Genomic DNA, 128319 nt, shown 5'->3' with positions numbered 1-128319 from the left:
GCATTTCAAAAGGAAAGAATACTTATTCTTCATGAAAGTTATCAAATATATGAAAGTTCTGGTATGTAGAGGAGAGTAGGGGGGGAGTAAGTTCTGTCTTGCAGTTCAAAGGCAGTGAAACTGTATGTGACATTGTAAGAAGTCTACCTGGGACACGTTCCTTACTGTAGAAAAGCAGGACAAAAGAACAGTTGATGGAATGTATAAAAGTGATTATTTTTTTACTCAGAAATGCTGAGAAATTCAGAAGTTAAAATAAAGAAACAGTAAAAGTAACAATAAATGGACAATAACACATAGTAAAACCAGCATATGGCAAATATTAAATTTAAAAACATACTCCTCCTTTGATAACCACTCTGCTCTGTCCTGAGAACTAAGAAATAATGCTGTTTCTGAAAGTTTCAAACTTCTCCTATTTCCTAGGGGATGTAGGTATAACTTCCCAAAAATGGCAAGCCCTTTGTTTCTGTGTTTTTTAGCCAGTTTTGGGACCCCTAAGTATGAAGCTGGAGTGGAATAGGCATAAATCAATCTGCTGACTGTAAAAGCAGATGCTGCCGAGTCCCAGCTCTCATAGCCGCCTTATGTGTGAGAATTAAAAATGTAAATTCTGTAAAACGTGATTTTCCATAGACCACTACAGAAGCTGAGAAACTGAGCACTCCTGTAGCCATTAAAAATCTGAACTCAGGGGGATCTGGCTGTTTCCCTCTCTTATGCTTCAGGGTCTTTTGAGTTTTAGAGTATTAGAACCAAACATGTAAGCAAATATAGAAATTTATCACTACCTATAGCTAGTCTTGTCTCTGTAGCAAGGCAGAGTAATAATGAAAGAGAGCAGGCAAGGGAAACACAGCCTACCCTGCTCCAGAAAATCCTACAGCCAGAGCAAGAAGAAGCTTAACTGATATATTTTTAGCAAGTGCTACTGTTTCCCTAACACCACGCCCTGGCTCTGCAAAACTGTCACCATATAAAACAAACTTTTTTTTTTTTTTGCTTAATATTTATTATACAAACCACTGGCTTTTTGTCAATACCTCACTGAAGGCTACCTTCGAGGTAGACTGCAGACATTTAAATGACACAGAATACCCTTGACTCCTACCTTGGACAGTATTCCTTAAGGAAAATAGTATAAATGGATATAGAAAGGGCTGTTTTTTCAAATTACCTCCCATACTGGTCCTGCAATATTTGTACATAGGATGATGGGATTTTTCATATGCAAAATGTACAACTGTGTTTATAAGTACAGATTTTTTTTCTACCTGAACTGTGCCATTTTTGTGCAGTGTAGGGAGTTCCTGCCCCTGGGTGAAGAGCTGTCAATAAGGAGGCAGGCAAATCTGTCATGCCTCTGGACCTGATGTCTTGGCAAAAGTGGAGGTTCAGAAGTGTCCTCTTAATCAAGCAGCACTTCCCTGCCCCATCACATTTCCCCTGGGGAGGCAGAAGTGAAGACTGCTGGAATGACTTTCCTTCCAACAGTCTGGAAGTAGCAGCAAATTTGAATCCTTCCCACTCCCTGGAGCAGGAACCAAAGAACAGGGGTGTCCTCAGAAGGATGAAAAGTGGTGGGTGGAACATGATTTGGGATCAGCCAGTGTCAGGGCTTAGGACAGCTTTGGGTTTGAGATCAACCAGATATGAAGCAGGAGGAGTCTTTTGCCAAGGACCCAAATTACTTATGAATGTACACTAAGGAGACCTGGCAACTGATGAGGCACATAAACCAAACTGCCCACTGTCCAGGAAGCTCAGGCACAGCCTGCTTTGCCTGTAATGGTTGGAAGTTGGAAGGAGAGCAAGTGCTTCCCAAGGAAGGGGAGATCTCCAGGTCTTACTCCATGTGAGAGAAACATGCCTTGGGAGAAGAGGACTCTGGTTTTCCAGAGGCTCTCTGAGGAAAGGCGAACTTGCAGAGTTTTGTTTGCTGTCTAGCTTGCCTCTTATCACTGAGTCAGATTGCTGCCTAACAGACGGAACAACTCACCAAAGGCATGTGTGGTTTTGCACAAAACTAGGGACTGTAGAGAGTGGTGTTACAAGCTAAGAGGCAGGGTGGTCTTATCTGGGCAGACGGTGGGCACAGACTTTCCTTCCTACCAAAGAGGCTCAACTAATCTGATATTTGGCAGTAAGGAAGCCATTTCTCTGGCTGGTTGTACCTCAACAACAGATGTTGTTCACAGTTACAATGAGAGCAGGAGGTGATTTAGAAACCACTCTCTTAGGATTGCCATGGCTGGACAAGTGAATTTTGACCACATTGTGATTTCAACGAGATCAACAGTTCACAAACAAATATGCCAACCACACCAACTCCAGCTGTGCTTGCAAGGCATACAAAAAAGGCATCTGAGGGCTTTTTAATCATTTGTATGACTGCCTGCAGTGCCGTGTAGCTGAAAGAGAAATGAGCTATTGGTTAGGCTCCACACTTTGATGTGGGCATGATAAGCTAAAGTTAAGTTCTTTCATTTCCTTAAAAACAAAACCCCCAACTTTTTCTGCCTAATTCTGCTCCTTAGCAACCTGTGTTCTTCTAAGCTGGCTAAGGATATCCACAGTAATTCAGGAGGATCTCTGAGTGCCTACAAGGACCACTTATAGGGTAAGATGGAGGAAAAATGTGAAAAGACCTGTAACTTGAAGGTTTCTCTAGATGCATTTTCTAGATGATTGCAAACAGTGGATCTTAATACACCAAAGAAGTTTTTTCTTATGTTTAAGTTGAATTTCCTGTGTTTCAGTTTGTGTCCATTGCCTCTTGTGCTGTCACTGGGCACCACTGAAAAGAGCCTGGCTCCGTCCTCTTTGCACCCTCCCTTCAGGTATTTATACACACTGATAAGATCCCCCTGGGCCTTCTCTTCATCATGCTGAACAGTCCCAGCTCTCTCAGCCTTTCCATGGAGAAGAGATGCTCCAGTCCCTTAATCACTGTAGTAGCCCTTTGCTGGACTTTCTCTGGTATGTCCACGTCTTTCCTGTACTGAGGAGCCCAGAACTGGACCCAGAACTCCAGGTGTGGCATCACAAGTGCCGTGTAGAGGGGAAGGATCACCTCCCTCAACCTGCTGGCAGCAATCCTCCTAACACAGCCCAGGATACCATTGGCCTTCTTTGCCCCAAGGGCAGATTGCTGGCTCGTGTTCAACTTGGTGTCCACCAGGACCCCCAGGTCCTTGTCTGCCAAGCTGCTTTCCAGCATATGCTGGTGCATGGGGTTGGTCCTACCCACACGCAGGACTTTGCACTTCCCCTCGTTGAACTTCATATGGTTCCTGTCAGCCCATTTCTCCAGCCTGTTGAGGTCCCTCTGAATGGCAGCGCAACCCTCTGGCGTGCCACTCTTCCCAGTTTTGTGTCATCAGCACACTTGCTGAGGGTATGCTCTGCCTCATCATCCAGATGATTAATAAGGATGGTGAACACTATTGGACCCAGTATAGACCGCTTGTGACTACTCAGCAATGGGGATGCCTTAAAGGTTGCAAGGTTAATTGTTGTGCTTTTTCAGGAATGCTTTTTGAAGCTAGTGATTTTATTTATTGTTATGAAATTTTCCCAGTGGCAGAATACAAGCCTGTTATTCTGTAGGCAGGACAAAAGAGTCTTCTCAAAAAGTCCTGCATTTCAGATATACCAGACTTTTTTGTATGAGCAGCTTAACATTCATCAGCACAGATGGAAGCTGTATCAGTCAGCTGTAAATATAAAACACTCAATTTGATCAACCAAAAAAACTTTTTGTAATAACTTTGGGAACTAACAAACTTTCTGTCCTTCTCATTACTGTATGCAGGACATGCCACAGAATTCTCTCTCGAATCTCAGGAGTAACCAGCTCTCCAGGGGAAGAAAGAGGACTGATGGGGAACAGCTGAGAAAAAGCATTTTGGAAAGGAATGCTGCTTCTTACCTTCCAGGCAAGCCAGTGAATGTAATTTCCATCTATTCAGCTGTTCTGGTTTGGATTCTTTTTTCCTGTTGCTATTTGTTTTCAGGAGAAAAGCTGATAGATTTGTGTTGAACTACCAAAACTACAGCTGTGAATACCATTTCTATCATCTCTAGAACATTCGAAGGATATTCCCATTGGCCAAGAATGCAAAACATGCTTCAGAAATGATAGTTGGTTTTAATTTCTCCTTATGAATTTCTCCTCCACTTTAGGCAAAAGGATGCCTTTTCTGTATCTGGGAGCACATTTTCATGCATCTGCAGATTCCAAAGAGATTAGTTGGCAGCCCTCCTTTCCAGTCTTCCCGAAGGGGCATTGTCCACATCCTTTCATCTCACCAGTTCATATTCTTCTAATTTTTTTGCTCAGGTTACAGATGCTAGATATTTCCCTAGTACCTTTAAGCATTTCAGATCAGTCTTCAGTTACAAGGAGGAAGAAGGGTGGAAAAAAAGCACTGTCTGAATGCAGAAAAAACCCAGAATATTCAAGTGTTTGTTCCTTGGCATTTTTAAAAGCTTAACTGCAGATCCATGGGAAAGGTGAGTTCAAACTGTTACTTACTCTAATTCTTTCACAAAATGAGAAATCTTGCCTCATTTCCTTTCCTCAGTTATGAGTTAGATCACATTTTATGTGATATGCAACTTAATCTTACAAGTTTTGGAAACAGTTTAGCCGCATAGGCTTAGGAACTGCACATGATATGATCTCGTATTTGTTTTAGTAAATTTTCATTTAGGAACATTGCCAACAACTTTCAGGCTCTGTTTGGTGTATCAAACGTGCTTCTGGTGGTTTGGAAGCAAATAATTCCCTATAATCCTGGTTCCTAAAGGCACAGTCAGACGAAGTGACAGCAAACAGGATGCTGTCTGGTGGGAAAGCAGAGGAATGAGAAAAAGAGAAGGAGATGGCAGTGAGGCATGTTTCAAAAAGGACTGGCAACATTTCCCTAGGAGACTGTGGGCTGTGGAGGACACAAGGACTGGCCAGTGATCCCTCTTTGTAGCTGACCCACAACATTGGGTATAAGAAGCAACCACATCAGTTTCTATTTTTTGTGCAGTGTGTCACTGGCTGTATCTGCTGTCCAACATCTTCCTTTTCCCATGGTTCCTGCTTACCATTTCTCTTACTCCAGTGTGTGTCTTTTTCTCTTCCCAGCCCCAGTCATGTTTCTCCCCAGCACCTGCGGCTCAGTGTGATCTTTGGCTTCTCCAGCTGTTGCCATTTGCAATGAAAGGAGTCCCCATTCCTATCTCCAACTTGGCCCTTAGCATTTGGCCCAACTGTTCATGTGCCAACCACACTCCTCAAATAATTAATTTCTAATAAAACCAGTATGTAAAATAGCTCCCTGCTCGGTCTTTGGGACTGTGATCACTGCCACCCATGCTTTCTCAGACCAGAAATCGTGCTGCTCTTGCAACTCAGGACTTTCAGAAAACTTAGTGTAAAAGTGATGAATTTAGTCACTAAAATCACATGGCTTCTGCCAAAGAAATAGGATGAGCTGTGAGAAGTCCAGAAATAAGCATTTTCAGTAACAAAAGACACAAACGTTTTATGATAACATCTATGTTATAATAACTGTTGCCTGAGGTACTGATTTCGTTAATGTACTGATGTAAAGATCCTTAGAGAGAAAATTTCTGTTGGTCTGAATGACTTGTGGGTGAGAACTTCTAAGTAAACATCACTTTATGAGAAATGTTGTAAAACTGTATGGGTTACAGAAGTATATATAGTCTTTCTTTCAGTATCTTCCTCACATGCGAAATGTTTAAGAGAAATAATCCAGCGGAAATGTTGTCAGTGGTACTACAGAATGTTCTAGTTATTAAAAGCTACCAAATGTTAAAAGGTGTGCATAAAAGCAATGTGAAAGCTTTCTAGAAATAGAAATAAAAATAGAAGAAAAGACTTCTGTATCTCGCACAAAGACAAGCATTGTATATTTCAAAGTAGCAGGCAGAAATTGATACCTGCTGTTAGTGCAGTTATGGAAAGCTCCCTCTTTTCCAGTCATGAACAACTTAATACAACCATGGACACATTGCTGTAATATTGCTTGACAAATTTGCTGATTGATTGCTGTAAAAAACAGGTCCTGGTGAAACATGGTTGGTGAATGACATAAAGTCAAAAGGGAAATTGCCTAACTGATTTCTGAAATATCTCAGGAACTTTATGAAACCCACTGTAAGAAAGATTATATATCTTGTATAAGAAAGATTATATTCTTCATAGAAATTGATTTTCTATTTTCTATGATATGTTTCTATACGGTGATTAATGCAGAATAACTGCAGAGAAAAATAGCACTGAAAAACTTTGTATGTTCTGGCTAAAGCTTCTGCTTTATGAATCACTGAATCCACAGTCTACTTGTCCAACAAAGCTGCACAGCATTTTGGACAGCTATAGCATGTGATAATGATATATGGGACATGACGCACCAGTGTGTTTTTAATGTTCAGGGATTTTCCTGTGTGATGTCTTGGATTGTTTACTGAGGTTTGAGGTTAAACTGAAGAAAACAATGATTTCCTTCTGGTCTCTGATAATCCACCTGCTTTTTAACTGTTTGGTGTCATTTGTGAACTGCTGTCAACTTCTATGTATCACTTTGAATACAAATGAGGTGTTCCATGTGTATCGGTGTTTATATAGCCACATGGGCTTGGCAGGACTGAATGGTAAGTGCAGTGATGCCCTAATGGCCAAGTAGAGGAGAGGAAACAAAGAACTGCATGTTTTCTTCTTTAAATATTAATTCTGAGTGGTTTCACATATAGCTGCTTATAGGTTTGGCCAGCTCAGACTAGATGGCACAAGGATTGTGTTGTAGACCTGAAATAACCATTAGTGGCAGTGAAACTTCCAAGAAAGTGGTCTTAGTCATCCTGAAGCCCGTACAGAGTTCACCCAGAGCTGCAGCAGTCTCTTACCTAACCAAAAGCTTGCTTCAAAGTGAAAAAGCATGTGACTGCCACTGGTGACGCCTCCCTGTCGTGGAGTTGTCAGTAGCTAAGAAGCTTGTCAAATAGTTGTCCACATTGTCTCCAGAGGTAGTTGTTGTAGGTAGAGACAGAGTAGAGCTGATGTAAGGCTGGCTAATGCACACTGATGATATATTTTTGTTGCTGTTTGGTATGTGAAGGGGGCTTCAAACTGTAATGGAACATTGTAATTCCAGTTACTGAAGAGGTGATTTCAATTTGGAGCAGGAGCAAAGGAAGGTTCCTGCTATGATTTGGAAAATTAAGTCCCTGTATTCTTACCTACTTTAATCTTTTCCCCCAAAATATGAGATTTTAAAAGCTTGTCTTGTTTAGCAGAGCAAACCCAGAACCTGAGAGGAGATAAACCACTCTTTCTAGCTGTATTGCTAGGAGTGACAGTAGTGATGAACAGCAGAGAAAGAAAAAAAGAGCTATCTATGGTATAGAACAATGTTGGCACCAAATAATTAGAATTATATATAAAGTTGCTAGCAGTAGATTCCAGCTGGAAATCGGAAGACAGATTCTCACCAGTAAGCTTCTGGAACAGTTACTCAACGGAAATTGCAAGGGATAAACAAAAATACTTTTAAGAAAGAGCTTGGTCAACCTATGAATCAGCCTGAATTACACAGTTACCCATGATAACAGGGAACTGCCTCAATGACTCAATTGGATCTGTGTTCTTTGCCTCAATGAATAATGATCAAATGAAAGAAAAAATTGGCATTTTTACTGTAGAAAGGAATGCAAGATCTGTTTGATTGAGATAGTGCTCAAGGATATTTAATGAAGATAAACCCCGAAAGTCCTCATGGCCAGGAACTCGAGAAACTTACCTGGGTTTATTGCAATTTAAATAAAAAGTATCTGTGTTGCCAGGATTTGTATGAGCCCTGCTCTTGCTGCCATTTCAGCAGTCCTAGCTCCCGCTCTGCTTTCACTGCTTGTGAATCATCTTCCTGAACACTTGGATAGGAAAACTGTTCCCTACTTGGTTTACTTCCAGCTGTGTTTGTGAGGTTGGGAAGTATGTGTGTGGATGACTGAAGGAAAAGCCGGTGGGGGTTGGAGGGGTCCTTTATTCCACGGGTGGGGTTGTAATGCAACTCATCAATACCCTCTTCCTGTACTGACTTTATTGACTGCTTTGCTCAGCATCTGCAAGACTGTGTGAGAGAGAGCCTCTCTGAAATGTAACGACAGGAGATGTCATGCTGAGCCAGAAAATATCTGTACAAAGTGCCTTTGACTAGTTAGGCAAAAAAGGGCACGGATAGACTTGGTCAGAAAAAGCTTAATAAAACTTAGTTGGGTTTTTTATTTTTTGGTATGAATTAGTCAGCTCACTGAAATGAAACACTTTTGCAGAGTCTGAATTTGCTTTCAGTGGTGTCCCAACACAACCTTGTCAGCCAAACAATTTTCAGAACAAGGTTAGATGCCAACATATCGTCTCCATGACTTTTTTTTTCAGGCTTCTCCTGAGCTGACAAACAACCTGAACTCATTAAGTCCTGGCTGACAGCCATATTGCTCCATGGCCGGCTGAGCTGACAAAATCCATAGTTGGAGCAGCTTGCAGGCACAAGCTTGATGCTGGATTTTGTACAGCTTGAGTGACTGCCTTAACAACCAACCTGCTATTTGTTTTGTTGCCTTTCTGTCCGACTGCTGAGTTTCTGAAGTGGTAAAAATTCCCCGAGGACAGGAAATTTTTTCCAGCACAGCATTTCTGCCATGACTCTCCTTTTCAGCACATCCAAAACTCATGCTGTTGTCCTTGCTTTCTTTGCCCAAATTCTATTCCAACTCCTCATAAGAAAAAGATATGTGAATTTTAGTTGGAACATGTACAGAGCCTGGGGCAAGGCAACCTGGCTAAAAAGAGCCCAGACACATGACAAAGAATGTGGTAGTTACTGGATCTGCTCAGAAGCTTTCATTGCAGAGAAGCTGCCTTGCAGGTCATTCCCATTTACATCCACTGAGAGCAGTCGGTCAGAAGATGGAGAAGAAATGCAGGAGGCCAAAGGCAATTAAATGCACTGAATTATCTAGATGTGAGAGCTGATTGACTGAGTGGCTATTACATGACTATTATAATAGCTGGGTCCCTGCCTCTTTAATGTTTTGGATACAGGATGCAGCTGTTGATCACTATTCATCAGTATCGTTATTTCATTAGTGACAGAAGACTACTCAGCTGTTATTCTAGGATGCTGGACAGTGGAAAGACCTGCCTGTTTTATTGTTTGCAGACTTCCAGAGTAGTTGAAAAAAAATATTCTACCTTTCTGTCCACCTTTCAATTATCTAGGGGACACACAATGTATAAGATAAACACCAATGTCTGAGAAATAACCTCAGAAAGAGGATCAGAGGGAAATTGGTTTATATGCTTGAGGTGATGCATGATCTAAAACTGATGTGGTGGAGCTTTGGATTTTTATACCATGAAGAGGAAGAATGAGCAGATATACTGCCTGTAGCTTTTATAAAAAGGTTATTCCAAATACATTTCATGTAAGCCTTGCAAGGATTCAGTATTTATGTAGTTCATAGGGTACAATTAATGCTTACTTATCTCTGCTCTTTGCATAAAACTTCTAAAAAGATAGATGTCTGGCACGTACTTTGAGACTTTAAACTCACACACAGAAAGGAGTATAGTAATATTTTCCTTGCATCCTCGAAAGCCATTCCATTAATATGTATCTTCCAATAATTAGTGGAGAAGTTAAACAATAATAAGATTTGCTAACATGTAGGCTTTTGTTTGTAAACAAAGTACAGACTGAATGGAGTACAAGGGCAGTGGCACTGCTGGGACTGTCCAGCAGTGTTTGGGATTCATCCCACCTTATCACAGGGGTGCCAACTGACTAGTTCATTTTTGGGACTGGTGGTTGTGGTGAGAGACCAGGTCACGGTGGGAGCCCCAGGTGTTGATCCTGTGTGCAAGTCTTATGAGGAGCAGCTGAGGGAACTGGGGTTGTTTAGCCTGCAGAAAGGGAGGCTGAGGGGAGACCTTATTGCTCTCTACAACTGCCTGAAAGGAGATTGTAGCCAGGTGGGTGTCAGTCTCTTCTCCCAAGTAACAAGTGATAGGACAAGAGGAAATAGCACCAGGAGAGGTTTAGTTTGGATATTAGGAAAAAATTCTTCACTGAAAGCATTGGAACAGGCTGCCCAGGGAAGTGGTTGAGTCCCCATCTCTGGAGGTATTGAAAAGACGTGTAGATGTGGCACTTAGGGACATGGTTTAGTGGTGGACTTGGCAGTGCAGGTTAACGGCTGGACTTGATGATCTTAAAGGTCTTTTACAACCTAAACGATTCTATGATTCTACGGTTCTGTGATTCCGTGTAAGTAGGCCTCCTTATCAGGTCAGCCTCCCTGATCGATCTCAGACTTGTTGAATTGGATTTCCTCATGTTAGAGAGATGTGGGTAATGGAAAGAGACAGGCTTGGGGCTCCTGTACTATAAGTTGTGCTAGTAAAGAGGCCTGTGACAAAAGCCAGAGGAAATGTCTCTGTGAGGCATCGGGTGAAGAAACTATGGCTTGTCTACACAGGGAAATAGTCTGTGTTGTTTCTGTAGAAAAGCTAATCTGCATTTGCCGAACCCTCTCATTGTTCTCTAAGAATGCCAGGAAGAACATGAAGCTATGCCCAAAGTTTTCCTTGTTTCATAATTGTTTGCACGTGCTCTGAAAGCCCATGGGGCATGGTGGATTGCTAAGCCAGAAGAATATGGGCAATGACTTCTGACTGTCAATTAAAGCACATCATTACTTCATCTTAAGGAATTGCTTGCCCTACCCCTCTCCTCCGTGGAGAGCAATTCAAAGTAAACTTTGGACCTTTTTCTAAATAGGCTAGATTAAAATCACTGCTTGAGATTCAAAATATAAGAAGATCTTGTCTAGCTGTTTGATTAATGGTTCTAACCATGTGTCACAGGGCATCACTATGACACATTGCTGTCAATGAACGCTCACGATCATCGACACTAAACAAGTCTAAAGGGGTAACTAACAAAGAAGTGCCTTAGCACAAATGCTTTGCCATCTTCAAAATGTCAGCTATCACTACTGTTCAGATGCTTTGTCTGCAAACTATGCTTCAATTCAGAAGATAAGAGTAAGTACCAGGGTGACTAAGTGCAACAACCCTGTGGTGAGTTAACACCCTGAAAGTGTTATAGGAAGATACATTCCAAAGACAAGCAATTCTTCAGAAGCTTAAACAGCTAGCCTGAGACAAACTGATTTACCAATAACTTGTAAACTATGTGGCCAAGATATCTGGTATACAGAGCACTTGGAACTTCCCATGAAAAGGAACCCCAGACAAAAATAAACATTCACTTAAAAAACCATCATGTTTCTTTCTGGGGTGAGGGTAAAATGACTTTTAGACACCACTAACATCCTGGTTGAGTCAATTCAACCTCTCTTAAAATAGATAGTTGGGTTTGGTTGAACATATTAGTTTTTAAATGGTGACAGTCTAAAGAAACATCCTTACAAGAGCTAACGATAAAAGTAGGGTTTTTTTTCCTTCATATCTTCTTATAAAAAGCCAAATTGATAGAAAAATTAATAGAAAAATGAGCTTTTAAGCTTTCCTCTGGAGGAGTTGTCAGGTAAATTTCATACACTTGCCTTTTGAGATCTTTTCCTTTTTTCCAGCTTCTTAATCCTAGCAGGAAGAGCTCATATGAGAAGGCAACACTTGCACAGAGTCTCTGTGTTACCCATCCTACAGTGAGCGATGGTTAGCCGAGATTTGCTGAGTAACACAGACTTGCTTGTAAGTAAGTGATGGACTACTGAGAAACTGGGGACAAACAAGTTTAGGAAACAAACAAGTTTAGACAATGGAAACAAATATGGAAGGAGCAAATCTGTCTCTGACATCTGAGTTTAATCTAGTTGTGGCATGTCCATATAAGGGAATTGCTGAATTATCTTAATGTAGACATCTGTAAAAAAAAGTTTGTTAACAAACTTGACATAAATGATTTGGGGGTTTAATAAAGGATACTTAACTCTACTCCTCAGAAGATTCATTTGCAAATTAAGCTGGAACAAAGAGTGGATTGAGTAGTGAGTGGGCTGAGAGTCTGCTGCCTGAAATACCCAGTGCAGGCTTGGAGTCAGCAGAGGAGTGGCTGCTCCGTTAGTAAAAGACCTGCTTTTTGTTATTCTGCTTCCTGAAAAGATTCAGGAGTATTGCCTTCCACTTCTCTTAGGGGCTACACGGAGGTATGAAAGGAGAATGGCAGAGACTGGAAGACTTATGTTTTTACTCTTCCTTTATACTGATTGTGGAGCCAGTATTGACTAACTCACCAGTGTACCTTTAGGACTGGTTTAGCACATGTTCCCTGGATGGGGTCTGTCAGCCTCACCTGCAGACTTCAGTTCTCTTTGTCCACCGACAATATCATGACTCGTAACAACGTGCTTAAATTCTGCTCTGAAAGTAGGGCAGTGGGTTGAGTTTGAATGGCAAGATATCCCTGTGATCTTCTGGGCTCATGAAGATCATGCCTAGGGCACCTTGTATAGACCTTGAATCAAACTTGGAAGAATGCGCTTCCTGGCGTTCCCCGCAGTCTGAATTAGCTATTGTTCCCAACATCTAGCTCTGGTGAATCTCTGGCGTCCTGCTTTCAGCTGGGATAGAGTTATTTTTCTTCCTAGTAGCTGGTATAGTGCTGTGTTTTGGATTTAGGATGAGAATAATGTTGATTGATAACACTCTGATGTTTTAGTTGTTGCTAAGTAGTGCTTACACTGTCAAGGACTTTTCAGCTTCCCATGCTCTGCCCGGTGCAGAAGAAGCTGGGAGGGGGCACAGCCAGGACAGCTGACCCAGACTGGCCAAAGGGCTATTCCGTACCGTATGGCGTCATGCTCAGTATATAAAGCTGGGGGACTTGCCCAGGGGGTAGCGATTGCTGCTCAGGGACAGGCTGGGCATCGGTCGGCGGGTGGTGAGCAATTCCGTTGCGCATCACTTGTTTTGTGTATTCTTTTATCATTATTATTATTATTTTCTCTTCCTTTGCTGTACTATTAAACTGTCTTTATCTTAACCTATGTGTTTTACTTTTTTTTTCCTGATTCTCTTCCCCACCCCACCGAGCTAGGGGGAGGGTGAGTGAGCGCTCTGTGGTACTGAGTTGCTGCCTGGGGTTAAACTGTGACACCTGGACAGTCTTTTGAAGATAGTAGGCACCGTGCTAGGACTTCATGCTGGTTCTCAAAAAAAGGGGTAGGTGCATTCCCCTGCCCCGGAACACCTACTGCATCCTTGAGATGTCATCTGGAAGGATTTTTTTTTTTTTTTTTAACAATTATTTAAACGTGCATTGTTTCACTTTCCTGGTGGGCTTCTCGCCTGGGCCATGTCCCAGGAAATGGTTTCATTTTATCACTCTGAAGCAGCTTTACCAGAAGCAATGTTGTGCATCCTCTTGTACTTTTATAAATATTTCTGAAGATCTGTTTTCATAAATGCAGAGGACGCAAACTATGGAGCCCGAAAGAATAATACTAAAATGTTCTCCTGGAATTTCCCTGGGTAGTTTTTTGTTATGGGAGTCTAAGTGGAAGCAGCACGGGTTAGCTGGGTGACAGGGCAGAGTTGAAGTCTCTAGAGTTGGAGGAGGACTGGGGTGAGCTCAGGTGCTGGTCACACTGTTTGGAGACAAGAATATAAACATTTCCTACCAGGAGACAGGGTTTCCCTGCTTGGTGAATTTTTTCTGCATGTGCATGCTCGCATCAAGCCAGAAGAAGCACGGAAGCAGAATGGGTGAGCAGGAGATGGGCACCAGAGAGGAACTCAGGCAGAGGCTATACGGGGCAGTGCAACATGCAAGACCCTAATGTTCAGACAGTTGTTTGCATTGGAAAAGAGTTACAGTCTTCCTGAAAAAACACGATTCTAGTAGGCTTACTTAGAGATTATTAGAGAGCTCTAAAATTCATGGTTGATTAAAATTTATATACAGATGTTGTTCTTAAACAGTGTTTAAGCTTTCAAAAGTGTTTGTGCACAGACCTGGCAGGACTGAAAAACCAGATGTCCAGTGAAGGCTGTGATGGTCAAGACTCCAGGAACATGGAGTATTTGTTGTTGTTGTTACTCTGAAGCACAGAAATGCCACAGCTAATCAAATTACTATTGATGTCCTTTTACAGAGGGGAAATTTGATCCAAACAACAAAACGTTTTCATTAGGTTATTTGTTCTATCGAATCTGATCATCTCCTAAAGTTGCAATGCTTGCATGTGCAGCACTGAAGTCCAGAGGAATGAGAAACGGCATCTGCACCATTAAAAACCAAAAATACCACTTCCCCTCTTTCCTCCTAGGTGCTCCTCTCCTCTCCATCCCTTCAGAAGATCTTTGAGTTTTATCTTCTGAGTTTTCCAGTTGGTCAAGTATATATACTTGTCAAGTATAATGCTAATGTTAATAATGTTAATATTAATGTTAATAATGTTTAAACTCCTGACTTATGCCTTCATTAGTTTTTTTCTGAAAGGAATAACAAATGGTACTTCTCTCATTATCCCTGTGCACAGTATTTTCATTGTTTGTATGGATTTTATTGAATAATATCATATTTTACATTACCATGTTTCCTTAAATGTGCAACAAGTTCCTGGATCATTTGTGGTCTGTTAAAACACTGGAAGAAACACCTTGCATTGTGAAAATCACAAACTCGTCGGTTTTTTTTTCATGATAATTCAGTGCAGCCAGTCTTAAAGCATCACTCTGGCTACTTTTCAAAAGCAAAGATATTTTCCAGAATCTTGTTTTGATGACATTTTAGTATGTTCATATGAAATAGATATTGTTCCAGCAGTGAAATACAAACTTGGCATTCCATGCACTTGCTTCCAGTAAAAAGCTTGTGAATGCCAATGCCTGTAGCTGTTGAAAAGGAGATGTGCAATATCTGAACGGTAATGCTACTATCCAGGGCATAGGACTTTCTCAAATTACATTGGCCTACATATTTTACATGATGACAATAAATACTAAAACGTAAAAGAGGTATTTCTTCAGGCACCAAGAATTAAACTGCAAAACTTCCAAAAATTAAACTGCAGAATGGGGTAGATGCTAAAAGCGTGCATGTGTTCAAAAAGTGGTTAGACATGATGAAAAATTATCTCAAATAGTATTTAGCAGAAGACGTTCTGTCTGGCTCAAAAATCTTCTCAGATGCAGACCTTTGACTGCTGTTTAACCTGATTTAATACAGCAGTTGTTGTACTCTTAGGCATGAAACAAAGGTGGATTTCAAAACTGTCTATATGATTTAGGAATATAAATCTGTCTGGAGATGCAGGATGTGCATTCCTAAATTCCTTAGGCATTTTTTCAAATCTCTGCCCCTAGTTGTGCACATATTTTGAAAGCCTTTTTTTTTCCCCATCCCTGTTTGTATTGAATCTTGTCCACTTTGCGTTGTCAAAAATCAATAAGATGTAAGGAGATTTCTCAATGTTATCTAGGGTGGTGAGGCTGGGCCTTAGGAATACATCTAACAGATTCAGGGGAGAGTTAGTTAGTCAATGTAATTTCACAGCAGCCTTTCTGTATGTTGCCTTCTGGATCACCAAGTTGTTATAGAAGTCTTAGAAGAAATGGGATTTAAGGCAGGAACTGAAAGAGGAGTTGGTTGTAGCATGTCTATATCATGCAGAGACCATCATGGATGAGCACACAAATACACCTTCTGTTTATTTACCTAATTTAAATTGTAACACAACATTTAACTTGTGAAAGAGTGTTTTATCTTCTTTAAATCACCAGCAGCTGCAGTGGATGTTACAGTACCTACACTATTGCTTTGTTCTGGACTCCTCTCAGATTGAAAAGCACTGCTTTTAATCTCGCTAGAAGCAGCACTGAATTAACCCTTCAGGTCTTCAAGAAACCATTGGACTAGTTACTCTAACACAGTATTTTTCCTTTTTTTGCTTCTTGTTGGTGAACATCCTACAATCTTTCCACCATAGGTACAAAAGTATTCTTCCTGGTAATAGGCTTGCTTGTGCAGACCACTTAGATATGGTTGGCGGATTAGGTATTAAAACTGTGTTTGCTAGAGAGATTACACTGATAACAGCATAATGAAGGTCTGCTTGGGCAGCATTAAAATATTCAAACATCTTATAAAGTGCTTCCCACCAAATCCAATACATCGTCATTGTGTCAGGATTTTATAGTTTAAAAGTGTTTAGGCGTCTTTTCTGAAATCAAATAAAGACATTTTTATATAGCTTAGAGACACAGGCAATCACTGTCAAGCAAGTATTTCCTGTTGCTAAAATAAAGGCTTTTCATAGTTTGCTTGTATTGTTGCCAGCAATCTAACAACTGTTAGATTAACAGTTATTAATTTTGCAACAATATATGCCAAACTAAGACTCAAAGCAGGCAGGATAATGCCATTTTTCAATGATACAGGAAAGATTAGGTGATCAGTTTATTATCCTTAGATCATATTTTTCTTGAAGACCAGTAAAACAGCCAAAAAATGGGTAATTCTTTGCAAAACCAATTTTCTTTGTGTACTTATCAAAAAGGGGGCATGTTGTAGAGTAAAATTTACGGATTCTGAGACAAGTAGTTATAAAGGACTAAGTCATTTTTTTCCTGACAAAGAGATACTGTGATGGAAAGCTCAGAACCTGAGTCTTGCACTGTGTGTCTTGAAACTTTACCTTGCCCTTATGTCTTGGATCTTTGCTCAGCTAAGTATCATCTCTTGATGCTGGTTTTACAGATATAAATCTGAAAAACACAGTTTAGTCCACACAGTTTGATGTGCCCATATATGCCATGGCATTTCTGACTTCGTTTTAGGCATTACTGCCAGATACAATAAAACAGTTTCAGATATACCTTCAGTTTCATTTGTCCCTTTTATTAAGGATTTCTTCCATTTTTGTAAAGTTTTAGACATACTTGGAGTGCTAAATAAGACTCCCCACAAGGATATCTCAGAAACTAAGATGACTGCCAATTTTTCATTGATTTTTAGAATAGTTTACAATGCAGCTCTCATGCAACACCACCAGAGAAGTCCTCACAGCAGAAGCTGAGAAACAGAGCTTCATTAGCTCCCGTTACACTGAGCAGCAATGTTCTTTAACAAGCAGCTTTAGGCTTTTAGTCCAGCACTCCTGGCCTTTTTTATGGCTACAGAAATTTTGCTGAGGATTAGGAACAACGCAACACAAAACAGTTACCACCACCACCGGGAGAAGGTTTATGCTGCAATTTAAGGGTCAAGACCCAGGCAGCCTGGAGCCGATTATCACAGGCAACTTTGCACGATGGGACTCCTCTGCCTGCAGGCTCAGCCTGTCCCCCTGCTGCGAGAACAGCAAGGGTCTCCACGCTCTGGCTGGAGTGAGCGGGTAGCCCACTCATGCAACGAGGTGCAATTTACACGCTCTGTCGCTAGCCCATAGCTCCTCTCTGTGCCATAGCCACCTCACAAACTGTGGTCAGATGAGGGTTCTGTGGGTACTTGGTGTTTCCCGTGGTCTTTCTAAGGAATGGACGCTTGGTGGAGATTTTATCAAGGTGAAAAAATGCAACTAACAATTGTCACAAGCTCTGAGATGCAGCAGTGTGGAAAACTCCCTATGTTTATCTTTCTCTCCTACTACATCATTTATGCTTGCTTGTCTTTCCTGCAGCTGCTAGCAGCCGAACAACAAATTTAAGTCGATCATCTCTGATGACTCCCTTTAGAGATAAGGCCTGGTGTTGCTGCTGTTCTCCCTTGACATTTGGTGAGGCACCTTGATTCAGTGACAGCTGGAGCTGGCAGCTGTGCTGGCAGCAGCCCTGGCTTCCTCAAAAGCTTCCTCCTTCTCTGTTGAAATGGCCACAGCTTATTCTTCGGAGTTTGGATTTGCAACCTCAGTAATCCCTGCAATTAATTCATTGCACAATGATGTCTTCTGTCACAGATTCGTTAAAATGGTACTGACTGCTGTGTGAGTCAGCACAGGCAGTACATAGGAACAACCACAAAACCACGGATAAAATGCAAAGAGTAAATTTATTTTCATTACCTTGCCAACCGGGGGATCCCTGAAGCAGCACCCAGGCAGAGGCACACAAGCAGGGACGCAGGCACTGTGGAGCTCGGTCCATGCTAGAGGATCGCCGAACCTGCCGTTTTCGCCTGTATTTCAGGGATTCGCGCAGGCGTAGTTTACCACCGCGCTCTGATCTCTCCCACAGCAGGGCAGGAATCTCAAGCATGTTCGATAGGGTCCCTCTAAGCCTATCACAGGCCTATGTTATCTAAACACAGATGTTTTACTTATCAGGCACACAAGGCCAAACAAAAATTAGCATGATACATGTGTTTTTTGACACCCCAGCTGCAAGTCACTTGAGCATGTTTACAGTCCTCCTCGCCAATCTTCTGTTATTTTCCCACAACTGCTATTTAACAATCTCCTCCCAAAGAGATCAAGCAGCTATAGATTTCTGAAAGTTTAACATTGGAAATGTTTCGTCTCTTCTCCCAGTATTCAACAGAAACGACTCTTTACCTGATTTCTTCAGTGTCAAAAGTCAGTCCTTTCTGGTTTTCCATTCTCCTCATCTAGAGTACCTCAACAGCCTGTCAGTCAGCTGAAATGAGCATACTTCTCACTGGTAGGTTAATTATTTTCCATGCTGGTTAATTATTTTCCATGCTTAGCCTGAAGCACCTTAACTGTTTGTATTGACACAGAAAGAAATGATAGAATTGAGGGTGTTTCATGGGTATTTATACATAGAAAAGTAACCGTTAATGAATAGTTACTGCATGAGCAACTCAGAAGTTAGCTCCAGATGCAGAATATCCTTTCTTTCTATGGAAAAAAGATACATTTTTGTCTGCCATGTAGTTATACATAATTTCCATTGAATCATCAGTACACAGCGTGTGCTATCCAAACTTTTGAGTGGATGACTTACACAGGACAAGAAAGGAGATTTCTATTTGACTTATTCGTAAAATTAATCAGAAAATATCTTTCTACATATAAAAACATGAAAATGGAAAATGAAGTCTTAATTATTTGTAAAAAAACTCCTGAAAGCTTTTAATTTTCTCTGATTTTTTTTTTTTTGGGGGGGCGGGGATGCATTTTCTTTCATGCCAGTGTGACTGGAAACAGAAAGAAAAAGAAGATTCTAACTTAAAACCATGTGATTGCAGTATCTTTTCATTTTTTTTGGGGGGGGGGGGGAAGGTGAGGTTGTTACTGCCTCTTGTTGCTCTAGTTATTAAAACCACACTCACTGAAAAAAAAAAACCAATTTGGCTATGTCTTAAAATTATCAATCAGTGCTCAATTTACATTTTTTAATAGTTCAAATGTCAAAATCCTTGAATGTATAATAAGTCAGCTCCTCAGCTGGACCGTTGTTTGAAACGCTGCATTATTGGAATAAAGGAGACTGACTGTAGAGTCAACAGCTTGATTCTTACAGCTTCTGTTGCCTTTTCTTTTCTCTGTGATTAAGTGAGATATTAGTGTAAAAATTCTCAAGACTGCACCTATGGAGCCTCATTAGATGACAACGGGCATATGCAGGCAGCTCTGCAGTAACCTTCAATATGCTGTGAGCTGCAGTAGCACTACAGACCAACAGTTTTGTAAATGCTGTATCTTTACAATGATTTTTAAAGGAAAATTGTAGTGGCAGCTTGACTGTGCAACTCAGCTGAAATAGAAAACAGAGCAACAACATTTTGACAGGGATCAAAATCACTTCCAAAGGAAATTTTCTTTTCATTGTAGCCTTTTTTCAGAAAATAGGGATTTTGTCAGAAACTATGCAAGTGCCGCTCTTTTCTGAGTACATTGCCCGTTAAAATAAATCTACCACAGACTCCTCAAGCCCTAGGAAATCAAAACCATCATCACATTAGAACCGAAAGAGTAGATCTAATGCCAAGATACATAACTATACACACTATAATAACTCAAGAAAGAATGGAAAACGAGGCACTTTTAGCAACTTTGAGCTTACGCGGACTTTGCAAGCCTTGATGCTACTGAGCACTCCCACACGTCTTGGGGAGCGAGGTATTCCCCGGAGCCAGCCGGCGCGCGGTGCGCTCCCAGTCCCCGCAGGAACGGCCATACCTGCGCGCCCCAACCCAGCCGGCTTTCCCCGCTGGCAGACAGGGTCGGCAAAAACGCTGACAGCGCACCTCTCTCTTGCCAAACAGCAGGGCTGAGCCTAGCGAGAACTAGTGGGAGGCGATACCGTCGAGCAACACGGTGCCTGTCCAAATACAAGACGCAGCAGGATACCCACGTATGAATTTCACCCTAAGGCCGCTGCACCCTCTGGGCACGGCCTGGCCTGGAGGCAGTGAACCCCAGGTCACCCCAGACGAGAAGAGATCACCCCTGGAAGGGCACTGAAGCTGCCTGCTGAGCTCCCGCCCCGGCTGTGCGGGCACCCGGCCGGCCTGATGCCCCGCGTGGGAGCTTGCCGCGGGCAGGGAGCCCTCCCGGGACGGGGCGCGGGCTGGCAGGCGGGGAGAGGAGCACCTTCGGCCGGCGGGGGAGACCCGCGGCAGGCCATAAAGCGCCGGCGAGCAGAGCTCGGGGCGCGAAGCCGCCCCGGGGCCGGCCCCCCGCCCCCGCGCGCACCTGTGCTGCCGCCGGGCGCCTTCGGGGAAGGCCGCGCCGCCGCCTCCGCCCGCTTCCCGCGGCGGGGGTCGGGCGGCGGAAACTTTCTCCGCGCCCCCTCGTAAACACGGCCCGGCGCCTTCCCCCGGCCGCTGTTTTGGAGCGGCGCGATGTCACGGCGAGCTGCCGCCGCCCCTCCGCCGGCCCCGGGCCCCGCGGCTCCCCTGCCCGCCCTCACCTGCAGGGAGGGGGCGGAAAGCGGGGGCCGGGCAGGGAGGAAAGGAGGGGAAGCGCCCGCTTCCTCCGCCGCGCCGCGGCCGGCGGCGGTGCTGGCGGGGGAGCGGGGGCCGCCGGCGGCCGCGCTCCTGGGCGGGGCGGGGCCGGGCCGCCACGCTATTAATAGCCGCGGCGGGCGGAGGGCAGAGCGGCCGGGAGCATGCAGGGCAACGGGCGGCAAGCGGCGGCGGGGAAGGGCCGTGAGGACCACCTCGGCGGGGCAGCGGCGGCTGACGGCGGGCTGCAGGCTGCGGCCGTGCCCATGCTGCCGGCCATGGAGGTGGCCGAGGAGCCGGAGAAAGCTCCGGGCGGCAAGAGCAAGGACCCCAACACCTACAAAGTGCTCTCCCTGGTAAGGGCCGGGGCGCCGCGGGGGCCGGCGGCGGGCGGGCGGGCGGCCTTCCCCGGGGCTCCCCTCGCCGGCGGGTGCGTGAGGAAGCGGCGCCGCTGAGGGCAGGTGCTTTCGACCCGCGGGGCTGGGGACGGGCGAGCCTCTCCCCGGCCCCTCGGGGTCGGGAGAGGAGCCCGTGTCGGGGGCTTCGGAGCCTGCCGGGGCGCCTGTCCCGCCGGCCTGGAGCGGCGTCGGGAGAGGGAGACGCCCCCGGCCCCAGCGGCCCCTCAGGGTGCCCCGGGCGGCAGCGCTGCGGGCCGCCTCCCTCCCTGCCGCCTCAGGAGCCGGCTTCGGGCAGGTGCGGGGTGCTTGCGCCTACGTCGTTGCTTGTAGACAGCGACCTGCCTGAAAGAGGGGGGTTCGTACTTTTCCAGTTGACTTATTTTACTTTTTTATACTCCCTCAAGGTTGAATCGTCTCGGTTCTTCGGTAGTGTTAATGGTTGTCCCATTTTCCATCGTGTGGTTCTAGCTGTTTGGTGTAGGGGACACACCAGGGAAGACAAAAACAGGTTAAAACAGGAAAATGTGGCTGGAAAAGCTGAAAAGAGTTCAAGAGCCAAAAGAAGTATTAAAAACTTGGAAGTACTGTGCATTGAAAGTTTGTCTCCAGGCGCTGCTTGGAGCTGCTTTTGGCCCTGGTTCGGGGGCCCCGGTGGCCAAAGCCATTGTTAGCAGATAGGTCACTTTCCAGTTTTAGCCACGCTGCTGTATTATAATTATCCTCCCTGTAGAGATGTGAAAATAAGACCTTCCAGACTGCCTGGAGTGATCGTAATGAGGCTGAAATCATTATCAAGGTGAAAGAACTGCGGCATTCTTGGAAGGAAGCTTTGGTGGAACTGCAGCAGACTTTATTACATATATATTTCTATAAGTAGTCCTCTTTCAATGCATTAAAGCATAAGGATCAAGGTGCCTTTCCAAATTTACCTATAGCTTTGTAATCTGCTTACTATTTCAAATGAACTGTTCACCATATCATAGCGACTACATGTTGGTCGTACTTTTTGACATAATGGGTGGTAAGTTGCATTTCCAAGTTTGTTGGAACATTATAAAAAAAATCAAAATTCATGTAAGGGTCTATGGTAGTTTCCATGTAGAAGTTTTTTTGGCAACTATTCTGATGAAAAGCCTTCTTAAATAAAGGTAGCTGTTTGTAGCTGATTTCATTACCTTGTCTTCTGGGGAGGTTATATGGTGTCATGAAAGCCACTGCAGTTGGATGGCAAAAACAGCTCAGCTTTTTTTGGGCTTAGAAATAGGTAGTAATAGTGGAAAATAATCATATATTACTCAAAACATAATGTTGCTCTGAGGTTTTTAGGCTCTAATACAACAAAATGGCTAGAGATACATAACCGCTTAAAGACTGGAGTTGAGCACAAGTTAAAATGTTTGCAGCTACTTATTCTTCTGAATTGAAGTCCTTGATTTCCAAACCATAGCTCTTCCCTGAGAATTGGCAAAATGTTCATCCTGTGTTGACTAAAGTGTCAGAGTGAAATGTATGTCATCCATACAGAAATAATTTAAAACTTCTAAATATAAATGACCATGCAGTATTGTTTTCAGCTATTGGAGACACTGAGATAATTTAGAATATGCAGAGAGAACTTGAAAAACTTTCTTAATAGTGCAGGTGATATTGGATTGAGTAAAACAAGAATATATTAAACATAAACACCATGTTAGAAAGTGGAAAACTGGAGTTGGAAATGCAAGTTTGTTCTTTCTCACAAGCCAATGCATTTATAATCATCCCAATGTAAGAAAGAAGTGAGTAGACTTACCTGCTTGGTGTTTTGGGTTGTGCAATGTGAAACTATAAAAGTAACTAGACGTAGGTAAATTCCCTTTGCCTCCATTTACCCTAGTTGTACATACCGTTGCTTCCTTTATTTGGGTAGATTAAAAAAAAAAAAAAATCTGGTTTCAGGTAAGTTTATGTTGATTTTTTTTTTTTTAAAAACTGATAAGTGCATTTCTGGTGATTAGAGAATACTTGCATTACTTTTTTTCTTTTTTCTGGAAAGCACAGGCTTGCTTGCTTTCCCCTCTTCCTGTCCGTGTGCCTGCCACCCGTAGATGTCTGTACAATTTGTGAACACAACCTCGATGTTCCCAGCTTCTGTCCATGAGCCAACCTTACCCAATTACAGAGGAACTGCAGAGTTCCCATGTGCAAAAGGTTGTACCATGTGGACTCTACCCATGGGTTTTGTTGGTTGCTCCAGAAGCCTCTGTTACATGGCAGTACTTAGTTGTTAACTGAATGTATGTTGTTTGAGGGAGGATATAGGTAGGTAAGGAAGTGGTATAAAGTCACCTCCACTTCTAGCAGCGCTTGTTGTGGCAGGCATAATTTTAAGTTCAGCTGTAGGTTTTCATACCATGAGGTAGCTCTTCCGTTGCTGCTGCACAGGGAGGATTCTGCAAATGGTGGGACAGGCCCATGGGGATTTACTAACCCATGGTGCTTCCCTGGGGCAATGTAATGAAAACATCTAACTTTGAGCAATCATAAGAGATGGTGATCCTTTTATCCATTTATGTAATTCCTGTGTACACCTTTTCATTTAGAGTCTTGCCGATTTTCTGTGCTCATACCTTTGTCCCTCAAAGCCCAACGAGCTGTTTGCCTGTTTGTAGTCTCTCCAGGCTCACCTGCTGCTGTTGTGCGACTGAGCAGCACGCTGCTGCCCAAGAGCAGTGTAACTCTTGCTTAGGTTTGAGGTTTTCTATTCCAGCTTGCTAGTGACTCTCAGGCATTGCATTTTGGTCTGATTACTCATTCCATTAAAATAAAATTTTCCATGCATTTATAACAGCCGAAACGTTGAGGAAAAAAGTAATAAAATAGGCAATGCTTCTTTTTGACAGTTTCAGGCTTTTTTTGTCAGAACTGGAAAACTCATTTAAACTGACACTTTTGTTAGAAAATTTCTTAAGGACTTTTTGCAACTTGAGAATTCCTGATTAGAAAAAAATTACCAAAAAATTCCAGGTAAGGTCCAGACTGAGACATCGAAAGTGTGTTAGTCTCCTCTAAAGAGTAACTCAAGCATTTCAGAGTGAATAAAGATAATAAATTGTGAGGGTTTAAAAAATGCTGTGGGAATACACTTAAAAATATTTTGTAAGTCTGGGATTATTTTTTTTCCTTGTACTTTTTTTGTTAAGGCAGCCCAATCTTTTTTTAAGACTAGTGTTTTATGCGTGTGCCAAACACTAAACAGTCTTCTGAAATTTTCTTTTATTCAGTTGCCTTGTACAATTCACTGAGGGGGTAGCTAGAACTTGTATAGTACCTGCAAAGTAAAATAGTTTTACTTAACACATTAAGACAGCATAACTCTTAGCGTGTACTCCCAGAAAGCTGCTCTGTGTTTTACGGCTGGTTGCCGATACACTGAGAAGCAATCCAGGATATGTGGCTGCACTCCTGTAGGTTTCGTTACTTTTCTTTGGGATGGTTAGTGAACTCTTCATCAGCCTGAGGATCAGACTAAGGCAGTGGATGGGACAGGGCCTTGTAATCACCTGCAAACTGAAGCCAGTGAAGGATACTGTGATAAAGATGGCATCCTTGGTAGCCTCAGCTGTCTTTTTATCTAGCAGTGAAAGTCAAGTGTGCTGGGCTGTATCCAGGGACTGGTAAACCAAGAGAATTTTTTTCTGTCCCTGTACTTGGCAATTGTTAGATGCCAACTGGAGCCAGTCCAGCAGAGTGCCACCAAGGTGGTCTGGGGCTGGAGCTCTTCTCCTGTGAGAAGAGGCTGAGGGACCTGGGCTTGTCCAGCCAGGGGATGGGATGGCTTAGGTGAGGAACACCTAGCAGTAGCCTTCCCATACCTTGAAGGACGTCATCAAGAAGATGGAATCAGACTCTGTACTGATGTGCACAGTGGGAGAATGAGGCAATGGCCATAAATAGAAACAAAAGAGGTTCTTACTGGATATAGGGGGCAGAAATCACTATGAGGATAATTAAATGTTGGAACAGGTTGCACAGAGAGATTGTGTTGTCTCCACCCTTGGAAGTTTTCAAGACTCAACAGCATAAAGCCCTGAGCAGCCAGGTCTGAATTCAGTTTTGATCCAACTTTGGGCAGGAGATTGGACTAAAAGCCTCTTGAGGTCCCCTCTAGGCTTATGATTCTATAAATCTGTTTCCAGTTGTCCATTCGTCTCTATATTAAGTTTAGTGTGCAAGATCTGAATCATAAACCCCCATAAATCATAAATAAGTGAGACAGTCTCAGCCCAAGGCAGAGTATCTCTCATCAACTAATATCTGCCATTGCTGCAGTCAGGAGAGAGTTTAACTATAGAAGAGAGATCTGTTGGCTATCAAGATCTTTTGTGTAAGAGTCCTGAAAGTTTTTCACCACTTTCTTGCAAAATAACCCATAGTTGCTGACTTTATCCTCATACACGGAAAGATGGGTGTGCTGTGTCAGGATTTTGGAGACAGCTGTAGGTTTGTTTGTTTGGTTTTTTTGTTTGGCTTGTTTTTTCTTCCTTCCTGGAGATGAAGGTGTGGAAACAACCTTTTCTCATGTAGGTGTCTGGAAGATTGCATGCCTGTTTCGTTGTTTTAATGCTGTTGGTTTTCCTACTAAGTATGTTTGAGGATGCCCAAACCTTTGTATAGGTTAGTACTTTTTTGGAATAATGCATTTCTATATTCCTTCTCCAGAAAAGATGCAAAATACCTATTTAATTATTTTATTTAATGTACTTGTCAATTTAATCTTACCTTCTCTTCTACATCTGCTGTTGGAGAAGGAAAGATAGGGAGCAGTTAGTGAGAGAGCAGGCGGGAAATGAGTTGGACTTGTCGAAGTAGTGTGTTGGCCCAGACCCTTCAAAAGCTTGTTCTGCTCTCGGGTTCGGGCTCCTGAGAGGGGTGTGATCACCGGATGAACTCCTCTGTCTTCTGCTGTTGCTGCTGTGTTGCTGCAATGTGGTCTTGATTCCCAGGGGAAGGACTGCATAGAAAGCTGTCTCTAAACTCAAGGATTTTCCCTTTGTGCTTGTCATACAGGCTCAGGAATTAACATAACTCATGTGAGGAGAGGAAGGACAACAACAGGAAAGTGTTTGTGCCCAAACCTTGTGATTTGGAACATGGTTATTGACTTCAGCCAACTTCGTTGTGGGTATTTTTATGGGTATCAGTCAGTTCTTAAGCGCTGGATTTAAGGACACTGTACTTTGTGCCTGAGTTTGGGAGAACTGGGTGCCATGTTCAGTCTTTCCTCTAATCTTTTTTTGGCCCTCAGCAAATCATTCCATTTCAGCCCTTTTTGTACTGTTTTGCTTTATGAGCCTTGCCTTTTTTCCTTTTTCAGTAAGAAAAAGTAGTCCTTGTTGAAATTACTCTCTCCTGTGAGAGTGCTGGATTGAGCTTAGATGGGACTTCTGTGTTCCAAGAAACTCCACACAGTTTAACAGTAATATTAAAGTGGCTGACTGTTAGGCAATTTCATTTTCTTAACATCAAACATCCTTTGGTGAAATATGAAATAAAAAATGACGATGATGGGATGGCCATAGTTTAAATAGACTTTGAAGCACTTTTCGTTCAGAAATATTGAAGCGGTTCTTAGTCAATCTCCAATATCTTAATATTTTGTAGGAAACTCTATTCCAATGTTTGGAAACGAGCATGTTTTACAGTAAGTTTTGCCTGTCTTCCATCAGCATTACAGCTCTCCAGCTCCAATGGTGGCTTGTTTTGAATTCCGAAGACACAGGAAAAACTGGTGTTTGACAAAAGATTTTTTTTTTTTTTTTAACTGCATTTGCTATTGGTATTGCTTAAATGCATCTGATTACAATACCATTATAGCTATAAATACATACAATAAATACGTTGTTATCCAATTTAATCCATCAAAAGAAAATTTGGGTTTTGGTGAATTTTAAGATCATTATAACTTCTAATGTTTCTCTTCAGTCAACTCATTTTTCAAGGAAGACTTTGCAAATAATTCTCATTCACAGGGAGCTGTACACCCACAATTTCTTTACTATTCTTCAAGTGGGTACCTTCATGCTGGGTATTGAAGACAAAAATCATAATCTTGCTCTCATACAGTAAAAAGCTAAGAAATATTTAGCTATTTTAACTCTGAAGAGTTTCCAGGGTTAATTTGTATTCTTGCTTTACTTGCACTTTACTTCACAGAGCTAGTCAGCATATCCTATCCTAGATGACAGAAGCTAATATGAAATAAAAAAAACAGTATCCAAAGAAACACTTGCAGGAATTGAGGCTTTGTCTATACTTAAAAAAAAAAAAAATAAAAATTAAAACCAACAAAAAATTCCAGTTATAAAAATCTTCACCAAGGGAGAGTAGGGACCAACTTTGTTTATAATTGTGCTCAGAACTCATTGTAAATTTTACTGCCAAGCTAGGTTGACTTTGGGTGCAGCTGTGCCACAGTCAGAGGTGTGATTGTGTCTTTGCTAAGCATACTTCAGCTCACTTTAAGCTGGGTAATTTAGGAATTGCTTTCAGCATAGACAAAACAGCGGGGAGTTTAGGACAGGCTGCAAGATAATCTCTTATGTAGCTGAGCTGGAGGATTTAAGCCATCTGGGAGGTTTTGGTCACCCCTCAGGGTGCAGTGTGTGAATGCTTCTGGCTTCCTGGACTCCAGCTGGAGTGCAGAGCTTGGTACAGGCTGAAGTACACCCAGCTGTGTGACTTGCATCCTTCTGTCAACACTGCTGGCTGGTGGCCTGCCTGAAAACATCCGTGTCGTGCCTAGGAATTCGAGTGTAGACTATCTGCTGATGGATTAGGCTGTAGTGTGCTAGGATCAGTGTTGTGGTTTAAGCTCAGCTGGCAACTAAGCACCACGCAGTCACTCACTCCCCCTCAGTGGGATGGGGGAGAGAATCAGAAGGGTAAAAGTGAGAAAACTCGTGGGTTGAGATAAAGACAGTTTAATAGGGAAAGCAAAAGCTGCATACGCAAACAAAACAAAACAAGGAATTCATTCGCGACTTCCCATCAGTAGGCAGGTGTTCCGCCCTCTCCAGGGAAGCAGGGCTCCATCACGTGTAACAGTTACTTGGGAAGACAAACGGCATCACTCCGAACCTCGCCCCAGCTTTATAGGCCAAGCATGATGTCATGTGGTATGGAACATCCCTTTGGCCAGTTGGGGTCAGCTGTCCTGGCTGTGTCCCCTCCCAACTCCTTGTGCACCCCCAGACTGCTCGTTGGTGGGGTGGTGTGAGAGGCAGAAAAGGCCTTGACTCTGTGTAAGCACTGCTCAGCAATAACAAAGACATCCCTGTGTTATCAATGCTGTTTTCAAGCACAAATCCAAAACATAGCCTCATGCTATCTTCTATGAAGAAAATTAACTCCATCCCAACCAAAACCAGCACAATCAGCCATTTGGTCCTTTCAGCTAAAACAAATGAGTGATTGAGGCTGTGATTAGTGTTATGTGTGCTCAGACTTCCCGCTTGAGCATTCAGAGCGCTGACTCAATCCATGCCGTAGGGTCACCTTTCTTTAACTTTGCAGTAATAGTCTTTGTCTACCTGTTAGGCGCTAGATGAGGGCAGGTCATGATGAAAGAGAAGGTGAACCTGTATCCAGATGTGACAACAAGGCAGACATGGACAGCGGCCTTGTTGACAAGGGACAGTCTTGCCATACCTGAACACAGTGACCAAAGCAGGTTTGGGGATGCTAACCAGATTCAGACGATAGCCTAGAATGCCAGAGGAGCATACAGTGATGAGGCAAGTCCGAAGTCAAGTCTGTGAGTTTGAGTCAGGGTCTGGATCAACAGAGTACCTGACCAGGATGGACATGACTGCAGCGTGGCTGTAACACAGCTCAGGCAGGGGACAGAGGCAAGAGACGGCTATATGCAGCTGCCAAAACAAGGTGGGGGAGACTCTGCTGAGGCATCTTCCAGCTTTTTGTTGATGAGTTGTCTTCAGGGCTGGTTGAGGTTTCCCAAACAGTGCTCTCAACACCAGAAACAGTGTCAAAGAACTGGCCCCAAGCACAGCCAGTGGCTGCACAGGCAGCCAAACTCTTGGGAGGGGGGAGTGTGCTCTTAGTCTGAACACCACCTCAATGTAGTTCTGCAAGGCTCTCGGATACCAAAATAGTAAGGAACATATTAATAGTTTAAATTGATAGACTTTCTGTAGAGATAATTATTAACTTGAATTCAGAACAACTTAGTTGCTGTGCTAAAACTGCTAGATTTTGGGCAAGGCCAAAGATATACAAATTATGGAAGGCTTCCTTCCAACTGCTGCTCTTCAAAATTTTTCCTTGGCATTCTTTCACTAGCATCAGTAGAATTATACAAGGAGCGAGTTGTTCTGATTTGACTTGCCACGTAAGCTACGTTTCTGTTTCTTTCAGTCGAAAGGAGGAGTAGAACAAATTAAAGGCTTTGAAAACTTGAAAGGTTAGAAAAGTTTCTTACTTTGGAGCCGGTATTAGAAATTAATATATTGGCAAACATCACTGTGACCGTGTGCTATGGGCAGTGGATAAATACTTGTCTTAAAAAATGTTCTGTCTGACAGAATTTGGCAATATGCTGCATTGCAGTAGCATCCTGTTTGAATGAAACAGTAGTATATATGATTTTCAGGGAAGCTATTTTATGATGATCAATACTGGAATGGTATTTTGAAAATAGGATAAAAAATACATCAAAGCAATATAAAAAAAATATACTTTCTGCACTGAAAAGCAAAAAATACTTTTCTGTACAGGTGTTGCACAGGTCAGCTGTATAAAAAGTTTCCTTTAAGGGTACTTATATCAGTGGATTTTATTGTAAATGGAAAGTATAAGTAAGGACTTGTGGCAAATAGGCTATTGTTTAACTCTTCAACACTGAGTGAATAAGTTAGCTAAGGAGAAATGGGAAGAAATGAGAAAAGATGAAATATTTACGTTACTGGAGAAACTCAGGTAAGTGTGAACCTTGTCCTTCTGTTGTGTAATGGCATATAGGCAAATCAACCTATATAAATGCCTTTTAATATGTGGTAGTATTTGGGCACAAGTTTGTGTTAAAGATTTTTTTGTTTGTTTATTGTTCATAGAATAACAAAAAGTACAATGTTGTGGCTGCTTACACAAAAGTCAATAATCAAACCCAGCCGTTTATCTTCCATTGTCCTTCTTATCTCTGGCATGATCAAGTGGGTCAGTTCTTGAGTCCTCTTCTGGCTGAAATACAACATTTCCATGTTGAGAAGCATCAAAATTTGAAAGTCTGCCTTCTGTTTTTTGAGGGGCTATATTCAAAGGGTGCAGAGATAAATAATGGCCTCTTGTCAACCCTGGCCTTTGTTTTGGGGAAAATGGCCAAAGGAGTCAGGACTAAAAATGTGCCTGTAATCAATATCAGTGTGCTTAGTAAAAACCCATAGTGAATAGCTTTGAAACCTTATTTGTCCTGTATTCTTCCTGTACCTTGTTGTGGATCTGCAATTTTTGACACTCCTTACATTCTTAGAGTGTTTTACAGGATTTCTTCACTTGTTCTTTAAGGTAGCTGTGTCTTCCTGCTCAGCCTGTTGTTGCTGCCATGGTGGCAGTAGCAGCAGCATCTGCTGCGGAAAAACGGAGGTGAATATGGGTTTACTTGGTATATTTTGTAGTATTGTCTGTACCCAGTAGAAGCAGTCCCCTTTTTACACTGTTCTTATTACAAATCTCATGACAGTACTGTAAATCAGAACAGCTTTAGCTTTATTCTTGAAAAGGGATTTTTGGAGTAGGAAGAGCATGAAGGCCATATTTTCTTCTCAGTTTTGCTTTTATTCATGAGTCAAGCACAGCTTGTTTGGACAAGTTTTGAGCTGGCATAATACTGACAGTTTCTTCTCTTTCTGTGTGACCGTGCATTCATATGTGGTTGCCACTAAAGCAGATGGCGTGCGGTGGTCTTTTCTCTGTGTTCAGTCTGCTGTGCTAAATAAAAGAATTGTGTTTGCAAGTACAATATTTACTTTTTTTCCTCATAAATCAAGATCAGTTTTCAGTCCTGTTTATTCTTAGGTTTTTACAAAAACCTACCTGCTGATTAAATAGCAGAGTCGGCTGCTATCTCTTTTCTGGGAGTTTAAGCAGAAGTTATATTTCCTCTTCTCTTTGGCTAGCATACAGTTGCATTTTAGTTTCTCTCTAAATTCTCCCATGGTGTAAAATGCATTGAAAAACAAAACTGCCAGGGGTGAAATGTGTATGCTTTGATAACAGCTCATGTGTTAATGCCTTTCAGGAGAATATGTACCTATACAGTTGGACAAACAACAAATAAGAAAAATATTTTAGATCCTAGCTGACAGGTGCTAACTCTGTTGTATCTTCTTGTCTCTTTCTTGTTAAAAACCAGATGCTTGAATAGTTTTGGAAGGTATTTAGAGAGGTATAGTACGATAATGTTTTCTGCTGATAATTCCCTGCTAAATGAACAGTTATCACTCTTTGGTAAGCTCTGTGAAGGCTTCTTATAATATCTTAGAGTGGCTCGAGCTACCTTTAAAACATTCTTGTCCTTTGAATGACCTTAGGTTGCAAAAGTATGTAATAACAGTCTTGAGAACATTCAGTAGAAACAGCAAGAGTAGACCTTCTACGTGCTGGTTTGAGAAGAAAAACAATAAGCCCTATACATTTTTAGAGTAAATCTTTTTTTCAGCTCCGAAAAGGGTGGGTGCAAGCTGGGTGCAAGCTCCAGCTTTTCCATCCAGTGACTTCAGGATAATTCAGTCACCTTCAGTGTTTCTGGACAACAGGGACCCGACAGCCTCAGCAGCTCCTCTCCTCCTCCTCATGGGCTCTAGGTGTGGAATGTGGATCAACAGAAGCAAGTCTTTGAAGAGCAGAAGAGTATTTACAAATGTGGAAAGAAGAGATAAGTGGTGCAAGAAGGAGGTGGTGCGCTTGCTTCAGTGCTGATAACAGTTGTGCTGATGTGAGTGAAGTATCCACCTCCTTTCAGTTTAGTAAACTTTATTAAGTAACCCCTGCTTTTGAATAAAACTGAGCTGTTGGGGGTAATCCCTGTTTAAAAATAACTTTTACAAGTGTGAGTAAGTGTTCCACTGGCCCTGGCAAGTGTAGATAAGGTGTTTTTGATTTTTTTGTGGTGGTTTTTTTTTTTGTCCCCTCTGTACATTATGCTTTCTGCATTTTTAATGATGCTCTTTTAAAGACCGAAGATGGTGACTCTCTTCTTACTTGAAATTCATTATTTATTACTGTGTTCTTTACACTTTTGCAGACGAAATTCTTTCTCAAAGATATTTCAGGGTTAAGGCCCAGGTCATTAGTCATCTATTCTAGGTGCATAAAACAGTGAAAATATAGTATGACCTTCATGGATCCCAGTGGTTTTGGAAAATTCCATGGGTTTTTGTAATACTGGCATTACAGACCCAGTCTAGACGTTCTTCCTTCATGGATAGACATGACACAACTGTGAGAGTCAATCATGGAAATTAGAATGGAAAACCACTACTTTGCATTGCTTCTTTGTTAATTGCGTAATTTTTAATGGATGTGCCTTAAACCTTGGAGTGATGGGTTTTGTTGGCCGTGGAACACCAGGGATGAAGAAAGGAAGATGGAAAGCAACGGAGTACATGGTAGGCAAAGAGTGAGGAAGATCAACACAGAAAGAAACTTAATTCAGAATGATTATTCCTTAGAAGAAATATCAATGCATTCTTTGCCAGAGAAAGTGCAGAATAGAAGAGTAGAGGGGGAGTAGGGGAGATGGACAGAGCTAGGAAAGAGTGAAGAGAAAGGGACAGGAGTACCGACTCTCTAGAGGAAGAGTGAAATACGATAGCAAAGGAAAGGTGACAGTAGCTAAGGCTGGTGAGAGATTTCTCTGTATGTCGCTGAGACCTGTGCAGTTGACCAATCTTTTTGGGATCCAGTGTCTGCAGCCTGTGCGCTTGCTGGCTCTGTGGCCCTTCCACCAGCTCCCCGAAATTACTGCTGACAAATTCTTTTCAGCTGCAGTTCTAGAGAGGAGTGACGGAAATGATTCTGCTCTCTAACCATGTTACCATATTTCCATCTGCCCAGCTCAAAATAAGAGGCTTTTGAAATGTTTTCAGGATTGCAGTTTTCCAGACACTCAACCACCTATTCTCGACCACTATAATGTTTACAAAGCAAAGCTTTTATTGCTTCCTCCCACGTAAAGGAAGCAGTGATGGGACAGAGATTCGTCCCTAGATGACAATGTTTTTTGATTCCAAAACAAACTTTCTAAAAAATATTTTTAAAACAAAAAAGGACACTTTCTTCTCTGCAGTTGTTACTGTGCTGGTTTAAAACCTTTTCTCAGATATTGTATTAAAACAAAATCTTACATTTTGTTCTAGCAATCTCTCAAGTTACAGACCATAAAAAGTTCATGTGCCATTTTTGTGCATAACAAAGCCAAGTTCTTTAATTTTATTTGCCTTTCTACTAAATGTTGGATTCCCATAGTCTTTCTTAATTGCATCTTTTTCTCAATTCTTGCTTTCTCTTTTGAGGGGAAGAATATCGGGGGGGGAGAGAGAGAGAGAGAGAATGGGTAACATTTTCTCCTTTTGTTTAAAAAGACAGGCTAAACCTTGAAGGCAGGCATTAGGTTGACAGTGTGGTAGTAGCTAGAAATTTGAGTCTGATCCTTGCAGCAGGATGCTGCTGGGTTTTAACAAGGTTCTTGATAGTGAACCTTAAACTATACGTGCAGCTACTTGTCTTTATTTAGATTAAAAAAAAATATATAATCTTTACACAGCAGACTGCAGTATCCTAAACCTGAGCTACCTGTATGCAAAATAGTTCAGGTAATATTAACCTGCCTACTGCAGTGAGGCCCCATATTTGCTGTATAAGCAAAGTAAATTAGTCCATATTTGGGCTGCAGCAGTGAGATGACTTTCTGTACCTGGGCGACCGTTAAAGCTAGCTTGAATATTCCTCGTTATCTGCAGAGCTGATAATCTTAGAGCCCTTGCACTGACAATAGGTCCACTACTAGTGGAACACCTCTTGCTGTGCCTGGTCACGACTGCTGCTGCTGTTGGCCAGTATTAGTTGCTCCACATTGTTCCAGCTGAACATTTCTGCCGTTCGTGTGGATAATATCCACATGACTGAAGTCATTCAGGCTCAAGATAAAGCTTTGATTCAAAGCCTTAAGCACTAAGCTGCAATTACAACTAGATTAGAGTTGGCTGTCCCAGAATATTGTCAAATGCTGTACCTCTAAGCTTACCATTTTTGTGAATCTTCTTTATTAAGCATTGAAGAAAGAAAGAAAGGACAAAAAAAGGAGGGGGGGAGGGGATGACACACGCTTTAGTATTTTGCAGTAAAATTTTTTTTAAGACTAAAATTTAAGCTAGTGGGACTAATGTTAAGGCAGCAAAGGCTTGAATGTAATAAGTCAATAGAAATACCCAGATCTTCATTTATTATAGATGGACCTAGTATACCACGTAAGGACCTGGACCATGTTTTGCCTTGTGTATATATAAGAAATTTGAGAGCAGAACTGATTCGTAGTAGAGACAGAGAAAGCATTTGTAGTATGCTGTGGTTTGTGATGCTGTGAGGTTTCCAGAGTATTGCTTGCAGGAAACACAAGTTGCACTATTGCATCAAGTAGCATTACCATTTTGTAGTATTTCCTACCCAAAAGAACATTCATATGCCTCAGTGAACATAATCCTTTCATGTTTTTGCTTGTTGGAATTAATTATGTTCATTAAAGTGTAAAATGGAAAACCTGGAATGCAATACAAAACTGTGATTTTTGTAACATTTGGTGCCAAACATCTCAGGAATTATTTGTGAGAACTTTAGTGAGGATGTACCAATTTTAGCTGGGAAGTATTCGAACACTACCACTTTGGAGTGGGTTTTATTTTTTACATTAATTTGGTGTCACAATTAAATTCCTGGTTTTTAAACATGCGTTGCCTACACTGAAGCTCCACAAGGGAATATTCATAGTCCATTTAGTGGCACTGCAATGTGTTTTCATTACAAGGATGCCTTAGGTGGCATAAGTCCCATAGGTCTTGTGGCTATTTGAAGATATGGGAATAAAGCTCCTACAGATAGAGTAGATGTGTTTTTTGTTAGTTTTAGAGCATGTTTGTGGTTACATATCAGAGGACTTTCAATGCTTTGATCTTAGTAGCAGGGCCTGGTGGGAGTGGAGAAGCAATGTATTGTCACCCTGAAATAAGATGTTTTCAAGTTGGCTTTTTAAAATCAATTTGTAATTTCTGAATAATAATATATAAGCTAAAAGGACAATAACAGGTTTTGCTCTCTCCACTGATTTTGCTGGGCTTTGACATCTTGTATCTGATGTGCCACCTACCTAGCTGTGCACCTGCTCTTATCTAGGTGATACTTCACATGGAAGATTTCAAAGGTCCAGAACAATTTACATGGAAGATTATACTGTTGATATTGACTTAACAGAAAATGTTGTTGATACTGCATGTTAGTATGCTGTTTAAAAAAAAAAAAAAAAAAAAGGCAAGTACAGAGCTGTGGAGTTGTGTTCATTCTTGACAGCTGTGTTAATGGAGACTTGCACCTTTCTATCAGTTTTAGTGTATCTAGGTGCATTGATAATGCCAGATTTTTTTCCCTTGTTCTTTTATTATTTTCCTTCTTTTCCTGTCAATTCAAAGATAGATTTGAACTCGAAAAGTACCCAATTCTCTGCTAGACGTTATGTTGAATAATCTAAGATTCCAGACTTGTCTGGTTCAGAATTCTAGGCCGAACTTTCATCAGATCCAGTCTATAATTTCCTTTTTTTTCATGAATGCTACATATGTAATATTTTTGGTGCTGATTAATATGGTTTATGATAATTTGCACCTCACAAATCCAGAATACTGAATTTCAATGCTACACATTCCAGAAATTTCTTTCTTATTGTCTTTATTAACCACTTAGTGAAGAAAATTGTATAGTGAACTGTATATTTGTTAAAAACAACACAAACAGTTTTTATTTACTCAAGTGTTCACAGTCTTTAAAGAAATAAGCTTGAGAAATAATTAGGAGTATTTTAAAATGGGATGAGTTTTTGCCACATGACAACATGATTCAGGCATCATCCTCAAAAGACTGACTCAGCAGCTTTTGCTGATGGGGGGCGGAGGAAAAAAGGGAGAGACTGCGTAGGCATGTACATAAAGTTATTGAAGTATTACTTAAAAGCAATTTTTTCTCAGAAGACAATGACTGGAAAGGTGACATGTACATTTTCTCCTACCCATACCTCCTCAAATACTTCTGAAGAAGAAAGTCTGCATTATTAAAGTGCCTTTTCTTTCAGGACTTTTGGCAAACTACCTTATTTCATTCTACGCTCGAATAGAATAGCCATCATAAGTGCATTGTTGGCTTTTCTGGGGTCTTTAATTACTCTACGTGCAATCATAATATATATGCTTTTCCTAAAGAGTTCATGAACCCAATGCAATACTTAATGAGGCTAAAAGGAATCTTTCCCTGTATTTGAGTAGGCATTAGATCTTGCCCTAAAATGCTCGGCAAAGACAATATGGTGCTTGTTTCATAACTTCAATACATTCAGAACCCAAAATAAACATGGCTATAGTTTCTGGTCAGTGTAAGACACTGTGGTCAGTCTAATGTGACATCCCACAGTTGCTTACCATGGTATGGACCAACATCTAGTATGAACTAGATACTAGGAAGTGGGAAAAGGTTTTCCTGCCTAAGAAAATTATAGGTATCACTTAAGAGCCATGCTTTCTGTTTGTAGTCTGTGGTCAATGGCAAAACTTCACCTTCTTAGAACAACCTAGGAGGAAGGAAGAAGTGGAGCAAAGAAAAAGTTTTCTGTAAAATTGATATATGCATAACCATAAATATCTTCATTTTTAATTCATGAGAAATAAATATACCATCATGTCTACATTAAATAACTTGATAAGAAATGAAATACATAGAATATTCTATGTTCATGCACCAGTAGTTAATTGCAAGCAACATAACTACTTGTGTGAGTGAAAACTGCTTGTGAAAGCAGTGAAATCAGCCTCCTAATCTGCATGTTTATCAATTTCAGTACAATTGTGTAGCATTATAGAGAAAATGAGGACTTTCAAAACCATTCAGTGGTCATTTAAGATTACTTTGTTTTCCTTCTTGTCCCACAGGTACTCTGTGTCTGCATGTTAACGACAATCCTAGGATGTATATTTGGCCTGAAGCCTAGCTGTTCAAAAGATGGTAACTAATACGCCTTTTATTTAGTAGTATTTCTAAGCAATTCCTTTTTTTTTTTTGTTTTGTTTTTTTTTTTTTTTGTTAATTAGTTTTGATATTATCAGAATGCCACCCTTTCTTGCTGCAGGAAGAGGATTGGATGCATTGCTTGAAATAGCTTCAGTTAAAGGGGAATGAAAATACTGGTAAATAAACCTCAGGTGTACTCAGTACTTGTGTGTACTCAATTGAGAAGTAAACTGATCCTGGCATTCAGTGTCTGGTCTGGCAGCTTCCATGTATCCCAACTGTCACTGTGGTGATGTCACATGGCTGGCTTTTCTCAGTTCACTATAAACAAAAAAAAAAAAACCACCCAACAATTTCTATTTCACGTTGTCCTGGAACATTTGTTTTTCATCTTTTCCAGTCAATTATGGGGGGGGAAAAAGTTATTTTTCTGCTGGTTAGAATTGTAGTCTGAAAATGTTCCTTGTGGAATTCTTCTGGCTGTTTTCTGTCCTGAAAAATATGTGGTTTTTTCAATGGTGAAGTTTCTTCAGGTAGAAGGTTATGAAAGATATTTTAAGAAATCCAACTTTGCTTTGGGAACAACTATCTAGAATAATTTCAAAGTTCATCTGTTTAACAAAGAGTTCTGCAATGATTTTTAACCAAAGTTCAGATTATTAATTTCCCACTAGAATATGTTTAGGTTTTTTTTCTCACATTTTATTACAGCTTTGCTGCATTGGCTCATCATTATCTCATTTTTCTAATATCACATACCTCAAGATTCTTGAGAAGAGGAGCCAAATGAATGAAGCATTCACCTCATTACCTTCTGGTGATGGCACAGGATGAAACAGGCTGACCAGCTACTTAAGTGTTGTTAATGCTTCAGGTCACCAGTTTCTTTTTTTTCCCAGTGGAAGAATGCTATGCCTTTTTTTACATTAGAACTGAACAAAAATTAGGCCAGTGAGCAATACACTCAAGTTTGTGTCTCCTGTGTCTGGTTTGGAACAGCCCATCCTGTGTCTTCAGGTAGTACCTTAATCATGGTACAGTGGGATGCGGAACTGGGGCTTCTTCAGTTCCTCTGATTTGTATGAAGACAGTCATTCAAACAAGGCATGAGCGTGGGAGAGTTGCAAGCATAACCAGTGCAGTCTAGATTCTAATTAATGTTTAATTACTTACAGAAAGCGGAACACTGTCAGATGTGAAAATGAAGATTGGTGTTCTCTGCAAAAATGTTTCACTGTTTAGGGCACCCTTATTGAAAACCTAGGTTCAGATTTGCTCCAATAGAGATCTTCCATATTCTGAATGACTGTACTCATGTCTTCTGGTGATACAGAAGGGCAGAGACAGTCGCAACTAGAATTGTAATCTTTTGTTTCACTTGTTTCTGCCAATAATGAAATGCCATGTTCCTGCTAAAAAGGAACAGAACCCTTAGTTCAATATGATGAAAAAATATTTTTGTTCAATAAGAGAAGATAAACATTTAGTTGGATCAAGGCTTTCCTTTTCCTCTGGCTGTCACTGTTTCTGCAGCCACCCTGTAAGTTGTGGAGTGACCAGCTGTGTCATTCTACACGCAGACCTTACTCATTTCTTTTGCATGTTGACTGATTTGGGCTCAGCCACTGACATCTAACACTATCCAATATTACAGTGAAAACCTGCAAAGGTCGTTGCTTTGAAAGGACCTTTGGAAGCTGCCGTTGTGATAGAGATTGTGTCAAGCTTGGAAACTGCTGCTTAGATTACCAGGAAACATGTATACAACCAGGTAAGGATGGAAAAAAGCTGTGGGGCCGAACTCCCCTATTCTGTGACATGGGACAGCTCTGCGTATGTGAGTACTGTCATGGTCAGGTGGCCCTAACCCCAACTTCTTTCCGATGGGCTATGAGTGCAGGAGATGGGCTGCTGACTAGCAGGGTGGTTCTGATGCCAGTGGTCTCCCTCTCTTTGTGCTCCCTCCGTTGCAACCACGGATGGAGTTGCAGTGGTGACGGCAGTACTGGGGACTCCTGTGGAAACATCAGGGCTCTGGTGCAGCTGTTGTGCACAAACAAAGCTTGTATTTCGCCCAGCTGGACTACATAGGAGCTGACATAGCCAGTAGGCTGGCTTTCCCATAGCTCCTGTGGGGAGAGAGGCTGTGAGGGACTGTGCTGCAGCCCTTGCCCTTGGAAAGAGGAGGAACAACTGCAACTCGAGGTCTCAGCCAGCCTTTTGTTCTCTGTCCTGGGGCGAGAGAACAGTGACCTGCATTGTCCCTAGCATCAGGGACACCTCCCACATTCTCAGGCAAGCCAGGAATAGAAGTGCATTCTGCATATTGTATCTTTCTGTCATCGCCCACGTGAGAAAGGGGAAGGACAGAGCAGCTCTGTGAAAGCTGCCGTCTCTCCCTACCCAGCTACTCAGGCCCTCTGCCCTGTTACTTCCCAGCTTGAGCGTGAAGCAAGGATCACGTGCTGGCCTTTGGGACAAGGCAGGGTGACAAAACAGATTGCACTGGTGGAGAATGATTGTAAACTGACAAGCAGTTCTCCTGATTTGCGAGAAAGCAAAGGTCAGCTAGGCAAAGGTGTGAGAAGGACCACGGAGAAATTTTACAGGTAAAGATGTTAGTACAGGTGGGAACACTAAGGACAGAACTTGACTGTTTTCTCTAATTTAGTTTTGCCTTTATGCTTCATATGCAGCATTCTTTTCGGTTAACTATTTTTCTTCTCACTCCTCTTACATGTATTTGTAAAACTCATCAATGTAGTCTCACCCTGAAATTAAAAATTCCAATGTTGACTTTCAAAACCAAATGATTAAACTGAGCTCAGATCCCTGCTTCAACTGACTGTTATTGAAAGGTCCTCAAAATTGCATAAAGCTTTTTGCTTATAGAATAGCTGCATGGGATTTACACTCCACTTTTGTTTCATTATACCACTCTTCCTCAGTTTAAAGCATTCTTTAAAAACAAACTGGAGAGTCTGTCTTAGCACTAAGAATGGGAATTCATTGCTTGGTGGATTTTCTTTTTTTTAAATTAATTAGCCTTAACATCAGTGGAGAATGAAATTATGACTTCCAAATAGTATCATGTAACTAGAACCATATTAGATTCTTCTGTCTCTCACAGAAGTAAAGATCTACTGACATTTGGTGGAGTTACTGAAGTTCAGTATTCCTGAAAGTGAGATTAACCTCCTGAGAATGCTTTTAGGGATTTCTAATTGCTCATCCTATATGAAGATCACGTACTGACTGTCCTTTGCTCAAACATTTAGATTTGGCTTCTGTGTCTCTGTTAAGATCTTCACTTAAGTATTCACTTAGTTGGTAAATTCATTTATGTTAATCCTCATTGACTGCAAATGATCTACTTGTGTTTACAACTGCTAACAAAATTGTCTTCAAATGATATGATGTATTGGAATATTCCATTCGGAAAAATCAATACAATTCAGGAAAAAAAATCTTTACTAAAACCAACAATGAAGCTGAAGTCAGTAGGTCTTCCTGTGAGCTTATGTATATAGTCTCAAATAGTGGCAGAGGTATGCCTATGCCTAAGAGGTGCTCAGAGAAGCTGGAGTGCTTGATGGTGGCTGGTAAAATCCATTGCGAGTTCAATGTAAGTTACTGCTTCTCAGTGTTTTCTAGGCATTCCAAATTCAGACTCAAGTTTGTTTTTTTTTCTGGGGGAGTTGTTTGGGAGCTTCTTTATAGTATGCATCTACAGGATTAAACCCACATAAATTACCATATTTAAGGAGGTCTGCAAAAAGGATTCTTTCTGTTTACCTCTTCTGATCTGTGATATTTACAACCATATGCTGCAGAATTGTATTCAGACGGCTATGCACTTGGATTATTTAGCCATGGGTGTTTCTATTTTCCAAAGTGCCGAAGCTAGCAATATTATGCACGCATGAGATACCTCAGGACTGTTTTTCAGTGAGTACACATTTGAGACAGAACTTAGCACTCAGTTTAGTAATTCTGCACTTACACTGGTATTAATCATTATGCTGTCCTTCTCTCTTGTCTGTTTTTTAGCCCATATATGGACCTGCAATAAATTCAGGTGTGGCGAGAAGAGGCGACCAGAATATCGTTGTTCCTGTTCAGATGATTGTGTGGAAAATAAAGATTGCTGTGTCAATTATCATGCTGTTTGTAAAGGTAAATATCCTCAACACATTCCTACAGTCTTTGTTTTATACGTGCCCATATTTGTATGAAAGGAGCAAGGACATAATATAATTTTAAAAGCATTCAATAAAATGAAAAAACTTGCATTTATTTATAAGAATGTACTGTCTTAAAAAATAAATTGCACTCATTTGTTTTAAGGAGAGGCAAGCTGGGTTGAAGAAGAGTGTGAGGACATTACTGAACCTCAGTGTCCAAAAGGGTGAGGATATTGTATATTTGCATAGCTCTGCTCTCTGCTTACATTTCATTTTTGAGATTATTTTCCCTACTGTGCCTTACTGGGACCTGCTTGCCTTTCTTATTCACAGTAAAAGCAGCTGCCAGACAGAGAAGGACACCCGTTCGGCCAGCATTTGGTAGCGCTTACTAACAGATCAGGTTGCTTTATCCCAGCAGCACTTGTGTATCCCAGCACTTGCTTGACTTGCAAGATATGCCTATTCCTGAACCCTGCTGTCTCTCACAGATGTGTGTGCTCTGGGCAGCTCTGCCTTGTGCCAGCCTCATTATTGCCCAATGTGTGCTCCAATACCCACTGTCCCAAATGTTTTGGGGCTCACGCAGCAATCTCAGACTCCTAAGACTGCCTCTGTCCCTGGGCACTGCTAAAGACCTTTCCACTTCCTTGCCTGTTCCAGCCACAGAGCTGCAAAATGTGGGCAGATCACTGTCCCAATTTCACCAGCAGTGGGACAGCATTATTTGTAAGCTGTCTGAACTACTTTCTCTAATAGGTGTAAAATGCCATGGGGTCCCTGTATTCTCTGGCTCAGCTCCACATTGGGCCCACTCCTGCAAGTTATGCGTACACTGTGTGAGAAATGACTCATCAAGTTTATGGCATGAACACTTGGGCTCAAATAGTACAACAAATTTCCCAGCCAGGAAAAAAGCCGGCATTTCTTGTAATGTTTTTGCTGTGGGATCTTCAAATTAACTTTAAAGCTAAAGTTGACTGCAAACTATGATCACATGTATAAGTTTATTAATAGAAGTGACTTAAACATTCTTGACTGAAAAGCGTTCCACTAGAAAATAGTTTGTTGAATGAGTTGAATTCAGTTAAGTTCTTGTCTGAAAAGTGTCAAAAAAAAAATCAAAACTTTTCATTTTGATGATTTTGAAATTATGGTATGCTGGGAATATTTTTAGTAAAGTAAAAACATTTCATTTTGTTCTTATGTCATTACTTTTTTGACTTATGTTAAGATATTTAAATCATGCTGTATTTATTCATTGGAGTTATAATATTATCAAACAAAATACCTTTCCTTTCAGAATATTTTTATACCAAACGAGCACTTTTCATTCTGATTCAGTGCAATAACAAATGCTGACACTTCAGAACCTTCTTCAAGACAGAAATTGGAGCTTCTGTCCAGCTTGGAGTCCCAGTCCCTCATAAGCTCCCATGTAGGAGGGTGGTTGGCTACCACTGCCTCTCTCCCTGGGCACTGCTGGTTCTCGAAGCTTCTGTCATTAACTCCTGTTCTGAGGTCGGGGCCATTCAGGACTGTGTGCTGGGAACTGACTCTAGGATGCTGATTTCCCTAATGCAAGACTAGGGAGTGTTACCCCCAAGGGGTGGATAAACAAACAAAAGCCTTGTGCACATCCACAGTCAAAGTTAATGGTGTAAATGCTGTAGGGCAACTCCTGTTGGTTAACTTGTTTTTGGTGTTTTTTTGTTTGTTCTGTTCAGCGCGTGAAAGGGATGCGTAGTTACTCTCTTAAAATTGTTTTAATCCTAGCAAAACCAGAAATGTTGCAATAAAACCCAGTCCAGGAAAGGGTGATGTGTGGTCAAAGTTGAATCAAACAGTGTTGACTGAGGCTCATTTCAGACCATGAGTACGCAAGCCTCTTCCCAAACTAACTCCTCTGTAAACAATCCACTTCTTCGTATGGTGGGGTAGGCAGGTGACTTTAGCTCAGTGTTCATTTTGAGGCCTCAGGATATCAGTTCTGATTATGTGTGTATTAATACAGCATGTTTTGTGGGTTCAAATTGCTGTTTTTATTCTGTTTTGGTTTTAGTTGTGTTTGCTCTTGTGGTGTGGAATAGACAAAAGACAATGCAGTGTTCAATGAGGTGCTTAATCTGAGAAATCCCACTGATTTCAATGAGACTGATCAAATGCTTAAAATTAAGTGCACACCTAAGTCTTTCCAAGACTAGGTTCTATGTTATTTAATAGGATTATAAAGTTAACAGGCTATAAGATTACTAGAGTGATGTAGTCCTTCCCACTGTTCTAGGAATGAAATAATACTCTGAGAATTCAAACCTACTTAGGCAGTTTACCCTAGTGCTTAGCTAGGTGGTTTTCCTGATGTCTTGGTACCTTTTGCTGTACTTTAAGCCTATTACTATTGTTCTGTAATAGTTATTATTAATTAATATTGCTCTTCTGCTGGAAGAGCAGCTGATTCTTTTCATCTCTGCAGATCTCTCCTGTATATTTGAAGATTGCTATTATGCCTCCTGTTGAGGCTTTACGTACATTTAGCAGAAAAGAAAGCTTTACTTCCTATGCATTATGGCTGTATGTAGGCAGTAGTGTGTGTGTGTGTGATAGGAATTTTTCTGTGTAGTATGTTTAGCTTTTCAAGAGGACTTTCTTTTTTTTCCTTTTCTTCCTTCTATTTTTTTTCCTTTAATTGTGGTCTAACTTGCCTGCGGTGAGGCAGGTCAGCTTGGCAGCGTGGTCCGCAGTTCTGGGCTCTCAATCATCCAGACTGGTGAACCTGCTAGACCACAGCAAGCCTGTGTTGCCTGCACCGTGTTTCCATAGAAGCCAGTTTATTGGAGGGGGTAATTACCACTGCATTTCCTTCAGTTTGGAGTCAGGATGTGACTGTGGCGTACATATTTATCCAAGAGCTGTGAAACACCCTTGTCATAGTGTATGGACACAGCCAGCGTGAATCACTGGCAGGGCCAAAACTTGAGCCTCCCAGGCTTGCTTTTGCTCATGGTAGCACATTTTTGAAGTAGCAAGTGTAACCTTGGCCACTGACAGGAAAAAGTCGTCATGGAAATCACTGATATATCTCAGAACTGAGCTCAGGTCAGTTTTTCTGGGGATTTTACTGGAGCTGTTCCAAAGGGAGTGCAGTTTAACGTGATCTGTCATGCTTTGCTTCCCTGAACACAGGGCAGATCACTAACTATGTGACTTTCAGCATGTGTAGAGTATGTGAGAAGTGAAATGGCCCGTCTCCCTCGGTGTGGCAATGGTCTGTTTTGGCAAGTTTAATTTTACATGTGCGAGGGGGTCAGTAGCTGGATTTGCAGACGACCAAAACATGTACTTAACAGTTGGTTTACTTGTAAATGCCAAACCAGAAACAGTTGCGTAAAGTCCCTTTCTAAGGAGTTGTTTTAAATTTGTTTTTTTAAGTTGGACTTGTTGGTAAGTAATATTGAACAGCCTTTGCCTCAAAGTTCATATTTTATTGCAGGAAATTTGCAGTGAAGATTTTTGGACCTTTGCATTGGAGGGAATCAGTTTGTTGTGGGGGGATGGGGTGGAGTGGAGAAGGTATTTGCAAAAGTTGCAGAGATCAGAATCTGTGGTGCAAAAAATACTTGTAATATCAGCAAAGGTAGTACGTGAAGTTTCCATACTCTGTTCTGCCAAAGGACTTTAGTCTTGGTCTGAAGATCATTTATTTCTTGTTCCAAACTAACTGCCACTACTAAGATTTCCGAAAGATGGTATTAAATATACCATATAAATAAAAACCAGGCTACAAACACACATCTTACAAATACGTCTGAATCTTTTATTCTGTCTGGGGTGTAGGATAGGCTATGTGATGGTTCTGACTAATGAAGTCCTTTTGGCTGAACTGTTGTCCGAGTTGTTGAATAGAATTTTCTTAGGATAGACAGGTTTTTGTTGCCTGACTGATCTTCAGTTTAATATAGTCATGTTTGCTTACTGAAATAAGGCTTATAAATGTTTCACTTGTAAATGACTGTTTGGATTTTTTTTGTGGGTTACCTCACTAAAGAAATTGTCCAGGCTTTATAAATAATATTATGTCTTCTGTCCTTACTGTTTTATTTTGGGGAAACTAAAGTGCAACAAAGTTTTTAAAAAAACCCCAACATTTTCATTTTACAGTTTTAAACATAAAAAGGAAAAACGAGGTTGCAATTGACATTTAAAATATGTTCGATTCTTCTTTTATGAGAATCTGTTTTTTCAGTGATTGTTGCTGCACTGCAGTGATTTTTTGCAGTCTTACATGTCCTCATATCTATAGGTCAAACATAGGGTATTTTTTCTTCAAGGAAGAAGTTACTGATGACTATTCCCATCTGTGATGCAATGGTTTAAGTACTTGCAGTTGGAGAGAAATTGTTTGAACAGGGCTGAAGCTGGGAACAAGTCAAGGCTGGAAAACATAGGTCCTGTGGAGACTGGAAGGGAGGATTTATTTTTGATAGTTCCAGTGAAATCAGTTTCTGAATTTATCTGTCAAGTTCCAGGCTGAAATACTCTTTCAGTGTTCCAGTCATGGGGCCACATTTTTCAGTTTGGACATTAATAGTACTTCTGGTACAGAAGGGATAGTGGTTCAGTTCTTTTTGGTTAAATAATCTTTATAAGATGAAAGGAAAAATGTGTGTTATAGTTGCTGATTTAACATATCCTATACACTAGACTTTCTTACAGATTTGTGCACTGTGTATCTAAAAAGATAAATTCCTTTTTTTCAGCAAGATTACAAGTTGTTCCGGAGCAAAGTGAATAAAGGAAAGCCATAGCTTCACATTGCCTTTTCTCTTTCCCTGCTCTTACCTCTGTGTGGGAGGAGGGGGGGTTAGAGGGGCTGAGTGTTGCTCCAGTGGGACTGATTTCAAGATAAGGAGTACCAAACCCACCAGACAGATTATGTGAGCATCTTGGATTGTACTTTATTTTATGGTTTTTTGTGAAATCAGGCCTTGTCATGATTTCCCTGTGCATGCCCTGCTGTAGTCCTCAGCCTATTTGGGCAGGGTTCCTGCGCCAGTCTACAAACAGAGGGACCGGACGGGTGGTCTGCTCACCACTCGCTAGCCTGTGAACCTTTCTGCTTAGGAGGACTTCTTCCTCAGCCTGGTTTATAGTCCCATAATGAACATCCCCACGATTTAGGGGAAGCTTCCTTGAAATAAGTGATAGGAAATTATGTCTCAGAGTCTGTCTTTTAATACTTCAATTTCTGTTTGTTCAGATTTACCAAGTCTCCAGTGTTACTATTTTCATTGGACGGCTTCAGAGCAGAATATTTGCAGACTTGGGGTGGACTTCTACCTGTTATTAGCAAATTACGTGAGTAGTTTCTTTGTCTAAGCAATATCATGATGTCTTACCTTAAAAATCCATGGGGTTTGCTTTTTCTGTAGATGCAGCTATGCTTACTCCTTTTAAATCCTCACTCTTCCATGGAAATTTAATCTGTTGCCCTATATAAGAACTATGCACAGAGAACTTGAGGTGTGGAAGGGCAAAGAGAGGGAGGATGTGCGAAAAGGGCCCTTCAGATTTTCAGTGAAACCTTAAAAATTATCAAGTAGCCTTTCCTATATTTAGGAGGTGGACACTTTTTGCTGTGAGCTTACTTTATTTTTTATTTCTTCAAAATAGAAAAAAACATTTTTTACTCTATATTGCATATTGTCTCATATTTAGGTGGAATGGCTTTGGAAAATGGAAAGCAAGGTAGAAAGCATTTCATTATACTTGAAAAAGAAGATAGAGAAGGAAGAGATTAGGAACAGATTATATAGAAGAGCTGGTAGAAATGTGATGAATCTGAGAAAACCTTTGTTTAACAAACATTTCGAGAAGAAATGAGCCTCATAAGTAAGACACTACAAAACCTACGGGAAAAAATACGGTCTTAACTTTGTAGTGTCTAAGTAACTTTAGTTACTTTTCCTGTCTCTATTTTGGCTGTGGTCTGTAAAGAACCGATGGCATTTCTTGTCTGAAAAATATGCCAATCTTCTTGTCATTCATAAATTACTACCTGGGGTGGCTGGTTTCAGTTTGACTAAAAATAAGTCAGTAAAAATACTTGCTTTTTTATACAGTGGTTGTTACAACTTGATCTGTTCCAGAGAATAACAATTCACAGATGTATTTGAGGTTTTAGCTTTTTCCCTCCCTCCCCCCGCCCATGTTAGAATAAAACGAAGCATTTGAAATAATTCTATAACATGCAGTTACCAAAATTTTCAACTGAAGAAGACTTCTTGGGCATTGAGAGGAGAGGCTGACTATTACAAATGGTTATAGCTCTGGCTGAGATACAAGATAATGGTGCCACAAAGCATCTGTAGGACTTCCAGGTTGTGACATCCAGTTACACCTGTAAAGTTATTGATTCTTTGGTCTGGATAGGCTACAGTGCAACTTCTCTCATTGACTTCTAATAAACTTGTATTTCTGTTTCCACTGAAACCATGGTATATTCTGACCACTAAGAAATACAAATCTCATCAAAGGCACTTCACTTTTCCAGATTCCTGGAGTTTGTGATGGTCAAAACTTACATTTTTAAAGGATTCTGAAAGCATATTATCTAATAATACATGTTTTAGAATAAAATAAGGAACAATCTGGGGAAAAATATTTTTGCTTTATGTCTACAGTTCTACATTACTCTGGAACATTTTTTTGTAATCTGATAGAAGACTTTTATACCACAGGATATCCAGCTTTCTCTTTGTTACAAAACCTTGCTTTCTAGTCTTTTTTTGCCCCTCATAGTAAAATGGTGGGTGAAAAGCTCAGATAAGGCAAGCTTTCATCAGTAAGAGAAAAATAGTTTTATGAATGAATGAAAATTGGTGGGTGTGTATCACATGACACTCTCTGAGGGCCTGTGGCTTCAGATCTCCATGTGCTTCATGTCCCATGTGTCCGTAGGCACTGAAAATGGTGGAAGCAGTCATACTGTAAAGATAAATATAAATATTCATGCGTAAATACTGCTACAATATTTTACTGTGCAGGAAGGGGTAATGAAATCTATCCCTCTGCGGCGGACAAGTAACAATAAGAGATAAATTGGTTGACTATTGCTGAAAAATTGTATTGAATCCTTTTGAAGTTCATAGTGATCCATTTTACAGGACTAGTAAATGTTCAAAAGGAGACACAGTTTATGAATGACAGCATTTACAAAGCAGTGAAGTGTTATTCACATTAAGTAACTTATCGGACTGCCCAGTTATTTATTGAATTAGAACCATGAAAAATCCCTGGATTTTCCTCTTTAAAACACTTGAGGACAAGTGCAGCATTCTATTAGATAAAAATATTTCCATTATCTAGTCTTGTTAATTCAGCCATGCCTACAATGAAATTCTGATATCTCCTTGGAGAAATCTGTTAGAGTAGATGCCTGTAAGACGATATCAGAATTTCACTGCTAGCAAGTTTTATTATACACACGCTCTGCTACCTACTGAAAGGTGGGCAATTCAGCATGGAGCCGATAGTTCCCAGTGAACCCAGGTGTAGACATAATGTGTGTGTCTGGGGTTCAGAGAAGACATTTTCACGTACCTCTATGCTGTGATATCATAATTTTTTAAATAAATCCTCCTTTTGCCTTCAGTTGTCTTTAACTAAGGTGACAAGCCAAAAAGAAGAAAGATAACACTTAAGGAAAGTCCCAGCAAAACCCCCTAGGATTTTGGACAAAACAAGGTTAAAGTGTATTTTTCTTTTACTTTAAAAACAGAACAAAACCACCCCAACCTTCCTCCCCACCACTCCCTCCAAAGAACTATGATTTGGGAAAACAGCCTCAACAACAGATTCAGAAATTGTTGAAATGCATCAAGTGTGTTGCAGTAGCAAAAAGGGTACAAGTGATGATCTGTTACTACAGAATGCAAATGTGGGAGAGGATGTCTATGTGACTTTAAAGGATTTCTTCTTCCAGCTTGGCATCTTTTTATCTCAGTTAGCTCAAATTGATTATTTCAACTGAGAGCTACTCCAAAGCCCCAATCCAATGAGTTCAAAGTGCCTTGACACAACACTTTTTATATTATCAAACCTTTCATTTCTATTTTATTTATGTTATATATAATGACCCAGATGGCCAGTGAAGAAGGCCCAGTTGGTCGTCTTTCTATAGGATCATTACTTTGAGCTCTTTAGTATCAGTTGAAGTGGTTTTATCACATTGTATTTTTGGAGTCATTAATGAAGGCTTTTTTTTTTTTTTTTTAACTTTTTAACCTCCCCCCCACCCCCCGAAAATCAGGGTCCATACATTGCCTGTGGAAATTTAGGCACCTAACTTAAATAAGCTTTGCTTAAGTCCTTTGGCCTGGCTAATATGAATAAATAATAATGCTTTTTGCAAATAATTCCTTTTCCTTTACCCTCTTTTACATGAGTCCTGGCCACCTGTAGTTGTTTTTCCACAGCCTCCCAGTCATGCCAGTTGTCACAAGCCCATTCATCTGAGAATTTGGGAAGTGGACTTATTCCTTTTTTTTGTAAATAATCCGTGATACTACTTGCCATCCTGTCGACTACACCAATTTGTCACGAATGAGTGGTTAAAGAATCACCATCAAAGATATTTGCAAAAGCGATTTAATAAAGTTCGATGGCAAGGTTCACTCTATTACTTATTAAATGAATGGAATATATGTATATATAAAGAGAAAGAAAGAGAAAATTGAGGTAGATGAAAATACAAGGGGGGTAAAGGAGGCCATCCCGTTGAGTTACAAGGTTCAGAATGGACCTCCTTGCTTTCTAAACTCCTTCTCAGCAAGGAGCTTAGGTGCAGCTGGACCCAAACCTAGTCTCAGACTTGGTCAACGGTTTATGTCTGAGGATTATATATGTTTTCACAGTTAAGAGAGAATCACAAGAATTTAACAGTAATTAATCATTGGTTAATTTAGGATTTACAAAGTGATTAAATAAGGTTTACTACAATATTTGTATCGATACACCCCCACCCCTCCATAGGCCTAATAAAGGTACCTGGTAAAAATCTCCCTCGAGTTCAGTGAAATACAATATGCATACATAAAGGTACCTGGTAAAAATTCCCCTCAAGTTCAGTGGAATACTCACTTCAAACGATTGTCTCAACGGGCGAAGGTCGAGTCTCAAGGAGATCAGCCCAGGTCCTGTTGCCAGGCCTCTGTATGCAAACTTAAGAGTTTGCAGCTCTGAGAGGTGTCCCGCTCAGAGGGAGATGCTGGTGCAGCCAGCAGCGGTCCGGAAGACCTCAAAGGGTCTCCCGTGGTACCGCTGTTTATAGGGTTGTGAGGTGATTGACTTTAGGCATCAGTGAATTTCCATTCTGGCCACAATTGTGGTCGGTAATTGCTGAGTTCTCATCAATCTCAGCAAGACAGGTACAATCCTCCCATACCGATCTGCCTGAGTTACGATCCACAGTGATGCGTTCCCACGCTGTCCGGGGGCGGCTGATTATGCTAGGTGTAGTCAAGGCGTTCTTGTTCCCCACTCAGCCATGCAAGAGTGCCTGGCATGGCCAAGGGGCGCTTAACTGCCAGACTCATTGCTCAAAGGCCAAGCCTTGACAGGAGTCCCTGTGATGGTAAAGCGGTCCAGAGGAGGGGCAGGGGGCTGCACCACCACAACTTCTCATGTTGACAAATACTGTCCACTGGTCTTCTTAGAAACCTGTGGTTTTTATGTCAAGACAAAGAAAACTTTGGAATTCATCCTAGAATAAGAGCTTATTTTTAGTTTAAGAAACACAAAGGAGGAAGAAAAATAAGTAGTGATTTGACAGGTGATCGAGAGAGCCAAAGCACCGCTGTGCCAGTGGCCACTTCATCTCTGGGAGCACCCAGGGTGAAGTAGCTAGTTGGTCTCAAACTGCAGACTTCAGTTACTGTGCACCGGGGCTACTTTGGAGGGTGCGATTTCTTTGACTATTCATTCTTATCTATGCATGCTTTTCATAAGGACTGTAGGTTTTTCTCATGTGACCATTGAAGTCAGTCATTAGGAATCTATAAAATTTGTATTAATAGCCATTTAGTCAGATTGTAAATGAATGTGGGAAGAATAAAGTTAACTCCAGAATTTTAAAGAATGAAAACTTCTTGGAAATCTCTTTTCTTCGGGTTTTGTGTTGCTTGGGTGCGGTTTTTTTGTTTGGTTGGTTTTTTGTTTTTTTTTAATAGGTATATATCTTCATGAGGCAAACTTGCAAGAGTTTCTATTTCTGTAATTTTGCTGATTTTCTTTTTTCCCTCTAGAGAAATGTGGAACATACACTTCCAGTTTGAGACCAGTGTATCCTTCAAAAACCTTTCCAAATCATTACTCCATTGTCACAGTAAGAATTCCTGTATCTTATGTGTTTCCACTACTCAAGAGACTGTTCATTATCAAGTTGTCTCCGTAGGAATAGTACATTTTTTTAATGGACTATTAACATAATAGGATTTCTGTTCAGAATATGAAAAAGTTTATATTATACTCTTTATCTAATTTACATTAACAGTCATTGTATAACACTACAGCTAAATCCTCAGATTTAATCAGATTAAGTAAGCCAATCCTTCCAAGACTAGCTGCAAGAATTCCCATGTAGGTGGAAGGTCACGTTGCTTTACAACTTCTCATTTGTGTAAATATTTCCACTAAATTGTGGCACTCTCTCGTGGAGTGAGAGCAGCCTGACTCTTTTTTTAAACTGCCAGCCTTGTTCCACTTCTTTAAGGTATTTTGGCATGACGCAAAGGAGAGTATGAAATGAAAGATTTGAACATCACATAGATGTTGACTCTGTAATGGACTGTACCCAAACCTGGATAGGAATGTCACAAAGCTGATCTTGTAAATTCATTACCTCCTGCATATAAGAGGAAAAAGAAAAATGGAGGTTTTCAACACCGAATGCAGGGTTGGAATCCAGCAGATCCTTCTTAGTTATCCTTTAAGGTAAAGAAGAGCTAGTCTGCTTGAAGGCAGAGCACAAAGTCTGATAAAACTACCAAACAGCAGGTGCCTCTGTTCTTTCACTGCTTGTGGAATGGTTATTCCCAGCTAGAGCTTTCACCTGCTGATGTTAATTCTCCTTTGAAATCCCTGGGTTTTGGTCCTGTGACAGAGGTTCAACACAGGTAATTGCTTTGTCATTGGTACTAAAGATACAACAAATACATGAATTGAGGTGGTGTCTTTCAGTTTGATCCCAGCGCAAGTTGCTTGCCTATTTTTATTTTAATCTCACTAAGAACTAATTAAGAAGTGGAAGGTATGGCTTGGTAGCAATGGTAGGTGATGCTGTTAAATTTGGGTCTTGAGGTACTGATGGAGTAGAAGTCACATATAGATTATTCACTGGACATATTTGTCTAACGGACATCTGTTTGTGTACCTGGAAAGTTCTTTTTCTTTATAACATTGTGACAAGGTATACTCTCAATTACAGGGGCTGTATCCTGAATCTCATGGTATAATTGATAACAAGATGTATGACCCCAAAAGAAATGCATCCTTCACCCTTAAAAGTGAGGAGAAGTTTAATCCACAGTGGTACCAAGGACAGCCTGTAAGTATTAATACACTGCCGAGAATGTACATCAGCCTGTTGTTTTGTTACTTAAAACCACTTGGATGCATAGTGATGTTGAAAGAGTACAGAGGGTACTTCTAAGTCAGCCAAGAAGCATTACTCAGCGTGATTAGGAATTGCCATACTAGAGCTGCAAAATGACAAATGAAACAAAGTGTAACAGATTTTGTTGAACTTAAATGGAATTTTCTCTAAGGAGAAAAGTAGCTTGAAATAACTGATAGAGATACCAGATTTTGTTCTGTTTTTAAGATGAATTGGGCTTGCAGTTAACTTCTCTGAGGAAATTGACAGACCAATTAGTTTTAGTAATAAGCAGTAGTAAAGGTTTACACTCTGCCCAAATTACTACTAAGTCTAAAGATGCGGTTTTAAAAGAAAACTGCTCAGTTCAATCAGTTATGGCTAATCTGCTGAGACTGCCATCAAAATGAAGTGGCGTGGGAAAGTTTGGGTGCATGCTACCCTGAAAAATAGCAAGGGAACAGATGCAACTATTTCATAATGTGGGGAGGACTGATTTTTTTTTTTTTTTCCTTTGAAGAAAGAACACACACGTGTAGACTTTGTGGGCCACTGAGAAGAAAGTGGTGTGCGAGTCAGTCAGGAACAGACGCAGAAGGCAGACAGAAATCTGCAAATCATGAGATCAGTAAAATCGGAAGAGTTGACCAAAGTCTTGCTCCCATATTTCAGAGTATGTGGGGCATAGGTCCTTGGAACATTCCCACCCCTTCTTGCTTCACTGTTCTTGAGACATTTCCCTTTCCTGGTGTTCAGCCATGGTTCTACCATTGCATTACTGCTCCATCCATGGGAGCTAATGGTTCCTATTTCTCTCCTAGCTGCCCCTGGTGTAGCAGCAGAAGGGATGTGAGTGTTTGCCATAAGGAATCAGGCTGCAAGGTATATCTGGAGTGCAGATAGCAATGACATGCAAGATTGACTGTCTGGAGCGCTCCACTTATGTTTTTAGTTTTTGATCTTGCTGAAAGGTGCAGAGCTGTTGGGGGTGGTAGTGGATCTGGCAGTTACTCAGCTAATTCAGTGACCTGCACTAATGATAGCGATCGTTTGTCTCCTGCAGATTTGGCTAACAGCTATGTACCAAGGTCTAAAAGCGGGTACATTCTTTTGGCCTGGGTCAGATGTAGCAGTTAATGGAACCTTTCCAAACCTGTATGAAAAATACAATAGGTATGTAAACTCCTATGTCTTGGATGAATATTTTACTTTAACTGTTGCAATGGGACAGATGCCAGAGAAAGCATAGTTTTTTTTCTGCTTTTCTAAACAGTTGTACACAACATGAAAAAAAGAATCCAATAAACTTTGTTTCAGTATAATGTAGATTCTTTGTCTAATCATTTTGTCATTCTGCAGCAAATGTTTTACAGGAAAGATGTGCAGAAATCAGCTTTAAGTGCAGCCAGCTTTGAAGCTTTAGTGCTTTTCTGTTTCTATTTATAAAAATCTTTTGTGGGTGTGTTTAGAGTCATTCAATCCAAACCTCTCATACAGTGAATGGATCAGGTCTTGATGTAATACTGTCCATGAAAACTAATGTTTTATGGTTGACTGTGGTAAATTGTTTCAATGTAAAATTATTTTCATGGCAAATTTTGAAAATATTTCACATTAAGGCAGTCATATTTTAGTCAGTGATTGCTCTTCACTGCAATTAAACATTTTCTGCCTAATTAAAATTCTACCTAAATCTGTTCATCACCACTTTATTAAATAATTTCAAATCTCGCCTAAGAAATCAGGCTTTTCATTTCTGTCTTCTTAGGATCATTTTCTCTTCCTGCACCCTTCGTATAGCATGGAAATTCTGATTCTTGGCTTACTACCGACATGTTTTTCTCTAGGAACTTGTATGTCGTTACTTGAACTTGTGTTAAGTAGCTGAATTGCTAACTTTGTGGGTGTCTCATGTTGTTACAGGTCAACATGCTTATTGTTGGTCTACTTCAGTAATTGATACAGAGCATCTACTTTGTGACGTAGTATGAGAACTTGTATTCAAACTGTTTAATTAAAAAAAAGAAACCACCCCCAAACCAAAACTTTTTCAAAACATAATGCAGGAATGAAAACCTGCACATGATTTTGCACCTTGAAGCCAATTATTCTCTTTGTATAACAAACGCGCAATACGGGGAGCTTTATTCTAATCATATTGCAATCAATGGGAACAATATTCAAGGGAGCTTTGGATCAGGCCATTAACTCCTGTAGAGTCAGAGGCAATTAGCATAGATAAACTTGCATCCTGCTAAATAGCCATTAATGGCATCCAGTTGAATTAAATTTTCTCTGCTAGAGTACATTGATTTTGTAATGTGTGACTACAATTTTTTTAGCTCTTGGAAATACATCCTTGGTTGATCTTACATTGTTTTGATACAGCTCAATCCCCTTTGAAGAAAGGGTAGTAACTGTTCTGCGCTGGCTGCAGTTACCTGAAGACGAAAGGTAGGTATACAAGTGCAAGTGTAAGTTTCTGTTCGAGTGGTATTGCAATGAATTACTTTGTAATATGATTTCTGTTTTAAACAATATCTTATGCATTATTCTAACGATGTTAAAATATTATTTAATGCAAGCCTGTTTCTGTGACTGAAACTTTTTTTTATTAAGTTACATGTCTCTATTTCCCTTTAATATGTCCTTCCTCTGAATCATAGTGTTGTTTCCAATATTTGATATCCATTGTTGAAATATTTCTTCTAACTGTCTCAACGTGTATGTAAAATATTACATTTTTGGTACTGTTTGATATAGACCACACTTTTACACTCTGTATTTAGAAGAACCAGATTCCTCAGGCCATAAGTTTGGACCAGTAAGCAGTGGAGTAAGTAGTTCTGTAGTTTCTTTTTTTTTTTTTTCTTACGTTTGAAGCTTTGCTCTGACTCTATAATAAACTTCCATAATTCACGTTAGATTAACCAAATATGTTTATTAAATATATATAAATATATATTAAAAATATATATAAATAACCAAATATGCTTATTAAGAAAAAAATTTGTGAATAGACAGCCCATCCATAATTAACATTGATACAAAGCATGTAATAAACAGCCTCTTTAGTAAGTCTAATTTTTATTTTCTTTATTTCAATAACTTTTAAATTGCCAAAGCATGTTTGGGTGTGTCTTGTATGTTGCTTTATCTGCTCCTACTAATTCTTTATGTTGATTTTAGGGAGGGGTGGAGCGGGACAGAAAGTTTATATACTTTCAGTTTAGCAAGAACAGAGATTTTTATAGCAATGGTCCAAGTTTTGGTGGTTAAGTATTCATGTTATAATTGTTATTCATTTCCCACAGTCTCTGTGCAAAGGTTAGATGAATATTGGTCTTATCTCCCTGCAGTTAGATTTTATGCCTTCTCGGGAAGAGGGTGAAAAAAGGGACATTCACCCCATCACAGTCTGTGGTGTACCTATTGTATAAATAAGAAGTCTTTGGGACCGCTGCTGTTTTCAAAAGTACTAAATAGCTTTACATTTTAGCAAACCAAAGTGAAAAATGCAGAGGAAAAAGCTCTTGGAAATTCAGGAACATTGTAAAATTCTCTCATCTTGAATGGTCGGGAAGTTTGGGCATCTTAACTAGGTATTTAACCTCAGTGGTGACAACAGTGAAAAACTCTTGCCAGTTTCTCTTGAGGTGTGAGCAGTTACTGTTCCTGTAAGGAACTGTAAGATGAATGTAAGTCCCCAGTGAAGCAGTAGACAACTAATTGGAACTGCAGTATAGGGAACGTGTTTAAATTGGTTATCGTTTTCTTTGGTTAATAAGTGGATCTGAAGTTCTGTATGTCAGGAGTGGTCTGGAGAGAAAGACCACCTGAGGGTTTGTCCGTGGTCTCCCCAGGAGTATCTCATCTTTGTTCATACAAAGCATGACAGCTTATACTAGTAGTTCAATGAGGTAACAGAATGACTTGATTTAAAAATACTTTTTTTGTTTTGTTTACTTGGCAAGTATTCAAAAGTAGCCCCAGTGGCTGTACCGACGCAAGTGAGATGCAACGCCAGACCCCTGATCACAAACAGTGCTAGACTGGTAGCTTGTTCTTTGGCTTTTCCAGTCTCCTTAAACTAGTTTGCTCTGAGACTAAAATCCAGTCACAATTTGAAGGGCAGTTTGCTCCAGGGTCTCTCCCAACAGGGATTTTGAGGAAGAGTGGCGCAGGCTTGGCTTCCTCTATTCTCTTCAGCCCTCTGGTGTTCATCCATCAGCACCTGCACGCTCAGTTGTGCCCCTGGTAACGCACAAACATCGGTTTCATACTTTAAAACCACCCTCACTGGCTATAACCTGGGGTGGTGTTTTGGATTTTTGTTTTGTTGTTTGTTTTTAATGTCTTCAACTGAAATAACACATAAAAATGTGTAGCTCTGTCTTAGTATGGTGTGGGGCCCAGAAACAACTGGGGCCAAGAGCTGTGTAGTGTAGATATAGCCAGTCTTCTGTAGATGGAGGCAGTGCAGGCGCTGGGCAGTCTGCAGGCTCCCATTTTTGCCTAGCTGTATAGGTGTACCTGTTGAGTCCATTCTCAGTAGATGTAAAGGCTATGCATCTAAAGGGTGCAGAACTGAGAGAAGTAGGAACAGACAGAAAGCAGTTTTAATTGAGAATGCTGTAAGTCTGCTGTCCTCACAGTTCCTCCTGTGTTAGCGTGTGCTATATGTGCTCACTGTCATGAGTTTGGGGGTTACTCCACAGTTTTAGGTCCCCTGTGTCCTTCGTTTATGTCTGGGCTGCATCAAGCCTTGAATAGTCTATAAGAAGAGCTCATTATTCTTTATTAACATATACTGTTACAGTTTAGATTTATTCACTCTCCCTAGAAATAAGTTTTATTTTTTAATTGAAGTGGTTAACACTTACTTTACATTCCTATTTTTGTCCTGCAGGTCATTATGGCATTACAGAGAGTGGACAACATAGTAGGGATGCTGATGGATGGTCTCAAACAAATGAACTTGCATAAATGCCTGAACATTATTTTTATATCAGATCATGGTAAATTTGATTTTATAAAATATCAGAATTTTGAAGGAATGTTTTTATAAAGTAATATTCTGAGTTTATACTTACATGTTTCTGGCAAGGTTAAGGAAGCAGCTAATACCTAGAAATTACATTTTATATTATCAAGATGGTGTGGCAGATAATCAGTATCAGTGAGAATCAGACTATTTTATGAGGCGAGGGGAAGAAGTGGACAACATAGGGAGGAATTAAATAATTTGCATATTTTATTCCTAAATCCTCCTGTGATCATTACCAGCTGATAAAAGAAATAGAATAAAAAATGTGAATTTTAAAAAATAGATTTTATTTTATTCTTTTAACTACACTACACACCAATAGTTTGCGAATTGCTGAAGAAGTGGAAATACAAACAATATCAGTTATCGGTTCCCTTATCCATTATTAGAAGCTGTAAATATGAAACTTTGTTTTATTTCTGTAATACGTTTTCTATATTTCTGGAATTATTTCTGTAAGAAGTTATGTAACTTACCAATAAATTTTTTTCTGCTTCTTTTCCTGACAAACAAAATGTAACCACAGTTCCATGCAGCACAAAATTGACTTGCAGAGCTCATTGCCACTGGGAGTGATCTAAGCCAAGTATCTATACATGTTTAAAAAATATTTACAAAATTAATGGAGGGTAAACCTGTCAAGAATTATGAAAAGTAAGAGTTCAAATGCAATATGCAACTTGAAGTCCCTTTGACTTCTGGAAACTGATAAGGAAAACTGGGAGAAAAATCAGTCCATAATTGCTGTGCTTGTTGGGCATTTCTCTAGACATATTACTCAATATTGGATATTGGGCTAAATGAATATTTGGTCTGACCATTACTACTGTTCTTAGGCTCATAAGATTTCTTTCCCTTCAGAGAAGAAAATTTATCTATTTAATCAATTGGAGTGTCTTTCTTAGCTGAGGAAATGTCTGATTGTGTGTATCTATGTAATGTTTTGTTTTCTTTGGTACGTGAGTATTGTGGTCTGCTTGGATCAGACGTCTTGGAGTTGCTGATAAAAAGACCTGAGAAATTATATTTCTGACTTCTACAACTTAAGTTACATGTCTCCTCAACAAGGCTACTCTACATTGATATTCCTATTTTTAAATAAAATTTATTTCCTTTTGCAGGGATGGAAGCAGGGAGCTGCAGAAAAACAGCATATCTGAACACCTATCTGGACAATGTTCAAGATTTCATAGTAGTACCTGGTCCTGCAGCTCGCCTAAGACCTAATAATGTTCCAGATGAGTATTTCTCTTGTATGTAATTGCTAAACTAATTTTTGTTTCTCAGTTATACGCTTTTGTACTTTATGAATACAAACTTAGGATCTACATATTCCATTGGTCAACTAGGGGCAACCTGGATAATGATGAAGAGGAAATACTGACTAGTGCACCTGTGCTTTTAAAGACCATTTGACTTTGCAGGTCTGAAAGTGTATTTGAATCCTACAGATTGCTTTTGTGGGCTGCCTCAGAGTGACCAGCTGCAAATGCACTTGCCTTGTGAATGGCATTCCTTTGAATCAGATCTTTGGTACTCAAGACAGCCCCAAAATCCATTCCCCCGTCTCACCTCATTTCCTGATTTACCAGTTTATGTATAGATTTGCTATATTTCTGTCTTAAAGGAATGTTAGATTGTTACTATCTTTTACATATTATTTTATGAGTATTATGATGTATTTCCTAGTTAGTAAACATGGCCTAATGGCCTGACAGCAGTTCAGTAAACTGCAAATAAACATAAATAAGATAATAAACCTGAGTAAAAAATCAATGAATGCTTATAAATTTTAAACTTTGATTCATTATGCAGTCTCGTTTCAAGTTAATGCTTAATGCCTGCAGTTTTGGTACTTTTTAATGTAGAATACAGGCATTTCCTTCACATTTCATAGGTTTTTTTCCTATCTAGATCATTGTTCTCCATGCCCTTTAAAACTTGTAGGCCTCAACCCCAGTGACTTTAAGTTCTGTTTACTTCATTGCTTGATACTATTCTAAGCTGTTTTAAATGTTTCCCTGGAGAACGTGGGAGTCAAATGCAGTTCCAGGTTCTCCCTGGAGAAACCAATTCAGGAAGAATAGCAGAGTATCTCCTCCTTTTGACATGCGCACTGTTTTAATGAAGTGGCACAGCTGTCTTTGTAGCACTGCATATATCTATGCAGGAATTATTAATGGTTTCCTCATCAGTGTAATCCTTTATGTATTTTAGTCAAGCATGAGATATCAGACTCAGGGCAGAGTAACTGTGTGAAATGTAATGGGCCTGTGTTATACAAAATGTCAAACTAAATGGTGTAATGGTCCCTTTTGGCTTGACTCTAAGCATCTGAATCTTAGCCAGCTTGCACTTGGCTGTCTTTCTAAGGATGCTTGCCAGATAAAACTGCTGTCCTGGTAGTTGTATTTGTTTCTTTTTCCTTAGAGGTTTATTAGCAAGCAGGAAAAATCCAGCTTGATTAGCACTAAATGTTGCCTTGTTTGTGAAAACTTACTTCTTGGATTATTTTTCTAACTGTGGCTAATAGAGCTTAAAATTTTAAAGCTGTAAATAAGTAAGCAAGGGAAGGAGAGACTGAACTAAAATTTCATAAAAGCAATAGCTTCACAGTTTAGTGATTGTTTTGCTCCATATGGTTTTCATTCTGGAAAAATAATTTCTTATGTCCAGAAATTTTTTGAAATTCAGCTAATTATATCATGTAATAGGAATGTTTTCATTTTACATCTGATTTTTTTTGACTTAGGTGACTAATTCTTACATATGATTCTTCCAGTTAATTATGAAGGCATTGTCAGAAACCTCACAGTAAGTGTCATCATATCTCTCGTTTTAGCTTAATTTCTACTGACATTTACAGGTATTTTATGGCATCAGCTGTTTGCTGGGCTACTTACATAGCATCTGGACTTTGAATCAGTGACCTTCCATATGCTATACAGTTAGTAACAACAACAAAAGTAGTTCCACGCAGGGGAAGGTCAAAGTTGAGTAAGGTGTCATATGACTGTTATGGTTGTGCATTAACTAAGGTTTTGTGTTAATTTCTTTTCACTAACTCTTACGTAGCACCATATCATGTTGCTCTTCAAACTGGGTAACTTGTGTATCTGGACCATGCTGGCTGCAGACCAAGTCAGTGTAAAGCTGAGCTCCATTTCCTGGACAAGCATAAGATTTTCTTGCTCACACCTTTTTGATAAACAGCTTTGAGAGAGGGTATTTATTCTTTTTTGTCAGTTCCAGCTTAAGGAATTTGTTTTTCTGCTCTATACCTGGCTTCTGTTCTCATCCCTGCACTGCAATCTGTTTGCCTCTCAGTTGTGCAGACACTGCTGTTGATGAGAGCTGTGCTGTTTGTATAGATGACTTCATTATACAAAAATTCCACTATTACAGTAGAGGGGGTTTTTTTGTTTGGTGGGTTTTTTTGTTTGGTTGGTTTTTTTTGTTTTTGTTTTTTTTTTTAAATCATGAATGGGTCTTAGTTGGTGGAAAAATCTATTTGTCCCTGAGTGACCAATCTGAAAAACCTTTGAATGTCTGTTACTTTCTGTATTACAGAGCTGTAGAATTATTGCACTGGATAGTCTCCTATCACTTGAAAGTATCATGATGTTCATGTCTCAGTGTAATTCTTTATTAATTCTAAGCAGTACTGTTTGGTTCTGTATAATTGTAGGCTGTAACAACAAAAAAAAAAGAGTAATTTATGTCCATAATCCAATGTAAATATTCTTCTAATAACTATTGAATGCAAAACCAGTCAGTATTTGTTATTTAAATAGTTATTAATATTTATGTCCCAGACCATATGACTCCAAACCTGATGGAGTCCCGTTGTCCTTAGCGGAAGTTATTGTAGACCTTTTGCAATTGAAGTGCTTTGTAAGAACTGTGCATGACATAAGCAGAAGTTCGGTGAAATGTACATTTTATATTTTAATTTAAACATTTCAGTGCATGGAACCAAATCAGCCTTTCAAAGCTTATATGAAACAGCTGCTACCCAAACGTTTCCATTATTCCTATAACGACCGGATTGAACCATTGCACTTTTATTTAGACTCCCAATGGCAGCTTGCTAGGTAAGTTACAGTTTTCAGTACTTGATTATACAGCAAATAATCTCTTGTTTTCTCATAGCTTTTCTCTTCCAGATGCTTAGAATGCTATGATAGCTAGTGGAGCCTGATATTCTTGTTTGTCATAGCAAAGCGACATTGCAAAGAAACAGTGCGTGCTTTTCTCCGCAGTTTTTGCTGGCCTGAGGAGGCTCAATTCTAAACTGGCAGCTATAGATTACTTCCCCTGCTCAGTATGCAGGTAGTGGCAGGCTTTGTGACACAAATGTTAGAAACTAAAGTCCCTGTTGTCAGATACTTGATCACATCTTGCCATGCTTTAAGAATTTCTAAAGTAAGTCATGAAAGCTAAGCATGTGCATAACCACTCTGTTGAATCAGTCTTGTGAGCGATCCACTGTCATACACTGAACTTGCTGAACCCGCTATTGTTAATTACCTTACATGTTGAGAGCAATGAATTTACAACTCCCAGAATAACGGCATCTGCTATAATAATATAATTTTGAACACCTCTGTGATACTCCAGGGCTTTCATCAGGAGAGAGTTTTTCAGTCCATTTATTTGGTAAGTCCTGTTGTATAACACTGTAAACGTGTGCAAGTCATGCAAATCAGGTTTGGGTTACTAGAACTGCACACATTTAAATAATATATATGGACCTGGCATATGCTGGAGATTTGTTTTTATTAGACTGTAAGATGCCCAGCTGAATGCTCTAAATTACATTACATTTTTTATTAAAAAAAACTAAACAAACAAAAACTTAGAAAACTACTTACAAAAAGTTTTCTAAAGTTATGTTAGCCAAATGACAGTGAAGTGAAAATCTGTTATGCTGAGAACAAACATTTTGTTCATATGTCATCTGCTATTTGACTTCAAATGACTGTGAATGGACACTTGAGAATTCCATAGGGATAACATTTGCAGAGAAAACTATAATTCTGATTTTAAAGGCATTCTCTACCAGAGCTTAAAGACTTTCTATTCCCTATGGACAAGCCTCTAAAAATCTTTAAATAGACAAGTAAACAACGCATCACTGAAAGTATTTTATACTGATAAGGTTTGTAAAGTGTGAGCTATATAAACTGTGAATTTTTAATAGGAAACCGCTTGAGATTAAAAGCTGCACAGGTGGATTCCATGGCTCAGACAATCGCTTCCCCAGTATGCAGGTGAGACTTGAAAACTTATACTAGCTCTTATTTTTAGCTCCTTCTATTTCTGAATGTTGTGGTTGCTAGGTGTTGAGATTTTTGAAGATCTGTAACACTATTCCATCTGCAGTTAAAGAAATGAAGCATTTGTATGATTGCTATTGTGACGTGCTGGGTAACCCACACAGGGTGGGATTCCATTGTCGTAAGAGTTGGGCAAAAACCCAACAGGACTTACCCCAGAGATTTCGCTGTGCTGGTCAGAGTATAAAGTTGTGCCAAGTTGTTTTGTTGTAACATTAAAAGCAGGAAAAGAGAATACTTATGTCGTCAAGTCCTCAAATACAGTAATTGTATATCATAAGAGAATTCAGATTGGAAGGGACCTTGGGAGGGTCTCTAGTCCCACCTCCAACTCAGAGTCACCTGTGAGATCAGACCAGGTTACTCAAGGCTTTATGCAATTGCGTCTTCAGAACTGCTGCCAGGTTGTGCTGCTGGCTCACGTTCGGCTTGCTGTCCACTATGTCACCCAGGTCCTTGCAAGCAAAGTTGTTCCCTACTCCCCTGGTCTGTAAGGGTAGTCCATTCTTTGTTTTCGGGGGTGCCTAAGAACAGAAGTGGCAGGCTTAAACTGCAATAAAGAAGAGTTGATTTGGTTATTAGAAAAGTTTTTTAACCATTAATGAGTACAACAGTTTGCCCTGGAAGTCTGTGGAGCTTCCACCACAGGAATTAGCTAAGGACTAGTCAGACAAGCATATTTCAGAAATAATGTAATTACTTTTGATTCTGTCTTTTGCAAAAGTTGACTAAATGATCTCCCAACTCTGTAATTCTACTGTGTCATGATAGACTATGTATCACTGTTTTGAGGTGGTCTGTTCAGGAAAGAGCATGTCAGTCATGTTTAAAATAAGGAGAGTCCCTAAATTCTTCACTTTAATGAAAAATGGGAAGGGATCATAGGGAAACATGAAATCAGATCCATAGTCAGCTCCATCTAATTTGGGGAAGTTGCTTAACCAATCCTCTGCTTTAGTTTCTGCTATCAATAAAATGAAAGGCAATGCTATTCGTTTCAAAAAGCTCTTTTCAGGATAAAATCCACTAACAGTTGTGAGGTACCCAGTACTGTTACAATGAATATGTGTAAACACATCTATAAAGAGAGAACCCTGTATTTAAAAAGTTATTGAAAATAGGTTTTATGAGAAGACCTATGTATATGTAGTCCATGTAAAGCATAGATTTCTCTTAAAAGCCTTATTTTTCATGACTTGTGAAATTATGTAGTGTTGGCATCAGACTGTTTTTTAAAAATGGTTAGCCACAACCTGTGTTAATTTTGTATCAGTTCACCCTTCCAGGCCTGCTCTTCTCCCCTGATTTGATAATGGAAAACCTGTTGATAGGGTACCTAGTAATGGGTTACAACCAGCAAGGCCACGTGATGCCAAATGCCAGCTTAGTGTATTGTCTCTGCCACAGTTCAACTGTGTAAATTTTTTTCAGTAGGTTGATTCTATTCAAACATTTTGCTAGATTTGGGATTATCAATTCATAGCATTCCTAATTGGTCTTAAAACAGATATAATTTATCCTTCTCTGGCTAACGTTATAGCAGCATAAATTTCATACTGTGTAATTAAATAGTTCAACAGAAAGGAGGTAGCATGTTCCTGCCTCATCTGGTTCAAATTAGGCTTGTTGAGTAAGTTATTAGCCTAGAGATTTTAGTACCAACAGTTACAGAATGACAGCCTGCCTTAGGCTTAAACTCAACTCTGACTTCTTTTTTGAGATTATTAGCCTCTATTTTTGCTGCACAGCTATGAAATCTGAGATAATTGCGTTGTTTGCAAAGAGCTTTGAGATCTTACCGAGGAAGATGCTATAGAGTGCAAAGCATCCATCACTCATTCAGTAGCTTGATACCATAGATGGGTGCAATCTGTTTCGCTTAATTAAAAATAAGCTGAATATTTCAGGGCAAGTTTAAAAACAGTCTTTTTGGCAGCAGTTGAGTTTAAGCATTTGCTACCCTTGTCTCCTTGTTCTTACTCCTGCAGCAAACCCTGCTCTGTGCTGGTGTAAGTTTTGCATGGCTGTGGAGTTAAGTAGGTCGGGGAACTGAACCAGAAGGAAAAGAGCCAGCAGGAAAAAAGAGTTTTCTGAGCTGGCTGTGTTCCTGGATCAGGTTCACTGTATGGCTACACAATAGCTTGTGCCAGTACAGCTCAGGAAGTGGTGCAAGAAGAAGAAAGAACAGCTGCAAACCAGGCATAGAAGCCTAGGATCTTGCCATTGCTTAAACCATTTAAGACATTGCTACCAACAGATGTTTTTATAGCCTTGAGTTAAAAGCTTCCAAATTGTTTACAGGGCATGAAATATGATGGTTATTTTGGCTCAACATTTCCAGTAAATCTCTTAAAGCATTGAAAAAAATGAATTTAACTTCTTCAAAAGCAGAGACGAGCAAGGGACTTCATAAATGGCTGACGACAACTTTTTAAAGGCAACAATGAGACAGAACTGGGTTTCCTAATACTCTTTTACGACTTTTAAAAATTATTCTTATACGTTTACTTTTTTTTTTAAGAAAAAACATGCTTTTGACTTGATCCATACTATGTTGGGGAAGTAAAGATTAAGTTCTTTGAAGAAAATGCTCTGAGTTTGAAGATATGTTCCATTTCAACTTGTCTTAAACAGAGTTCCACTTTACTTTTCTCTGTAAATCCTAGGCTATCTTTATTGGTTTTGGACCAGGATTCAAGTTTCGTAATCAAGTTGATCCATTTGAAAACATTGAAGTATATAATTTAATGTGTGGTAAGTACAATTGATGGGGGTCATCTTTGTTCAGTAAAACATAGTATCTTTTGGGCATTGTAGGTGCCATAACAGATTTTTAAGTGTCCTTAGAAATTTGTCCTTAATACTTGCTGCTGATTTTCACTAATAAAAAGCTGTTTGTTTTTTTCTGAGAAAGGTCCAGCTTCTAAATGACTAAGGGCTGTTTAGGATCTACTGGTCAGGCCACCTTGTGTCTCTCCTTTCCGCTGGTCACTCTGTGTGTTCCTCTGGCTGCTCCAGAGCTGGCGCTTTGACTCACCACTACTAAAACTGACTACTTCACAATCTCTACCATCAAGAAGAAGGGATATTTCTGTCTCATGTCTAACTAGAGGCTTTATCAGATTAATCTCTCAGGTGACCTTATTCAGGCAGAACAATAAATAACAAGCATAGTGCAGCTGCCAGGCAGCTAACTTGCAGAAGGCTTGAGTCAGTCACCTCCTCTGCTTTTCATGCACTTGAACAATTCCTTGTATTTTGTCATATGTTTTCTTATTTGTTGGTTTCCTTTACCATATTTTTAACTTTAGTTACTTGATATAAATAGGTTTTTAATTCAGGTAAAATTTAGATTTTTTTTTTTTTTTTTATTTATTTTTGTTTACTTGATTCATATAATAAACCTCCTTCCAAATTCATCATTTTATGTGTCACTTGTTCAATTTATGTATGGTATCTTTTAATACTAGATTTAGATGTTTCCCTGTCCATTCTCATTGTCTAATACAACAGGTGTTTCAAATATACTTTTTTTTTTTTTCCTCTTTTGATAGACTGCAACTGTCTTGTTAGTCTGTAGTCCTGTTGCTTTGGAGTCTCGCTCTAGAGCTAGTTGTCTCTGCAATAGTCAGGTTTCCCATTTCTTACCCCTCTATGGTGTCACTCTGTAATTCATGATTGATTTCTGTTCCATGTAGTCTGCTTCTGTACCTGAGGATCGCACACAGCACACTCCGTATACAGATATTCTTCGCTTTATTTTCTGACACCATACAGTAGACTGCACCAGAGGAGTGGTGTTTCTTTCTGAAAATTAGACACCTTGGGACCCTCCTTTTTCCGCCCCTTTCAAAAACAATGTTACTGTGACTCCTTGTTCCATTGTCCCTTCTCCTTCGTTCTGTATTTCATGGTTTCTCCAGAAGTCTGTCACTAGTTCTACCACTTTCTGTTCATTTATTCCCCTTGAGGTCTTCACCTGTTTTCCATTGTTTCCTGCCTACTTCTCTCTCTTGCCAGGATCTATACTTGCTCTAACATCTGCATCTGTGAGATACAAAGTATTACCAAAGGGTTTGATCCAGAAAACACTTAACGGGAGCAGTGCACATGCTTGAGATCAGTGGCGATATTCAGGTATACTGCATTTAAACCACGTGTTTAAATTCTTTGCTGGAATAGGAAACAAGCTGTTGTCAGGAAGCGTGTCTCTCTCAGCCTTGTATGCTTTGCTGTCCTCTCATGTCATGGTTGATCTTCAGCCACCTTCTTGTGCCCCCCTGATCTGTTCTGTGTATGCTGCATGGGAGGGGTAGAGTTCTTACTGGCATCTCAGTGAAGTTCGTTCAGTGACAGATCAGATGTTTTAAGTGCAGCCATTGAGGTCTAGATTTCCTCCACCCTGTACAGAAAGAATTAGAAGAATAGGATATGCAAAAAGCCAGCACATTAACTTTCAGATAGAAAATGAAGTGAGGTGAGGTGACTTAACCTTTTCTGTGCTCAGGGCTTGGTGCCTTCTGGACTGCAGAAAAGCATCTTCTTTCACTTGTCGTTTGGGGCTCTAGAGTTTCTCATGGAGGTGCCTGACTGCACCTTCTTGCAAAGTGCAGTCAGAGAAGAGATACTGTCTCCCATTTGTCCAACATCTCGGCATTTAAAGCATGAGCACCAGATACGTACGACTAATTGTCTTGTCTGAATTGGGAAATTTCAACTCATGTTTTCCAAGGTGTTCCAATTGCCAGACGTGGGGATTTTTGGGACATTGAGAATTCCTAGTAATAGGAACATAACAACGTAATTCAGCTGTTGAAGTGGGGACTTGAGCCTGGGACTGGTTCCGATTTGGTTTTTCACTGTTTTGTGTGATGTATTCCTTGGAGCAGGGACTGCTGTGATTAGAAAGGTCGTTTTATTCATCTTTCCAAAGCAAAACAGCTTCATCTGGAGGGAATTATAATAACATATCGAAGTGGCATAGTGCAGTGATAAATGTGTTCAGTTCCCCATGTACGAAGGGAAGGAAGTTCAGCTCTAACTCTTGCGTTCTAGGTGGGTGATCTAGACACCAAGCTTTTGGATACAAGCGTATCTCGTCACCTGCTGTTTTGAAAACATCTTATTTCATAGATTCAGTATGAGTTAAGTGGAGGAACAACAAATCTATGAATGCTAGTGAGGATTAAGCAGGAAATAGGGCTTGATCTATTCAGTATTTTGAAGGTGTCTGAAGTGTCTCTGAGCATTGGTAGTAGGCAGCTTTTTGTTGTTTGAGTTACTTTAATGGCAGAGATTTAGGTGTTTGTGGGGTAGAGATGTTTTTGTGGTTAGACTACTTTGGTGACAATTTTGAAGCTTAACATTTTAGACATGAGTGACAAGCAGAACCTGTGTTCTGTCTAGGTTCTTTAATGGTTTTACCCTTTAGTGATGCTTATTAACTGAAGCTTATGTATTGAATTTCCAAATAATAATTAAAAAAAGCCCCCAAACTTATTCCCCAAAGCTTCAATATCATATAGTCACTAGCTTCATGTGTTTGAGATTACCATTCTGTCCCCCACTGCAAGTTTGGATGCTGCAAGTTCACTTCCCCTCAGATGTAAGCCTCTGCCATTTTTGCACTTGTTCCCTCTTTACAAGCAGACTAATACCATCCTGAGCCCTAGCTAAGAACATGCGTGCTTCCTTTTAAAGGGGTTACATTGCTTTCCCTTTTGGGTGTCATGAGCAGCAAGCAGTGCAGCTTTATTGACTCACCTATACTTGTAAGCACAATACGAGCAGTGGTGTATTACAGTCTTTCTCATCTTGTTAATATCACTTGAATTCTTTCATAGATTTGCTTGATTTGAAACCAGCCCCAAACAACGGAACTCATGGACGCCTAAATCATCTTTTAAGGAACCCCGTTTACACCCCCCACCACCCCAAAGAAGCAAGCCATCCTTCTGAATGCCCTGTGGTGGGACAAAAAGCCTTTTCAGTGAGCCTTGGCTGCTCCTGCAGGACAGGGGTAAATAGTGAAATGGTTGAAGTGTGGAGGCAGACATCTGTGTTGTATTCAAAGAGTTAAGCTCTGGATTCTACAGTGTTTATCTTTACCCACTAGTTTTGTAGTCCCCTAATATTGGTTTCAAAATCAAATCTTGCCAGGGGTTAGTGGATACTAGCCTGTATTTGTATATTCGTTTTTGCAGTTTGCTTATGTAAAATCATATTCAGCTCTGAAGAGCCTGGAAGATGCCACAGAAGCAAGCTTTGATGGGGAAAGAATTTGGTTCTTGCTTGCTTCACTAAATTATGTTGAAATTTCCCCTCTGTGAATGTTGTGTTTGGGCTGTCGTTTTCAAGACTGTAGATTTGCTTGTGGCAAAAACAAATTTGTTTCTGCAAATTCTCTGTAGCCCCTCTCCAGTAGATGCCAGTGACTTCTGTATAGGGATAACTTGCAAGGCAGATGTTATATTCGGTACTTTGTGTAGTAGTGGCTCAAAATATGCTTTGTAGAACACTCAGTAGAATCTCACTGGTTTTCCTTTATAATTATAGGGCTTGCCAATAAGGGATTTTCATCAGCGTTTAAATCTCACTGAACGAGAAGGTAAGAACTTTAAATAGTAATATAAAATTATAACAAAAATGTAAGAATTATTAAAAATATAAAATGTTTGATGTCTAAACTTCTGAGCAAATCTCAAGTACATGAGGTAAAAATTCTTTGAAATACTCGCTGGGACTATATAGTTCTGAGGTTTTCAAATACAGTCCTACTGAACCATTCGTTCTCAAATAAATGTGTATCCTTATACATGTGTCTTTATGGCACAAGTATTATCTGATATTGTTGAATTTTCTGGCACTGAAGTAATGAGCATTCCAGAATGGGAAGCAAAAGCAGTGTATGGGGAAGTATCTGATAAGAAATCCCTGCAAATACCAACATCACGATGGCAACGTACTTTTAATGGAGCATAAGGAGTATTTTACATGGTCGAGTTGTTATGTGGTCTTAAGCTGTTGCTTGTTTTACTTATGCTTTATTTCCATTCTTTGGACGTATACATGCCATGTTTGAGCTGCGGTTTGCAAGACTGTAGACGTGCTCATGACTCGTAAAACAAAATAAACTATTTTAAACATGAAGCAGATAAGACAGTAAGTAAATCATGAAAACCGTAAGTCAAAATGGAATGTAGCCCTTGGTGCTAATACCTTAAAAGATGAAATCAAGATAATTAGGCTGTCAGAAAGAGAAATAGGCTGATAGAGACCTTGCCTTGTGTGCGTTCATGAAACCTTGTTTCTTATGCAAATAAACTCTATTTGGTGACACCCTACTGTAGCTCACTATTAAGAAGTGGACTCTAAATGCCAGTTACAGGCAGGATCCAGTACTTGCTGCTTATTCAAGGCTAATTTAAGGCTTCTGTTGGTTTGTGTAGTTTGTCCTGGCACAAAGAGTGGATAGAGCTTTCTTGAATCTTTTCCACTAACAACAGCGCATCTTTTTAAAATGTGTCCCGTCTTTTTAAAATGTGTCTTTCAGTGTTGTAACACTCACGAGAGCAACAAAATTAAATCTAGTTAGTACCAAGTGTGTGCTTTCCTACAAACTTGTAAGTGGTTTCACTGAAACAGACGCTGCTAATGGTGGATGTCGGAGTGCCTTGCTGAACCTGGCTTTGAAGAAATACAGCAAGGCCAGGTGCATAAGCCATTTCAGTTCTGTTTCGTAGGAAGAGGAACCTAGAAATAGCAAATAAGGCTCTAAACCTACATATTTGAAACAGGATTTTGGCCTGGATATCAGTGAGACCTGGCTTAGCACTGGTCTTAAAAGCAGTAATTTCCTCATAAATTGTATGAATTAGGCACTTATTAGTTAGATATAAAAAGCATTATCACCGATGAAAGAATTCTAGTAACCAGTGTAGATGCTCCTTAAGACTATTTAGAGTTTATTAGTTACCTCAGTTTGCATAATCTCTCGTTGGTTGTCATAACTTGATAGCCTGTAAGGACAACAAAATATGAACACTATTTTTAGTTTTATGGAAAAAATGTGAATTGTTTGCCTTTTCCCTCGTGGGTGGAGAAATAAATGTCATAATCTTGACTTTTTTTTGTGTTGTGGAATTACTGTGGAAAAAAACAGCAGCATTCATTGCTCAATTTCTTTCCCCATTTAAAACAGTTGCCTTGAAATTGTGGCTCTGCATAATTTGTGGATGGTAGTGACCTATTTAATGGGGAATATACTTTGATGCCGCCTTTATAATTCCAGTCATGTAATGATTGAAAATACTTGCATTTTCAATAGCAAAGTAATATTGTTGTTATTTTAAAATATTTCTGTGATGTGCTAGTTTCTTCAGTTTTTATTTTACATCAGACAACTTGAAACTTGAAAACCTTATTTATGTTTGTTTCCAGTTGGCAAAAATTTAAATATTCAATGTTTTGATGAAATTGAAGTCTACCATAGGGGGTTAAAAATTGAAACTTTCTGCTGACACTTGACTGCAGCAGATGATTGCAAGAGCATGTGTTTCTTATGACTCTGTTTTGTTACTTTGTTTTTCCTTTAAGTTAAATGGTATTGACTGTAAAGTAATTCTGTTGCCAACTCTGCTTTACTTTTCAGCTTCTGTCTAATGACTTACCCTCTGCTGTTCCCACATAGCTTCTTTCTGATACAGTTTTAAAGGAAAGTCTTCACTCTTCCATTGAATGCAGTAGTTGGCCAATAAACAGGCAATGCCTTAGGCAAGGGTCTGCCAAAACCAATACATAAAGCATTTGGAGATACCTTTCTCTGTATACAAACTTTCTAAAGAGATGTGGTCCATGAGAGAGAGGGAGGAAGAAAGTTTTGCGACTATCACGCTCATTATAAAGCGAGTCCTTGCACATCTGAAAATCCAACCAGTACTTCACTGTATTGTTTATTTAGATCACTATATTTCTTAGTCCTTTAAATGTCACTTTTACATATGACTTTGTAGTTTCTGCTAAAATAGTTCCCTCAGCAGATTTTGAATAGGCACAGTTGGTTACTCTCCCATCTAAATGTTACGTAGAAGCAGATGCCACATTATATATTTAAATTGAAGAACAAAGTTAACAGAGACTAACTTTGCAACTTAGATCCATCTCCTGTTTTCAATGGCAAAATGTTTTGTTTTAAATATAAACTTAATTTGTACAGTATAAGTTTAAATGATTGCTTTATACTGGCTTTGTCATTTAATTTATTGCCTCAGTGTAGAAACTATGCCTTTGGTATAAGAATGAAGATTTTTTTTTTTTTTTTTTTTTTGTTCTGTTACTGTGACTTCTCTGGGTTTTTTTGACAATTGGAAATTGGGGCAGCCTTAGGTGTGTAAAAGAGGAAGATGCTTAACAGCTAGTATTGATTGAAATGTAACAAGCACTATTTCTGCTGCAGTTAAGAAGACAGAGAAACTTACTTTGCCCTACGGACGGCCCAGAGTTCTGCAGAAGAGACATAATTACTGCCTCCTTTACCATTACCGCTATGTGAGTGGATACAGCAAGGACTACAGGATGTCTCTGTGGAGTGCGTACACTGTTAACAAAGATGTAAGTATCTGAAGACAGGTTAGAAGCAACCTTGAAAGGTAAAAAGCTTGAATGTCAGTTATTGCTGAATGCTTCTTAGATCTGCTCGTGATATTATCTCCCAGGGAACTAAGTAGAACCACATGAGATAAAAAGAGTAATTTTGTATGAGCTCTTCTTCACTTTCCTATATTAATAAGGATTGGCTTTGGCTCCTTCCTGTTTCTCGGAGTGAGCTGCAGTTTTGCCTCCAGAGTGAGCAGATCCACCAGGAAGTGATGAGCCCATTGCTGTTGATATAGAAGCCCTAGGAGTCTGCACTGGCTTACTGCTTGGCAGCGTAGGTCTGCTATAGCAGTCTGCCAGTGCTGTCTGGTCTCGGCACGGGTTTCGTGGTCTTAAAGCAGTGTTCGTAATGTGGCAGGACCCTTTTGAAAACATAATTTCTGGACTATCTTGAGCTGTTTATGCCCTGATCTGATCCTTCTCTCAAGATCATCCTGACTGGGGAAAAAAAGAGGTCAGTGGAGATAAATCTGGTCTTTGCTGTCTGGAACCCTATGCTAAGATGCACATAAAACCATAGAACTGTTTAGGTTGGAAAAGACCTTTAAGATCATCGAGGCCAACCGTTAACCGATCACTACCAAGTCCACCACTAAACCATGTCCCTAAGCACTGCGTCTACATGTCTTTTAAATACCTCCAGGGATGGGGGCTCAACCATTTCCCTGGGCAGCCTGTTCCAATGCCTGACTACCCTTTTGGTGAAGTTTTTCCTAATATCCGACCTAAACCTCCCCTGGCACAACTTGAGGCCGTTTCCTCTTGTCCTATCACTTGTTACTTGGGAGAAGAGACCGACCCCCACCTCACTACAACCTCGTTTCAGGTAGTTGTAGAGAGCAGTAAGGTCTCCCCTCAGCCTCCTTTTCTCCAGGCTAAACAACCCCAGCTCCCTCAGCCGCTCCTCATAAGACTTGTGCTCCAGACCCTTCACCAACTTCGTTGCCCTTCTCTGGACACGCTCCAGCACCTTGATGTCCTTCTTGTAGTGAGGTGCCTAAAACTGAACACAGTATTCGAGGTGCGGCCTCACCAGTGCCGAGTACAGGGGGAGGATCACTTCCCTGGTCCTGCTGGCCACACTATTTCTGATATAAGCCAGGATGTTCATGCAGAGCACTGATGTTGTGAATCGAAGTTTTTTCAAGTTGGCCTTTCCCATTCAGAGAAAATTTAGAAGCCACATCATGCTTAAAAGGAATTAGGACAGTAGAGGTTGCTTTTTAGTTTGATTATCTGGGAATCATAGGTTTTAGATAATGACTGTTATAAGTAAATTTAACTAAACTCTGGCAAGGTTTGCTTGATCCTAAATATTTTGAGGTTAGTGGCATGAAGCGACCAGTTACAAGTGGCCCAGTGGAGAGAGACAGCTAACAACACATCTGGCTGCCTCTGATTCCTAGCCTGAATGAACAAGTACATTTACAGTAGATCAGGTTATCTTTAATGGGCACCTCTAGGTTTTGTTTTGGAAGAAGTTATTCTCAACTCAACTAAAATGCTGCAGTTCTGTTTGCTTTATTTCCAAAATATATGAAATGGATGGGAGGGCTTGTTTTCCACTGACAGAAGAGGAACAATTCTTGCATCTTAGTTAAGTCCTTTCATACCATTAAAGGCAGTTGCAGATAGAGCTCTGCAGTCCCCGACACTGAGAGAGTTATTGTAAGTCAGCTCTCCATTTTAACAATGATACTTTCTTCTTGTTCAATAGGACAAGTGGATTTCTGCTACAGAAGATACCTCCAGCTGTTTACACAAGGATGTTCGTATTTCTTTTAATCATAACCAGACGTGTTTGTTTTACAACAATCATCCTCGCCTAACTTATGGATTCCTTTCTCCTCCAAGTAAGTACATTGCTTTCATTGTATAGTATATCCAATTTAAATAATTTTTAATGTAGTAGGTGTAGTCTTTTATAGATGTGCCTGATAGCTGAGTATAAAGCAGTAGTTGCTGAATTGTTGCAGTTCACTTCAGCATATGAGAAAGAAAAACATTTTAGGCACTTCAGCAGTTGGTGCTTTGTCCAAGGTCACTTAGTACTTCCCAAAAGCTTTGGAACTTGTCAGATTTCTAAAGTGGCATCTCATAGAAGAAACTGGAAGGAACATGTAAACCTTGAGTCAAGTCTGGCAAGCTAGTAAATGACAAATTCACTTTGTATGGCAGGTGTTAGTTGGAACTATGCAAAGTAAAACTGGATTTTTGATAAAAATAAATTGATAAAAGGATGTATCGTTAAGCAAAAAAACTGCCTTGGTAAGTTTATTTTCTGTTTGAAATATACATACACATATGTATGCCATATGTGGTCTTTAGTAAAGCAGTTCAGCATTGGTCTGAATAATGTAACTCTTTCTCAAACATATTACAAAATACTTAACTGTTTACAAGTGGTTCAATTGTTTGTGAACTGTTGCTGACCTGATTTGAAAGCATTTTACATTGACTTTACTGCATAAAGTACTGAGTAATAGGTTATGTAAACATCCACATTAAGTGTAATTTGCAAAGTTCCAATAGAGCTCCTATTTTTGTGCCTAGATTCTGCAGTCAGAACAAGTTGGTCTGACAGTCATGAAGTGAATTTTATTCCTTTCCCCACAATTTAAAAGTCTGTTCTGATATTTTTAAATCTCACGAGAATTTGTCCACTGTATATCTGACAAGTGCAATTGCTGCTGCTGCTAAGATTACTTATTTTGGATGGGATCTAGCATGTACTGAAGTTGGCACTTAGACTCACATCAGCTTTGGAAACTGAAGTTAAGTCAGCTCCACCGTAACGTTATTACACCGATCTTTAAAAGCATGAAAATGTAAGTTTAAAGTAACAAATCCAAGTAATGAATTGCTTTTTTGTTTTAGATTTTATGACAGATGCAAAGAAACCTCATTATGATGCCTTGCTTACAAGCAACATTGTGCCAATGTATCCTGCATTTAAAGGTATTTTATTTGTGTGCATGTTTTGCGTGCACAGTTGAATATAGGACAGACTGCTGATTTTTTTGCTTGCTTCCAAACCATGCAAATGATCCTTGGTTCAGCTGCCTCTGTAGAATAAGACCTCCCCAGACTGTGGGCTTCTTACCTCAATGAAAAGTTCCTTGAAGTAGGATTACTACTCTTGTGAAAAAGGCCCACCATTGTGAGTTTATGATTCCTAATCTGGCTCATTACATGGGAGCAGAGTATAAGTGTCTCCATTTAATGTCTGACATTTTTGTTTGCATTTTCCTACCTACCTAAACGGAGTTTTATACTGAATATCTTCTAGAGAACCTAGAATTCTAGAATTATGTGAGTTAAATTAATTTCTGGTTTAGGAACGTCTCCTAAATCCAGATTAGCTTCCAGGCAGGAATCTAGGGTCTCAGTCACTAAGGAAACGGGAAAATAATCATGTTTCTGGTAGATAAGATATGAAGACCTGGGCTTTCCTGGGTAAGAGAGAACATGAGATGGTTGGCTGAGGGAGATTAAGGGAAGATATTCCTGGTGAAAAAGAAGGATAACTATGGCACTTCCTCTGGCCAAAAGAGATGTCCTGTTTTGTAATGGAATAGTAGTCAACTCTTAACTGTATATTAAAAATATCGTATCTGTAAGGACATGTGTCAGGTACATCTAAACTGAAGGACTTAAAGATACTTTCCCAGCTCATAGGTGTGGGTGTGCAAGCTAGACAGGTCAACTTGATAGTGGGGCAAGACACAGGCAGGCATGGTCTTCTCTTACCTTCCCTCCCCTAGTCTCTCCATGATTTGGTTTCCAAGGAACGAAACCCAAGGCCACAAGGGAGCAGCATCACTGTGCCTCAGTCAGGTTTGTGGTTAGCGTGACTGTGAAACCACAATGCCAGGAGACACTGCAGTGCATGCTACTGCTCAGTTAGATGCAGCCTTTGAAAACGGTAAACACCTGTATAATTTATTATTTTCCTAGCTTATCATGTCTGTTTATACTCCACTGAAAACTCTGCAGAGTTGTATTAACAGCTTCTACCTTGGAGACTATGTTTCTCACTTCCATTACTGTGTTTCAGTGTTATGGAACTACTTCCATCAGTCCCTGCTACCTGAATATGCTGCAGCCAGGAACGGTGTCAATGTAGTCAGTGGTCCTGTGTTTGATTATGACTCTGATGGGCTCTACGATACCCCAGAAAAGGTGAAAAGGTGGGAACCTTTCACATTCTAACCCGTTGTTTCTTTCCTCCATTAGTGGTCAAAAAGTAATTATGATCCTTGTTACCAAGGAAAGCGTCTTGTGGAGATGGGCCCTTGGCAGATTATGTCAGTTCAGAGACAGTCAAATGGCCCTAAGCAGATACAGAAGTGTGAAGCAAAGAAATAAGCAACAAGCATAAAGAGAAAAGACACCCTCAAAATGTGTCAACCTAAAACTTGAAGGTGAAGTGTAAGAGAAGCTGTTGCATGTGGAAGAATATCCGACAGCCTGAAATCTTATGACATTGCCTCTAGGAGTGAGCGAGGCAGGGGCTTATCCCTGGTGTTATGGTTGATGCTTCCTGAGCTGGCAGTGTTTCACTACGAAGTTTTGAGTACAAATATACTAGTTAGCAAAATTGGTTCAAGCCAGCAGGCAGATGGCTTTCTGGGCTCAGGCTGAACTCTCCATCTATTCTGGATTCTTACACATTTTAATGATAAATCAGTTTGTTGTTGTTATACCTTATCGACTTGTTGCTTAGATCAGCCTACAAGCCAAACTTGATTTGCAAAATAATAATCTGGAATTTCCTTCCAGGCCTAAGCTTTCTTTGGGCTAAACAAGTGGATTGCTCCAGAATATAGCCGTTTGCTGTCGTTTGTTCTTTGTGCAGGTATGACTTGGTGGATTAACAGAAAGATCTTTTGTGTTTCAGACACCCCAGTAATTCAGAAGTTCCAGTTCCAACTCACTTCTTCATTGTGCTGACTAGTTGTAAAAATACGTCTGAAACTCCTCTGGAGTGTGAAGGGTCTCTAGATGCCTTGTCTTTCATTGTACCTCACAGAGAAGACAACAGCGAAAGCTGTGCAGTAAGTAGTCTATTCAGTCTCCATAAACATCTGAAGTCAGGCTTGAGCTTGTTTTGCTTGGGTATCGGTGATTAACTAGTTAAAGACTGTAAAAACAGTACAGTCTATCATGATCATCTTGAGAGAGGAGGCAACATTTTCGTAAACAGAACTATGTTAAAGTCTGTATATGTCCTCAAATGTGAAATTAGAAGTTCCCTGTTCAAAGAGCAAAACTTATAGCTAGCAGGGTAGAGTCGGGTATGTTGAGACCATCAATGTGATACATACCTAGGTTTCTGTAGCGCAAATATCCAGTCAATAGCTGAGAAGCATTAAGAGCTTCTAGGAGAAGATGAGTCATCCACAATGAAAGGTCAGGGCTAGGCCAAATGCATACCCAAAAGGAGAAGGCACGGATGTTCCTGAAGAGCACTGGTTGCCTCTAGTTCAGGTGCCTTGGCATCGTGATGGGAACGCACATAGCTGCACTCCATATAAACCAGAACAAAGCATGGAAAGTGTGCAGACCTATCCTACAGTGAAGAATTGCTGTGAATTGCAGTGAAGAAGTCACGGCCCAAGTCAGGCACAACTCTCAGAAACAGTTTTACCATAGAGATAGATGGTGGATAGATGCTGGACCTCGCCTGCCATTCCCCATTAGCACCAACTTCCACTGGTGCAGCTACAAATTCTGTATACTTGAGGAAGTAACAGCAAGTACAAAATTCAGGCAAACTTATAACTATAATCCAGTGCTCTCCGGTTTTTTGTTAGATGTTTGCCAACAGTTACTGCTTTCTGTCTTTATAAAACATCAAAATGTCTTTTGCTAATTAATTAAGTGTATGTCAGAAAAAAAGATGTTCTACAAACTCTTTTTTCCCTTCCTTTGTCCCAATAGGATGGCAAGTCTGAGTCCCTGTGGGTTGAAGAGAGAATGAAGTTTCATACAGCTCGGATCAGAGATATAGAATTACTTACTGGACTCAGCTTCTATCAAGACAGAAAACAGCCAGTATCTGAGATTTTACAGTTAAAAACATATTTACCAACTTTTGGAGTGGTCTGATTTTTCCTATGGAATGTTGTTGTCCATTTCACAACTCATTTGTAAATAGACTGTTTTTAATTAATGAAAACATTTTTTTTAAATAAGCTGGAACATTTATTGAGAACTCTTGACCAAAATGCCAGTAGGGAGGAGAGTGGGTGCCATATTTGTATCTCAGGGACTCCTGATGGACTATGTATATAACACAGGATGGCAGCTCCTATCATTCCCACTTGAATGTGGTAGAACCATGTGCATTATTAAATGCTAACAGCCTTTGATCGTTATAGTCCGAGACACGAACAAAAATGTTATCTTTTATATGCACTGGAGAGGGAGAAGTTTATAAAGCATGGGTTATGATCAAGATTCTACTTTAAAAATATAGGTAATTACCAAATACAGTTCTGGGAAATAACTGCATTCTTGGTGACCATTGAAATCTGAACAACGGCACCTCTCACTCCAGTTTTCCTTGAAGCATGAATTACATTCTGAGCTTTGGGTCTTGTAAAATAATGCAGCGTTATGGTGCAAGAAGCATACTGAGGTTAGTAAAACTGGTAACTGAACCATCTCTAACACGGAAAAGATGCCTGGCTAGAGGAGTTCTGTTAGCTGGGCAGCCTTGGTATGTTGCTGCCCTCTGGTGTCTCCAACGCTGAAGGAGAATTTGATGCATAATTTGCATGTTGTATATGCATCCTCAGGATGAGCAGGTATAGGATGCATCAAGTCACCTACAAGTCTGAAGAAATTAATTCAGGAAGATCTCTGAGCTCCCAGAAATAATTATCTTACTTCAAATTAAACTTAGGTTTGATGAAAAGATTTTGCTTTCTTGAAGGAAAGACATCTCTCTCAATTTGGTGCATGATTTTGTCAGCTGTGGTTTTGAAATCCCATTTTTGTCAAGAAAAGGTAATTTTGCACTAAGCTTGTTGCCTTAGCTAGAATGGGTAAGATGATCTTCTCTAATGGCACATCTCGCCACTACAGCAAGTGCCCACAGGCCATTCAGTTGTCCGTTCGCAGCAAACGACCAGATCCTAGCTGCATTTGTAGCTCTTCTTAGTGCTACATCATCCAAATTCCAGCTCACATAAGTTACCCATCTTGAGTGCAGACACTGCCAGATGCAAATTCTGAAGAAGCACGTAATGAGCGTTCTTGGAAGCTTTCAGGCTACACAAATGGCTGCTACAGGCACTCAGGAGTGCAGGATCTCCCTCCTTTTCCTGTGCACATGCTATCACCTTTGTAATTCTCCCACTCTCTCTAAAGCTGATGAGCCAAAATCGGCTCTGTTATGTATAAAGTTTGGCATACTCAATTACACATTTATGTTCTTCTCATTTAAAAAGAAGAGAATAGATCACGCACAAGTGTGTTAGAGGAATGAAGAGCCTGTGACTGAGCTGTTTTACCTTACAGCTTGGTCAGGGGATGTTGGAGGCTGGAGTCAAAGCCTGCTGAAGTCAGTGGAAGCTTTTCCATTAACTTCAGTTTGAGCGGGCTGAAACCCGGGACCATTTTGTCTTTTAACCAAATGTATTTTCTTGATCTTTTGTTACAAGCATGATTTTTTTCCTAAAGTAGTTTCACTGTGTGAAATTTAAATGTGTTGTAGCAACCTCACATTATGATATGACTGTGACAGCATTATTCAGTGTAACTGCTTTGTAACATTGCCTGTGACCAATAAAAACATCAGAAGTATGCTGTTTGTGACCCTTTTCGTACCAAATGCTACTGGCCAGTTAAACACTGGTGCAGATATAGAGCACTATTTCACATTTTTTTGGGGGGTAGGGAAGGGGCTGCTTCAATCCCTGCTCTTTTAGCTGAAGATAACTTCTCCTCCAACTGGAACGTTGAAGTTGCATTCGTTATTGGAAGGGGAAGGTAGGAAGAAAGATGGTCAAGATGTTCTTAAATTTTTTTAGAACTGGTACTGTCTTCTGAATGCAAATGACAGAGATGTTAATGTCTTCAGAAGGTGAAGTAAGGCCAGTTTCAGTTAAGAGGCAGGGCTAGCCTAGCTCCTGACTAAAGATGGAACAGGATATGCTATTATGGTCGTGAAGAGATGGTGGTGGCTGAGAGGGGTTTGGGATGTGGCTTTGCCAAAAATTGAGAAGTCAACTTGACAAGGAAGAGAGCTATCCTGATTTAATATTAAGTGTAAATAGTTTTGCTTCTTTTATTTCTTCGTCTTTGCTTTTTAGAAACATTTGTAATGGTGCTGTCAGAGCATTGTTAATAAATGCTGGTGCCAGTCGTGGTATCCAGTGGCTGGTGATACCCCAGGACGGCTGATACTGGGTTGAGTTTTTGAAGCCTGATGGGCCCCAAGGAGCATGCTACAGCCAACATCAAACTTGTAATTCTGCAAAAACCCTACAGCTTTGTCTGGATGTAAAATATTTTCTGTTTCAGCTGATGTACGGTCTCAGAGCTCCACCGAGCGTCCTCAGTAAGTGAAGCTGGAAGGTGTCACAGCAACACTGTCATGACATGACTGTCAGCATTATTCAATGTAACTGCTTCTTAATGTCGGCCGCTGTGTAGTCTGGCCTTCTTGAAGGTAAAAAAAGACAGTGGAGGGGCAGACTGAAGGTCACCGGTCTGGATGTGGCATAGCAGTGCCTTGTGCCACCAGGCATTCTCAGGGAAGGCACCAGGAGCCGCTGTAGGCTGCAGTTGGTGCCCACCGATACAGGGAAGGTGCTGACCAGTCTCCATCTCCGAAGCCGTGCTGTTTGCTTAGGGTAAGGAAAGGACGGCTGAGGAAGGGAGTGGTAGCAGCCTTCGCAGATGTTAAAGATGGTTCCAGGGTGGACAGAGCTGATCTAGTCCTTGTGACTGTGATGGTCAGGAAGAAAGGAAAAAGGGCCTGAAGGGCAACAGGGGACATCTGGTTTAGGCATGAGCCGTCTCAGTGTGGGATGAGCTAAGCAATGGGGTGGGCTGGCTACTTAAGGAATGAAATGGGTTGTGAAATGATTTTGGGCAGGCAAACCTTAACGTACCTGAGAAGCTGATGGCTCTTAGATGGTGAGGCAGGAATAAGCAGTAGGGCAGAAGACATCTGAGGATGGTTTTCCTGCTGAAAACATGCATGTGGAGTTGTGCCTTCAGAGGGATTCAGGTGGTATGGATTTATATTGCTGTCTGCTTCCCCTCTCAATAACTGCAAGGTAATTCACTTAACTAATGTGTTACGTGTTTCCTGCTCTTATTTACCTTGGGATCCGCCGCACTTCAAAAAGAAAATGAAGCAACATCTAACTGCCTGTATTTGAGACGGGCCTGTTCTGGCAAATCTGTCCTTGACACGTCCAGCATCTGCTCAGCCGCTGTGTCCAGCCCAGTGCACAACAGCCATCCGCTAGCAGCACCTGCCAGAGGCTGCCCTGTCATCCGGCGAGTGGGTGGCCTGGGCTCCTGCCTTTCCTTGGTCTGAGGAGAGTCAAAGTACAAAATTATCCCTTTAAACACAAGGTTATAAACCAGGCTCGGCAAGTTGGGAGGAGCTACCCCTGTGCTGCATGGGAGGGCACCCGCTTTTCCAGGAAAATTAGATTCATGGGGACCAGAAGGCAGAAAAGAATATAAAAGAAAGCCTAAATCTGTGGCTCCGTGGTCAGGGCACACAGTTGGGAGGAAAGATCCCATTTCTGACCTCCCTTCTTCCAAGATCTGCCGCAAAGCTTAAGCCTGTTGCTGAGGAGGCACCAGTGCCAGGACCAGCTGTCCTTCGTACCGCTCTGGAGCAGATGCTCCGGGGTGGCAGCACTGTGAGGGACCTCTCCTACGGCAGGGTCACACTCTGTACCTACAGCAGCACCACTAACGAGGTCAGGAAACCATCCCAGGCTCAGAGCGAGGGCTGTACTCGGCTCTTTTACTGCCATGCTGCGGTAAACTGTTTTTACCCTTCTGAGGAGTTCAGGGACAGAGTTAGTGTGCGCCCAGCAACTTACTAAAGTTGAAGTTTCCAAATATTTTTGTTTGGGTACCACCATTGCCAGTGGCAGCAGCAGCAGCAACATCTGCTTACCCTGGTACACCCTGTGGCAACGTCTGGGAGGTGCTGGAGCATCACACTGAGGCGGCTTGTGTACCACGAGCGGTACGTCTGCCATAGTTCGGGAACCTCTCTGTTACAGGAAACCAGTCCAGGTTTGGCATCCTGTGACTCAGACTCCCTTGGAAAGGAGTCCGAGTCCCTCACTGAACCGCTGTGAGTCACCACACCGGCCTCGAGCCTCAGGAAAGGCTGCTATGGAGACCACGGACAAACTTGCAATAATTATGGAAGCCTGGCAACAGATTTTAGAGGATGCCATTGCAAATTATCGTATTCCTCCTCAGCCGCAACATGTGTTAAATTTGTGTTGCCCTTTATTGCAGGTTTAGTCCTTTCTATTTTTAGTTTCTCTGCTGAAATAAAATGAATACAGAGGGATGGAAAAATTTTAAGTCACCCCAAAGCTCCTGACCAATCTCACTCTGATTAGAAGAGAGTGGAAGTGCCCTTTGGTCGTGTCCATAAGGCACATATGCATGGCTGAAAATCAGTCTAGATGATATGAGACCCTGCGTTCACGGCACTCTGGCAAAACTGCGCTTCAGCACCAGCCTCTGCCTGGGGCTTGAAAGAAAATTTGTTTATGTCTCTTTGTATCTCTCTGTGCTGGAGGCCTTACCTTTGCCAGCCTGCATCTGTGCCGGAGCCTTGCATTTCTGGGTGGCAGGAAGAGCACCGCTTGAGGGCGATGAATTCGCTTTTAAATCTTGTACCTGCTGGCTGCATACGATGGCAGAGTCCACTACAAAATTTTAATTATACTCCTGTTACAGTGCTGTAACTAGGTTTAAAACCGTACCTAGCCTCTTTACACTGGAGAAAGGAATGAGGAACACTTGGTTCTGCTGTTCAAAATGAATTGTTTAGGGAGGTCCAAAGTTTGATAACCACGTATGGATACATTCTACTTCGAACAAATAGTGAATGCAGCTGCATTTGCTGGTGATATCTGGCCCTCTTCTGGTCTGATCTGAGATAACCGGGAAAAGATCTGTTTTGCTCAGTGTACGTTTTCTAAGGAAACATGGCCCCGGGACAGTAGAAATCCAGGCAAGCCACCTGGAAAAGCATGGGCTTTCTTAAGGTTTTTATGAAATACTTCACATTCTTGTAATTAGCTAACACTCCTACTACAATTTTCAGAGATGAGAGCACTGGGAAGACTGAATTACTGGGGTCCAAAGAATCGAAAAAGCTTTAGTGGAAGAGGATTATGCTAGACAGAGGAAGTTTTTTTCGTTTAAATTATTGTATATCCTGTGTATCAGACATACCAGTGGGACTAATTACACTGCAGATGTTAACACTTTTCTTTCCTTGTACAAATGAGCTCAAATCACATAAAATGTGCATTGCTAACTCCCACTGCTGGCTTTAATAGAGCAGAAATGCGGTGTGACTCTGTATCAACTGCTCCGTCACTGGGGGGGAATGACTGTTCGTGGGTTATCTTACAGAAATGGATGTCATCTTGGAGCTTATGTAATACAAACCAGGTTGTCCATAGCTTTCTGCAAAAAAAGAAAAAGCAAAAAAAGCAAAAGTGTGAGCCCAGACCCCTTGCCCCCATATACTGCAAGATCAGAACGCATTGCAGCCAAAACAGCCTGATTCAAACAGGAGAGGTGGGGTGGTGTTATGACAACGACCGCTCGTGACTTCAGAGGAAAGTCAGCTAGTGGATTCTGGGTGGTAAGGACTGCATTTTTATTAGGTCAACAAATTTGGCTGCAGGTCTCAAGTTCCAGAGGACAGGACTTGGACTGATATGCTGTTCACATGGAGGAGAGAAGAGTTTTCATTTGATTGGACACTTCTCAGTATGTGCAAAGGGCAAAGCAAACAAACTTGGAAAGATCAGAAAACACCTTGAGGAAGAAGGCACCAATTTTTAGACATAGCCACTAGCTGGCTCCGAGTCCTTATCAGGAGTCAGAATGACTTGCAGACCCCACAGCTTTGTCGTCTGAGGGCATAGATAGCTGTAGCTCTGGGAAAATGGTTGGTGACAGCTGTTCAAATTCAGCACTTTTGATGGAAGTTGCATTCATGTAGCTTCTTGACATGTAGCTCCTTGAAGTGTGGAGATTCCTGCAGCATCCAGAATGAATCCTTCACAGTGACAATTTGCCAAAGCATCATCTATGCCAGAATAAAGCTTATGACAGATGGACATTTTTGGCATCAAAGACATGATGGTGAACCCAAACTATTATGAGGAAAACACCTACCTACAAGAAAAAGCCACGTGGAGCTTAATATCAGAGTCCACAAAAATCACAGAGCTGTAGATATTTCAGTAAGAGTGCAACTGTTCCATTACTGCAAGGGCATCAAAAGAGGAGCTGTGCTTTGGGAATTGGAGGGAATGGATCTATTAGTTGAGAACAATCACACAACTGTTTAAAATAGAAAAAACAATTAACCAGAAGCCTGTTTTGGAGCAAAGGACTTGGATAAATAGGTAAAAAGGAAATATTTCCCACTATTAATAAGAAGATAAATTTTGAGGACTTGGTAGATGGCAAACATCTTCCTAAAGCCCCATCTTTAAAAACAGAACATACCTTGATTTTAGCCCTCTCTTTGGAAGATGGTCTTCTCAGACAAGTAATATGTAGCAGATTTTGATGGTATAAGACACTTTATGTACATGATGGTTTTGTTGGGGTGTGTGGATGATAAGAATTTCAAAGCCATCCTGAAAACAGCCAGAACAGCAGTGCTAAGGCTGAATCACAACACAAAATACTTACATGGGGAATATAGTGCTCAGGAGAGGAGTTAACCTGAATATGTTCTTAGACCTGCTTGGCTGAGCCATCACCTTTAACATGATGAAAGGGGGCAGGGGGATTTCTATGTAAAGCAAACTATCTAAGGAAATGTTTGCCTAACCTGGATTCTCAAACCAGCAACTTGAGAGCAGTACTTGTGCACAGGTAGTTACGGGATGTAACTCTTGCTAGAGATGTAGAAGCTGAAGTATTTGGTCAGTCAGGACCAGGCTGATGGTGAGCACAAGGCTGGGCTGTCCACAAGCCTTTCCAAGAAGGAGGCTGGCACCAGGAGAGTGAAGAGGTTTTTTTTCTGACCCCTGCCCAACCCGGTGGTACTGATATCTCAAGGCCTCTGGGTCCTGCGCCAGGTCTGAGGCTTACTGAGCATTTCCAGCAGGTTAGTTAAGACGTCGGTGGCAAAGGTCTGAAGTTTTGTGAAGACCCCTTGTTAAAAGTTGTTCACCTGAGAAAGGTGATGTGAGTAAATATATGTCTAAAAAGCCTCTTTTCTTTGCTTGTGCAGAAGATGAGGTGCACAGTGCTGTTAAGGAGCAGAGTAACGAACGCAAATCTCAGGTGAATCTCTGGTTCTGAAAGAGTAAGAATGGCCAGGCCATCATTGCCACTATCGAATAAAGGTGTTATTCAAACAAGCTGTAAAAAACTTGTAAAAAAAGAAGCGTACGCACCTAACAAACACCCAGCATTTCTTACCACTTTTTTGAGTCTAAAAGTGATGTAGCTGTCCATGTAGCAGACCCTGCTCCGCAATTCAGTTGGAGGGCCAGCTGCAGTAGAGAGGATCCGGAGGACGAGGCACAGCAGCTCTCTTGCCCATTTGCATGTCCAAAGCCATTTCACAGAAATGGGTCTGAAGTAAGGAGCTGGATCAGAGGTTTTTTTACAGTAGATTCGGGTTAGACCCGGAGCACCAGACTTGAAGCCCTGTTCATCAGACCAAACTTCTTTTACACAAAATGGACGCGACTCATTGTCTATGCACGTTGAAGAAGTCAGGAGGGAAATGAGTTTCCCTTTCAACAATTTAACTCAAAGACTTGTTATAACAGAATTAGTCAACTGGAAAAAGAGGTGCAATTACGTAAGATAATTTCACGGACTTCTGACAGTTCCCAATGCCCACGTATGAATCTGTACCCACCTAAGGAGGAGAAGCAAGTTCCACTCGTCCTAAAACTTGGACCTCGGAAAGCTGATTAGTTTTTAAGCATGCAAGATAAAAAACCAAGACATTTAAAATATACTCTTCTTTATTATTGCCTTTAATAAATAAACCTCTCTTTTGGATGATTTTTCCATGTACCTGCTGGTGACAACTATTGTGATGTATTGTAACACGCTATTGTGACCCGTTCCTCCGGGACGGGTGCCGTTGGGAAGTCAGAGGATGCCCGGGGGGGTCTGCAAGGGGCTCCTGTTCTGCCGCTGGCTGCCAGCTCAAAGCATGGCAGCAGCCCACAGCAGGAGAGAAAGGGCATCAGTGAGACCGCACCCTGTGACTTGCAGCCGGTTCCAGAGGAGTCTTAACTGCACGCTTGGATGTTTTATTTTCTGCACCTTTAATACAGGTAACAACGATTTGCAGAGTGTATAAACATATGTTTAAAAGTCATGTGTGGTGCTCAGACAGACCTGCGTAGCTGTTGTTACTTTAATACTTTACGAGAAAATAAGATTCCCTACATTTCAAACAAGTCTATGCCTAGCTCACACCATCCTTCTTAACAAAACAGCAGGAACTGTTTCAAGTGAGAAATGAAATACCTACCACCGAAAAGAGCGTGATGAGCTTGTTTGTCTCCATTGATAGGCAACGTCTGTGGCTGGAGCACAAGGCTGCTGCCCAGAGCAGCCACACGGTGTCAGTGCGATGCCGGGGAAGCGCCGGTGCCGGCCCGGGGGGCGGCTGGAGCCGGCAGCCCCCGGCGGCAGAGCGGCGGGACCGCCGGGAGCGGGGCCGGGAGCGGGGCCGGGAGCGGGAGCGGGGCCGGGAGCGGGAGCGGGAGCGGGGCCGGGAGCGGGGCCGGGAGCGGGAGCGGGAGCGGGGCCGGGAGCGGGACGGCGCCGCCCGGGGGCGCCCGGCGCGGGCCGCCTTCGCTGCTTCAGCAGTTGTCGGTCTGGTACTGCCTCGGGGCGGGGGGGGCTAACTGCTAGCTAGGTTAAATATTAGAATATATATTGCCATACTTCCTACACCAGCTGTTAGCAGCATCGAATCATAGAATCGTTTAGGTTGGAAAAGACCTTTCAGGTCATCAAGTCCAGCCGTCAACCCACCGCTGCCAAGTCCCCCACAGCACCATGTAACAGAATCAGATGGCCCGAATTTGCCTCACTAAAAAAGCAGTTTTTATCTAAATGCACTCATGAAATAAAATGACAGACTGACTTTTCTTCCTCCTTGTTTTGGAGAAGCAGACAGACAACATACAGGTGTCAGTGCACAATTTTTTATTTTCTGGCTAAAGGACAGGCTGTTTCTTTGCAATCCTACTAGCCCACAAGTTGTCCTGGTGTGGATACACAGCATACAAAAAAATTCAAAGATTGGTTTAATGAAGTCTAATAAATAATCTCAGAGAGATCTTAGACAAAACCGGTAACTATTTGGAACAAGAACCTGCCGCCTCTCACAATCAGCAGTCACCATACAGCAGGAGGAGATTTTGTCAGCCAGCATTACAGTTGCTTGTTTGGCTCTGATTTTTGTTGAGAGGGCCATCACAGATGTCTGTGTGTGGTTGCTAGCAAATATACATATTGTTTCTAAATTGTTTTGTGATAAGGTCTGTGGAGAATTCCATGCCGGAGCCAAAGAAAACATTACAAAATAGTCTCTAATTTGCTTTTCAACTGTATGAAATTAAAGCTCTCTTAAGGATAGGAGAGTCTTGCTTGATTTCTGCATGTAGAAAGTCTATTAATTCTTCATACAGAAAACAAGATTTTACCCAGAGAATCCTTGCACTCTAAAGGCTAGCTGTACTTCCAAGCTTTGCCATGCCCATTACATACTTGCCCAGCTAAAAATCCCAGTTGTATACAGTTTTCCAAAGGGTAAGATAAGCATACTCACATTTGCAGAGTGGAATATTGTATAAGATGACACAGTTATATTATAACTGCTTCCTCATGAGGATAACGACATAATACAGAAAGCTACAATGGGGATGTGTGTGTGCGTGCGTGCGTGTATGTGTGTGTAAGGTTCGACCTTACGGGATATCCTTACACTAGATGTATCCTGTGTTGACTGGCTCTAAGAGTCTGGTACTCTGGCTGTTGAGTCACGGTGGCTAACATATTGCCAATTCTTCTCTAACAGCATTTGTTGGGTATCTAATCAAATAACTGTGAAATAAAATGGCACTTCTACAGTGCTGTTTATTACTGCTATTGAACATAAGCACAAGCAGCAATGCTGAGCCTGTAACACAGCAAGCAAAGCCAAATGTTGCCTTCCCTTGCAATGCTGATCCCAGGTGGCTTCTCGTAGGCATTAGCAATGCTGGGATCCTTTTGGGATCACTGGCTGGGGCATGTTCTGATCTACGTAGTGCTTTCCAAAGTGGCTACTTATTGGCTATGGAGCTGTGGCTGGAAGGATCAATGGAAGGAAAGAAACATTGCTTTTCTGTGCCATCTAATAAAAATCTTTGGAGTCACACGTAGAAGAAAATCCCCAGTTGAGCAGATTCGCCCAGGTGGACAACTGCAGCTACGATGCTGATGGGAAAAACCCATGGGGAGACACTCGTGGCAGTTCCCAAGATAAGATAAGCTGGCCTTCTTCATTAACTCCTCCCACGTTAGATTTCAAAAGCTTGGTCAACTTATTGACCTTGGACTTCTTGACTTCAGAACAAGCCTAGAATAGAACAGTATGTATAAATGGAAAAGGCCAAATGTGACTTTTAATGTATTTCCATTGCTCTGCGTGTTTGCTCTCTTGCATACATGGTGTCCTTGAGAATCAAGTCAAAACAAATGCTCTTTTCCACTGAGATCAATGAACTCTAACACTGACCTTCCTTTGGGTGGCAGAAATTGGAAATTTGTGAAAATAAGTATTTTCTCAGCAAGACCGTGTACTTTTACTCCCTGGCTTTACAGCATACAGTGGTCCTCAACTATTCTCATGCTTTTCATCACATACGCATTTCTCTCTTGCTCTTGATTCACAGATAAGAAGGTGCAAATTTTGCACAGTATTATCTTTCTGTCTTGCTCTTGTTGGCTGTGAAGCTGAACCCCAGAGGGATGGTCAGCTGGTTAGCTGATCTGTTTTCTGTTGTTTTACCGGTCCTCTCCTCCTGCCAGGCTCTCCACCTGGGGCTGGAGCTGTGTGACAGCAGAGCACCGTTACAGTCGTCGGCTGGGCCATACCTGCACTTGGATCAGCGAACGGCTCGGCATGTGTGGTGTAACCAAAGCCTGAGAGTTAGGGCAAAGGAAGTTCCTTCAGAGCACGGTATTGTGCCAAATCACAAAGTAAGTCCATGATGAGATGATCTCTCATCAGAAGACATCAAAGGTCTTCTTTGGTTAAGACTAAAGACTTTTTTTTTTTTAATGGCATGATTTAAGAAATACATAATTAAGAAAGCATAATTAACACCATACCATATCGCAGTGGATTAAGATGATTTCTAGTACCTTCCCAGATGTTCCATTGCCTAAAGCTTGAATGGTATTTCAGGTCTATTTTGAATTCTAGTCCATCATATTCACTTACCAGATACACTGGCTTATCACTTCCCTAGTAGGTAATACTTTCTTGTGCAATTTGTGGTCCTCCAAAAGCTTGTTGCCCAGTAAATGTCACAGGAGCCAGCCTGTGGCCTCTTGGGAGCCCTCCCAGGCACACAGCCCTGCGCAGTTCCCCTAGCTTCCTACAGCCTCGGGACTTTGGGCCACAGGTGGTCTGAACCAGTGTGACTGCTGTTATGTCAATTAGCTAGGCTGACATAAGTCCTGAAAACTGGCTGAAAAGCTGGTTCTTAGCATTTAGCTCAGGAGCAGGAAAACATATTTCGAAGCTGCTGAAAGCTATTAAATACCTGCTTTTAATAGGACTAATTTAAAACAACAAACATTTCTTTGGATTGTGCATTTCTTTCAGTGGCCCAATTAATGGGGCTGAGTAATGAATGGAGGCACCACTGGGTTGTGTTTACACTGCAGTACCGCGTTAGCAACCTTTTGGTCCTGCTCGCGAGGCTGTAAAATGCTTTGTTCCTCACAGCATAAACACTATTATACTACTATTAGGCTTGGATTTACTTACCGTTAAGCAAACGTAAATACTCCCGCATTTGGCACTGCCCCAATAACAGACAGGAGCTGAGGAATGCTGCCCCAATACACAGTCAGAGGCTTCTGGGGGGACTTTTCAGAATCGCCCCATAGTCGCTGCTCTGGGGGTGTGGGCTTGGATCGGCGCAGAGAAGAGCTGGAAAGGCCAGGGCTAGCAGCAATGACCGCAAGCAGTTGTCCTCCGATGCAGGAGCGAGGCTGGGTCGTGCAGTGGAGATGAGACCTTAGTCATGCTTCTAAACTCTGTTCAAACACTGAATGTGTTGAAGGCTTTAGTACAGTTTGGGAACAGGTTCCTTGAAGAAATTCCTGGTATTTCCTGGTTCCAGGCAGGCTGAAAAACACTGTGAGAATGTGGTGGCTTTTGGTATGTCCATTTATGGGCATGAATCAAAGGAACTGCAGGGAGGAAAAAAAGTGGAAAATGAGAGGAAAAATAAGTTAACTGAGCTACTTCCTCTCTCAGATTCTTCTTGGGTTTTGGGCAAAGCCTTACACTGGTATTTCATCCCAACTTCTACTTGCTAACTGCTTCCATATGTAGGCATAGTATAACATCAGTCAAAGCCACATTTAAGCACCGTTTTTGAAGAACTTTTAGGTTTTTGGTGGTAGGATGCAAAGTCAGAATGGTTGAATTATTATACCTCTAGGTAAGAATATTACTGTTCCTTCTTACATTTAATGCCCTTTTCAGTGTAATGGTATGAGTGTTTTCTTCAAGTACGATGTCTGAAAAAGCTATGCTACATGAAAAAAATACAAATTATCTAGCTAGAGTATGCTATTTCTAGTGGTGTCCAAAAGTCAGTTTTCTCAGCTGAGTCCCCGTCTTTGTGAGACAAACAACTGGATACTGTTCAAAGACTTATTTGTTCCTGTGTGGTTACGGATCATTAAAAGTGGCTCATTCTTGAAGAGTTTCTTAACTAGTGTCTTTTGGATGTTTCTTAGCTCTGAGGAATCTGACAAATTTCCATCTGGAGAGTAGAGCCTATTTCATATGAAAGGGCTATAATCCGCGTCTGTTGTTCACATCTGTATTGTGTTAGAAAGCTAAGCTGCAAATACATACAGAAGGGTTATGGTACAAAAATCTGAAATATGATGGCTTACAGTTATTTCACAAATTATTTGGTACTCTGGTCTCCAGCCACCTTGAATGCCTGTTTAATGATTAATTGAGTATCATTTATTAAATGAGTATTGACTTTACAGTGGTCCCTTACCAACTGTATTATTAGTATTGCTGGAGACCCATTTTAAGGAGCTAGTCATTTGAATAAATACACTTTCATATATGAATAAAATATTTTAAAAGTACAGTAGCAAACCTGCACAATAGGATTTTCTGAGGATGCAAATATCCAAAAGCAAACTTCCAAAACAAGGTATTTTGGAAGGAAAGAGAACCAATGTTCTCTCCCATGTAATTGGGACTTCTGAACTCAAGTTTTTATTCTTGCATCTATGCATCTTAGGCACAAAGAATGAAATCAGGAAGCATCTTTACAGTCGAAAGGTCCACATTTTAACCATCATTTAAGATGCTATAAATTTCACACAAGGTCTCCTTTTTCCCAGGATACCTTTGAAAGATCATCTGACAAAGAGTACAATGCCTACCTACACCTCTAGGAGACCTTACAACAAAGTATTTAAATTTCTTTACCTTCAGAGGTAAAACCTTCAGAGGTCTAACACTTGTGAAAGGGTGTAAAATGCATGCTTCTGTCAGAAGACTACATGTGTTCCTGGAAAAAAAAGAAGTGTAAATCATTATAATGCAGTGATAGCTGAGATTTATGATCCTCCATATGCTCAGGGGAGAGCAACAACTTGCTAAACAGATTTGCATATGCAGTGTACTTCCTTATTTTAATTCACAGTGGCAACAGCAAACCACCATTAAAATATTCTGACAGGAGGCCTCTTCCATCCTTCTCCGCTGGCCTGTGAAGCAGCGTGACCATTTGTCAGATGGCAGGCAAAGCAGCTGCATCACTGCATTACTGGGCAGAGGATAGGTTGTGGTCCCGAGCTGTTTTGGGGGAGCCCCTTTGTGGGTGTGTAATTACAGATGGCCCTTCCTAAACTAAAGCACTGCTGCTGCTGCCTGGCCCTGCAGCCTGGTACGCCAGGCACAGCTGGCGGACAGTGCCGGGGGAGGCCACAGCGCTCTGCTGCTTGGGTGCCGAGACATAGCCCGCGCCGCAGAGGACTGGGAGCAGAACCAGAGTGAATCTCATGAGCTGGTCATGAGGCTCAAGAGGTCAATGTTATAAGGAATGGCCATTCATTACAATGACTGATACCAATTTGTAAAAGAATGCAGGGCAGAGTTGTTAATGAACGGGCTTGAACAGCATCATAAACACCCCATCTCTTAAGGGCATTAATCCCAACCTGCCAGGTATATTGTGCTTCTTTCTGTTCTTCTGATCCTGACAGCTTCTACAGTGATGGCTATGAATGAAGTCCATGCATGTCCTGTCCTTGCTGGAACTAGAAACGACAGTTTTCTTGTTATTTGGGGGTGGAGCCACAGCAGCGGTTGGACAACCAGTCCTTGTGGTTGTATGAGCGTTTGAAGTGCTTCCAGGGTGAACTGAATGGCTGCATCATATTCATAACCTGGAAAAAAAAAAAGAGAGAGAGAAAAAATGCTGGAGAGTCTCAGGGAGTGTAAAAGCCAGAGGCTACCCAAAACTATTTCATATGGGACACAGAAAGCCACTTCCTCATGCCAGGAGAATTCCTCGTATTTTTTGGAGGAAGGGGAAATGCTTCTATGGCCTTGTGCAAAGCCTGGTGAGGCCACTGGCAGGACTCCCGTTGACTTCCCATTAGTTTAGGGCTCTGTTGTCCATCATTAGTCAAAGCTGGTGTTACACTGATTTGCCGCTAATGCTAGCTGAACCAGTGGCATTGGAAGGTGCTCAGGGAGGATGGACATTTTTGTAAGCTAACACTCTTTCACTACCAGGAAATTCCAGATTGAACTTGTTTGCCTGAACAGGATTCTTGTTGGAGAGTACGTGTTTTTTCTGAAAACAAGAACTAATGCTTCTAGTGCAAAGGTTAATTTTAAATTCAGAGAATCCCCTTGTCTTAATAAAGGGACAAAAAAGCCTGTTATTAACATAGGGCTTTCCTTTCAGTTTTAGGGGGATGAGGGAAGAGACTCACAACTGTCCTTAGAATGTTTTTTGCTTATGTGAGAAGAACACTCGGACCGTTATCAAAATGCGTAGCTCTTACAACGCTTCTCATCTGTGGGCCTGCAAGAGTTTGAATCAATGGACACTTTACAGACCAAACTTCACATAAAATGATTTGCCCCCAGTCATCAAGTGGGAAGATAACCCAGGTGTTCGCCATCTGAGTTCAGTGCTCTACCATACCCTACTAAGGTCTTAATTCAAGTAAAACCACATCTAAGTTAGCCCTACTCTGCATGAAGGTTAAATCAGAAGATGTGATGAGGCCCCTTCCAACCTGTACTATTCTGTGATTTTTATGATACAACTCATTAGCTGTTCACTGAGAATTTTACTAAATTTTGGACTTTTGGGTTTGACTCGAGAGTCAGGAGCAACTTTAACGCAGATAGATACTTCAAAAAACATTTTCCTTGCCTTAGCTGAAAACAAATCTTAACCAGTGGAACGTTTCAATGAAATTAAGTATGTTGCATGGAGTATTACAGCAGAAGTTGAATACTATGGTGACCAGCTGACTCATTTTAAAGCCACCATATGTGATGCATGAGGAACCTGCTGCACTTTCTAATGCAATACCAGGCTTGGCAAAGCAAGCCTAGCCCTGCCCTCCATTCTAAATTCAGAAGAGTAACAAATTACAGTTGGTTCTCTAGTAACAGAATAAGTAACCATAAATCATTAGCTTAATTCATGAGTGTTACGTGCTTCTGGACAAAAAACCCCACCACACATTACTTGATTTTCATCTAGTGCAAGGCCAAGCCCCTTTAGGAACAGGTAAAGTAACAGTGAAGACTAAAGGTAAATGAAATACCAAGCCATTTATATAAAAAATATAAATACTTTATTTTCAACTAAAAAGGTGCAAACATGTAACTTTTGGTCACACTTCTCAACAAATAAACTGTCCAAAAAGAGCCATAGTCAAAGAAAGAAACAAATGCTCGAGTGGAAAGACTGATGAGCCAGCCATTTTTCTTAAAGCCACTTGTTCAATAAAGTGGAAGTAAATGTATTTTGCCAGATGAGTGCTTTGTAAGGATACAGGCACCTCAGCTCTAATACTCTCCAGCTTGATCTCAACTCACCATTTGGCCCTATCCGAACAATTTCCACTAGAGTATCTATTTCATGCTTTGAATGCATTGTCAGACAAGCTTTAAATCCTACTTATCTTGTTCCAAAAAAGAAGGCTATCATTGAAATTTCAAAGCATTAAACAAAGGCACAAAACTTTAAATTAATTTAGATAACTGTACAAATATATATACACACAGTATTTACAATATTAATAAGTAGCTTGTCACAGGTAAATTAACTGCCACAAGCTGTCCAGTCTAATAGACATGATTCTGATTCTTGTTGACCAAGCCATACGAATCAGAGTGTCAGAGCTGAAACATTACTGTCCTGACTAACAGAACACCTTCTGCTTAGCACTTTGCTGGGCGAGGGTTTGCATTCCAGCTGCTGCCGTCACTAAACCAGCGCCAGCAAACGTGCCAACGGTCTCCTTCTCAATTGCACTACTAGATGAAGCACGCTGTACCACCTTAAGGGAACATTTGCTTGACTCTGCTTCTCCTGCCTATTTCCCTTAACCCCTTCAGGCCGCCTCACGAACAGCGTGTTCTGAAGCTGTGTCTTGCTGTGGTCCCACCGTCCGTTTTACCTTCTTCTTCAAGCCACCATTTGGGGTCAGTAGAAAAATTGTCTTAAGTCACATGGAGCAGTTTGTTGAAATTAAAAAAAACTGATTTAAATACCTTGTGCTATTGAATCATGTTTACAAAATGAGATGCAAATCAGTTCAAGTTGAGAATCTAGTTAGCGTCTCCTTCTGGCTTTATGCCATGTCTCCATACATCTTTCTGTAGTACAGAGACTCAAAGATGTCATTGTCTCCAGGGCAGTTGTAGTGGCACGCGCAGGTCTTGATGAACATCATTTTCCTTTTCATGATCTCCCCGTCAGGGCACTTGAACTCCACGGGGAGGGTGGCCGTTCTGTGGGGTGTGCAGCAGCGCCCATCGGTGCAGACACCACAGAACTTAGCTCTGTAGGTCTTCACGCTGGTGCAGCCAGACAGCTCAAACTTGACGGGCTTGGAGATTTTGGGGGTGCGAATGCACTTTTTGCCTTTCTGTTAGGATGCAGGTGAATACAAAATGTTTAGAAGGTAGGCTTTCACACAGCACTAAGTTTGCAAGCTAAGGGCATGCAGACATGCTAATCCTTATTATATTTTCATTAAGCAAGGGTGTCTTACATAGTGCCATAATACAGCGTGAGAGAAAGTGAAGGGCATTTAATTGTAAACTATTCACCACTGAGGCAAAACTCAAATTTCAAGGTAAACCACTTGAAACTGACTACCTGTCAAACTGCACATTTTTTGGTAAGACACTAGGTTTTTGCTAGTGGCTGGAAGCATCCTAGTAGATCACACAAAGATGAGACTACTTACCTTGATGTTCTCCTCCAGGTCTGCTTCGCAAGGTCTGACCATGCACAGCCTACTCTGTTTCTCCAGTCTGCAGAAGGCATTATCGTTGGTGACCCTGGTTGAGATGCCCATGCCACAGGTCTTGGAGCAAGCACTCCATTCGGTGGTCTGCACCAGGCAGTTGGCACGCATCATTGTTGGGTCCGGACCATAAGTATCTTCCAGTCGGTAAGCTGCAGGGGACAGACAACCAGGATGAGACCACCGTCTGATCTCATGCCCTGCTAGAGGCTCTCTTCCCTTTCCTTAGAAATTCAGGCAGCCACGCTTATCTGTGGGGTGACCCCACTAGCTGCCGCACTCCAGCTGCCGGGGCGCCCAGCGTCAACCCATCCCACCGCCTCCAGCCTCCGTGCAGGGTGCCCCCTCCCCCCGGGCTGCCATCCGCGGAGGGACCCCCACTCACCAGCGAGAGCAGGTCCCACGGCGGTCTGCTCCTTGGCCTCGTCGCAGACCCACTCCTCGCAGCACTTCCCAGGGAGCTTGACCCGGCGCGGGTAGGGGCAGTCAGGGCTGGGCAGGCGGACGTCCATGCTGCAGAGGGGCACGCAGCCCACCGCCCCGTCCAGGCAGGTGCACTGGTACTTGCAGCTGCTCTGGAAGGACTCGCCGCTCCGGTACACCATGCCGCTGAAGACGCACGGGGCGCCGTCCCGAGCTGCCGGGGGCAGGAGGCGGAGGGTGAGGCGGGCGGGCGGGGCGGCGGCGGGCCGCGGCTTCCCTCTTCCCCAAGCCCGGCGGGACCCCGTCCCTGTCCCCCCGCCTGGCGGCGGCCCCGGCCCCCCACTCACCGGTGCAGACGCCGATCCTGCGGTTGGCGGGGGAGCCGAAGTCGCAGAAGAGGCCCTTGTGGTGGTCGCAGGGGTCGCGCTCGGTGCAGAGCTCGCCCAGCTGCTTGGCGCAGACGCGGCAGCAGCCGCAGCCGTCGGGCACCAGGGAGACGCCGGCCGGGCAGGTGGGGCCGGGCCCCGCGCCGCACTGGCACTGCCCGCTGCACTCCTGGCCCTGCGCCTCCTGCGAGCGGCGGGGGAGAGGGAGAGAGGGGGGCGTCAGGGCCGCCGCCGGCACCGCGCCGGCCGGGGCAGGGGCGGCGGCGCCGCGGGCGGCGGCACTTACCGGGCTGAGGAGGGCGAGGAGAAGGGCTACGGCGAAGCTGGCGGGGGCCATCCCGCGGCGGTCGTCGGCTTGTGGGCGGCGCGGCGTCGGGCAGGCAGCGGCGTCGGGCTGCCCGGCGGCGGGGCGGTGAGGCGAGGTGAGCCGCGGCGACGGGAGGCGAGGCGAGGCGAGGCGAGGCGAGGCGAGGCGGGTTTCCCGCCGGGCGGTTCTCCTCAGCGGCGCTGCGCGGACTGGCCTGTCGCGGTGGGCGCTGGGCCGGCGGGCGGGCGGCTGCTCTGTGCTGGGCTGGGCTGCTCCGCTCTCCTCCGCTGCTGGCGAGTCCGGCGGGAGAGTGGCCGTGTGACTGCCGAGTGCCGGGGCGGCCGCCCCTTTATACGCGGCGGCGGCGCGGCCTCGCCAATGGGCTGAATGGGGCCGCGGACAAACAGCGACATTCCGCGCATTCCTGCGCGCCGCGCCGCGCCGCCCGCCCCGCCCCGCGCCGCCGCCGCCGCCCCGGAGCGGCCCTGACCCCTGACTCCCGCATTCCTCCGTCTGCGCCCCCCCCCGGCGCCCACCCCCCCCGTCTTTTTATTTTTCGTCCCGATGTTTTTTAAATGTGAGTCGCCGCCGCTGCCGGCGGCTCCCGGCCGCCCCCCTCCCCCCCCGGCAGCGCGTTATTGCGAGGCGGGCGGCGGGAAGGGGCGAGGGGGGCGGCGGGGCGGTTGCCAGGGGCGGCCGGGGGAATCCGTTATTTCCCGTCCTCCGCGCTCCCCGCTCGCCCCTCGCCCCTCCCCGGGCAGAGGGGAGGGGAGGCGGGGGGTTTGGGGGTGTCCCGAGCCGCCGAGCTCCCCCGGAGCGGCCGGCCGGGCCCTCACCTCGGGGTGCCCGGTGCCCGGCGGCCAACGGTCCCGGCGCTTTGGTACCGCCAAAAAAAGGTGTAATTACGCTACCGGGTATAAATTGCCTCTGTGTACCACTGAATCATACTGAATATTTGTAATGTGTTCCTTCCCTAATAGATGCTCTCTATGAATAGAGAGAGTGCCTATTTACTCTGAAATATTTGGCACAGCGGACGGAGTCTGAAGCGTGGAAGAAGTGTCTATTATTTTCCCACTGCCTGTGTGCAGCTGTCATTTCTGAGCAACACGTTCCTCGCACATCCCTGCTTCCCAACCTTCCTGATGGTCCGCCCCAGGATTACAACAAGAAGAGGCTGGCATGCCACCGCACTCAGCCAAAACCTAAAAGTTGTGGTTTGTATTTGACCGAACCCAAGACCTAAGCATTGTGGCTTGTATTAAATCGTTGCAGATAACTGTTATGGTTTTCTTTTTTTTTTTTTTTTAAACCAGGAGGATGGTTCTTCCCCCACCTCCCCATGTATCATTTGAATATTCAGTGATGTCATGTTGTTTGACCTCCGCTTTAACGCAAGGAATGCCAGCGTTTTGGCTTTTGACCTGTAGAAGTATGTTAATGTTTAATGAGAGAGACCAGCTTAATGCATCTTATTAGGCAAACCGAAATCTGATGGATATCTTAAAAGATACCATCTTTTGCATGTAGTCTTTCTCCTGCTGCCATACCCGCCCCTTTTTTACATCCCTCCATATGAAGGCGTACTTCCACGCTATGATACAGCAATATGTATGCACAGGATTCTTGAGGGGGAAAAAAAAAACGTTTTCATGTAAAGCCCTGGTAGGATATATTGTACTGTAAAACTGTTATTTATGTTCTGCCAGCACTGTACTCTGGCTGGTAAAGTCGTTTGGATGTCATTTCTTCTACTTGAAATTCTCCATTAAAAGAAATGAGATTGGCTCTGAAAGAAAAAAAAAAATCCCAGAGGAACAGTTATGGTAAATGCTATATGTTCCCAAACCCATGAGGCCTCCTGAAATCTGTATTTACTTGAAGGACTCCAATGGCCTCAGTGCTGGGTAAATAATATGTGTACCAAACTATGTATGACATGCATACCAAAATGCAAATGTAACCAGGTAAACAGAATGCCTTTTTTAAATGCCTAAATATGGTAGGAGGACATCAGAGAGAGAGAGGCTCTAGACATGTTTTATAACTTTCCATGTAAGAGGTTTTTTCAGAGAAACAATTTTATTAAACAAAACCTAAGAATCTCACTGACAGAAAAAGTATGTTTAAAAGTAACAAACCACCAGAAAGCCAGGAAATCCAAAATTAAAGGATAAATCTGTCCTAAGTCCTCACACTGCGGGCCAAGTACAGCAAGCCCCATCCACTTGCCGCCCTGAGAAAAAAAGACTTAAATAGGCATTTGGACTTCAGAACTAATTCTGGTCTTGCACTGCCGTGAATCGGGCATTAGCCCACTGAATTACAAGTTGTACGAACCCATGAAAGTGGGCAAGAATCAGAGTCCGTCAGGTTTGCCTTTTTGTCGTTTTGGTTTCTGTGCTGTTAGATATGACACATCGGGTACCTCGTTTGTGCGTGTGTGTGCATGTGCACGGGGCGAAGGGAACCTGGGAGCAAAGGCAGTTCTTTCAGAGTCCAGTCAGTCTTCAGCTTATCGTTTCTGATGACAATGTGTCATGGGCTGGAGAAGTACATCTTGGCATTGATGCATAAAATGGTTAAAATGCACTAATTTTGACTTCCATGCAGGTGTTTATACAGCACATGCTTTTAAGATAGTATATTTTTTCTGCTGAAACTAGGAATTCACTACACCGGCCTTGCAGACTTGTTTACACAGCTATATACGGTATGCGTGTGTCTACATCAGCTTCAGTTGGTATAGTTCCTTTGGTGAAGTCTTGTAAAATGTACAGGTGTGGATATGCTACATTCCTCTCTTCTGTTTTTCCTTCTTTTTTTTCCTCCTTTCCCCCCAAAAGTCACTTGATCAGGTATCAGACATACTGAAAACCTGGCAAGACTACAGGAAAGTGGCTAGACTTGGAGTGTTTGTGTACTTAAAGAAAGAATCTTGCACATTTTCAACTTTCAGTCACAGATTTTTTTTAATAAGAGCAATTGGAGGTCTGAGCCAGCCCTCAAAGCGGAAATCAAAAGCTCCCAGAGAAACATACCCGAGGAATGTGAATCTGATCCAAGAACCATACGCAATGCACATACAGTACTGTCAGTCTTATAGGAAGTCTTGCCATATATGGACATCTGGACCCTGAGCTGTTTATCATCATGATAGGCTTGTAGCTGGCTTCAGACATTTCTGGCTTGCCTCAGGTTTAGTATGCCAATTAGTTCCTTTCCCAAAATGCTCACCAGGATATTTCTTAAAAATTGTAATAAATATATCTCAAAATCCTGAGAGGTCCAGTTAAAGTTACGTTAGTAGGCTTTTGCTTAAAATGCAGATTCCAAGCAAGACTTACTCTGCTAGCTCAGAAATAGACACAGAATAAAAATAAAGAGATTTATTCCATTGTGAATGTGGTTGCCTGGTATTTGTCTTTCTTAGAAGTCATCTGGTAACTTATTCTATGTATCTGTAGGCATAGAAAGTGCTCTGAAGTAGACTACTTGCTGGACTTTTACTCATCCTTTTCTGGAGGGACACGTGAGCACTTGAATCAACAAAGGCAAAGCGAAATAGAAAACTTCATTTCCCAGGAGCTGTCAAGCACGTTATCCACGTTGTGCCATTCGTATTGCTTTGTTGGAGTGAGGCACGTGGTGCAAGCCTTCCGCTTTGGAGCTGTGACAGGTCACGTCAGCTAACCTCACCGATGAGAGGCGTTAGCTCTTCTCCAGAGTGAACCAGAGTAAGGCAGCTGGGCGGTGCAGTGGATGGCATGGGGCCTACAGAAATGTTCGCGGCTGAGCTGGTGGACCTGGTCCAAGTTCCTCGCGATACTGGGTCAGACTCTTTGCTAGCGTCACTTGGGCAGATGCACTGAATGCACTGTTGGCCATCAAAATGCTTGGACTTGAGAAGTCCAAGTCCATTGAGCTAAAGCTTCTCAGCAGTATGAGCAAAGCAAAACCATTGGATGTGATACCCATTAGCAGATCTGAGTTCTGTTGTTTTCCGTAATTGTCGTTATTTAAACTTAGGTTCTTTATGTTCTAACATGTAATATTTTGTTAACTCTGGAGTCACTGAGAATGCTACTTTAAGCTCTTGGCTTCATTGTTAAACAGTAGCTGGAGTTTTTTATGAATGTGTGTGGTCTTAAAGCAACAAAGTGATTGCTGGAAGTAGAATCATCTAAATGAGCATTCAGAGGACATGTAAAACTATTTGTACAAAAGAGAGGTTGTAAGTAGCAGGAAGCCAAATGTCCTTTACCTACTGAGCCTCAGGTTCAGGTTGTCTCATTTTATTCTGAAAAATTTGCCATAGGTCTTACCAGCACTGTAGGGAGCAGCATTCGCTACATCTGTGCAGAGGTTGGCTGTGTCCTCGTTTTTTGTGGGGAAGTGCAGAGCCCTTCCACAGCTCGCAAAGGTGGGTAAGGAGGGAAGAGACTTTCAGTTGTTCATTTCTCAGATTGGGCTGAGGTTCACAAGCCCTTGCAGTAGTAAGTCAACTAGTGTAGGTCTGCAGTGAGTCACTAACCACTCCTTTGACTATTGTCCTATGAATGGTTAACAATTCATAAAAAGTAAGTGTCGCTGGCTGGAGAGGAAGTGTGGCCAGGGACTTGATTCAGAGCATCCACCAGAAATCCTTTGAGGTCCGTCTCTCAGAGGAACCACGTGGAAAATAGCTGGAGGAACGCTTCTTCCCACCCCGTCATGGCTTATGTGGGCTGGAATGAATCAGATCTGCTTATTCTAAAATGCAGGTGATTTTATTTTCAGTTTTTGAACCTGCTTCTCTCAGGAGCTGTCAGTGTAAATTTTGAGGTTTTGTGGGTTATTTTCTCCCAAGATGAGAGACATCGATGTTTAATTAAGACTTGACTAGATTAGGGACCTCACTTAACAAATACAGTTTGCTCTGCTGTAAACTATGGGATCTATTAATCTGTGTTGTAGCTGCTGTGGACAAGTAGAGGCGTGTGCAGAATTCTGTGGGATACATTTGTCCATGTTGTCCGATAGGGTAGGATCCATATTTATACATTCAGGGATGATGAATAGAGTGTTTTCTTTCTTTGGGGAGAGAGATCACTGTCTGTAAAATTTGCCCCCTTTTTGATGCAATCTGAGTTCACTCACCTTGGTACAGTGTAGCATGGGCTTTTCTGTTTACACAGGCCTTCCTGAGAAAGTGGAGGAGTTGGGTTATTATATAGGTCTATGGTGCCTCTGGAAGGACTTGATAAGCACGCTGCATCAGCTGACCTACAAAGGGACGTAACGTCCTCAACCTGTTAGCATGGGATTTTAGAGATTGCTTGATTTTCAGGAAAATGGTTCCCCATGGTTCAGCTGCCAGCTTAGGTGGCTGTTTTTTCAGCAAGTGATGTGTGGTATGTGACCTGTGTAAATACATCTGTACAAGTGACGCAGACGGGGAAACTAGGATGTAACCTACAACAGCCAAGGTGGCTTCCTTATTGACCCGCGGATGTGTGTGAAATTTAGCAACTACCGGACCAGGTCTGAAAACCATCTTACAATGCTAATCTCTCTGGTGTCAGTGGGAAATTCTCTGTCAGACTTTTTTCACATGGAGCCGAGAAAAGCAGATACTCCAAGAAATGTGCATTGTTAGGGAAGTGGGGACATTTCTAAGATATTTTGATTTCCTGCAGGAACTAATCGAGGACACTTGATTGTTTTGAACGGCAATGGTCCCAGGTCTAGAGTTTATAACCGTGTTGCTACAGATGTCTTGGTGATGAGTGGCTTTTAAGTAATAAGCATGAAATTGTAAAGTGGTAGGACTCACACTAGCAGAAAGTGTTTCAGAGCATATTACTCCATTTATAACCCTTTTATTAAAGGGTTTTAAATAGAAATCAAGGTTAGGTTTTTACTGTACCTAGGTGTTTGTTTTGACCATTTTGGACAATGGGGTCTTTATGACGATTGAGTCTATGAAGTTATTTGTGGTGCATTTCTTGTGAGGAAGTTACCTGTGATGAATCTTGTGGAAAAGCCTAACCTTAATAGCATGGTAGATCTGTATGATTATTTAGATTCAATTATGACATGGGATGAAAAGACAGTTCATCAATTGCCTTTTTTCATTACCTAAGATTTGCAAGGTATTTGAAAAATCCTAAAATTGTCCTAACCAGTGTTCACCCTGTGAGTTAGGAACTTTGTAATACCAAAATTTCAAGTGAGTTTTAAAAGCATATATGAGCTAGCCACATCTTTTTCCTTGTGTCACTCACAAGATACAGAGGGTTGAATTTCAAATGCTCTGGGAACAGCTTTCTTATTTTACCATCTCAAATTCAGTGAGACCTCGCCTAGGCCTTCACATACGTCTTTTTTCTTCATGAATGGCTTGCAAAGAGTGACGGTAGAGTACATGACTTGGGAAGCCTGCTTTGTATTTTTTTTTTTTTGTCATCAAGCTGCCACAGGGGGGAGTAGAAGTTTGGAAAGGACTGTGCTGCCCAAGAAGCCACCGAGGCAAGTGTTGTATTCCACGTGCGTACCCTGGCTAGTCCCTTACGGGGAGAAGAATGGGCGCAAAAGAAGAGTGGATGTGCTCGGAATGAAAGGGTTGGTTGGAGGAAGGAGCTGGAGGGTTTCTGCAGCTGGGACAGGCTGAATGGTTCACTGCGTCGCAAAACCACGCTGTTTTTCTTATTCATTCCAACCAGCTTTTCTGTACAGATGTAAGGGGAATGTGACGGAGTTGTTTTCCTGCCTCAAGAGGGAAGACGACATGTGGGAGTTGTACAATACTTGCAAAATCCCTGTCGTTCTGACAAAAGGCTTTTCCCACGTTAGGGCTATTTGCTAATGAAGAAAAAATGCTAGGCAGAGGCAAGGCATCTTTGCAAGGCAGAGGACACAGCGAGGAAAGTTTTGCCAACTTGATAGAAAAGAGTTGTTCTTGTGGGACTGTTAGTGTTGGTGAAATCTGCTCTGTCTGCTTAACGCGTGAGTAGCTGGACTCTGTGGGTCCCGTGCAGCGAGGATGGGGAAGGGGGATGCGTTCCTCACGCCTTGGCCCCGGCTGCGGGGTTACTCTCTCGTCCTGTGTCTGGCCGCAGCTGCTCTTGCAGCGCGTGGTCTGCGGTAGCAGCGCGGCTGTCAGCCACCGTCCTGCCCTGCCCGCGGGCCTGGTGCAGTTTTGAAGAGGGATGTGGGCAGAGACGGGGATGTAGGTGTGAGAGCGGAAGGAGTGGGCTGGGATTTTGGAGCAGTGCTGCAGCATGACAAGAGGGTGGAAAGGGGCTTATCCCTCCTGACAGCTTCCCACCCACGTGCCAGATTTGAGCCTGTACCCAGAGACAACCAGCCATGGTGCTGAGTGGGAAAGGGTAAACAGGGCTGAAGAGAGAGGTGCACGTAGGTGTTTGTGTGGGAAGGGCTGGGGGCAGGACACAGAAGGAAGTGGAGGAAATGGTGTGTGAGGAGAGCGGCGTAAATGAAGCAGCCAAGGATGAGGTGGGCTTGGCAGCTTCCTTCCCACTGCCTTGACAGCATTTTACCACCGAGAAACAGTGTTCAGGTCTGTTCAACTACGGGCGACCTCATTTGCCAGAAGAAAACAGCAGATGTGTCTGCAGCGAAGTCTGGGTGCTCCTGTTCTGAGCAGCTTCGGATGCCAGTCTCCGTTTCTCCTTGCCCCGCTGCACTCGGGAACAGGCTGCATTGAGGGGCACGGCGGAGTGACTACGCGTTTCTTGCTTTTTGGGTCTGTGTTAGGGAGTTTTATCATTGGACACCCTAGTCAACAATTTGTGGGAAAGAACGAAGTAATTTTCAGGAACTACTTAGTGATCAGGAAAGCAACCGAAATGAGTGAATCAGGCACATTTTCTTTTATAAAATCCTCCAGATCTGAGTGTGCAGATCTGTAATGAGACAGAGTAAGCAAGGAAAAAGGAAGAATTAAAGGAGAAATGCAAAAATCACATTTATGTTTCCGTAACCTATCATAAGAAATAACAATGCTGTGTATTACTTGCTAAATGTGTTAGAATGCAGAGGAAAATATGGCAAGCGGGTCTTTGCTTTTGATTTTAATGGCAAAAGTAGGATGGGAAGGAAAACAATTCTTTGGGTGAAATTTTTCTCTGCTTTTTGTATGTCTGTGATTCCTGGACTGTTGAACTACCGTCAAAAGAAACCTAGGAGAAATCCACATTATTTGTGTATAGTATATGGATAAATTCAATGCCTGTTCCACAACCTTGTGCCTAACATACACAGAAAAAGAGAATTAATGGTCCAGTTTCCAAATAAGACATAAGGAATTTGTTTATGCTTTTGGAAGGTAATGTATCTAGGTTTGAATGGAACTATGTTAAGTATATTGAAAGTCTCAAGGAATGCAAGGCTGGTTTTGTTCAACAATAAACATCTAAGATAACAAGAACATTTATACATTTGGCAAACTTGTGCCTAAACCTCACGTTTCTTGTTTTTTCTTAGGAATGGTTGTTACAAATTCAGGGAGTTAACTGAGATAAAAATGCAAACAGAAAAAAGATAAAATTAAATAAATTCAGAGCAACTTTGAAATTTTCCCTTAGTTCCAATGATGCATGAGTTATAGCAGGAATTAAAGTCAGAAACATACCGAAGGTTGTACCACAGTTTATTGCACTCACCTGGACTCTTGCAGTAATAAAAACCTGGAGAACACTGACCTGAGTCAGTGTCACGGTGTCACATAAATCACTTTTAAAGATACCTATGCTTCTGTCCCACTCTTCCTAAAGCACTTTCAGCTTGGTTTGTGAAAGCTTTTTTCCTAGAACGTTTGCTGAGGAAATTGTCAGCGAAGTGTAAGTATGTAAAAGAAGAGAATAAAAAGGCAGGCAACTAACAGTGTAAAAACCTAGACCCTGGTTAGAGTGCTTTTGCAAAGTACAGTGTCAAGATATCAGTTCTGGACGTGGTGTGTGTTTCGTAACATTTGAAGAATCAATATGTGTACAGAGACAAAACGAAGAGCAAAACCAGCATTATGTGGTTTGTAATTCCAGAACCCTTTCCATGGCTTTTATGTTTTCATCACTTTATTCTTTTCAGGGAAAAAAAAAAAAAAAGGTTTTGGAGTTTGAGGGAAATTACAGCAATCCTTTTTGAGGCTTTAAGACATCCAACACTTTGACTTGATGTGTTACTATTTCTACTCTTCATCATGGTTTAGGATGAATGGACAGCATAGTTACTGTAGTGTAATTGAATCATTCTTTTAGTTGAAAAAATATAGATGTGTGTTGCTGGTGCTAGAGGTCACAGGTTCATTCCTGCAGAGACTTCATTTTACATTATGTCCAGGGCTGATTCATAATGCACTTTTGACATTTGAAAAAGGTTATTTTATTACAATATAATTCCAGCAAGAAAACCACGCATGCTGTACTTCAAGCCAAATTAGTTGATGAATGCATGAGGTGTCTAATTTTTGTTTCTTGAAGGCCATCAGAGCAAATCCTGCCAAAGCTATGGTTTTGCTCAAAATTCCTTCATTTTTCCTGCTTTTCCTGCAGATCAACACAGAGCAGTACATTCTCATCACTTAATTATAACAAAAAAATCAATACACAACAAAAAAAGGCCAAGGTAACAAGAAGTTCTGTCCCACAGATATTTACGAAGAAAGCCAAGCAGGAACATAGTTGCAGGACTTAGATCATATTTGATAGTCCTAGACTAAGTGAACCAATGCATTAGAGTTTTGAGGAGAACTAAGATGGGAATAACAGGGAAGGTGGAGAGAAAAAAATTCCAAAGGTTAAGACAGTAGAGCATCCATCATTTGTGTGAGACAGGGCCGCAGTATTGATGCCAGGAGACTTCTGGTGAAAGTAGACCCGGGGTCTGTGATACTCTTGCCTAATGACTGCTCTTGCTTGGAAGGAAGTTTTGAATCAGTAAGTGTAGGGGCTGAGATAATTGTTAGACATAATACGATAGGCAGCTACAGACAGCTTCAGGAGATTGGCCACAGGACAGTGGTGACGCTCTGCCGGACCAGCTGTAACATGTCATCACCAGAGCACGAGGGGTAAAACTTTCTTCCCTGCCTGCCTCTGCCCTTTGCACCTTGCAAAGTATTCACTTACTTTTGCATCAGTTGTGTATCAAATCCCTGTTCATTTTGGAAGCTTTCTTCTTTTCCTGACCATTATTTTCCCATTTCTACAGCAGTCTGAGTCCCAGCGCCTTTTCACCACCTTTCCTCGTTTTGCTTGGGTCTTAAGTGAATTGCCTGCCTGCGCAGAGGTAAATCTAGCCATCACTCCTCACCACCTTCAGCTCGGGTTTCCATGAACCTCCTTTTCTGTCTTCAGAGCCATGCTCCCCTCTTCAGTAGGTGACTCCTTGATCTGCTTCTAAGTATGAGCTGGTAGTGAAGACTACGCACTTCCTAGGTGAGTTGCTTCTCACTACCTAGGTGAGAAGTTTTTGTGCGACAGCATATAGGTGAATGTAGGAGGCTTTTTGGTAGGCCATTGAGGGGTCTTATAGATTTGTTCAGCCTGTACAGTAGCTTGGATGATGTTAAAACATCTCTGCTTTCCAAGCTGGAAAGGTCACTGTGTTTCTTTAGAATATTTTTGGAGATGTTTCAGTGGTTTGTCAGATCTAAAAATAAACTATGATCAACACACTTAAAAATTATGACAGGATTTTTTTTCAAGAGTATATAAGGCAGTCAGATATTTTTTTTCCTCTTAGGGAACCAGTCAGAACTACAGACAGGCTACGAAAATCCCCTTCAGATCTCTGGGACTTTTTTTTTGGTGTGTGTTTAAAGTTGGGGGCATCTGTCTGCCTATCTATTCATCTGTCTTATGCAGTTGATACAGCCTGTCATTTTCTCAACTGGGAGAAAAAGTCACCAGGACCATTTGTAGTCTTTTCTCCTTAAATTTCTAGGGCAACTGGGAAGCTTTCATCAAAGTTTGTTTTCATTAGAAAGAGGCATCCTGATGAAATAAACCCTGTGCATCACTTGCATTAATTTTCAGCAAAATGAAGCTTAGAAAAAACCTTTGAATTCTTTTGTTTTTAAATATGTCAATGTTCTGGTTTGATTTTGGAAGGGAGAAACATTGGGGGAGTTTATTTTGAAATTCACTTTGTGTCAATGACCTACTAGTCTTGATTGGCCTGAAAAACACTTTTAAAATTTTCACTTTGAGGAACGTTTTTTAATGTCTGTCACTGTAAGTGGGGCTGAAGAGATGTTTGCAAACCCAGTATTCTTCAAGGAGAAGAAAATCCATTTTCTGGCCCACATCAGGGAACACTTAAAAAATATTCTATGATTCATGTAGAGTCATTAAAGCCTATTGTGTAAAAGCAAATTTGGTAATGCAGTTTTACTGTTTTCTGTCGCTGTAGTGGTTCCTAAAACAAATCCCATTGTTGTGAATGTCTGCAATACAGAGCCTTGGGTCGGGTAGTTCAAAGGCTCGGTGTTGGATAACAGGCCAGTGAGTCCAACAGGTGGGGGTCTACCACCGATGACTTCTTTGGAGACCTTCAGCCGTCATTCTGCGTCCTCTGTGCTTTTACTTGAGTCCTGTGCTTGAGTACGCATTAGAATTGGGAGTGCTGGCTAAAGCTTCACTACTTGTGAGAAATGGTAGTTGTATGTCATGCTTTTTCGTTGCTGGGGTTGCAAGGGGAGTTCCTGAGACACAGAGCAGGCGGGATTGAGTCTAGTGAGAGCTCTTTTGGAGACCTGAGGGTACTAAACCTTTCTTTGATGGCACTCACACACAAGGGCCTTATCTTCCCTCGCAGCTGCTTCATGACCATTTTGTATTTATCAAGTTTCCTCTAAGTGTTCCTACAGAAAGGATCTAACACTGAACAGCTCTCCAAAGTAGTCGTAGCTGGGTTTCTGCCATAACCCCTCAAGCATTTCCCAGGAAGGTGATGTCCCAGGGATCTTTCCAGAGGGCTCAAGTGTGGGCTGTGTTGCTGGTACCTGCAGGTCCGAGCTGGTGCAGGTTATTCCTTCAGGGGTTTTCCTGCCTCTCGTAGCAAAGGGCAGTAGCATTCAGCACTTGTCAGCGTTACCAGCAGTTGCTCTTTCAGACTCACTGCTTTGCAGATTGGCATGGGGAAGGGCTGATGTGGGAGCCTTACCTACCTGATCTACTACCTCCCAAGTGCACAGGTTACAAAAGTCATCCTTGCATTTAAAAAAAGAAGAGGAAGCGGCATGACCTCTCTTTCTGTGCACCGATTTAAAGCCCATCCTATTTTAAACCCCATCTTCGTCAGTAGAGTCTTATCTAACACTGGCAGCAAAACAGAGGATGTTGCTTCTCATCAGGACAGAGCATGCATTTAGCTTTCTTTCAAGTGGCGCAATAAAATATGGGAATAGGCTTCAGCTTCCCATGTTTTAATTCTTCTTTTTTAATCTCTGTTTTCATTTTCAAAACTATTTGGATCCAAGAAGACATTTTTTCTCTTTCCACTTCTGATTTGTTTGTTGGAGCACTGCCTGCTCACCCTATTTGGATGTCAAGAGACTCTCTATTTTTCCATTTCTGGAATAGTCATTCACGACTCAGTGTTTCTTGTGCAAACCCTCAGAATTTACAGTGTGTTTATTGGTCTCTCACCAACTGCAGTTTCTCTCTTGTAATATTTTGTTTCAAAGTTTCTCTCAGATACTGTTATATAGATTTTGTTCACCAGATAATTCTGTTGTAAGCCTAGGAGTTTAAGTGACCGTCTTCCTAAAGGATCTAACTAATTAGCTAATTAAACTGTAAGGGATTTAGGTAATTTGTTGAACTAGTAAATTCGAGACATAATTGATGGGGTAATACATTTTTAATAGTAAACTAGTGTGTAAAGGATACCAGTTGTGCAGAGTGTTGCAGGAATGCACAGTAAAACACAGCCACTGTGTTGAAGAGACCACACTCCAGTCCTGATTTTGCCAATTGTGCTGCACAGATTAAGAGCATGTTTGTATAAAAGAGCTTGTAAAATCTGGTAAAACAGGGGAGAACCAATAACCTGGGATGAGTATTTCCTGAGAGTGCAGGTAAGGTGGTTTGACTTTAGGGGTGTTGCTGTTGAAAGGAGAGTGGAGGTTAAGTGCAAGACTGTAGTAGCCAGAGCGTGGAGACTGGAAAGGGGCTGAGCATTATGAATAAGGAAGAGTAAGGAAGAGGAGGTGTGTGGCATAAACTGGAGCAGAAATGGCAAGAAAGGAAAATGCTGAGGGGAAGATCAACAAACTGCAAAGCAGAAAAACATATGGCGGGATGACTGAAAGAGTAGCCCATGGTGGGTTTTGTACCAGGGCCCATTGCTCTTCTGCCCGACACCTAATTAGCTTGGTACAGGGAAATGTTAATGGACTTCGCAATTGACTCTCTTCATTTTACAGCTGTGGAAGTTGAAGTGTGGAAGGATGCTGTAGAAGCAAATAGAAAGCTGGGATGTGCTACATGTACGTGAGAGTGGCCTGGGCCACTTCACAGTGGAATAATGCAGGAGCAGTGGATGGGAACCAGCATTCTCAGTCCATAAAATGACATATGTGCCAAATCAGACTTGCCCTATGACTCCGTTTCTCATTTTACTTCCTCTCTGTCTTCCATTAAAGTCTACAGCTTTGGGGTAGGCACTTTTGGGGGTCTGGCTTAAAAAGGAAAACTGCATCTATCCTTTGGTTTGAGTGCTACCCTTTAAGCCTAATGAACTGGTTCATTAAATTAGTATGATAATCGTGGTTTAGACATAGCCTGGTTTTAAGCCTAGGCATGAAATAATTCTTTGCTGAAAATCAAGAATGTTTGGCAATCTTTCTTTTCCTGCTGTGGTCCTCGCTGAGTTTTGTCCAGGATGTCCTTGCAAGCTCCAGATATATCATGAGACGGCCTGTGTTATGTGGCAGCTGCATGTTTCAGAAGAAAATGCTGGAGGAGATGGCTGAATGTGCATGCGGACTTCTGGATGCTCATCAGCACCGATTCCAAACTTCCTTTTTGGTTCCTGATCGCTGATTAGCGCTGTAAAGCAGCACAAACAAGATAGATGGCTTTAACCACTAAAAATGCTCCCTCTTCCGCTCTCACGGTCTCTCTAGACTAGAATTTTGTAAACAGCCAGATGCAGTTTTGCTTCCAGGGATCTCACAATCCAGATTTTGGTCCCAACTAGCTATTTCAGGCCAATTTAGGCTCTACTGAAAGACAGATTTATAAGGAAAATGTTGACAGACCCTGGCCTCTTGTATCACTGGTGGGAGCCACGATAATAATAATGATTTCCTTTAATAGTCTTCCATCAAATGTTCAAAGCGGTAGTTTTTTCTTTGGTGCAAACATCAAAAATGTGGACAATTTTGTTTTCCTAAACTTGGACAACATCTGTGTTTCTACCATTTCTGTGGGAATGCAGTACACCCTTTCCCAATTTTATTAAAAACCACCTTTTTGGCTAAAGCATGTGCCATTGCAAGCACTTTTCATTCTGTCTCATATATCTTGTTCTAGGAAGTTGGAGTCTGCCTATTTTGTTTCTCCAGGACTTTCTTACTGTGAGGAGCGTAGATGAGAACTGTGTTATTCCTCTCAGAATGCCTTCAAGTTGTTTGCCTTCCTAACCTAGACGTCTTAAGTGTTTCCAAGTAGCTAAATGACTCTCCAGTGACAGTAATGTATTACTGATACTTATGTTGCTTATTGGCCCAAGCCAGAATCGATTTTAGAGGTGATTGTAGTGAGCTCTGACATCTGGAAAAAGTTATACTGAAGCCTGGCTGCAGTTTAGTTCTTTACCTTATGGGACAAGCCTCTTGCATTTGATCTGGGTTGGAAATCTCAAAATCGGCTTTGGATGTGCATGTGGAAAGAAGGATATAAGAGAAAATGCAGGAGGATCTCACTGTTTCCATTGTTGTATTTTTTGATTTCTACCCAGTTGGAAGGAAGGCACCCATCTAATATCAGTGTAAAGGCTGAGAAGGCTTGTCAGTGCAAGGTAAAAGCTACATCTTAAAATATGTATCCATGTCCTATAGGCAAACAATTTGTTCATAGAGCAGTCTTCAATGCCTGACAGGAAGACTGAGGAAAGATTTGTGCTGGCTCACGGTATCCCACGCACAGCAAGAAAGTGCTTTCCAAAGAAGGAACTAGCTTTTCTCTGAGCAAGAGAAGGGTAAAAGTTACTTACACTCCTCTCAGTTTTGCTTAAGAGTTTGTAAAAAGGATTGGCCTTGCTTACATGCCTCTCATCACGAATGGAAATAGGCAGGCCATCCGAGGGAGTGGTCTTATTTACATGGAAACAGTTTTACGTAAGAAGAGGAGGCTGGTCCAGCAAAGGTGTGGTTTTATTTACATCCATGCTCTTCCCTTACGATTGGAGGGTGTTTGGAAGGTGTGGTCTCATTTACATCCCGCCTAGACTGCCTTTGGCTCATCTGGATTCAACCCTTGCCTGTGGCTGGAAAAGGCAGGAACTGCTGCAAGCAGAATAAAAACGACTGTGTGAAAAAACATGAGTGTTTTCCGCCTCTGTTTCTTCAGTGTGTCCATTCCTGCTGGTATGTACCTGAAAAGGGAAGGCCACGTTCCTGGGGAGAGGGTTTTGGGTCTGTGTAGGTATGTGTACGTATGTTCATGTGTGTGTATGTGTTTGTAATGCCAAGGTGAACATACCAGGTTTTGTGCTGCCCTGGGTGTTGGAGGGTGCTAGAGCTGTTTCTGAAGAAAGGTCAGAAAAGCAAGTTATTATTCATTGCAAATGGTTCCTTTTTTTTTTTTTTTCCTTTTTCTTTTTTAAAAATTTTTTTTAAGGTGCATATACAACATTTCACAGGTGCTGCTGACGGCTCTGGAAGAAGGCCTGTCTTTATTGTGTGTGTGTGTGTGTGACATTTCATGTAGTCCCTTGCATCAGAATGAAGCTAGCGTAAACACAGTAGCAGCATTTTACACAATCTCTGAACCGGGATAGAAGACTACAGCACAGAATACGCAGGGCAGTCAGGAATTGGCTACGCTACATGCAGTTGCCATGCAATGGTCTGTCCCTTCCTCAACATGTATATAATGTATATTCAACCGTAGGGGCTACTGTACCTTATGGTCAGGAAGCAATTCAGCTGTTACTGGCCTCTATCTGCATTAACTTTTGGAATGCAGATACGTTCTTAGCAGAAAGTGGACTGGGGGAACTCCTTGAAGGTGGACTCAGCCTTCAAGCCGCTGTTGACTAGGTCAGATTGAGTTTACTGTGATTACTCTAGTCCTTCCCTTTTTCTTCTTCCAGCCATGGTTGGTCAGGCACCATGTTGGTGAATTCCAGGCAATAAGAAAGGCAGAAGGCAGAAGAGATAGATAGTTTGCTGATTTTTTTTTTCCTTTTTTTCTAAAAAGGAAATTAAAGTATCTTGAATCTACCAAGAGCGTGACGCATGTACATGAGCATCAGTGTTATTTTCACTGAGAACAGAGCTATCGCGTTGCTTTTGTTGTGGGTGGAAAGTGAACAGAGAGTCCCTTCGACGTGAAGCTCTGGTTTGTGACTGTGTCCAGAAGCACTGAACACTGAAGGAGCTGCCACGGACGTGCTGGGACTGGCTGCCCCTGCCATGGCTGGGATTACTTTGCTGCGACATGCTGCTGCTCAGTGCAAGAACAAGGCACTTCCAAGAAGATGGCCTTCTGTGGGGATGTGCAGGTCACAATCCCTTTCTCTAATTCTTCTCACTGCTGCCTCTGATTATACTTCTGTAACTCATGGTAAATATCTAGGCATGACAGCCTAAAGCTACTAACATTTTCAAGTTAGAGTCAGAATTCTTTTTCAACTTTAGATACCTCTGAATGCCTTTATAGACACCTGGCAATAAGCCATTTCTCCTTTGCCCACAAAAACTTGGTGAAACTGGAAGTCTAGCTATCTACCACACTCTGGTTTAGGAGATGAAAGTTAATAAAATATTTCCTCTCTTTTCTGTAACCAAGGCAAGCTGAGGTGCACAAAAATAATTGCATGCCAGTCCACCGCAGGAGGAAAAGTGCCTGGCATTGTGTCCCTGGATTGCAGACAGGCAGGAGAGCCAGAAAGTTTGTCGTCAGGATCCCTTGCACGTACTCTGGGGCTGCAGCTGAAGTTTTTAAGTTACACATGCGTATTGCACAACTTCTGAAGACGGGTCCTCCAGATGATGTAAACCAAGTGAGTGACACATGCTAAGGACACCAAGGTAAATTTACCTTTTTACACCCGAGGAGCTGACTGGTCTAAACTGCCATCGCATAAGTTAGCCTGGACTGAGTGCTATGCTGTTCTGCTTCTCCAGAGCCAAACTAGGCTGTTTAAATAAGGCTTGTGAATCTCTACACTGCCCTGCATTCATGGCTGAGACTGCACTAAGAGACACATGCCTCGTTTTTAAAATTGGCATAGGTTCCAAAACACAAGGGTGCTTTATGAAATTTTCTGGCTTCCTGATCTTCTTCTCCTCCTTGAACTTTCTTCCTCAGGCTTAGCTTCCCTCCTTCATCCCCAGCATTGCGCCTGAGCAAACACTCTGGTTACATCTACGTGGGCAAGTGAAGGTGCCTGCCCCCAACGGCAGCGCTCTGGTGAACGTCGAGCAGCTGTTCCCCATGTCCTGAAGGATGTGACAGCCCTTTAGCTGGCGTGTGTACACCAAAATAGATTGTTTCTCCTGTCAGAGGAAAAGATGGCAAGCTTATAACTTAAGGAAAAGGGATCTAAGGGAGATAAGAGTGTAAGAGACATTACTGCAGTTCTATATTTGGAATCAGTTACGTATGTGTGTGGTAACCCAAATGATGGGTGGACTGCACTTTACCATTACTATAATTACATTTCCTTTCATAGCTAGGGTTGGGGACTCATCCAGACATTGCAGAACACATCAGTAGATTTAGTGTGGCTTACTCAGTCTCCATTTATCAGACTATGTCCCAATTATGTTACATTTAGGAAACAGAATAATTTTCTGGTTATAGCACACGGAATTTGTGGCATTCTAATCCTAGTCGTCCTGCTGTATGACCTTGGAGAAGTTGTTTTACTTCTCTTTGATGGTAAAAAATTAATTCACCCCATGGATGGATTTTAATACCATGCCAAGTTCAAAAAAAATCTGAAGCTAAAGTTAGCCTTCTAAATCCATATTTAGGGGCTAAATGGGGCAACTTGTTTTCCACAATCCTGAGCACCCAGTAACTGTCTCCCACCGAGGCCAGCTAGAGATTTTGGGTGTTCAGCAGTCTGAAACATGAAGCAAAAGAAGAGTAAAAGCAGCCTCTTGTGTGCACATGAAGAGGAGCTCACTGAGGTGGTGTGGTGAGACAGGGACAGCAGTCTGTCTTTCCTGGGTGGTTGTCAGAGTCACAGCAGAGATGTGGGTGGGATTAATGTCACTAATTTTACTGTCTAAAAGTGGGATGTCTGCCTTAGGCTGGTTGTTCAAAATCTCTTTAGTGGACCCCTTGGTTCAGTGGATCTGGAGCAGCTCTCAGTGGGGACAGATGAGCATCCCCTGATGTGTCATCCCGCCCATCTCTCCAGATGTGGGATGAGTTATCCTCCGGAGATGCTCAGCTCTGTCCATGGAGTAAAGTGCTTCATAAATGCTTAGATGGCTTGCTCAGGCTCTGCTGATTGTAAAGTCAGTGGGTGACTTACGGTGCGTTAGGTAAGGCCAAGAGTGTGGCAGAGCTGAAACGGTGAAACCCCATCGCAGGCCTGACGAGTTTGGTTGTGAAAGCTATGAACAAGTGAAAGCGGGGAGAAATAGTTGAGTCTTGCAAGGAAAAGGAAATATAAACTTGACTGTAGTCATTGAAAACCTATTCCGTATTGATGGCATGGTTTGTTTCCACTGGAGAGCTTTGTTCTTCTGGGTAGTGTTTGAGGAGGAAGATTAATTTTCCCACGGGAGAAATAAGCTTTGAATAAGTCAGCTAAAATGGATTGTTCTTATGTGCACCGCACATCTATAGGAGAAACAGAAGACGTTTACATGCTCCCTGAGGAGGAACCATGACAAGCAGACAATTAACCAATTCCCCCGGATCCCCAGATTTAAAGAACCACGTAATGGCTTAATTGAGTTGAGTTGCTGAGAGTGCGGCACTGCGCTGAGATTCGTGCTGTGAAGTGCGCGATTCCCAGAGGCATCCATCAGGTTTTAAAGAATTGACTTTCCATGCTAATTGACCCAGATGTGCTTGATTTTACCTCACAATCTCCACTTCATTCAATTACTGTTAAAGAGAAGGGAATGAGAAAAAAGGGCTCCATTTGTCTCATGTACTATATTAAAAGGAAGCTTTCCTAAAGCAACATTTTGTAGTGCTGAACAAATTGTTCAGCTTCAACTGGAGCGGCATTTATTCCACTTTTTTTTTTTTTATTTCCCGAATGACCGAGCAGGTATTTTGTAAGGACTGGAGGATATTCATTTAAGCCACTCTGCTTGGCAAAGGAAGCATAGGCATCGTCACCAGAAGAATGAGGGCCGTACAGATGGATGGACGGTGTCTGACCCGTCTGACCAGGCAGGGCTGAGCAGCACAGCGTGAGGGCTGAGCGCTCTCATGGCTTGGTAGAGTGCTGGCCCACCCAAACGATCAATAAATGAAGAAAAAATCACGTTTTAACTATTTTTATCTTCAAGAAGGCAAGGAGCCAAGTTTGAGGAACAGGCTTTGCAATGTGAATTAGCAGCTGAACTCTACCATGTACCAGGCCAGTAGGCACCTCATTTTGGCAAGCTATGGTCACCTTTTATGTGTGTGCAAACACCCCCGGAGAACACAGCGCAATTAGCGTAAGACTGAGGTTCCCAGTGCATTCTGTGTGTGTGCAGAACCCGGGGTTTTGTTGCTTGTCAGTTCACAAGCCTTAATTCATTTACAAATCAAGTATCTTTGTGTGGTAGGGACTGAGTCCACCTCTCTAGCTACATTCCTGGAACACCACTGGAGGCTTTCTTCGGTAAGGAAGCTGCTCGCTACCTGGTTAATGATTTCAAGCTTACCTCAAATAGTGCCAGCAGGAGGCATTGTCGAGGAGCTTCTGTATGTTCATATTTAAACAGGCTGTATACCACTGAAATTAGTGGAGTTTATCTGAGTTTGCACGGTTGTTAGGGGAGCACAGTTTTGCCCCTGATGCTTGTGATAAGCCGTATTTTGTTCCAACCAGTCAACTTATGGAGCTCTGCTGTGAAGTGAAGATGTTCAAGGAGTTTACTTCTGTGTTAAGAGCCGTATGCCATATATGGTCAGTTGTGGGGGTTTTTGCTGCTGTTTTCTTCTTTTCCTTAAGAAGGCTCTCCTCCAAACTGCTGAATCATATTGCAACCAGAGACCTGGTGATTTTTCAGAATTTGAATCATAGTTGAGCTCGCTGGATATCAAGCTGTGAAGCCACACGTGGGCTCAGCAATTTGGCAACCGCCGAGTACAGCTTTGGCAGCATCATATTCACAGTCCAGATGTTGGATGGTTCAGCCACAGCAGACAGCATGTTAGAATAGAGCAACAACATGACTGAAAATTGCTGTTTACTCTTCTTAGTTTAAATACCATGGTTTGCCCTGTTCTCGATGATTTAGCCTGGATATTAAGAACCAGACTGCTTTAGATCTGTATCCCATCCTAGAAGAAAGTCTCACGTAACAACCCCACATGCAGTGAGAAACCTCTTTTGGAGGTTTTGCTCTTGCATTCTTCCTGCCAAGGTCCCCTGTGAGAAGTTGTCCCAGTTAGGCCCACTTCTGAAGTCAGTTATAGATATATTCAGGATTAACAAAAAGCATCATGATCCTCTGGAACCATAAAGAGCAAAGTCGGGGTGGTACCTGAGATTTGTAAATGTAATATGTTCATGTTTTGTCTTAATGTTCTGCTTTGCCCTTACAACCTGCAGAGATTAATGCCTTAACAATAATTAGGAAAGATAGAAACAATCTTCGTTAAAGCAGGATTCTTCTTCAAAGCTGTGCTTCTGCAGAGTCAGCTGGTTGAGCTCCTTTCTGCATGTGCTTCATTTTAAATAACGTTCTGTATTTAAATGGTGTGTTTTGAAGTTGCTAAAGTTTTGTGCACATGATACAAGAAACGAGGACAGTCTCAACAATTCAATACCTGTATCAGTATTTCTTTAGGAGGACAATACTCAGTCTGTGAAAACAACTACCATTGTTTTGAAGGGCATTTAAAAGAAAGATCTTTATTTTTTCATAGTGAGCACTAAATCTGGAAAGGAATAAACAATGAATCACCTAGGCCAAATTACTTTCTTATGTCTGCAGAAAACATACTGGCAAAACTTTGGGGTATTTTTTTTTTTTTTTGAGAATGACTGTGAGACGCATCATAGTAGCAAATTGTTCATTGATTAGATCTACTTTATTTCAGCTAAATCCTAAACTTGAGACCTAGACAGAAACGAAGATAGGGAACATGTATAAAAAGCGCTTACAAAATGCAAGAAAGTTCCTGTGAAAATGTGAATATTGAAGGTTCATCCTTCAGGCGGGACCTATGATTCCCCTGTGCCGGTTGTGCTACAACTGCACCTTGAAGGTAATATTTCTGACAGTTTTCTTCCCTGGCTAACCAGTTAAACTGAGCAGTTTTGTGGGAAGATGTAGCACTGGAGCTGAGGAGGACTTGTGCTGGAGCAGGAGATACCACAGAGGTGAGCAGGAGGCAGCTTTTGTGTGCCAGTCTCAGGGCTGAGCAGATAGACAGGAGGCCGAGAGGGGAATGTTGTCCTGAAAGGAAGAAGGGAATTAGGAACAGGAAGAAGGGGTGTTGGAAGAGAAGGGGCTTCTCGGGGTCCATGACATGGAAAAGAGAATAGTTCTGTTGTCTTGGCGTGGAAGGAGATTTTTGAAGATAAAATGAGAAGAGCGGCAGAAAAATATGAAGGAACCAAGACAACTTTTTGTTTGCCTTGTTTTGTATTTCAGCAGCTGGGGTAAAGCCAAGTTTCTCAGAGGAGAACATTAACTGAGCAAAGCAGCACAGCCCCTCGAAACAGGACAAAGTGGCTAGAAGGAGAAAAAGACCCAGGCAAAGAATATCATTAGAGAGTTCAATGGCAGCGCATCGAACTGGCCAAAGAACCTGGAAATTTTACAATATATTTTTTCCAAGGAATATGTATGTATAGTATTTATATAAACAGACAGTAATAAGTTTTTGCACTGTTCTATGTAATTTCCATTTTTCCAATACAATCAGCTACTTGAACGCTCACTTATTGAGAAGAGCAGAAAGGGTTTGAATAGAGCTTTCGATGAGCACTTTATTATAAGAAGTGAGAACTAAAAGGAGGAACTATGAAAATTCGTACCAACAACGGCCTTGCCTCACAGATTCATGGAGGTTCTTCAGTCTTCAGATGGGAGAAAGTTAGCTCAGATAAGACATATAAGTTCAAGTCAGAAAACTCCACTCTCAGTGGTTCTAACTGTCAAAACTATCAAAGCAGCTTTTGTCATGTGTTTTAATTATTATTTCTGTCCTATCCAGGAGTCCAGCAAAGAATGAATGAAATCCCTGAAGATAAGCTCAGTGGTTGAGTCGTACATTATTGTGGTCCTGTTTTTGACAGAAGAAGGTCAGGTCAGAGATTGACTGGTATGTTGACAGTTTAGGTTGAGTTTATTACGGTAAAATAAAAATATTTTGCTTTTGCACAGTCAAAAATAATGCTCCCAGGAAGAAGTCACAGAAAAAGGTATGTGGTAATTCTGTGCAAATGAAATATATTCCACAAGTTTTATTAAAAGAAATGAAAAGAAACTAGAGGAAGTTTTTAAAATCAGAGGGTTTTGTTTCTTGGGAACCAGAACAACGGTAATGGAAGCAGATGCCTGCATGGCGTACAGGATTTACCACTTAAAACATCCAAACAGCAATGCAGCAAAAGGCTTGCTGTGTTCCTGGAATTGTGAGATACACATGAAATGCTTTTAAAATGCTTAAATTAGTCAAAGACTTAGTCATACTGAGTGCGAAGAAATCTCTATGCTAGCTCATCTCTGCATAGATTCTGAGCTACTAAGTGTCTCAGATACTGCTAATCCCATTCTGCATTTTATTTCTACAGCATAATATTCTCATACTAGAGATACTGGACATCTTGCCTCAAATACACAATTCCAGCAGATTGATGTGTATGATTACAGACAGATGCCATCACCTTTTATTGTGTGAGAAGGGGAAGTGCTAGCTGTCATTGTACCCTGTGTCATTTTGTAGCGGACAGGAAAGACGATGGTATTGGTGAAATGTGCTGCTCAGAAACAATAGGAACTGCTACATGGTGTGTGTTGAAATTTTAAGTCGTCACACATCTCTAGTGGAATCCCCAGAAATACCCTCACTTTCCTTCAGCACAGTGACTGAGGGTATTACACCAGGTGCAACACAGGATTTAGCAAGAAACTTTATTCTCTAAGTAGTAATTGCCAAGTACTAGCCAGATACCTCAATTTAAATACCTTTTGAAAGGAAAAGCAAATCCTAGAATAATTTCTCATCTTTACTACAAATTCCAAACCCCACAGTATATTTGGAAGAAAACCAGACATAGCTAAGGGATGGAGAATTACACAGAAGCCGTGAAACGGCACTCCTCTCTCCCTGAATTAACAACCGAATTAACAAATTGATTTTTTTTTATCCAAGACAAGAAACACGCAGTGTGTACTGAAGATCTGTAGAGTGGAATTGAAATGCCACAGGGTTTTTCATCCTGGCAGGGCGGAGAGCTAGTACAAAGCTGGGAGAGGATAATTGAAACTCTTCAGTCCATTGTGTAATATGTGAAAAAGGAAACATTTCTTAGGGGATATATTGTATCAGTGGTTGCTATATATACCTACATATATATTTCTTGAAATGAGATAGTGGTTTTCTCACTGCTAGGTTATCGTACAGAACAATTATTCACCTATTTAGCCCAGGATAGTTGGGATCTTACTCATTTCTTGGTTTCATTTTTGCTTTATAAGAACAAAATATAAAGTAATTGGTTTGGGTTGGTTTCTGAAACCCCCAATTTAATTGATTTCTCCCTTCCATTACCAGAAGAGTAAGAGCTATCTTTTTTTAGCACTTGAACCTGAGAAAATCTTAGTTGTCCCAACCACTCACAATCACCCAGTGAGATCTTATCAAGCCTCTGGTTTTGTTTTCCTTGCTGCTTGGACTCACTAGAAGAAGGTTTTGAATAACAGCTCCACGTATTTCTTCAAGAATGAGATACAGAGAAAGAAACCCAGGAGTGACAAGTTTGCATTCAGTGAGATCAGAGTCACTGTAGGACTGAGTGGAAAAATGATGGCTAGGAAAATAAGGAGAGGAACAAGGAAGGTTAAGAGAGTTGTGTGAGACAGGCATCAACTTTTCTAATCCACTGAGAATGATGAGTGTATTTCCTGGATTTGTGTTCCCCCACCCACGTAGGCAGAAAATAAACTTCACAGATTAATTTCTAGGAGCATGGATTGGTTTCCAAAGAACATTATTATCTGGGAAATAGATTCTCTTTTTCAAAGTACACATTCTGGCTGTACTAGACCTAAAGAACTTGTCTGGCAAGTACATGATTTTCTTTTACATTGGTATTGCAAGAATTAGTTCAAAGACTTTTTTTTCTGTACTAGTTCTGTTTCTGTAGGCCCTGCAGGAAGATAGTTGTTGGCTGTTTTCCAGTATATTAATGGCAAAATAGCCTTTTCAAGAAAGTGAAATCAAGAGCTTTCTCCACTCTCCCTGCTAGAATACTTGCCCTAAAGAAGAGGATATCACTTCAAAGGAAAATGAAATGCCTGGCTGTAAGTAAATAATGAAACCACAGATAAAACTGTAAATGCTATAGCTCTTTGCTTAGCCTCTTCATCTCCCTGCAAAAGCAGTGGTTTTGTCTACATTGTTTGTGACTTTTCAGTGGAAAAGAGTAGGAATTGTATTCTTTATTCTATTTTAATGTCAGATGGCAATCACCATCAGGACAGCATTCATTAATTACTCTATGTACTTGAGAGCAGCAAATCTTTTTTTCCATGCAGAAGACCTATACTGTATGTTGTACTGCTGCATCTCCTGGATTTGTAGGGAAATTGGTTTTCCGGATGGTATTTGTGAAGAGTTCTGAGCCATAAGTACAAATGAATCAAGCAGCACCACAAAGAATGGAAATAGCACAAAATCTTTCATTTCTATTCAGAGAACCTATTTATCTAGTGCTGACTGTATCATCGTTGTGCAAGAGTAGTGCGGCGGGTAAGTATCACCATCGTGCACAGGTGAATATCACCATCGTGCTTTCTAGGGATGGATTTACTCTAGGGCCCGTCGCCCGTGGTTCCCCTCCCTTCTCCCTGTACCACTGCCACAGGAGCACTTGCTGCTCAGATCATGTGAGGCTTGCACTCTTCTCCTACCTAATACCGCTTGCAGCTGCATGCAGCCTTTCATGTCTACTTCGGCTTGGAGTTGTGGGTCTGCTGGGAAGGAAATCCAGCCACGAGACACTTTAAGTAGCAGTTTGATCTTTGTCAGTGTGATCGACTCAATTTAGACACGTACTGTTGAGAGGTCAAATCTGGACAGGGATATGTTAAGGGCTGTCAGAACATTGTAAGCGGGAAAGGCAGACATTGCAACCACCAAGGGTTTGATTCCAGCAGAGAGTCTTGTAAATGGGGATGTTTAATAGACCGTGGAGAAGTTAAAAGGAAGGATTAGACAACTGGTGGGGTCAAGTGCACTTAAGTAATCATAAATGCATAGGGTGGTGCTGTAATTAAAAATGCTCCTGCACTGACTCGGTTGGCCTCGGCGTCGGAGCCATGCCTGGTACAGGCATGACTTTGATTCCAAGGGACTTCTGTAATGGGTCCAAATCATATGAAAGCTTTAAAACTTATGCATAGGGCTAAACTTAAAAAGGCAGGGTGGGAGAAAATACCCTAATTATTCAGACTCTTGAATAAGCAAATTTAACTGCTCTGTACTCTGAAGTGAAAGTATTTGTGATAGCTGTCTGGAAAGCAAAACTTTGCAAAAGAAGAGTTTCAATTCTTATTTTATCATGTTCAAAAGAGGCTAGTTTGTAACAAGTATTTTTATTAAGCATGTTACCCAGAGAGCCTTGATCATGTTTGTCAGAAGCACTTTGATACTAAATGTCTGTAAAAAGCATAAGCAACTTTTGTTTTTTAAAATAAAAGGGCATTTTTTATTGAAAAAAAAATGTTTCTCATGACTATTTTTACTATCTCTAGCAAACACACAAGAGTTACGCAACTCCATTAAATGCTTAGAATAATATTTCCAATGCACACTTTGCTTGTTAAGTTAATGGAGTGTTTTCTTACACACCAGGCCAGAATCACATGATGAAATTCGAACTGATTGCTTTAGGCTTTCATTCTCTTTGATTACTTATTTGGGTCAGGGATTTGGAAAGAAGATAAATCTAATATAAAAAATAGTGACCTTCTCCTTGAAAACACATTTTTAAACAACTGTAAGAGTTGCTGCTCTGTGCTTTGTGATATGCTTCTTGCTAAGTTCAAGTTCAGATTTATTTATATTTTTTAAGGGACGGGAAGTGGACAAATGCCCTCCTCACAGCAGCGATGGAAATGTATGAGCCTGAGGTCTGTAAATGCTGGAGAGAAAGAAGAGGCAGGAAAGGGCTGCCTGCTAATAAAAGGATTATTCAGAATATGATACTTATGTGACCCAAAATAGCACTTCTGTTTCTCTCATATTATATTTCTTGTATTTGGCATACAAAAATTCAGCTGGGATCCTGGCTTCTTAAAAGCCCTTTTTACATGAAATGAGAAGTGACCTTTCTTCCTTAAATGTCCTGGCCTCTCTTGTTCCTTAGACAAATTTCAGCCACGTGGAGTGGAAGAAAGTAGCTTATCCTGCCACCCTAACAAAGGTTTTCAGGAAACTGAAGTTAGGACTGGATCTGGAGTTTATGTGGAAACTGGTGGAGCTACAATGGAGCCTGTTTAGCAGCAATAAAACTGATGAAGATTAACTAACATTGTACTACTAAGAATTTTTTTATACACTTTTTTTTAATACCTTTTTATACCGAAGGCTGAAGTCAAAATCACTAATACAGAGACTGCCTTGGACCACAAGTGAAATGCCTCGCAACAGCAGCAGGGGCTGGGAAGGATTGCAGAGGGAGGTGGTGGAGTTGCCCTCCCGGAGTCTTTGCAGGCAGCATCTTCAGGTGTTTTGGACAAACACCTCTTAGGCCATCAGTCTAGAGAGAAAGAGAAAGAGGTGCAGGTTTGCTAACACTTGAGAACTCGTTTGCCAAATGTCAGTAGTGACATTTCACGTGTTGTAGCATGAAGCGCTCAGGTGATTTGTGAAAACCCAGAATCCCACCTTCCTGCATGGATAATGAAGATCCGTGTTTCTTGCCAGTATAATGTGCAGAAAGCATTTGTTCCTATATTCTTTCCCTGAAGGGGATACCTTCTCTTAGTACCACACATTTTGAGATTGGGCAAAGCATGAAAGCAAAATCATGAGGAGCTGTATTTCTGCCTGGTTCTTAGTAAGATAATGGGGAGTCTCACAGGGGATAAACGTAAGCTGCTTTGTTACTTATTTTCTTAACATTATTTTTCATGTTTTGCCCATTCTAAACAGTGCAGGCAGGGAAACAGAAAACTGCCTTTCCTCTTAAATTATTTTGCATGCCACTGACAGCACATCCCCTGTGCCTTTTCAGTCCTACAGACCCACTTCCGAATTTGTACAGCACCAAGCACAGCAAGGCCTTGCTCCATGACGATAATTTCAGGCAAATAATTCACAGTAGTGATTTGTTGTGCAAAAGTGGATCCATTCTCCACCAGCGGTGCCCTGTTCCCTGCTGGGAGGAAGCTGGGTTGCTCTGTGCCCAGTGGGCATGGTGGGGACGAGCCCACGCAAGCACCCTCCGGCTGGAGCCTCAGGCTGAACCGCCTCCCTTCTTGCAGACAGATGCTACCAAAGATGCCGAGGCCCGGGCAGTGGGGAGGGCTGGAGCTGCCGGCCTCACCCACGGGGCTGAACCCTCTCCTTGTAAGCAGTAAAGCTGCCGCTTCACCCCAGACTTTGCTGGCGGGTGGGTGCCGGAGGCTGGTCCGGCCGCAGTGCCATGCCAGGCCACAAGTGCTGGCAGCTGGAGCCAGTCTGCCAGGGAAAGACTGTGCATCGTGAGGCCTCAAGGTAAGCCTTCAAGCAAGGGTTAACATGGCCGGATTGCTTGCCACTAGAAAACAGGGCTTTTTTCCATAGTCACTTCCCAGTCTTGGATATGCAGTGTCTAGTTACTGGAGGGATTCAGAGCTGGCACAGGCGGCCTCTTAAGTATTAGGCTGCCCTGTGTGCTTGGCACCAAATTCAGACAATTTCGAGAACAGTTCAGATCTTCTGGAGGGTTTTTTTGTTTTGGATTGGGTTTTTTTTGTATTTCTTTCCATACGAAAGCAGTTCTATTTTTAGGACTTGGCCCAAATTGTTGAACCCAGAGGTCTGAGTTTTACTGTTGTTGTTTTTCCTCTCTTCAATCAAAATGAAGGGTTCTGGCTAATCCGAGCTGAGCAATGCTGCTGCTTCTCTTAAAGCTACACTCGAGGTTTTGTGAGTGCACGAGCGCATACATGCACGTGGAAAGTTTCTCTCAATTTCTTGGATTAAAAGGGGTCTTTGCTTCCTCCAAATCTATACTCCATGCTTGTAAATGTCTCTATTAAGACTGGTTTTGTGGAACATTGTGAAGGGAGGCTGGCCTAAAATATGATATGTCATTAAAGTGAATTTTATATTTGAACCTTGTCTCCCCAGTCTCTTCTGTTTTCTTTCTTGCTGCAGCTGTACACCATTGAGTTTCAATGTATGTTTGTCTTCAGCCCATATAGATACCAGAACACCCCACTTTTGTCACCTGTGGAAAATCAGCATAACAAACCAATGACCAGAGCAGTGATTGAAGCCAAGTATCCCTGTCCCCTCTCTCCTTTGGCTACAGCACATACGTAGACCCTGCACACCCAAATTAGCTTCTGGAGGAAACGGGATATTGCTTTCTCTGCATGGTGCTATGCTTCGGCTAATTAGCTTTTTTAGCTATGCTGCTTCCAGGGCCCAAGGGATTAAGGTTAACGTGGAGAGCTACCCCTCTTCATCCTCTACGCATAGTGTATAAATTGCCACTTGCTCTCCCTTTGTCCGAGAGCATCTGTCTTTCTGTTGCACAGGGTGTCTCAGCAGGCAGGAGGGCACGTGCCTGTTACCGTCTGGTTTGGGAGCTTTCCAAAGAAACAGCGAAGGGCAGAGCCCATTCCTCCCAGTTTCGAAGGACCAAGGTGCGTAGCAGTCAGCCACTTCCCATGTAACTGCAAATGTTGACCAGGCCACTGTAGACTGTCCTGAGGTCATTTTTGCAAAGCATGGCTGGACACCTCTGCTCTGTGGTATAATTTAGGCTGTTTTCCTACAGGCTGGGGCTTT

At 41.7% G+C, this 128319-nt stretch overlaps 2 protein-coding genes across 8 annotated transcripts; one reads left to right on the top strand and one right to left on the bottom strand.

Annotated features, from left to right (window-relative positions):
* The first annotated feature begins 21105 nt into the window (after positions 1-21105).
* Positions 21106-81340, top strand: LOC309587957 (ectonucleotide pyrophosphatase/phosphodiesterase family member 1-like). Of its 6 annotated transcripts, XM_082306603.1 has the most exons (26): positions 21234-21313; positions 32167-32345; positions 37597-37669; positions 39330-39446; positions 41726-41851; positions 42023-42083; positions 47117-47214; positions 52161-52240; positions 53342-53461; positions 54573-54682; positions 55898-55963; positions 56273-56345; positions 58419-58527; positions 59678-59809; positions 61339-61370; positions 62523-62650; positions 63760-63829; positions 66562-66649; positions 69739-69914; positions 70451-70502; positions 73350-73504; positions 75267-75402; positions 76427-76507; positions 77607-77739; positions 78450-78606; positions 79493-81339. In XM_082306603.1, exons 2-26 carry the CDS (start codon positions 32271-32273, stop codon positions 79658-79660), a joined length of 2616 nt encoding a protein of 871 aa, XP_082162729.1. In that variant the 5' UTR covers positions 21234-21313; positions 32167-32270; the 3' UTR covers positions 79661-81339. The 6 variants fall into 6 exon arrangements, with proteins under 6 accessions (XP_082162727.1, XP_082162728.1, XP_082162730.1 ...); XM_082306601.1 differs by lacking the exon at positions 32167-32345 and having other exon boundaries at positions 21106-21313; positions 79493-81338; XM_082306602.1 differs by lacking the exons at positions 32167-32345; positions 39330-39446 and having other exon boundaries at positions 21106-21313; positions 79493-81338.
* A 14563-nt stretch (positions 81341-95903) lies between these two features.
* Positions 95904-99022, bottom strand: CCN2 (cellular communication network factor 2). Of its 2 annotated transcripts, XM_082306616.1 has the most exons (5): positions 98699-99022; positions 98374-98596; positions 97989-98240; positions 97544-97755; positions 95904-97219 (listed from the first exon to the last, which is right to left on the bottom strand). In XM_082306616.1, the coding sequence occupies exons 1-5, from the start codon at positions 98747-98749 to the stop codon at positions 96923-96925; spliced, it is 1035 nt and encodes a 344-aa protein (XP_082162742.1). In that variant the 5' UTR covers positions 98750-99022; the 3' UTR covers positions 95904-96922. The 2 variants fall into 2 exon arrangements, with proteins under 2 accessions (XP_082162742.1, XP_082162741.1); XM_082306615.1 differs by having other exon boundaries at positions 98374-99022.
* Positions 99023-128319: the final 29297 nt, after the last annotated feature.

Source organism: Platalea leucorodia (assembly GCF_965183815.1).
Source record: "Platalea leucorodia genome assembly, chromosome: 3".
NCBI classification, from domain to species: domain Eukaryota; kingdom Metazoa; phylum Chordata; class Aves; order Pelecaniformes; family Threskiornithidae; genus Platalea; species Platalea leucorodia.
This window is presented reverse-complemented; position numbering and strand designations above follow the sequence as displayed.

What these genes read in the sequence shown, in the direction of transcription:
- LOC309587957 (XM_082306601.1), top strand. Translation starts at nt 21,122, where the DNA reads ATGCAGGGCAACGGGCGGCAAGCGGCGGCGGGGAAGGGCCGTGAGGAC. An exon ending in ATCATTACTCCATTGTCACA is followed by an intron (nt 52,241 to 53,341) that starts GTAAGAATTCCT and finishes TCTCAATTACAG; the next exon opens with GGGCTGTATCCTGAATCTCA. An exon ending in ATCGCTTCCCCAGTATGCAG is followed by an intron (nt 63,830 to 66,561) that starts GTGAGACTTGAA and finishes TGTAAATCCTAG; the next exon opens with GCTATCTTTATTGGTTTTGG.
- CCN2 (XM_082306615.1), bottom strand. Translation starts at nt 98,749, where the DNA reads ATGGCCCCCGCCAGCTTCGCCGTAGCCCTTCTCCTCGCCCTCCTCAGC. An exon ending in CGTGGGACCTGCTCTCGCTG is followed by an intron (nt 97,756 to 97,988) that starts GTGAGTGGGGGT and finishes TGTCCCCTGCAG; the next exon opens with CTTACCGACTGGAAGATACT. An exon ending in ACCTGGAGGAGAACATCAAG is followed by an intron (nt 97,220 to 97,543) that starts GTAAGTAGTCTC and finishes GCATCCTAACAG; the next exon opens with AAAGGCAAAAAGTGCATTCG.